General features: G+C 46.3%; 1 protein-coding gene and 1 non-coding gene across 2 annotated transcripts; both read left to right on the top strand.

The window, feature by feature from the left end:
- The first annotated feature begins 9,178 nt into the window (after positions 1 to 9,178).
- Positions 9,179 to 9,250, top strand: Trnag-ucc. The gene has a single exon. It is a non-coding gene; the product is annotated as a tRNA-Gly (tRNA).
- Positions 9,251 to 29,283: 20,033 nt separating this feature from the next.
- LOC115324826 (nose resistant to fluoxetine protein 6) lies at positions 29,284 to 136,376 on the top strand. The gene is made up of 13 exons (XM_042292900.1): positions 29,284 to 29,596; positions 30,379 to 30,590; positions 96,472 to 96,583; positions 110,092 to 110,271; positions 113,288 to 113,381; positions 115,546 to 115,632; positions 115,918 to 116,083; positions 120,178 to 120,260; positions 121,722 to 121,844; positions 127,610 to 127,730; positions 132,364 to 132,553; positions 133,573 to 133,715; positions 136,073 to 136,376. Exons 1-13 carry the CDS (start codon positions 29,284 to 29,286, stop codon positions 136,340 to 136,342), a joined length of 2,094 nt encoding a protein of 697 aa, XP_042148834.1. The 3' UTR covers positions 136,343 to 136,376.
- Positions 136,377 to 144,179: the final 7,803 nt, after the last annotated feature.

Below are 144,179 nucleotides of genomic sequence, written 5' to 3'. Positions count from 1 at the left end.
GGCCTCCCTGTGCCGTTTTAAAGCGCAGCTATTGGACGCCCGTTTCCGGGTTCGGCGGCGTCGGCGTAACCCCCCCCCCCCCCTCCCCCCAAATTTAGCGAAAAAATTGACTTCACGTTACCTAAACACCAATTCAATTGCTTGCAAAATTTACTGGGGAAAATGACGTCACATGACTTGGTGTGATCTCACCTTGGAAAAAATTTCGGTTTATCTGTTAGATTTAGCAGGATAATTGGCGTCACGTTACCTCAACAGCGATTCACTTCCCGATTAAATTTAGCGGGAAAACTAACGTCCCGCGACCTCAGCACCAATTCAGTTTCCTGATTAAATCAGCAGGGAAGATGACGTCACAGGTCTTGGTGTCACGTCACCAATGGGCAAATTCAGTTACTCCGCTAGATCTAGCGGGAAAATTGACGTCACGTAACCTCGACAGCAATTCTATTCCTCATTAAATGTACCGGGAAAATTTACGTCACGTGACCTCAACACCAATTTAGTTTCCCCGCAAAATTTAGGGGGAAAAATGACGTCACATGACTTGGTGTCACGTCCCCAATGGACAAATTTAGGTTCTTCGCTAGAACTAGCCGGAAAATTGACGTCGCGAGACCGCAACAGTAATTCACTCTCACGCCAAATTTATCGTTCAAATTTACGTCCCGTGATATCGACACCAATTCTGTTTCCCCGCTAAATTTAGTGGAGAAAATGGCTTCACATGACTTGGTGTCACGTGACCCATGAAATAATTCAGTTTCTTCGTTAGATTTAGCAGGAAGATTGACGTCAAGTGCGGAGGAGATGGAGGGGAAGGTACAGAGGTGGGAAGAGAAAAGGAGGCGGAGGAGGGGAGAAGAGGAAAAAAGAACGAGGAACAGGGAAGGAGGAGGAGGAGGAAAGGAGGGAGGACGAGGAGCAGAGGAGAAAAGAATGAGAAGGTACGGAGGAGGATGAGGGGCATACCCCCTCTCCGTTCCCCTCCTCATTTTCCTCAGGAGCTGTGCTCTTATTTCGCATTACAGAGATTTGTAAACGTCTTCTTTTTTTTGACAACCATGTGCGCCACCCACAAACAGCGTACGCCTGTTCAAATTAACGTCGGAGAAGAAAACCACCATAACCCTGAACCTCCCGGCCATCGCCAGGAGGTTGTGTGAAGACGTACGCAAAAATGGAATGCTCACTACCCTGTCTGGTTTCTCCTATTCTTTCCTCACTACTGCTCCGAATCTCTCCAAGCACTTCTTCGCGACCTCCTCCACAATGTTGCCATTATACCCCGCCTCATTTAGGCGTACCAAATGCCTCCCAATAGCTTCCTCTACTTTGTGCCGAAAAGATTTTGATAGAGCGTTGTCAAGCAACGACATAACTACACCTCCTTTGACCAATTTCGACTGACAATTTTTGTATGGCAACAGGGATTTTGCCGCGAGCTTGCAATACTCCCAGCACAACACGTCTAGCTTGTTCAACCGCAGATTAAAATACCGCAGCCCACCTTCATCAGGCTCCTCACTGCAAAATGTCAATTGAGGCGCTGCCTGTAAAATAAACTCTTTGATTTTCTGTAGTGCCTCTTTCACAATCGAATATATCACAATGTCATCAACGTATCTCCTAATCAAGACTGACCCTCCTGAAAACGATTTTACCCCTCACCCCAAGGTCACGTCCAGCGGAGACAAATATATTGTCACGGGTGGTGACCAAACAAAAAAACAGGAAATAAACAGAAAGAAATAAACGTTTAATGGGGCGAACTTGTGCCAAAAAAAAAATAAAGAAGGAAACAGAGGAAAGCAGAGCGTCGCGGGCGTCGAAGTCGGCGTGTCAGCAGAATCGAGCGCTAGGGCGAGACTGACTCGACAAGGTCGCGGGCGGCCTCTTATCTAGAGTGCGCCGCTATCTCGAAGATTCGGCGAAAGCGGTTCGAGCGTCGCGTGATCGGGGCGAGAATGAACACGCACTTTCTAGAAAACAAAAGCAGGGATAAATGATAGAAGTTACGTGCGGTACATGAATAAACGGGAACTTTCTGGAGGACCGTGACCGAGCGTTGCTTTCTCAGCCTTGCGCGCGGCATTACTCCCCCCTTTAAAAGTGCATCGCCCCGATGCAGTGTAAAACAAATCAAAATAAAAAAGAACGATAAACTAAAGAGTCTTTTGGAGCACAAAAGGTCCACAGTCCTATCGAGCGTAGTACGGCTTCAGGCGCACGACGTGGACGACCTCAGGTCGTGGTGGGCGGCGTGACGACGTTCGTGTTCCGTCGGGCATCACCTCGTAGTTCAGCTCGCCGAGGCGACGAAGTACCTTGTATGGTCCAAAGTACCGTCTCAGCAGTTTCTCACTGAGGCCGCGGCGACGGATGGGCGTCCATACCCACACCCTATCTCCGGGCTGGAAGTGGACGTCCCTGCGACGAAGGTTGTAGCGGCCGGCGTCGACGCGTTGCTGGTCTTGAATCAGGAGTCGGGCGAGCTGGCGAACTTCTTCGGTGCGTTGAGCAACCGCCTGGGCGTCGTCGCTCTCGTTGTCAGATGGCTCATGGGGCAGCATGGCGTCCAGCATGGTCGTTACCTTCCGACCATGTACCAGCTGGAAAGGGGTGAATCCAGTGGTCTCTTGAACCGCCGTATTGTAGGCGAACGTGACATAGGGCAGCACCTCGTCCCACGTCTTGTGCTCCACGTCGACGTACATAGAGATCATATCGGCGATTGTCTTGTTGAGTCGCTCGGTCAGTCCGTTGGTCTGCGGGTGGTATGCAGTGGTTCGACGATGGCCGGTGCCACTGAGACGAAGGATCTCTTGCGTCAGCTGGGCCATGAACGAAGATCCGCGATCTGTAATCAGAACCTCGGGAGCGCCGTGCCGGAGGACGATGGACTCGATGAAAAACTTGGCGACTTCCACAGCAGTCCCTGAAGGAAGAGCTTTCGTTTCGGCGTACCGCGTGAGATAATCTGTGGCGACGATGATCCAGCGGTTCCCCGACGTCGAAGGTGGAAAAGGACCTAGTAGATCCATTCCGATCTGCTGGAAGGGTGTAGTTGGAGGAGAAATGGGCTGCAGAAGTCCGGCCGGCCTCGTCGGCGGTTTCTTGCGTCGCTGGCACTCGTGGCATGATCGTGTGTATAGGTGGACGGTCTTGGGGAGCTTCGGCCAGTAATACTTTTCACGAATACGGGCCAGTGTCCGGCTGTAACCAAGGTGTCCGGATGTCGGGTCGTCGTGGCAGGCTTGGAAGATCTCCTCTCGAAGGTCACTCGGGATTACCAGCAACCAAGGTGTGTTGTTGTTGCCGAAGTTCTCTTTGTAGAGTACACCTTGTCGGATGGCGAAGGTCGGCAGTACTCGTGAGAAGACACGTGGCACGGTACTCCTGCCCCCTTCCAGGTGCTCGATTAATGCGCGCAGCTCAGGATCGTCCCGTTGACGTCGTGCCATATCGTCGGTGTTCACTGCTCCTAGAAAGCACTCGTCGTCATTGTCGTCGCTGCAGCCGGAAGGGGTTTCGACGGGGGCTCTGGACAGGCAGTCGGCGTCGCTGTGCTTGCGGCCTGTCTTATAGACCACTGTCATGTTGAACTCTTGTAGTCGAAGACTCCATCGAGCGAGGCGTCCTGACGGGTCCTTCAGCTTCGCAAGCCAGCAGAGCGAGTGGTGGTCCGTGACTACACGGAACGGGCTGCCGTACAAGTACGGACGAAACTTCGTTATTGCCCAGACGACCGCAAGGCATTCTTTCTCAGTTGTGGAGTAATTTTTCTCCGCCTTGGACAATGTCCGACTTGCGTAGGCGATGACTCGCTCGATGCCTTCTTGCACTTTGACTAGTACTGCGCCCAGTCCCGCGTTACTTGCGTCCGTGTGAATTTCTGTTTCCGCATCCTGGTCGAAATGTCTAAGCACAGGAGGAGTCTGGAGTCGTCGTTTCAGTTCGTCGAATGCCTGCTGTTGCTCCTCGGCCCATTCGAACTTCTTGGCGTCCTTCGTGAGATTCGTAAGTGGTGCGGAAATCCTTGCGAAATCCCGAACGAAGCGTCGATAAAAGGCACAAAGTCCAAGGAATCTTCGCACGGCCTTCTTATCTGTCGGCGCTGGAAATGCCGCGACGGCGCGAGTCTTCTCGGGGTCTGGGCGGACGCCTTCGTTACTAACCACGTGGCCAAGGAACTTCAGTTCGTCATAGGCGAACCGGCACTTTGACGGCTTGAGTGTGAGTCCGGCGGTCTGAATGGCTTGAAGAACAGCTCGGAGTCGTCTCAAGTGCTCGTCGAAGTCAGCTGAAAATACTACGACGTCGTCAAGGTAGACGAGACAACTCTGCCACTTCAGCCCTGCCAGTACGGTGTCCATGACACGCTGGAAAGTTGCTGGCGCTGTGCATAGTCCGAAGGGCATCACCTTGAACTCGTACAGTCCATCCGGCGTGACGAAGGCTGTCTTCTCTCGGTCCCGTTCGTCGACCTCGATTTGCCAGTAGCCGCTCTTCAGGTCCATAGATGAAAAGTATCGAGAGTGGCGCAGCCGGTCTAGAGTGTCGTCGATGCGGGGGAGTGGGTAGACGTCTTTCTTCGTAACCGTGTTGAGCTGCCGGTAGTCCACGCAGAACCGAAGAGTTCCGTCCTTCTTCTTAACCAGCACGACTGGAGAGGCCCATGGACTGCTTGAAGGTTGGATTATGTCGTCATTCAGCATCTCTTGAACTTGCTGATGGATTACTTCCCTTTCCTTAGCGGAGACTCTGTACGGCGATCGATGCACAGGGCGCGCGTCGTCATCAGTAATGATGCGGTGCTTGGCAACCGCGGTCTGGCGCACCTTCGACGACGTCGCAAAGCAGTCGCGGTATTCGGCGAGGAGGTTAACCAGCTGACGCCGTTCAGGGTCCGGAAGCTTAGGGTCAATGTCGAGCTGCGCTGGCGACGTACTGTCTTGCTGGGGCGGCGAGGATTCGTCAGTGATCGCAGTGATTTCGGCGAGGTTTCGGAGTTTCTCGACGTGGCCCACGGCTGCACCTTTCGTGAGGTGTTGCGTTTCGTTTCGGAAGTTCGTCACGAGGGCCACAGTCCGCCCATCCTGAAGTTCAGCTACTCCCCTTGCGACGCCTATGCCTCTTCCCAGGAGCAATTGGAGGCTTCCCTCGAGAAGAACTTCGCCACAGGAAGCTTCATCGATCCCGACAAGTACGAAAACACTCGACCGCGGTGCTAGGTTTACGTGGTTTGCGGGGACTCGGACCGTGGGTGACGTCGCTTCGGGTTCCTCCGCTGGTGGAGCAGGTTTTCGTAGCGTCAGCCGGTTTGTTCCGAGGTCGATGACGGCGCCATACTCGCAGAGAAAGTCCATTCCGAGGATAACGTCCCTCGAACAGTCTTGCAGAACGACGAACTTGACAGGGCACGTTTCACCGTGGATCTCGACGCGAGCAGTGCATCTCCCGACTGGTGTGATGAGATGTCCTCCGGCGGTTCGTATTTGGGGTCCTTCCCACGGCGTCATGACTTTTCGAAGGCGGCGGGAGAGCCTCCCACTCAAGACTGAGTAGTCTGCTCCGGTGTCCACGAGTGCCGATGCGTCGTGACCGTCGATGACGACGTTTAGGTTGTTGGACACCGTTGCAGGGGCGTCGTAGCGATGCGTGGCGTCGGGAGAGTGGGAGCGCTCCGGCGTTCTTGGAGGCTCTTTACGTCGGTCGTCTTCGGCAACTCCACCTCCAGGGGTTGCCGCGCCTAGTTTCCCCGGCGAGGAGCGAGGGGCGACAGGCTTTCACGTCGGGGTCGGTGCATCGGCGAAGCTGGACGTCGTGGCGATGGCGACCGGAACTCTCGGCGGGACGCAGGCTCGGGGGACTGGGGTCGTCGCAGGTACTCGTCGATCTCCCGAGGGCGTTCACCACACCGGGGGCGCGGGTCGTTTGGGTGGAATCCGCGCAGCCCGAGTCGTCGGTATGGGCATCGGCGGTACACATGGTCGGCTTCCCCGCAGTGGTAGCAGAGCGGGCGTCGGTCGGCCGTTCGCCACACGTCGGTCTTCCTCGACGAGGGTTGCTCCGGGCGAACGTCGTGGACTTGTCCTTCCTGGCGTCGAGGATACTGTGGCATCGGAGGGTCTCGTCGGGGTGGCGCCGTGGTCTGGCGGTTAGCTTGCGGCGATCTTCGGGCCATGGCGGCGTAGCTCAAAGTAGGCTCCTCTGGCGTCGTCGTTTTGATCGGAATCTCAGGTTGGAAGGCTCGGTGGACTTCCTCTCGGACGACCTCGGCGAGCGACAGGGAGGACGAGCGATCCGTAGCGGGGAGCATCTTGCGGATTTCTTCCCGGACGACTTCACGGATGATGTCACGGATGCCTGGGAGGTCGGTACCAAGGTCGTATCCGGATGTCGCCAGAGTAGTCACGCCAGGGTGCCGCTCGTAGTGTCTGGCGCGTGCTAGTAGCGCACGCTCCATATTCGTCGCCTCCGTGACGAACCCGTCGACAGTTGTCGGAGGATTGCGAATGAGACCTCCGAATATCTCGCTTTTGACACCCCTCATCAGGTGTCGCAGCTTCTTCTCCTCTGTAGCCTGAGGATTGGCGCGGGCGCTCAGGCGAAGAACATCCTCAAAGAAGCTGGTGATGCTTTCATTCAGACCTTGGGTCCTTGTTCGAAGGATGTCTTCGGCCCTCTCGCGTCGGTGTTGGCTGGTAAACGTCTTCACTAGCTCTTGCTTGCACACCTCCCACGAGGTTAAAGAAGCCTCGTGGTTCTCCAGCCAGTACCTTGCAGTACCTTCCAGCGAGAAGTAAAGGTTCTGCAAGCAGTGCTCAGCTGACCACCCGTTATGTCGGGCCACACGTTCATAATGTTGCAGCCAGTCCTCGATGTCCTCGTGGGTGTCTCCGTGGAAAGGCGTCGGAGTTTTGGGTGCGACGGGCAGGTATACGACGCTGGCGGTGGACGGGTTCTGGGACGACTGGCTGTCCATCGTTGGCCTCGTTGGCTGCTTAGTCTTGGGCGGTAGAGGTCCGAATTCCGGGTGTAGACCTTGGGTGCGACGACAGAACCGGATCTCGGAAGTGCTTTCGTCGGTTCTTCGTGGGCTAGGCGTCGGACTTGCACTGTGGGCCCTCGGAGGGGTACGCGGCAGGGGCATGCGGTACCCCGCACCTCCACCAAATGTCACGGGTGGTGACCAAACAAAAAAACAGGAAATAAACAGAAAGAAATAAACGTTTAATGGGGCGAACTTGTGCCAAAAAAAAATAAAGAAGGAAACAGAGGAAAGCAGAGCGTCGCGGGCGTCGAAGTCGGCGTGTCAGCAGAATCGAGCGCTAGGGCGAGACTGACTCGACAAGGTCGCGGGCGGCCTCTTATCTAGAGTGCGCCGCTATCTCGAAGATTCGGCGAAAGCGGTTCGAGCGTCGCGTGATCGGGGCGAGAATGAACACGCACTTTCTGGAAAACAAAAGCAGGGATAAATGATAGAAGTTACGTGCGGTACATGAATAAACGGGAACTTTCTGGAGGACCGTGACCGTGCGTTGCTTTCTCAGCCTTGCGCGCGGCAATATATATATATATATATATATATATATATATATATATATATATATATATATATATATATATATATATATATATGTATATACGGAAGAAAACGCACCTGAGACGGTTGTTGGAGTTTTTAAAACATATTATTGGTAAAGTTGGTCGACGTTTCGGCCTGTGCTATTATTTCGCATTACAGAGAATTGTAAACGTCTTCTTTTTTTTGACAACCATGTGCGCGACCCACAAACAGCGTACGCCTGTTCAATATACTTTTCGTCATCCTGCGCTTCGTTTTTTTCTCTCTCTCTCTCTCTCTCTCTATATATATATATATATATATAATATTGAGTGTGTGCTTGCAATGACCCACGACTTTGAACAAATTTGGTGGTTGTGTCTAAAACGTAGAAAACGGCCCGTGACCATGGAGAAGAGAGTGAGCACGACCCAAACCGGCCAGTTCTCGATCAGCGGTTTTCGGGCGGAAAGATACCAAATTTCGAGCCTCAAATTTTGTTCTGGGTTGTTGGGCTCCGATATGTTACGTACAACTAAAAACCTCGGCGAGCATAAATAGCCTGTCAGTGTCCCATTAAAATGTTTTGTTAGAGCCCGTATTAAATTTAAGCAGATATGTCTCAACTAACTAGAATGCGCCCTTTCAATACGGCATACCGTCGTTCGCTCGGTCGCCATATGCGCCGAAAAATCGGGAAGTACTCAGTCAGGGCGCTAACGCAACCGGCGAAGTATACTGGTCGTCAATGCCATGTCCAAGTAAAATGTCCAAAAGCGTTAAGTTAGTGTTTGTCTAAATCTGGCAAACAGTGTGAACTGCTCAGCGCAATGACACAAACATATCGTATTAACATTCCTATTACCGCGCAAGCGCACACCTTGCCTGTTCAGGATTCGCAGGTTCGCGCCACACTCTCAAGAAAAAAGGGTGTAAAAGGGTGTATCGTTACACCCTTTGTCCCCTGATAATGCATCCCAAAACTTCAATCCGACGTACAGCGCTCTACAGTCGTGTTAAAAGAATGTTAGTTCCTGCATACACCAAAACCTTTTTCTTAAGCTACACAGTCAAACACTTCCCGTTAAAGCATTGGTCAAGTGAAAGAAACATACCCGCTCCATGGTCAGATAACTGCTTTCTATGCAAAAAGACAGAAACTATTGAGCATGTATTTATAGAGTGTTGGGACGCTGTATTTTTCTGGGACGTCCTTCAAAGGACCATAAAAAAGGACCTTCCTTTAACCCCTCAAGCAATTAGTTTTCTGCCAATGGAAGCAGAGGACGATGTACCGTATGACATGATAATGCTCATGGGCCTACACAGTATATGGAGGAGTCGTATGGCTGTTCGCCACGCTGACGAGGACGCTCGTCCGGTTTATAGGTATTTTGTTGAAAACATGACTTGTCTGAAAGAAGTGTACAAGGCGCAGCAACCTCGACCTGAGTGGTTGTCGGTACTCGAAGCGCTGTCTACTCTGAAAGACTTTTAGCCTTTCGACATCAGTCAAGACGACTGGTGTTTTTATCCCTTTTTTTTTAATGTTGAACAATGATGTGTGTCGGTGAGTAATATATAAGGCAATAAAACAAAGAAAAACAGGCGTCGGTGGTATAGTGGTTAGCATAGCTGCCTTCCAAGCAGTTGACCCGGGTTCGATTCCCGGCCGACGCATCGTTTTTTGCTGCTTTTCATTCATATTCGATTTGATAACTTTATTATTTATCCTTCATGATAGTTGCGGCGCAGGCAAGATGATGTATATTTTCTATTTTTGAAAACGCCTAAAAACTAGATAAAAGAACTCGAAACGACCAAAGTAGAAGAAACGGGAAAAAGACCAATATAATATATAACAAAAACCATATTTATTTACATTCTTCAAAAATACTCCAAAATAAATCCCACATATGTCAAGAACGACTAGTGCGTGGAAGGCGACCGGAGCCTCTGCTCTTTAATGGGCGGGTAACTAAAACCACAGAGCATACCAATATACCGAATTTTCCGGGCTCTAGTCTGCACCCGCTGTACAGTACGCAGGGGCCAATTTAGGCCGAAAACAAAAGCTTTTGCTTAGATTGTCCGATCCCGGTGCATAGTCCGCACGCCATGCATAATCCACGCCTGGTACTTAGTCTACAAGAAAATCTTCTCATACACGGCACACCTTGCTGCGACACTCAGCTCACAGAGAAGCTTGTATTATACATAAATCATCATTAACATTATGTTTTCTTCAGAAATTCCGTCACGTCTCGTCACAGTGAACGATCTCGAAAAACAAAATTCCTGTATAGTCCGCACGCGTAGATAGTCCGCGTGCGGACTATACATATGTAGTGTATACATGTATAGTGTGTACTATACATGTATAGATGTATAGTCCGCGGATTATAGCCCGGAAAATGTGGTAAGTATAAATTACTGCAGTTCCGCCTTTTTTTTTTTTTTCGGCTGATAATATTTCCTCTAATTTGAAGGATATAAATGTAAAACACGTCTAATAATATTGAATTATTATTTTCATATAGTGAAGGATACTAGAATTCGCGATTTACATGGTAATTCTAATAAATGAAGAGATATGTGAGCCTTTTATATTATGCGTTTTCGGGGATGCTTCGTTATCTTTTCCTATTACATTTTGCAGGTCCTTCTTAATGAAGACCTCAACGTCTCAATTAAGACGTGTTTTGTGTGTTTTATAGGATATCTCTCACTTAGAAAGAAGAGTGATCTGTGTTGTTAAAGTCGTCGATAATGACAGTGGACGAAAGCGGACGGACTGTTCGGAATGCGGCACTTTCGCGAGTTCCATTTCAGAAAGATGAAAACGCCTGCGTCATCAGAACATTTATACATGTTCCTAAAGCAGTTGTCTGCGGTGCCCAATGGAATACACGGACGAAGGCCTGCCCTTAAAAGTGTCATCTACGTCCAAATTCTCGGACACACAAAGCATACCACTGAACTTTGTCTGCGCTGTAGATATTTGTGAGATATAATGTATACAGTAGTTTAATTAAAACAAATCTTAGTCGCCTAATTAGTTTTATTTCATGATAAAAATTTCGGAACGGGCAGTTATTTCAATGCATTCGTAAAATATTTCAGCAGAACCAAGACGTTTAGGTTGTATTATATACGTCGTAGCGCGGCCAACGCTAGGAGCCGAAGAACCAATCAAACAGCTTCGAAAGTGCAAAGTCACAGCGCTCATCACCTTTTTCTGTCGGTGAGTTTTTACCTTCGAATTCAACAAAGCGCGTAAGGTGTGCCGTGACGGTGTAGTTTTAGTCAGCCATTGTTCAGGGGTTCCACAGCTCCCAACAGAGCGCCGTCATTTGGAAAGGTACCATGAAGATCTTGCTGGACAACTTTTTTTTTCTTATAATGCTTAACGTGGTAGGCGAAAACAGACTGAAGAGAATCACTGTCAACTGGAGGTCATCCAGCATGGGAGACGAGTTTCCAAAAAGGTATGTCAGCTGCGACCTTGAAAGGTCGGCGTATAAAAGTTTTCACGGTAACGTGCATGCCAGAGAGGCGTTTAAACTCGTCAGGATTGAACAGCCACACGTGGCTACCATCTCAAAATTGGACGAGTTCATATTGACGTCAGTTTCTCGTTCTATACGTACCATGAATTATGAGTGGAAATAAAACACAAGCGTAAATAGAAAGAATCTGACGCGGAGCAAAGGTCAGAGGGCAAAGAAGCTGATATATATGAACGGCACATATTTTCAAAAAAGAGAGAAAATTCAAAAGAGGTGACGCGTTTAATGAAATACTGCTTTAACTACTTTATTTGTATTTTCACTTTGTTGGTTTTCGCATGTAAATTGTGTGGTAGCACAAACCCTAACTCGCTATCGACAGTTCATCGCGGTAATTGACGAGCGCAAAACTTTCCCGCCCAGCTTTGTGACGCGAATGAAGCGTTTCTATTATAATAGTGGTCGTTCATTTCAATTCTAAAAGGAAAGACTTCAAAAGATCGCGGCCGCTTCTTTGCGCGAATGGTACCACACTCTCTTCCAGAGCGGTTGATTTGAAGGAAAGGAGGGGGGGGGGGTGAGATCTACTTTTCCTAAGCTCTCAAAAGTAAATTATTTTTATGAAAGAAAACAGGTTTTTCTTCAGAAAATAGGCCTCGTTCTTTGTGACCTGACCATTTCCTTTGTCTGTGACGGGGCACAAGTGTTCGTGACGTTAAATTTCTTAGTGACGTTGCATCTCTTTGAAAGCCCAACCTAAATCCCCCTGGAAGCACCCATAAATTCGCCCCTGATTTTGCCTTTATTCCAGACCGCGCATAGTCTTTAGAAAAAACTTACAAAACAAGCCTACACTTATTTTTAATTTTTTTTTTTTGCATTGTCAACTTGAGGACGCTAAATTTATTTTTTGTTACTTTCTGATCATGTTTTGACACCTTTGATAATATTGTGTAGGACATAAAACATGTGTAACAGTTTATAAAAATATATGAAATTGGAAGACCACTCAAGTTTTGAGAACCTAGACAGTGGATATACGACACTACACTCGGCCCTCCAGTCTCCCCCACCACTTCACCAAATCACGAGTATAATTGTGATGTATAGAAATAATGATGGACACTTTTTTTAATCCCCGACTATTAAAAAATATACGAGTATGTTCACTTTTCAGCGATATCTTGTGAGTAAACTTGTACATGGGGAGTAAACTTGTTGCTCATTAGAGTGAATTAGTTCGTCACTTTTCGCCTCCCACATTCGCCACGCACCAACTAAACATTTTAAAAGTCTCATGAAAAAAAAAAAAAAACAGGCTGGCCATGTGTCAGAAGTGAAAGCGTTCAGTTCGTTTGCGAGGAATACTAAGAAGTTTTAAGTTTGCCTTCTGTTGAGAGCTTTTTATACCGTATTTTCCGGGCCATAGTTCGCGGACTATACATGTTTAAAAGTTGAAATTTCTGGCTGTGCGGACTATCTACGCGCGCGGACTATACAGGAATTATGTTTTTCAAGATCGTTTATTATGACGAGACGTGACGAATTTTGTGCACGAAAGTGTATGTTAATGATGATTTATGCACATTATAGGCTTTATTGTGAGTTAAAAAGCAGAAATTTGTAAACGCGTGCCGTCTATGAGAAGATTTTCGTGTCGACTAAGCACCAGGGTGCGGACTATGCACCGGGTGCGGGCTATGCACCGGGTGCGGGCTATGCACCGGGAGCGGGCTATCTAAGCAAAATCTTTTATTTTTGACCCCAAATTTCCCCCTGCGGACTATACACCGGGTGCGGACTATAGTCCGGAAAATACGGTACTTCATCGCGCGATCGATGCCTCCAGTAACACGAACCGCTTTATTCAACCAGCGCTCGGCTTAGTACAGTCAGTGCTTTGAGGACGCGATCTTAATATTCTTTGCAGTTGTATATACCTTTGATAATGCTAGCTTTATTCTTCTTTTGCGGGCAACACAATGTAGCTATTGGGAAGCATTTTTCAAGTTTAGGAATTAAAAGGATGGAACGGAACAGCTCAGCCATTCCAGGAGTAGGAATGGGCCCAGCATCTCCATTCCTAGGGGTTGAAACGGAAACCTTCATTCCCCGTAATGGAGTTGGAATGGAATGTGAGTATTCATACCCAAACACTTCTGGCGAGTGCCGCGGGAGAGAAATTTGGATTTGGAAGAAACATAGCTCGCCTGACCTTAAACAAGCTAGCAGCACTTCTCCCGAATTCAGCGATCATAAACAAGAGCACAAGAAAGGGAAAGGGAGGAGAGAGGAGTCCGAGCCCGTACCCTGCCGTGGGGCGCGGGAAAAGAGGAGAGGTGGGACACGGTCGAGGGCGCGAGGGGGAACCTCGAGAGAAAGAGGCGAAAAAGAAAAAGATAGCCCCCAGCAGGATAGCCGCCAGAGAGAAACAGACCGGCAACGGAGCGGTAGCAAGCACGGAGCCTGCGAGCCTGCGAGAACGTAAGAAAAAATGACGGGAAGGTCCATTGGTGGATTCTTAGGGAATGCGTCAGCATGAAACTTGGATAAAGCCACACACGTTCCCCTTTGGGTAACGGTAGCGCTGACCCCTTTCACTCACCTGTTTTGACTTTCTCTTTTGCTTTCTCTGTTTTTTGCTGCATTTTTTGGCCTCGGTAGGGGATCAGTGTTAGCGCTTCCCAAAAAGGGACTTGTGTGGCGTTTCCTGAGGGTCATGCTAACGGATTCCCTAAGAATCCACCAATGAATACTCCTGTAATTGTTTTCACCCCTTTTCAGTACTCTGCCTGTCATAGTGCGTCGACGCCCTTGGATACGCTCGTCCATATAAGTAGTGAAAAGGACTACATCCATACCACTCCTGGAAGGAGCCGCATTCATATCACTCGTGGAGGGAACCGCATCCATCGGTTTAACTACGCATACACATTACAGCATACGAATCACTACTACGGAAACTCAAAGCGTAGAACAACCGGCGACAGCAGAGCGGCAACTGTGCCCGCCCGCATTCCACCACGCCGCGGCGCCTCCTCCTTTCTGGCTCTGCGCCAGGTTTGCGATGCTCCATTGACGAAAACGAAAAAGCACGTTTTGACAAAAACCCGGCGGTACCTCTCAGTCCGTCAGCATCGGGCAGTGAGATAGAGGTTTACGCGTGCTGACTTTAGCGCTTCGAACCAATCGGAGTGTCGTACGTGTCACCCTCTCCCCCTCGTTTTCTCTCTTTCCTTGGCGCTAACAAACGGAAGACACCACTGGGTTTTCATCAAAACAAGCGTTCTAATGCTGACGCATTGAAAGAGTGGAGCGGTCACCACTACACAGCTGCAAGGGGCCTGCTACCAACTCAACAACAGCGAGGTACGTGCACTCGGTGCAGAGTTTGACCGCGACAACGCCCCAGCTCGCCTCCGAGACACAACAGATAGCCTCAGACTACAAGTGCATGCCAAAACTCGGACTCCTATGACCCCGAATACTGCCGAACCATTCAGCCTCGATTGCTAACTCGTTTTTCATTCGTAATCCTTAAAGGGTAAATGCGATCAAAAGTCGAAGCAAAGTAAATGACTGACGTCGATTTAGGGAGTCTAAATACGAGCACTACCAAAGTATTACACTAATGGGAAACAGCTAAACACTCTAAAACGATATTAAAATGTCTACCACCAGCTTCTCATTGTGCATTCACTGGTTGGTTGTTTGTCAAGCAACCTTGTGCCCTGATTTTATCATTCGTTTGCTACCCTTGAGGTTTTTTGCTCGTACTGCCACTTCTCTTGCCTCTTATGTTAAAACACCTGAGACTAGGTGTGAAAAAACCTTGAAACAACCAAAGAACGAAGAGGCAGGGAAGGAATGCTAACACCATGGAACGACCTTGGCCAGCAAGGGCGTTCTGGGGTGGGGGTAGTGAGGGGGGGGGGGGGGGGGCTAAGTAGTGTGAGCTTTGTTCGAACGTAGAGTAACCAGACGAGGTCATAGTGTGCCTTATGTGTGTACATTGGTGACTGCAAAGTCTGTAGAAAAGATAGGAAAGATAAAAAGTTATTTTTGTGTTTAATTGTTGTGTTCGTTAGTGACGACTTTGGTTTCAAATGTGTATATGAGAGGTTTATTAAATAAAACGTATTAGCTGATCTTGAGACGTCGTCTGGCTGACTTCTTTCCCTGCCTCTTCTACATTTGGTTGTTTCAAAGCTTTTCCGCACCCATTCTCATGTAATTTAACTTAGGTAAATTTACTCCAGCTCGCCTGAGCTTTCTCTGTGTTTTCTTTTGCCGTGTTTTTTCATCTGCGTTTTCAGCCGTATAGCAGCGGACGATTTCTGCTTGTTATGTTATGTTTTAGCGCCCGTATTTTGTGAGTGTTCCTCAGCGATGATGCACGAAGCTTATTCACTCCAGGCTAGCTTAAGGGCGTCGTGGCGCTGAAAGTGGCTTTCACTAGCGGCCATAATTTAGTCCATTCCTGCTCAGCGCGAGCTTACGATTAGCTTCCACAGCGCCTCTGCAACGTGAAATTGCACACACCCAGGATTGCAGTTTTTCTCAGAAAATAAGTGGGGGCTCGTTCTAAGCCTCCGTTCATAATGGCAAACTCGCTTTTCGTCGGGAAACTTTATGAAAATGTATTAATGTTTGCTACAGATGTTTCATATTTAGGAAGCAAAGCAGTAAAACAGCCGCAGCATCCTACCTGCCTGATTGGTACTGCTCTTGCGACTAGGCCAGTCGCACGTTTTGCGTTACTGCAATACGAACTATGCGTCACACGATATCCATGCAGCTGATTACAAGGGTTGTCATCATGCTCGAGCGGGTAGTTTCTGTTTCGCCGTAGACCCCCGAAACAAAACTTTGAGGTAGGATCCCTATTCAAAATCTCAATTTGTGTATTGCGCCCACCAGAATTTCTGAAGTACCGATCAAAAATGTTTGATATGTTTGAGATGTCCGTCCAAGTTTTTTAAATGCCTGCGTATATTGGGCCCGTCATACCTTCTTGGCTTTTTTAAGGTACCTGACAGTGTATATGAGTCTGCGTAGTGTACCTACTCGGTATTATTAGCTGAACTACCGTACATCTCAGGAATTCACCCAGCGGCATTGTGAGTACCTTGAAACATGTATTTTTGTGACAAAGAACACGCTTGTCCCTATTTGGTTTGAACGCTTTTGTCTACAGCTGCTTGCACCCGGGTTTGAGCAAAAGTTGGTTCTTATAGTTTTTTTGAGTTAACACATCTATGTAAACCCCAATATCCGAAATATATTTCCAGGAACGTTTTAAACTGTCTTTTCTATTGTTCACAGTCATTTGGGCGTCTAAAGGGTTGGTTGACTGAGGGGGTCTGACGGCCTGATATGTCTGATGGTCTGACGGGTGAGGTTTCTGATGGGCTGAAGGGTCTGATGGTATGGCGGGCTAAAGGGGTCTGTTGTTTTGAGATGTTTGATAGGCTGAAGGGGTTTGAAGCGCTGAAAGTGTCCTATGACACATTGGGGCTGAAATGTTATTTTAATTAGAAATATATACAAAACAACGGAAGTCATGCAAAAACCTGACACCTCGTAATTAAGTGACAATTCCTTCATTAAAACCGTCGTAACCTTAATATCGAGAATATTTACCGGAGTTACCCTTTAAACTGTGTCAGTTCGTTGGTCATCTCATTCACTCTCATCCAAAAATATACCCTATAGACCAGGGTTGGGGCTGCCAACCTTTACAATGGAACATACCCGGGGAGCCACATGGTTCGTAAGCTCGTACCTCTCTAGCTATACGCTCGAGACTAAAAACAGGGTACCAAGCACGACGGTTGCGCGACTCCCAGAGCACTAGGTCCTATTTTATGCGTACAGACACCTTTTCAGCATCAACGTGCCCAAACGAACAAATCAAGCCACATCAACCCGAATAGTTCATGTAGGACGCAAGGCTTACGCCAGTTCCGCTATGAGCACAAGCACCCGAACAGCGGCTCCAAATGCGTGTAAAGGCAATGGTTGTTTGGCTCAAGCTACGTCAGTTGAGAGCTTCCTCTGAACGCCTCGAGGAACGCAAAACGACTCGCATTCATGAAAATAGACGAGCTCAACGAGCTACGCGGTGCATGAAACTGTTCGCTCCAAACGCGGGCCACGTTTGTTATCATTTCGAACTAAAGCGAAAAAGTCCATGTCATGATATTTCTTTAAAACAATAATGACTCTATCCCTTTTCTTTGTTTATCAAACACCCAATTATGCCGAATAAAAGACTACCACAGCCGACAAAAGAATTTTACAAAAAACATTTCATATGTCGACCGTTTTTGCACACAATGAAAACCGAAAATTAGTGCTTAGCTAGCTAAGCAACTCTCGCTGATGGGCGGGGCCTATAGCGGGGCTGCCGTCACTTAAATCGCTTCTGACAGCCTAAATATTGCGCTTTTATACACTTTTTGTAAAACACATGTCCTATTTAGGCTCCCGACACTTTTTTGTATTTATATTATAAAGAGAGATCACGCACCCTAGAGTGGCAATTATGTTTGATAATTCGTCGGGCTTGCTTCACTTGTCTAATTGATTGCAGAATCTAGATCCTTTTTTATTTGGTTCTCCCGTCAATGTCGTAAATAACGGGTATAGCAAGCTGAAATCTTAAATTTGTTCGTAGTTCGGGGGTTTGGCTTAATTGAAGAAAACGAAAACGCTTTCCTGGATCTTTCACGTAGGAGCATTTTCTTTTTTTTTTTAGTTTTTATTCGGAACAAGTTACTCAATTTTTGCACGTAATAACCTTCAAAATATCTAAATATTGTACCGTTTTAGATGTGGTAACATATAAGAAGCCTTGCGTTTGGAATAACTATAAAATCTTACGCCAAAAACGCCAAAACAATCGAATGAGGCAAGAAATGACACATGGCATAATAACCCCTTGAGAAGGCGAACAAGGTGGACATAGGAAAAACGCAAATCTCCGAACACAGCTAGGTGACTGTTGATCGACCGGAAAAATCCGCCTGGTCCTGGTATCAAAACAGGAACCTCTTCACTTGCAGTGGATATCTTTACCAACTGAACTAAACAGTAGTCAAAACTCAGCAGTGCAATCGAAATTCATCAGCGGCCATCAGTCTAGCTCGCTTGCACCTTCGCATTAATTGCATCATCATCAAATGATACCCCTACCGAAAAAAAACGGTATAACTTATCGCTAAATGAATTATAGAACACAAAATCTAACTGGATTTTCCCTCGAAACCTGAAGTTTCTGCCTGGAAACCTCCTAAAAACCTGTAGGAAACCTGATGGAAACCTGCTGGAAACCTGCTGGAGATCTGAAATCTAGTTTGAGACAATTTTCTGCAAATTGGATTTCAGGTTTTCACCAAGAAGTCCAGTTAGATTTCCTGTTCTATAATCCAGTTAGCGAAAAGTTGTACTGGATTTGTCGGTAGGGACATCTAGCAGTTTTTTTTTTTATATTTTTATGTTGCTTCACGTAATCTCTTCCCCGTGTTCTTTTTAATGACTTAGGTGGTTAATTTCCGGATACAAGACTATCCTAGAAATTTCATTACAAGAACAAAAAAATACCGAGCCCCTCCCCCCCCCCCCTTACACACACAGGCATCTTAATTCGAAAAAAAACCAGTGATTTATGTTTCATCTTAAAGTTTTAACTCACTGTTATACTTTAATGAGCACAATTCCTTGTGGTCACAAACACGACAGCTTCATGCTGTCGTGTTATTCTTCTCTTCATCTTCATCTGAGGTGTATTCACCATATTTAACTTTGGTGGATTGCACAATTATTTGTTGTTGTTTCTCTGCTCGGTGCACTTGTACACATGTATCAAAAATAGAGCTGCAATATCTGGGACATGTCTCGATTTTGAAAGAATATCTCCATAATTGCGTCAGCTACCGGAAGCCATTTACGGAGTAATTTATATCTGGTTTTTGTACATTCTCCCAAGCAACACACTATGTTAGACCAACATCGGCCCGCTACTGGCAAATATTGGCTCCAATATTGGCCTAACGTTGGTTTTCTCGAGAGCGCTACCTGATCTAATGTTAAACCATTCACTGATGCCAATGTTGGACCACGATTCAATCAATATATAATTGAATATCGGACCTTAATTCATGCCATCGTTTGACCGCCTTTAACCAACATTTAAGCCAAAGTTGGGCCCCAATTTAACCAGAACCGACGCCATCCTTGGCCCACTATTGGTTCTGGGTCTTAAAACACTATTGACATGCAAGTTTAATCATTGGATTATTGAATACTGGCTCCCAACCTTATGCTCTGGGCATTTTAATTTCGGCATCCAAGTTTAAACGCGGGTTGTACTACATTCGGCTGCCATTTTAGCGAGCATGCATTTTTTTAGATGTATTCATAGTGTTCTGTAGAACACTATATCTGCATCTGAAAAGAAAGCTGCAGTGGACAAGCCATATTGACTGTGGAAAATCTTAAGTACATATTAAATGCAGGTAAATATAAAAGCATGCAATGCAAAGTTTACCGTCAATTCATCGTATTAAAAAATTTGATTGGAGAACAATTAATGCACAAATTAGTGACAGGATTCATCGCTGCAAGCAGTGAACCGGATAGGATCTTCATGGGATTCCACGCAGAGTTCTGAGCATAGCCCAAGCAGCACGGATTTTGGCCAAGCAATGGCCCATGTCTGGCGATGGTCTTTTGGCCAGTGGCCAGACAGTGGCCATTCATTGGCCAATGCTTGGCCGATGGCTGATGGCCAGTGGCCATAGGCCAATGGCCAGTTAAAGGCCAGTCACCGGCCAGTCTCCGGCCACTGTCTGGCCACTTGGCCAAGGACCATTGCCAGCCATTGGCCGATGACCGGCCAACTCTGTGCTGCTTGGGAGGATTCTGAAAGAAACAGAAGAGGGAGCCTGGATTCAGGTGAAGAGCTTCAGAAACCACATCTCTACCAGTTCTCACTAGGCCACCCCACACCACCGTAATTTGAATTATTCCTTTAAATTTTAGCTTCATACACTGCGCGTTCTATCTTACGATTGTCCATTATGAATATCAAAATAAAATATAGCTTCATTATTCGTCGCCCTTTTAATAAATATTTGATGAATCAGTTCAATTGCTCTGGAAATATAGTCTCAGAAAGGCCTAGCGATTTTCTTCATGTTTACATTTCTATAATAAAAAAGTTATTTTCCACCAAATTATTTTTCGCTATTTCGTATATAATAAACTCGAGTATACCGGGAGAAGAACTGTACTGCCTTTTAAACTAAATAGATGCGCAGGTAACACACCTCGGCCGGCTTGATAGAATCAGTGTCTCAGCTGAGACTAGGTGAAAGAAAGCACTGCAAAGGCTGGGGCCCGCCAGCATCTTAAGACGAGGTTAGAGTCCCGCTCAGCTCGTGCACTGGCTTTGAATGTGTTTTTTTTTTCCAGGCTCAGCTGGGACGCTGTTCCCAGCAAGCTGGACTAGGCGTTTACTGTTATTTTGTTCGCCCGACTTGTCCTAACTCAGAGCTCAACCGATCTAGCATAATATATTGATAGCAATTAAAAACATTAGGCAAATAGTAGAAAGGTTAACCCATAAACTGCTTAGCCTTACTCTTGCAACGTCACAGGTTCCCTCAACCTTTCATCCAGCCTTAAAACCTGTTCATTACAATCTCGCCGTTGACGTTAACACCTCGATTTATACGTTGATTTGAAGAAAAAGACCTGTTTTAAGATTTACGGCATTTGCGGCACATACATATGTAGTTATAAATGCCCAAATATTGTCTCCATAATATTTACAAGTTATAAATAGAACCGCTGCCTTCCTCTTTAGCTCACCAGTGTCAAATATACTATGAAATTAACAGTCCAATAAAAAAAACGGGTATACGAAAGGAACATGACAGTTGAACCGAACATGACGTTTGAATCAATAAAGAATTTAAAATAAATCACGCACATAAGAGAGCCTGTAGAGTAAAAAACAATACTGGCAAAAACACTGACATAGGTGAAGACACAACTAACACTCAACTTCACCCAAAAAACCAAATCTTGGCGAGTAAGGGCTACTCAACGCTTCTGTGGTATTAAGCTTAGGACATACTGGGAGGACTTTATTACAGCACAGATCTCCCGTCAAGAAGACAGCCGTATTTTAAATAAAAAATAATGAAGTAAAATGACTTCGAACACAAATAAAACTAATCATAACGTCCCTCATGGTGTATTAGAATAAAAAGCACATACTAAATGCTCTGTACAGGGCCTTTCGGACCGATCGTTGTGAGTTGCACTCAGGACTCGTCGGAGTTTCCTGTCCCGGATATCGACATGTTCAAAACTCATCGGATCATGACAAAGCGTACATTCCTTAGCAAGAACACCTGTCCCCGATGGTCAAGTGGTCCTCTACTTGTCACTCACATGCGAGAGGGAGAGCGAGAGAGACAGGAGTCTGCCGTGTCTCGGCCCGTCGAAGCTAGTGGTTACATGTAAGCCTGCAGCAAAGGAAGATTGCCATTGTGTAAGCGCTTCTGACAGAATATCCGTGATATTAGCAATTCGCATGTTGGAGATCGCACTTGGCATTAAGACGGAATGCGCTGCTGGTGATCGGAGCTTTAGAACCATTGTTTTTGACATTTCCAGTAGAGGTCGCGTGGATCGTGGAGATGCCAAGCAGCTTTGCACGATAAAAACAACCCGCTAAGCAATAAAATGCACTAAAACAAGTTGAAACTGACACCACAGTTTCCTGATATTCGCATGTTGATCTTCTCATTCTTTTCTATGGGAGAAAAGAGCTCTTTCTGACGAGAAAAAGCAATTGATAAATTGCGAAGCGCATCTGCCCCTTTGCAGTCCGCGGATGCGCGTGTTGGACATTGAGGAGACCGTCCCCACCGTCTCCTAGTCCCTACCTTATCGTTAGGCCTCGGTTCACGCGACCCCACGTTCTGTCTGTCTGTCGGCGTGTCTGTGTGTGGGGGGGGGGGAGGGGGCGGTGGGGCTAGACTTCCTCACTTCTGAGCTGAGAGTGTGGTGGAAGCTAAGGTGCGAGGTGAACCAATCGGGCGTCCCTCTTTAATCACGTGATCACACTCCCCCACGTAACCACGCGGAGAGAGCGGGGCAGGTGATGATTGGTCCGGCGGGCACGTAGGCCCAACACTGTCAGCTTAGGAATGAACGGAGTCATCCTCGCTCAAAAGCGCCGAGTGCTTTTCGCTCAAAAGGAGAGATTTGGAGATATTAGTGATTGTGTGGCGGAGAAAACAGGAGTCTAACTGTTCTCTCCATTACCATTTCTCGTCCTTCCCAAGGGAAAGTAAGGGTGCGCCATGAGTTTGCCCGAGCGACCTTCGTAAGCAACCCGTTCCGAGGCCGTCAGCGCACCCCTCTCCAGTGCTCTTCCCATCCTAAAATTCTTCCGTCTGTCTCTGCTCTTATTTGCTATTAGGGTGTCCAAAAACCAATTCGGAAGAGATTGCTTAAGCATGGTAACTCTAGGGCAAGGGGACGAAAAGGGACTGACCAACACGAAGCTCCGAGCTAAGCTTGAAGCCTGATGTTAAAATGAAAGAGACAATAATAAATCAAATGTCGCCCAATGAAAGATACGGCGATATAAATTATAAGAAAATTATGGGCCACTTTGGTGTTCCCTCAGAGCAACATTGAAGCTAACCAGCTTATGCTTCAAACTAAACAAAAGAGGAGAGCACACGCACGAAAACATGCACACAAACATGTGGAATATGCCACATCCGTAGTCTAAAATACCAACGACATTTGGGCGATTATACGGGTATAGCACGATAGCCCTGCGTGTAGAATCCCTGTACGCGCTTCAACCAGCGTTGCTCTGCCTTAACCTAAGATGCTGAGGGTTTACAAATGAAGGCATGATTACGTTACACACTCTCGCTTGCACACTACATGTCTCTTGATTAAATGCAGAATGCTCCGCCGTCACAGTGAGGACCCGGCCACCCGATCTGGTAATTCGTGCCATGGGCTTCTGATGAAACTGGCCTTTTTAAGGCGGGGGAAAAGGGCGGGCTGGTCATTCGTGGGCATTTGACACGGGGCTATTGACATCGGGAGCTTTCGTGCATGACCCGATCGTACACAGGGCATCATCCTTCTGTTAAGCGGACTCCTTCGGGGAACTTGGAAGTCTGGTGTGATAAGTGTTCGTGTGAACCTTTGCTGGATAAAACACAGATTCCGGGCAAGTAGGAATCCAAAACAGAGGGGGAAATTTTTAAGATAATCGAAGTCAGAGCAAAGGAGGATGAAGGTTGCATCAATGCGGCGTCACTGATCACATCAAATAAGGGATTCAGATTAATTTGGGGTGAGGTATAATCAAGTGTATATATATGTTCTTGTTTTCCAAATAAAATTCAGTTGCCAGTAGTCCTTCAAGTGTGCACACCTACTTCTCAGTGCTTGTTTGTGTTTTGCGCCTTTAAGTACAGCATTTTTGCACCTGACGTCACTTCTGGTTAGAAACCAATATTGTCGTCTGCTATGCGTGCCTTGGTGCCATGTTGGAGGCATTCGACGCCTTACCGTGGCACCATTAGTGCCTTAGAGTTATAGAGCCGTCTTTGTATTACCACATTTCAGAATATGTTCTCGTCCTCGTCGATCGCGAAGAGGTTTCTCATCTGACACAAGGGTTCTCCACAAACCAGTACTTGGGGTACGAAGCTTTTCTGTCGAGATCATAAAGTCAACATAATAATAGAGCGAAAGTTTCCATGCATTTCGCCGCGATGGAACGGCGAGGCACTCGGACATCGGCGCCCCCCCCCCCCCCCCCCTCCCAGTTGGTAGTCCCGATAAACCCATATCGCTTGCGACGCCTTAATATGCACAAAGAAGCAGCAAAGCTTCATATGTAATTTCTGTACCTTGTTCTTTTTTGTTTTGCTTTGCATAAAAACACCTGAATCGCGCGTTGATAAGTTTAAATGAAGTTGACAAGCATGCTTGAAACTTAAATTTTTCAACGCAAAACGAAGACGCCTAATCCAGTCTGCTCCAAGATACTTCCTAATTAAACAAACGGTATTGTAATAATTATAATGCAATTAAATGCAAAGGTGCACGCGAGCTGGACAAGAATGACAAAGATAATCCCTGGAGAAGGGGAACAAGAGGGACAAGGGACAAACATAAATCTCCAAACACAGCTAGGTGACTGCTGAGCGTCTGAAGAAATCCGCCTGGTCCGGGTATCGAACCCGGGACCTCTCCATTACAGGTGGAGCGCTCTACCAACTGAACTAACCAGGAGTTAGACGTCAGTAGAGCAAACGGGTTTTATCAGCTGCCACCAGTCTAACACCAACAAGGGTGAAGCTTGCAAATTTAAGGTGATAATTATAATTCTATTAAATGCAAAGGTGTAAGCGAGCTGGATAATAATGACGAAGATAATCCCAGGAGAAGGGGAACAAGAGGGACAAAGGACAAACATAAATCTCCAAACACAGCTAGGTGACTGGTGAGCGTCTGAAAAAATCCGCCTGGCCCGGGTATCGAACCCGGGACCTCTCCATTACAGGTGGAGTGCTCTACCAACTGAGCTAACCAGGGGTTAGACGAAGATAATCCCTTCTCCAGGGATTATCTTCGTCGGTATTGTAAGACTAACATTTACCATTATATGCCACTGTGTTCTCGCAATGTCGATGAGACAATGGTACTAAAAGGCCAACATTTACCATTATAATCTCGTGTTTATTCAACGTTGGCAAGCCAATGTACAGACAAGCCGAGTGCCCATTTTTTTTAGTCCCGTCAAATATTGGAATACCGATGTCACCGACAGGCCAACGTTTACCACTTTATTCCAGTGTTCATCCAATGTTGGCAAGCCAAGGGTACTCAAAGGCCAACACTTACCGGTTTATGCCAGTATTCATCCAATATTCGCCAGCCAATGGAACTGTAAGTCCAAGATGGCCAATATTTTGCCAGGGTTCATTCAATATTCGCAAGCCAATAGAACTGCCAGGCCAACATTGCCCATTTTATGCCAATGTTCATCCTATATTCGCAAGTCAAAGGAACTGACAGACCAACATTGTCCATTTAATGCCAGTGTTCACCTAATATTCGCAAGCCAATGGAACTCGCAGAACGACATTGCTTATTTAGTGCCTGTGTTCATCCAATGCGGAGGGCAAGTTCGTCTGCTTCTCGCGCAGGGGGTAGCGGTGACGTCAGAACGCCGAGCCCTGATTGGCTGATCGCGCCCCCCTATCTGGGCGTCGTCTGCTCCTTTGCAACGTCGTCTGCTCGCAACGTCGTCTGCGTCTGTCTTACCTTTCCTGCGACTTTCGGAAGTGCAGAGGCCAGATTCAAGAAACGATCTTACGCCAAAAATGTGCGTAAGACAAAACATAAGAACAAATTCGTATTCGCGAAACGAAATTTTCGTAAGTTTTGCGCAGGTTACGACAAAATCCTACGACAGCTCCGAAGCTGTCTTACGCACTTCTTACGATCCAATCAGCATGGCCGACAACGTCGCGGTCGCGACGACCCACGGACGTTCATTTTTTTACGTGCGGTTCTGACGCGTCCCGACTTCAAGCAGCAAGAAAAAAGTAAAAAGTACTTGAAACAGACCACGACGAACAAGAACGCTGGATCCACAAACACCCGGGAAAAGCTCCCACGGCCACGATCCCACCGAACGCGACCAAACGAGCTGCGCAGTTAGGCCTAGCAGGCTCTCCGCGACTCGGCGACCGTCTGCCCACGACCGGCTGGCGTGCTGAGTGGAATATGCCCGCGCGACTTTTGTGAACCCTTCCCGTATCATATTTTGATTGCTGACCTCAGTTTTAGATTAAAATGTCAATTTCTTCCTCTTGTTATCTCCTTGTTTGCCGAGGCAACGGTGACTCTCGCCGATGAAAAAGCGGTGAATCTCCGACAGACGCAGCAAAGGTAATGCAGCCATCGCCTTGACCGCTTTGACTAGCAGACGTAAAGCAGACGACGTTTACTGCGCCAACCCGCCGACGCCGTTAAAGAGTGAGGGGTCTCGCCGCGCACGAATGGAGGGAAAAAGTGTTTGGGAGGGAACTTGCCTCGGTTCTAAGCAAAAAAAACCTCGGTGCCCCGGGACACCTCGCCAGGGAGTCCTTTGACTTCCCTCCTTGATGCGCGTCTGCTAGTTGTTAGACAAAAACAACGTACCGCTCGAGTTATTTCGTCTGCCCTCTCTTAAAGGCGAGGTCGAGTTCGCTCCGAAAGTCGCAGGAAAGGTAAGACAGACGCAGACGACGTTGCGAGCAGACGACGTTGCAAAGGAGCAGACGACGCTGAGATAGGGGGTCGCGATCAGCCAATGAGAGTTCGGCGTTCTGACGTCACCGCTACTTCCTTTCTTATGCGCAGAACACGAAAATGAGCCCACTTGCGAGGCATATATTCGCATATTGCCCGTTTAATTAATGCCATTGTCCTTCTAATATTGGTTGGTCACTGGATAAGTTACTCCATCACTGCAGATTCTATATAATGGCATAAACAGTATTGGGAGCAGATTGGCTGAAGTGGACCATCATGGGAACTTTTTTTCCCAATGCTCTTTCAATATTGGCCCAAAATCGTATGCTGCCTGGGCTGTTTTCCTGAAATGTCTCGTGATTACACTAAGTGTTCTGAAAGTTCGCAGGCTGTCCTGACAGTCCAGGTTTGTCGTTAAGTGTCGCGTTATTTATCTTACACGCCATTATACAATGTGCATTTCGCCCGTTTATAACATGTTCGCATAGGCAAGACGCGAATGTCGCAGTCTTTCGCTTTAGCTGCATTTCTAAGAGCAGCAACGCACTACGCGCAAAACTACGGCAATGTGGAAGAGCCCATAAAAATATTAAAGCAGAAGACTGCTGCCACGAAGCTTTTGCAAAATATTTAGATCAGCGACGCTCTTGCCTGGGAGCTGTAGAGTATCGAGAAGTACGGATTTAGCCCAAACACAAATGCGAGGATGGAAACAGCGAGGCTTGATCTATAAACGCAGTTTAAAATCTAGGTTTTTGTGACAGAGATGTACTGGCGTTCGAAAAATAAACTTTATAAGTCGCTTGAGGGAAACTCTGGCATAAACGGGTACGCTCACCGAACTCCAAATGTGCTTATGATTTGGTTGGAGGCACTAAAGAACTCAGGTTTTTGCCAATCGTCTCTGTAGAAGTGAAATGATGTTCTCCGACTTCAAAAATCTCAGAGAAGACAGATTATAAGTAAACAGTTACTTGATATGTTTTGTGACCCCTTCCGTCAAGCCACAAAATAAAACGTGTGCTTTAATGATAAATATTTTTAACGTTAACGCGAACACCTTGAGTGTACTCACAGTAGCACACTTGTCCCAGAAAGTGTCCCGATTTTTTTCTTTTTTTTTTCCTTTTATTTCCTGACTGTGTTTCCATTTTAGTAATATTTTGTCCCGCTATTTCCAGAGCTACTCATAAGACCAGTCAACAACCAGTTAAGGAACAGTAAATTACGAATCTATTGGTTTCTTAAATATTTCGACACCTTTTTAATCCGTCTTCGTTAGTGACCAACTTTGCAACTTCGAGTTTGTTTCTCAAGTAAAACTAAAAACCCACTTATGTACAGCGTATGACCGGAGCCTAAACGGAGCTTGATCCAACGTCGGAAGCGATAAATGCCTTGAATGGCGGGAAAACAGCCCGAAAAGTAATCAGCCATGTCGAAGCCAAAAAGACTTCATTAGCCGCATTAATCTCAGCGACATCAGATGTGAAACTCTGTTGACCATGAAAAAGACGCACATTCATTACGGTAATTTTTCATGCCAAACGCACAAAAACAACTACCTTCAGAGGGCACGCAAACGTAACTCATTTTCCTGTTTTTATGCGATGCAATGGACCGGGCATAAGATGTCCTCAACTCTTACGTTTATGTTAATTCGTTAGTCTGGCGCGGGGTTGGTGAAATTTTTACGAGTATATACGAAATTTATTTCCATGAAACGCTCACGGCCTCACACTGAAGAAAGATCAATCAGAAGTGTATATTTTAATTCAGTCAGCTAAATATTCAATTGTGTGGTTGTAAATGTTTCTCTGAGTTATCCTTTTAGTCTTAAATAAAATGTACAGGGAGTTTTTTTCAGAAACTTAGCCCAGTTCCCTGCACTCAGAGTAGGCACGTAGCCAGGGGGCTACGTGCCTCCCGACGTACCCAGCCCCCCCCCCCCCCCCCTCCCCCTCCAAAATCTTCCATTTTGCTGGGGCCTCCTCTCCCCCTCCCCCTCATATAGCATTTTGTCATGAGCGCCCCCTACCCCCCCCCTCCCCCCCCCCGTAACAAAATCCTGGCTACGTGCCTGACTCAGAGCATGTTTTGGCACTCGGTTTAGCACATTTCACGAATACGCTTCTTTGAGATCCCAAGTTCAGTCAAAGCCAAGAGACTTTGATACCAGGCGAGCAAAACCGGCGAAAACATCAAAAACATGCAATCTCAAACAAGTTTTATACACTCTCTGATTCAGTTTGCATTACTGCTTATTTAAATAAGCCGCATAATTTTAACGTGTGTGTGTATTTTTTTTTTTTAATCTCTACTTGGCCCTTCAATCATAGGATAAAATATTCGGGTTTTCACTTTTCCCGTACTCAAGCCTGTTAATGGATTCCGATGTTCATTTTCTCTCGACGACCGACATTCCGGTCTATTCAAAGCGAATGCATCTTCAAGGACGTGCAATGACCGGTTTACACGAGAAATGTGCCTAGAAAAAAACGTGGCAGCCTAGGTAAGCAACTCCCCGGTCATTAAGTTATGTTCAACGAATGCGGGCGCAAGACTAAAAAAACAAACGTGTTACATCCGTGACTTTCTATGGCTTTTTTTTTTTTTTTTTGCCTACTTTAGTTTTCATGCTTCCCGCCCTTCGTCCTTGAACTTCGGCGCAGAAGACGATGCACTAACTGTTGGGGGACGACAAAAAGTCCCAAGCGAAACAGAAGCTAATCTGCAAATCCGGGCCCAAATTGAGACCCACTGATGCGTTACGTTCCACTCGAGACCGAACGCTGGGAAGCGTAAACATTGCGAGCCCTGAGATCTCTAGGCGGCAGAGGGGTCATAATGAAGCACGCGACTAGCGTGTTCTTTGCCTGGAACATCTTGATCCTGGCGTTGCCGGTGCTATTGCTGCTGCTGCAGAGCTTTGCAAACAACGTGCAATGCGCGAGCGCGAACACTGCCCGCGTGACTTCGAAGACAGCCCCGAGGCCGACTCTCATGGATATCTTACGTGATCTCTTGAACGGCGTCTTAGACACCTCGGCCCCAACTTTAACCAGAAAGCTTCTGGCGGCGGAACTCTCTCCCAGTTGTATGCTGGGATTGTTGAAGCTCGTGCGTGGTGTCCGAAGCTTAGAACCATGGACTTTAAGACGTAAGTTTAATATTTTTTGCATATTTCTTTTTTTGTAATTTGGTTTCACTCTGATTTAACGAGAGTAAAAAATACTTGTAAGCTTAAAGGTGTCTTGGGTTGAAGTGAACATTTGCGTAAACACTACATTAGACTACTACAATCATCCCCAAGGATGGCTTTTGGTTTCAATTGTCCAATAAAGTAAAGATTAGTGAATGCTCAGTGAAGCCAGTAATAAACTAAAAAAACTTTTGACTGGTAGTGAGCTAACTAAGGAAGCAATTACCTTGGGTTTTATTTTCAAATATAGTGCGTTAATCGCTGTCAAACGGTGTCCAAGTAAGAATACTCGGCAGCGAGCCGCAGCCGAGTAGGATTAAGAGAGAACACTTAAGCACACTCCTCAAAGAACGAGGAACTTCCTTGTTTTACCAGCATGAGTCCAAAGTCCGTTTTAAGTAAGTGTCCACCATCACAAGTAAAACTCTCGTAAAACCCCAGACAGAGATTTCAGTTGGGGACGGGTAGATATAACGTAGTTAACAAGAAGATACAGGGAACTTCCAAGTCTAGTGAAGCTAACATTTAAAAATATCTTAATAAAATGTTTGTACCTCATGAAAACATGCGGCGAAACAATGATAATAAACCAAGTTTAGATACGTCCTTGAAGTGGAGGGTTAAAGTCAGCATTGCCTGAAGTCATCTTGTCGAAAAAAAAACGCCCGCACCTCTCATACGCATAACAAACCGTCGCTCCATGTGGCTATGAGTCCATCAAGGGATGTCTTTGTTCGCAGTGATTGACGCAACGGGCAAGTACCCCACGGGATTACTTCAAGGAACACGTATGGATCTGGGCGCATTCGACGAGTGCGTAGAGACGGTGGTGCACGACGAGTTTGGTTACGAAAGTGTTAGAGGCCAGTACTGTCTTCTGCACGCTATGTTGGGAAACGACACTTCAATCGTGGACTACATGCTGCCGGCAGCCATGATCTCACACAAAAGGGTAAGCCCGTCACCCGCAGGAGACCAGCTCGTACAGAATGCACTTAGCCAAGCAGACAGCACTAGAATCCTTTCAGAATTCTATCCTGCAACATTGGACGTTGGCATTTCTGTGGCACGAAGCTTGTAATTGCTACGCTGTTGTAACGCCGGTGTCCAATCTCAATAAAGGTAACCAAATCATGGCTGCCTCGCTTAGCGGGCGCAGAAGCTAACAGAGGGCGAGCACGATTTGAAACGGGTCTATAAATGTCCGAAATAGCATTTACTTTACTTTAATCAGTTTCTCCTGCTCCAGCACTTGAAGGCCATAACTTACCCTGAATCTTATTGGGTGCCTGCAGTGCACTTCACGCTGTAAGATGAGCCGTAAAAACCGGGAACGCGACAGAACAGCACACGACAAAACAGCACGGTCAAAGCAGGACGCGTCAAAAGAGCACAGCGTCAAAACAGCACGGTGACAAAACAGCAGGCGTCAAACTACCACGCGACAAAACAGCGCAGCGTCAAAGCGGCAAAGCGACAAAAGAGCACGTGCCACAACAGCACGGCGTCAAAACAGCACAGCGACAAAACAGCACAGCGACAAAACAGCACAGCGACAAAACAGCACGTATGTAGCAACTTCGAGCGCGCTCTTCACCTCCCTCTGCGCGAATATTTTCGAACCTCCTTAACCCTTTCATTTATTGTCGCTAGGTTATAAAGGAATTTCATGCCTATTTCATTGCTAATTCAGTGTCCCGACGGCTGTTGCAGTGTGATTGATAAAAACAAACGAAGTTAGCACCAGTAGTTAATACTACTTAACTACGCTGATCTCTACGTAGTTAAGTAGTTAATCAGCGTAGTTAAGTAATACTACTTAACTACGCTGATTGGGTAGTTAGAGGTGATATCTTCGCGTCAATGTTGGACGCGTTGTCTGGTCTCTTTTCTTTTTTTTTTTTTTTTTTTTTTTTTTTTAGACCCAGCGAAAGAAGAAAAGTTGTTGCGAAAAAAAATATCCATAAGTTCAAGTTATGAACCGTCTGGTTTGCGGCGGTCCGGTGAGGGTACTCGTCGTTTCGTAATTACCACTTAAGCGTAAAACGTCGCCCCAAAAAAGCGGGAGATGCGGCAATTACAGATGCATTGAAAGAACCGGGAAGATAAGGCAACTTTAATGTCGAGCGAATTCAAGGTGTACCATGGGCACCGATTCTGCGGGGTTCATTCAGCGTGAAATAAATGTCCCGGAAACACGCGGCTGCAGCTTGCAGGCGAGAAGTTGTTTTGAGTTAAATTCACAGATTATTGCCGACGAAGGGCCTCGATCGAGTGGAAACCGGTGAAGCAGAAACATGCCATAGCCTCAATGCTGTTGCCGTACAGCATGGGCTAAGCACACCGTTGCCGCACACACTTTTTTTTAACAACTAGCAACAGCACATTACCGTGCGATTGATTCATTTATTGTAGACGACATCACCAGCAAACTTGCGCGTCAATATCAGCAGAACTGCTCGAGAAATAGCCATAATACGCACCAGCGGGGGCTTCGGTACTGCCCACGGTGCCTTCATGTGCGCATCGAGTATACCCCTCACTCCCAACTTGCTCCCATGAGAACGGATTCGACATACTGGCCGTCGACAAGCTCACCTTCGAGGAATTGGCCTAGACCCTCCATTCCTTTACAGTGCCTACTTTGAGACATGAATTTTTTAACTGCATATACTCTAATTAGGGCGCAGCGTTTTCGGCTTAAACCGATAAAACAAGTAAAAGTACGACGAAATTTTTTTTTACAAATTGCGCTTTAACTGAAATAGGTCAGCATTTTCAAGGGCGTTTGGAGGGGTGGGTGCGGGAACGTGCCTCATTACTGACCGCATGACCTCCTCCTTTAGCAGTTTTCAGCTTGTTTCCGAGATCGGTTCACCTTTCAACAAAAGTTCAACCGACGTAATGGTCTTCAGGACGAAATCTGGGTTTTTCACCTGATAGGGATTTGTGTGCCGAATTCTTTGTTCAAAAGAAGAGAGTTTAATCGTCAACTGAACAATAAAATTAAAGGGCATCCAGAAATGCCGCACATTTTTTAACACCCCTAGCTTCCGTCTACTAGAGGAGGTCATAAGTATGATTGCATTATTGCCGTTTCTTGGTCTGCGTGAATTAACCACCTCTCGCAGTTGTGAAAATGGGGGAAAGACGCACTGAGTACAATGCTTGCAAATTTTTGGATATTGATATTTGCCTTTCCGATCGAAGTGGTAGTAAAGCTCATGTTCATCTGCGTACAAATACGAGCCCACGACGATAATGTCAGATCACGATAGGGCCCCACTGCGTCTTGCAGAACAGGTCGCATCGGCTGCCACAGACAGCAACAAATAAAAAATCCAGTACCTGGTTTACTCACTATTCATTTTAAAGAAACGCCTTTAAATATCGCCTTTTCGTCACTATGCTGGTTTTCGTCAATAAACCGAAAAGAACTCAAACGTTTATGTGTCTACAAATATTCTCAGCAAGGAACCGAAAACTTCTGCTTGGAATAAAAACCGAAAAATGTACGCCGAGTTTCAAAATAATAAAAACCGAAAACGCCAAACCCTAGCTATATTGTCAATATCCTGTTTTGACGCTGTGCTGTTCTGACGCTGTGCAGTTTTGACGCCGTGCTGTTTTGGCACGTGTTCTTCTGTCGCTTTGCCGTTTTGACGCTGTGCTGTTTTGTCGCGTGCTATTTTGACGCGTGCTGTTTTGGCGCCGTGCTGTTTTGACGCTGTGCTGTTTTGACGCGTGCTGTTTTGACCGTGCTGTTTTGTCGCGTGCTGTTTTGTCGTGTGCTGTTCTGTCATAGTGCCGTAACAACCAGTACCTGCCTGTATAGCACCTGCCTGTATATCAAGGCGTAGCTCTCTTCGCGTAAAAAATGAGACCCACAAGCTTGCCGAAGTTGACAGTGGACTTGTTCGCAGACGACAAAGTTAGAAATGTATTCTTACTTGCATAACAGTTTTCCAATAGGCGATGCGAGATGACAACAGAATTCCTCGTTTTCCCTCTACGCTTATTTGGAGATGGCGTTACAAGTTCCATTTATTGCTAACTCGATCGCCTACGAAAACATCCGCTGTTGACTTTCACGAGTTAGTTGGTTTCATATTTTACAAAAAAGAAATGCATGCTTTGAAATTTCAAGAAGTAAAAATGACCCCTTTTGATATTTAGCAAAAGCATGAGCTTCTTATGTGCAGGCGCCAATTTTTTCGATTTGTTTTACAGCGCAATATCCGCTGTAGCAACCCTCTATCAACTAAATATTCCCTGGCGTGCCATATCGAGGAGCATCTTGAGAGACAATCAATTTCTTCCATGGTCGTTAAATGTTTCTTGCGTAGTAAACCATTCACACTGGCTCCCAATTTTGTCCGAGCATTAAACATGGCTTCGCATTTTTCTGTTCTCGAAGTCAAAGCTGTCGACCCTCACAAGTCGCTACTGCCGGACGCTGTCGCATGACATGCACCTGTTATGAGGGTCCGATGTTCTGAAGGACTCTTAGTACATTCCACGAGGAGAAAAACGCCTTAAGAAATCGAGAATGATTGGTGCGTCGTCATCTCGCATCGAGAGATATATAACTTACCAGCGTCGAAACATGCAACGTTAATCGGCAAATTTGTCTTCATATTGTTTCATTTCTCATTCGTTCTTGTTTTTTCTTACAAACTAAAGTGGCCCTCGGAACGAAGTTATATCTATAATGTGATATAGTAATTTTACGGGACATCCCCAAGGACAAGCCGGATTTAGGAAAGTCCCGGATCAGGCGGATTTTTTTTTTGTATATTTGACGCAAGTTACGCTTCATGTGAGATCGAAGTCAATTTATTCTAGGGTACCATATATAGCACAAAAATATAAAAAAGTCGAAGATCTACAAGGTATGAACCCACGGTACCTCGGTCCTACTACGCCATTAGGCTTAGACTCAAAACTGCGTTCTGACCTCGTTTACCGAATAGACCTATCTCACCAAGCAGTGGCGCATACGTGACGCCGTCATAACTTAAGTTCACAGGCGAAAGGCGGCAGTGCACGACACGGCTCGTGCCGTCTCACACTCTGCTCGCGCAAAGCTCTAGCGAGGTCGTTGTATGTGCAAAAATACTAAAGTTCCCTGAATGCATTATTGCAGCGGTGCCGTAGACAAACTGGCTGGTGAGATACGTCTATGGAAGACTGGTTCACACATCGATGTTTCCTAACATTTTCTTACGTTACGTATAAGGCACCGAATCGTTCGTGTCTCGAATGTCCCGTGCCAGGCCATCTCCTTGAGCTGGTAGCCACGTTTAATATGAAGCAGATATGTACCGGTGTCTTGTGGCGTAAGCAGACGCAAGCTTTTGTAACGTAACGTGAAGTAACGCATGGTGACAAGATGTTTCTGGGTCGTTTAATCTGGAAACCTACCACGGTAGAACGATTGAGTTATTTTTATGTAACCCTAAAAAAAATGAAAGCCGTTTACAACTCCCTGTAACGCCGAATTAGAGCGCAGCTCTTGCGGAGGAGGAGGGGAAGAATACCGATGGGAAGGTATATCCTTCCTCCCTCCTCCTCACCTCCTCATCCTGTCTGCTACTCCTCCCTCCGAGCGACGTCACCGTCGCCTCACGAGGGTCACGTGACCTCACGGGGGTCACGTGAGCCCTATGAGGTCACGTGACGATGACGTCATCAGTGACGTCACCAGTGACGTCACTGTTGACGTCATCAGTGACGATGACGATGCGGATGACGATGACGTCATTAGAGACGATGACGATGACGATGACGTCATCAGGGACGTCACTGATGACGTCATTAGTGACGATGACGATATCGACGGGGACGCCGATGACATCATCAGTGATGTCACTGATGACGTAATCAGGGACAATGACGATGACGATGGGGATGCCGATGACGTCATCAGTGACGTCATCCGCATCCGCATCGTCATCGACGTCGACGGCGACGGTCGCCGTCGCCGTCACTGTCGGCGTAACTTGCGGTGCATTATGGGGCGCGTGACGTCACTGATGACGTCATCAGTGACGTCATCGGCATCGTCACTGATGACGTCATCAGTGACGATGCCGATGACGATGCCGATGACTTCACAGCGAGCTCGCGCTACGGAAGCATCCAAAGCGAAGGCACGCGCATCCGAAGCACTGCGGAAGCCAGCGAGCTCGCGCCTTCAGCGCGAGATCGCTGGCTTCCGCAGTGCTTTGGATGCGCATGCCTGCGCGTTGACAAATGTGTTAGCAAAGGCAGAAAGCTCGCGCCGAAGGCGGAGCTTCCAGTCTCAGCTTAAGGGGGTCATGAAACGATATCGGGTTGGGATGTTTATGACTTTGCAGAGGCGCATTGGTGCAGTCTGGCTCAAGTAAACTCCCACAGACCGCCACTCATTCAGTGGCGGTCTGTGCGTCTTTCAGGTTGGCCTTCGCATAGTTCGATAACGTAATTGTGGGATTCAACCCAACCGCCTGATGATAGTCGAGCACGGCTCATGGATCGGACAAGAAAACTGCGTGAGCACTGGACTTCGGCTCGTAACAGTCAATGACTCGCCGGACACTCGGGTATTGGCTCGTGTTTAACCACCGGGGTCATGAAAATAGCCAAAATCTAACAATGCCTAAAGCGCAGCAACCCTATCGAAAAATCTCATTTGTATGAGAAATCTCTTGAGTGCAATAAACACATATGAATCATACAATATATATAAAAACATATAAGAACCATATAAGAACCACATAAGAACAATATCAGATATATAAGAACATTTAAGAACCGTACAAGAAACTTGTAAGAAGTTTCTCATAAATTTCTTATGTGGTTCTTATATCTTCTTATGTATTTTATATAGTTCTGATACAGTTCTTATATGGTTCTTATATCTTCTTATATATTTTATATAGTTCTGATACAGTTCTTATATGGTTCTTATATGTTCTTATATATATTGTATGATTCATGTGTGTTTATTGCACTCAAGAAATTTCTCAAACAAATAGCGTTTTCACTAGGGAAGCGTATTCTTCTTCGTCAACTGCAGCGCGTTGGTATGATTAACGTTGCCGGCATAAGATACGCACCAAGCTGCGTGGCCGCTTGTTCTGGCTCCGAGTTTAGGAGATGAATGATGCTCATCTTTCTCGAATTATTTTGGCACCTGTCATTGCCTAGAAGGAAAAACTTAGGCGAGTTTATTTAGTTATTAAGATCAAGGAGTGATTCTAAGTAGTGTGTAGCGAAAGTAGAAAAATCGGTTAATGGCTCCTTTATGGGTGAACGGAGCTTAGATAAGGAACTACGCGTGACCTTGTTGAATCCGTCTCGCTCTCGCTTACTGTTACGCCGCGAAATCGCCGCCCCTCTTGTCTCCACGCTCGTTCTTTTGTTTTCTGGCACAAGTTCGCCAACAAAACATTACACTTATCGAGCCCTTTTCTATTTGTGACATTTCTGTTGGAGGCGCAGCGTACCGTATTCTTCGAGACCTCGCAGCGAAAGCCCAGTAACCGCTCGTGGAGACTGCCGAGCCCCGAGGAAGCCGCCATGTTACCAGTTTATCCCCGGAATTCGGTCCACTGCCAGAAAAGACCCGATCTGCCAGTCGACGAAGCCTACGATGAGAAACCAATCGTCATAGAGCCCTTCCGCCGCCCGTTGCCCCTTGAACAGCTGCTTCATTTCGCGGCGATATCTGCGAAGACGTTTAAGGCTGGATCCAGGGCAGCCAGAGAGCGCGGCATGTGTAACAGATGCCTGATATTGTGAGTTCACCTTGAGTTGAAAAATTCAGAGCACACAAAGCAGGCTCCCTTTTGAACAATATTTTATATTCATAGTACGCGTTGGTGTACTTGCTCACGATTGCACTCGTTATCTTTGAGGCCGAGCAGGTGATGAGCGGTTCTTTCGTTCGATGCAGACTAGCAGGTGTCACCAGCAGTTCTTCTTTTCGTGTTTTTGACTGCCGTTATGCCGTTATTTTTTTTCAAAGGTCTTACCGCATTCAACACGTTCCCATCTCTTGTTCTTCGGTGCCCTCGATAGTCCCTCTCTTCTCTTCCATCCCAAGAAAGAGAAGGTCTCGTTGTTTAGCTCTGTCGCTTTCCATGCGTTCTCTCGGGAGTGCCGATGCGCCGCTGCATACCTTTTGACTGCAAGCTGTGGTCGTTCGCAGTAAACGGGAAACCAATCTTTTATGAATCGCCACGAGGCCACGTCGGCGAGGCCAAGGCTCAAGGGCTCGGTGGCGCCGCACTGTTGATCCGTCTGGGCACTTGTGGCCGACCGTAGATGTAGAATTCCCGCCGGTTCTACTTGGACCGGCTGAATCATCACATTTTGCCCATCCCAAAACGATATGATTTCTGGACACTTAGTTTCTATGCTTCCGGTTATTCGCTCAGTGTGGTGCACAGCACCACAAGCTTTCGAAGAAGTCTTTCAAAAATCTGCATACACCCGGCACAATGAGTCTGTAAGCAACACCATAACACCACAGAACCACAACAAAAGACACACCAAGGCGTATTGCGTTCCGGTACTCGCACACCAAGGCCCCAGAAACGCGCATGCCAAAGCTCGCGATATAAGAGAGAAATTAATATGCTCTCACACAAAAATTACCGAACTCTTCTATTTTAGTCATCTTCCTTTGTACCGAGTCCACCTCTACTCATGAGGGGATATTGCCATGGGTGGTTACCAAAATAACAATAAATAAATAGAAATAAATAAACGTTTAATTTGGCGAACTTAAAACGAAAAGGGAATCGAAGATAATAACAAAGCGTCCCGAGCCTCGAAGTCGGCGAGAAAGCAGAGTCGAACGCTGGGGCGAAAACTGACTGCGGCTCGCCCCGCGGAGCCCCTTATGTACACCCTGGGCTTCTGGAATCATCGGCGTAGGAGGTTCGGCGTGTAGAACATTCTGACCTCGAACAAGCAACCCGGCCGGTTATCTAATTCACCAGGGCATTACGTTAGAGTCAACAAAAAAGCGTCCCCGCGGCCAGGAATCGAACCCTGGCTTTCTGCTTGGAAGGCACGCGCGATAACTGTTAGGCCATGAGCGCGCTGCCTGCCTGGCCATGAGCGCGCTGCCTGCCGCTCGAGGCATCATTCCCCCCTCTTAAAACGTGCATCGTCCCGATGCGGCACAAAACGAAAACACAAATACACAGCAAAATGATAGCAGAGTCGCGAGCCACAGTTGACAGTTCCTCTTTGACGAGAGCCTAAAGTTCTATCGTTCGTAATACGGCTTGAGCGGGACGACGTGCACCACCTCGGGTCGTGGCTGGCATCTTGCAGACGGGCGCGTTCCGTCGGGTAGAACTTCGTAGTTCAGATCGCCGAGGCGTCGGATGATTTTGTATGGACCGGAATAGTGTTTGAGAAGCTTCTCGCTGAGACTGCGGCGCCGTATTGGTGTCCACACCCATACCCGGTCTCCGGGTCGAAAGTGGACGTCCCGGCGATGAAGGTTATACCGGCGTGCGTCGAATCGCTGTTGGTCATGAATCTTGATTCTTGCCAGTTGGCGAGATTTTTCCGCGCGTTTCGAGATCAGTTGAGCGTCGTCGTTCCCATCGTCGACCGGCACGTGAGACAACATGGCGTCGAGCATCTTTGTAACCGTCCGGCGTGTACCAGTTGGAACGGTGTCATTCCCGTGGTTTCTTGAACTGCTGTGTTGTACGCAAACGTGACGTACGGCAACACCTCGTCCCACGTCTTGTGCTCTACTTCGACGTACATGGAGATCATGTCGACGATCGTCTTGTTGAGCCGCTCCGTTAGTCCGTTGGTCTGTGGATGATAGGCGGTGGTTCGTCGATGGCTGGTGTGACTTAGCCGAAGAACTTCTTGGGTCAGCTGTGCCATGAAAGGTGATCCGCGACCTGCGATCAGCACTTCAGGTGCGCCGTGTCGAAAGAGAATGCATTCGACGAAAAACTTGGCGACTTCAACCGCTGTTCCCGATGGAAGGGCTTTCGTTTCGGCGTACTGTGTGAGATAAGCTGTGGCGACGATTATCCAGCGGTTTCCTGACGTTGACAGCGGAAAAGGGCCAAGTAAATCCATTTCAACCTGCTGGAAGGGTGTAGTTGGTTCACGTATCGGCTGCAGAAGTCCTGCTGGCTCCGTCGGAGGATGTTTACGTCGATGGAACTCGTGGCAGGACCGTGTACAGATGGACGGTTTTTGGGAGTTTCAGCCAGCAGTACTTTTTACGAATCCGTGCAAGCGTCCTGCTGTAGCCGAGGTGTCCAGCCGTCGGGTCGTCGTGGAATGCTTCAAAGATTTCTTCTCGAAGGCCAGCTGGGACCACCAGCAGCCAGTCAGGGTTGCTGGTTCCGAAGCTTGACGATGCTTGACATGTCTCGGGCCAAGACTCGCGGAACTGAACTTCCTTGACCATCGAGGTGGTCGATCACCGCGCGAAGTTCCGGGTCGTCTCGTTGAAGTGCTCACATATCGGTATCTGTAATTGCGCCGAGAAAACGGTCCTTATCGTCGTCGTCGGTGCTGTATGAAGGAGATTCAACAAGGGCCCTAGACAAACAGTTGGCGTCGTTATGCTTGCGGCCAGACTTATGCACAATGGTTACGTCGAACTCTTGCAGTCGGAGACTCCAGCGAGCGAGGCGTCCTGACGGGTCCTTGAGGGTGGCGAGTCAACAGAGAGCGTGGTGGTCCGTGACAACGCGGAACGGTATCCCATACAGGAAGGGGCGGAACTTGGTTAACGACCAGATGACAGCAAAACATTCCTTGTCGGTCGTTGAGTAATTTTGCTCTGCCTTGGACAGTGCCCAGCTAGCGTAAGCGATCACCCTCTCTGCTCCGTCTCGCCTTTGGACGAGTATCGCGCCGAGTGCGGCGTTGCTGGCGTCCGTGTGAACTTCCGTTTAAGCTGATGAATCAAAGTGTCCGAGGGTAGGGGGCCACTGGAGTCTTTCCTTCAGTTCGTTGAACGCTTGTTCTTGCTCCTCTCCCCACTGGAAGTTCACGTTGTCCTTCGGCAGATTCGTGAGCAGTGCAGAAATCTTGGCAAAATCGTGAACGAGACGTCTCTAGCAAGCGCACAGCCGAAAAAATCTTTGTACGGATTTCTTGTCTGATGGCTTCGGAAATGCGGCGACAGCCGATGTCTTTGCCGGGTCAGGGCTTACACCCTGAGCGCTCACGACATGGCCCAAGAATTTGAGCTCGCCGTAAACAAACTGACTTTTTGACGGCTTGAGTGTCAGTCCAGCATTCTGGATAGCCTGTAGCACGGCTCGCAGACGTCTAAGGTGCTCGTCGAAATCGCTTGCGTGTACCACGACATCGTCGAGGTAGACGAGAAAGCTTTGCCATTTCAAGCCTGAATGGACGGTATCCATTACGCGCTGGAAGGTCGCCGGTGCTGTGCACAGTCGGAATGGCATTACTTTAAATTCGTACAGTCCGTCCGGCGTGACGAAGGCAGTCTTCTCACGATTCCGTTCGTCGACCTCGATCTGCCAGTACCCACCCAGTCTTCAGGTCCATCGACGAAAAGTATCGGGGGTGGCGCAGCCGGTCCAGAGTGTCGTCGATGCGGGGCAGCGGGTAGACATCCTTCTTTGTTAAGGCGTTCAGTCTACGACAGTCCACGCAGAACCGAAGGGTCCCGTCTTTCTTTTCCACCAGGACTACCGGTGAAGCCCGCGGACTGTTTGAGGGCTGGATGATGTTGCTGTCGAGCATTTCTTCAACTTGTTTCTGGATGACTTCTGTCTCTTTCACAGAGACACGGTACGGCCACCGATGAACGGGAAGAGCGTCGTCATCAGTAACAATTCGATGTTTCGCAGCCGTCGTTTGGCGTACCTTTGACGGCGTGGAGAAGCAGTTACTGTACTCGGCGAGAAGGTAACTGAGTTGTCGCCATCGTGGGGTAGGCAGGGTTGGTTCGATGTCAAACAGCGAAGGCGGCGTTGTTTCGTGTTGCCACGAAGAGAGGTCTTCTGATACTCCGGCGATAGCTGCTGAGTCAAGAAGTTCCTCCGCGTGACCCAGGGCGGTGCCTTTCGTAAGGTGGTGAGCCCCCTGTCGGAAGTTCATTACGAGTGCAGCAGTGTGTCCCTGTTGGAGCTCCGCGATGCCTCTTGCAACCCCGATCCCTCTTCCTAGGAGCAGTTCGACGCTACCTTCCAGCAAAGCTTCTCTGCAGATGCTTTTTTCGGTCGCGTCAGGCACAAGTACACTCGAGCGTAATGGCGAGTTCACGTGGTCGGAGAGTATACGCACTGTTGCTTAGGTGGCTGCCGTAGTTTGCTGTTCCTCGGGCACTACGACAGGTTTCAGCAGCCTCAACTCGTTGGCTTCCAGGCCGATGACGGCGCCGTATTCGCGCGAGAAGTCCATTACGAGTATAACGTCTCTCGCACAGTCTCGTAGAACGACGAACTTTACCGGACACGTCTCGCCGCGAATCTCGACGCGAGCAGTGCATCTTCCGACTTGCGTGATGAGATATCCCCCGGCGGTTCGTATCTGTGGGCCATCCCACGGCGTGGTCGCTTTCCGAAGGCGTTGGGAGAGCTCCCACTCACGACGGAGTAGTGTGCTTCGGTGTCGACGAGAGCCGACGCGTCGTGACCGTCGATAACGATGTTTAGGTTATTCTTTACCGTTGCTGGAGCGTCGTTTCGGTCTCTGGTGGCGTTTGAGTGGGGGCCCTCCGACGCTCGTGGAGGATATTCGAGTCGGTCGTCTTCGGCAACTCCATCTCCAGGGATTGCTGCGCCTAGTTTCGCCGGCGAGGAGTGAGGGGTGACAGGCTTTCACGCCAGGGTCGGTGCATCGGCGAAGCTGGACGTCGTGGTGACTGCGACCGGGACTCTCGGCGGTGCACAGGCTCGGGGGGCTGAGGTCGTCGCAGGTACTCGTCGATCTTCCGAGGGCGTTTATTATAACGGGGGCGCCGGTCGTTCGGGTGGAACCCGCGCAGCCCGAGTCGTCGGTATGGGCATCGGCGGTACACATGGCCATCTTCCCCGCGGTGGTAACACAGCGGGCGTCGGTCGGCCATCCTCCAGACGTCTGTCTTCCTCGGCGCAGGTTGCTTTGTCGAACGTGCGCCTGACCTTTCTGTCGTCGGGGGTACTGCAGCGTTGGGGCGTCTTCGGGGTGGCGGCGTGGCTTGGCGGGGAGCTTGCGGCGGGCGTCGGGCCATGGCGTCGTAGCTCAACGTCGGTTCCTCTGGAGCCACCGTGGTGACAGGAACTTCCGGTTGGAGCGCCCGATGCACTTCTTCTCGGACAGCCTCGGCGATGGAATGGGTTGGCGGACGACTGGTGGTTGGCAGCAACCTTCGCAGTTCCTCCCCGTCGACCTCCCGGATAATTTCCCGGATGTCCGGCGTACCCGGAGTGTTTTCGCCGTTAAGCAGCGTGGGTGCAGTGACGCCTGGATGTCACCGGTACTGGGAAGCGCACGCCTGAAGCGCGCGCTCGATGTTCGTTGCTTCAGTGATGAAACCTTCGACGGTGGTAGGCGGGCTCCGCACAAGGCCAGCAAAAATGTTTTTCTCCACGCCGCGCTTCAAGACCCGCAGCTTTTTCTTTTCGGGAGCGGTTGGGTCGGCACGATTCATCAGGTGGAGAACGTCTTCGACGAAGCTTGTGACGCTCTCGGTCGGTCCTTGGTTTCTCGCTCGCAGGAGGCCTTCGGCCCGCTGTCGTTTGTGCTGGTTGGCAAAGGTGCGTTGCAGCTCGGTTTGGAATTCTTGCAACGACGAAATCGACGCTTCCTGGTTCTCGAATCAGGGTCGAGCCGCGCCTTCCAGACCGAAGTAGACGTTCTGAAGGCACTGATCCGGTGTCCATCGCTAATGGCGGGACACTGGTTCGTAATGTTGTAGCCAATCCTCAACGTCTTCGTTGATCATCCTGTGGAAAGGCGTCGGAGTTCGGGGCGCGACGGGCAGGTATACGATGGCAGAAGCGGCCGGGGTCTCCGACTTGTTGGCCATCGTCGTCCTCCTTTTTTGCTTGGTCTTCGGTAACAAGGGTCCTGATTCCGGGAGTAGGCCAAGGTTTCGACGGCTTAATCGGATCCCGGTCTGGTCTTCGCTATGTTCTCTGGGGCCTTGGGTTCGGACTTGCACTGCGGGAACTCGGAGGGGAGCGCTGCACGGACATGCGGTACCCCGCACTTCCACCAGAATGTCACGGGAGATGACCAAATTAACAATCAATAAACAGGAAGAAATAAATGTTCAATTTGGCGAACTTGTGCCCCAAAACAAAAAGGGAATAGAAGATAATTATAAAGCGTCGCGAGCGTCGAAGTCGGCGAGACACCAGAGTCCAACGCTGGGGCAAAAACTGACTGCGGCTCGCCCCGCGGAGCCCCTTATGTATACGAGTGGGCTTCTGGAATAATCGGCGTCGAAGTTTCGGCGTGTAGAACATTCTCACCTGGAACAAGCCCCCCAACACGGTTCTCGAATTTACCAGAACATTACGTTAGGGTCAACAAAAAGGCGTCCCCGCGGCCTTGAATCGAACCCTGGCTTTTTGCGTGGAAGGCACGCGCGATAACCGTTAAACCACAAGCGCGTTTTTCTTTTTTTTATTGCCACAGTAAAAGTTTGTAACACAATGACATACAACAGAAACATTTTTTTAAAAGAAAAGCGCCCAGCCTATACCATGGCTTGGGATGGTCGTTAGTTTAAAAGTCTTTTAAGGCCTTCAGTTCCTCGAAGACAGGTAACCACTCAGGGGGAGGAATCTTGGCTTTGTTGACAGCTGTTAACTCGCACACAGTTTGCACGAAATATTTTCGCACAGGCCCTACATTCACATCAGCATGTCTTACAGCCATACGACTTTTCCAGATGCTGTGGAGGCCAATGAGCATGACTGTATCTAAAGGAATCGTATCGTCAGTCTGATCTTCTGTATTTAAGAACCTAATACCGTCCGGGGTGATGGAAAGATCTTTTTTATGGTCCTCTGCAAGACATCCCAAAAGAGCAGGGCGTCTCAGCACTCTAGAAAGACGTGCTCAATCGTTTCCGGTTTTTGGCACAGAAAGCAATGAACTCCCCAAGGAACAAAGATCCCTTTATCTTTAAGCCATGTCTTCACAGGAAGAGTATTAGTATGGAGCTTAAAGAAAAAGGTTTTAACTGTTGGCGGAACGTGCATTTTCTTGACGCGGCTGAAAACGTCTCTCTCACGGCGTTCACAGAATCTGTTACGGTACAAAGGTACAGGAAAAAGAACATCGTATAAATCCCCCGATAGACGTTTCCGCGCGACTCCAGAAAGATATTCTAAAGAAAAACGCACAGACAAGAACTGAAATGCGCTAACTACTTCACTCAGGTAAGGGCTGAGATGGCACGCACTGCGTTTAAATGACGAGACGACAAACGAAGGTATTTGCTCCGCCAAACAGGTTTGTATCACAGTACGCAGAAAAGGGTCGGCTTGATCCCGTAGAAACATGAATCTCGAAGCCACTTGCTTAACGAAAAGGTGTGACAAGGAAAGTCCGGCTTTGGTGACACGACAAAAAAGGTTATCGCGGCTTACTCTCTCCCATCCAGACTGCCATATAAATACGGCAAAAACACGATGTAGCTTCTGAATGTTGATGCGGGAACAACTGATTACTTGAAGCACATACCAGATTTTGGCAATTAAAAACACGTTACACACCGTGGCCCGAGCAAAATGGATAAGTCACTTCCTGTCCATTTCTGTGCTTTTCCCCCGGTTTCATTGATGACCGATGACCAATACGTATTGTTTGTTTTATAATGCTGAAGAGGCACTCCAAGATAGGGGACAGGGGTGAGCATGAAGCTAATGTTTTCGAATTGATGGGGCCTCGTTGCCCATGACCCGTGCCAAAATCCAACACATTTCGCCCAATTTACAGAAGCCCCGATTGCTTCACAGAAACTTTTAATCAAACACACAGCCTCTGATATGCTCTTTTTGTCGTTACAAAATACAGCCACATCGTCCGCATAAGCCAGCAGTTTGACTTCTTTGCTGTGCAACCTAAAACCTTGTATATCTCTATTTTCAATTATCCGACGACAGAAAGGCTCTAAATATATGTTAAATAATAGAGGTGAAAGGGGACATCCCTGCCTTACAGATGACAAAACTGGGATGGGTTGGGTAAGGCGACCATCCACAATCAGTTGCGTGGTGCACCCACTATATGCCATTCGTACACCAGCTAGAATAACTTTGCCAACCCTAACGCGGTCCAGTAAATCAAACAAAACATCATGATGTACGCGATCAAATGCCTTCTCTAAATCTATTTGTAACATGACTACTTGGCCTTGATTCATGTCACAACACTCGAGAATACTGCGCGCACAGTGAATGTTTGTAAAAATTGTCCGCCCTTTAATCCCGCATGTTTGGTGGTCTCCTATGACGTTGTGTATCACAGCTTGAAGTCTACGAGCAAGCACTTTCATAAAAATTTTATAATCTACGTTGCTTAAAGCAATCCGCCTGTAGTTTTTGACATTCCTAAGTTTTTCGTCGTCGGAAACTTTTGGAATGAGGACTGTGTGACTATTAAGGAAAGAAGGTGGCAATGTTTTTTTTTTTAGAACGCTTCCAATATTACTTTATGAAGCTTTTGTGCTAGAACGTTCTTTTTATACACAGTAACGTTTTATACACAGTAGCATTCAGCCCGTCAGGACCGGGTGATTTTCCGGACTGTAGTTCGTCTATAGCTGCTTCGATTTCGCTAAGTTCAATTGGCTGCTCAAGCCAAGCTGTCGTGTCTTCATCTAATCTCGGAATCAGATGCAAGAAGGCGTTACCAAGGTGACCCCGATTCGGCTTTGCGTCACACTGAAAAAGCTGACTGTAGTACTCGAAAAATGCTTGCTCTATCACTTCGTCTTTCGAACTTAACGAGCCGCGATACTCAATTTCACAGACTCTCTTCTTACTCGCGTAGTGCTTTTCTCTACTAAGCGTTCTTTTCGTCGGTTGTTCTCCGAGGAGATATTTTTCAGCACGCGCTCTGACTACCGCCCCTTTATACTTCTCAGTTTCTATTGCGGATAAACTATTTTTGGTAGTTTTAATATCGTTTAAATATATATACCAGGACATTCGGATTCTAACTTAAGGAGTCCCTTTAAATCTGCACGAAGTAGGTTCTCTTCTTTGTCCCTTAAATATTTTAGAGTGTGGGATCTTTCTAGAGCTGCTAGGTTTATTTCTTGCTTTGTTACCTCCCATGCCTCAGCTGAGTTAATAAAATGCCCACTGAACATTTTCCCCAACAACGCTTCTAGCATGTTAGTAAAAACTTCGTCGTCAAGTAGCTTAGAATTAAATTTCCACAAACCCCAACTGAAGCGATTAGTTTTTCTTCTAGCTTCGCCCAAAGTGAACGTCACCAGTGCGTGATCGCTGAAAATTATCGGCAGAACCTTGTACTCGTCCGTCCCAGTTAAAAGCTCGGCTGACACGTAAGCCCTGTCAAGTCTAGCGTGGCTGGACGAACAAAAATGCGTATATCTGAGCGTCTCCGTCTTTTTAAGAAAAGTAGCAACGTCAAGGAGGGAGTATTCATGAACCATAGTGCTCAGAAACAACGCGCTGGAGTCGCTATGTTTTGCCTTCGTTGATTTGTCGCTTTCCTCGCAGACACAAATGAAATCCCCTAACAATACTATTTCTCGGGCACAGTTTAAAAAGTAATGTAGACACTCAAAAAATTTTTCCTTTCTTTGACCTGATTGGGAGAATAAACGCAAATGACCCTCCAAGGCCTATCAAAAATTACGAAATCGCATACAATAAGCCTACCGAAACTATCTGTAGTTATTACGTAATCCTTAGCATTCAGCGCCCTTCTGATGAATAATAAACACCCCCCGACAAGCCGTTAGCGTGACTAACACAGATATCAAACGTGGCCTGAAAGGGCTGCACTAGCCTCGCGGTGTCCTCCTCACTTTCTACTTTAGTTTCTTGGACTGCGAAGATGTCCAGATTATTGTCTTCGAGAACTCTTCGTACCTGGTACTGTTTACGACTGGTAGACATGCCACGAACGTTCAGAGTTCCAAATTTGACTGAGTCAACAAGCTGTGACATCTCCGTTGCACCACAAGAAGGACACTGCAAGCGAAGGCATCCTCACCAAGCGCAGGCTATGCGTACCACAGTACCGGTGCTCCCTTTCCTCCTTGGTCTAAGGGGGCTTCGTCCTCGCCTTCTGTGGCAAACGAAGGGGTCGTCCTGGAGTCGTTTTCGATGGCGGTTCAGCTTCACCTAATCCCTTGAGGGTTCCTGCCGGGTCTTGATCAGTTTCCCTTGACCTTTTGACAGCTTGGGTACCAGCGTTGGTCATGGTAATGTCCGTCACCTCGTCGGCTCCTGTCTCAACCTCTTGCTCCTTTTCGGTAAGGCTTACGACGCTCGCAAGGTGGCCACCGAACGGCTCCAGTGGCTTTAGGGACCGCTGCTTACGTGAAAATCTGTTTGTCGTCACTTGGCACCAGCGCTTTAACGTTTGTCACTCCTTCCAGTGTAGGGGCGAGCACTGGCTTCGCAGTGGCCCCCTCTTCCTCCATGTCTGCTTCATCCAATAAGAGCTCAGACGTATCCTCTCCCCCTCCCGTAGGCCCTGCGACCGCCGCATAAGTCCGCACGCACTGTTCGGCCGCGTGGCCGAACCGACGGCACTCGCTGCACTTGGGGACCCGGCACTCACGCCGAATATGGCCAGTGCGATAGCACCTAAGGCAAAGCGGGGCCCTGCCCGGTGCCACCACAAGTGTCATTCCTCCGGCTATCCGCATGCAGTAGTTTTTCCACGGTAACACCCGCCTTCAGTGTAACAAGAACCGTCCGGGTGTTGGACTCGATTGCTTCACAGCCCGGAATGCGCCACTTCTCCCTCGTTACGTCAGTTACTTTGCGGTATGACGAAAAAGTGGTACGCACCTCGTCATCAGAGACATGATGAGGCAACCAGTGAACCTTGAGGCGAACATTCTGGCCGTTGGGATCAATCACGATGCAGCGCCGGTCTTTCACGACGAGCTCCCGGGCTTCAACCAGTTTTTTCTTGCTTTCGTTGCTCTTGAAGGTCGTCAACCACACATGGTTCATCTGGTAGGAGCCCAGTGAAACCACGTCGGCTAGCAGGCCCGCGCGAGTCAATGCGTCTCGGAAGTCTTCCACGCGGTACGGGCGTCCTTTAACGCCGGCATGTAAGAATACCGAGTTTAAAACAGTAGGTCCAGTTGGCAGCGGTGGCAGATGAACAGAGTATTCCAGCTCAGCAGAAAACGCCTTATCACCACGGCCCGGCTGGGCCGTTATCGAAGCTCCATCGGAGCTCGACATTCCGCGTCTGTACACTGCGGTGCCCAGAAGTGGAAATCAGGCCACGAGCGCGTTGCCTGATTCGTCAGCTGCGTTCGCGGGAATATTGGCATTGCGGAATACGTGAGGCTGATGGACACACTTTGTCCGTATCTGGGGCTGACTCACGACCTAAAGTCGTGTCCACCTTCATGATGAACCCCGCGCTCGCGTTCGCGTCAATAGGGACATCAATCGGCAAGGATAACGCCTCGACTTCCGTTGATCCGGCCTATCTCGTCATATCAGCAGGTCACGAGCTGGTTTCATCCGCATCACATTCTGTGGGAAACACTCCCGATCCGAAGTTAAATAAACCCGGATCCTCGTTCGGGTCTACAGGGACCAAATCTAAGGGACGGCGCTTTGTCTAAGGGTCATCTCCTCTCCTCTCGACGTCCGCAGTCGATGCCCCAGTACCCCTGATGCCGCACGGCTGCTCGATGTCGTGCTTCGTGCTTTAGGCTATTCGGCTGTGCGATTTTTTTGGATCCCCAGTGACCTACTTGACTCTGAATGTAACTGGAGAAAGACGCTTTAACACCCTGTAGGGTCCCTTCCTCTTAGGACTAAGCTGCTTCGCCAACTCAGCTTCCACTTGCACATTTTGAAGGTAGACCCTTTCGCCGAATTGAAAAGGCGGGTCACTGGAGCGCTTGTCGTAGTGCCGCGTCTGTCTCACCGTAAAATCTCTTAGCGCCTCCCACGCTATATTGTGCGAGATTCGCAAACACGATGTGAGATCAGTGCGGTAGTCATCCTGCGATCCGTAGGGTATTCGGCGGGGGCCTCCTGTGGCCGCATTTGGCATGTCGGGGTCACGCCCGAGCACAGCTTTCATGAATCTCAGTATTGTAGAACACTGCGTAGGGTAGCCACAAATTCCAGTCACAGCGATCCTGAGTAACGAAGTATAGCAGGAGACCAGCTACAGTTTAATTTAACCTCTCTACAGCATGTTACAAGCGGAGTGATAGGTCGTAGTCTGCCGCTTATCGATTTCCAGGAGCTCGTACACATCTTCGATAAGACGTACTACAAATTTGCTACCGTTATTCGTTAGGAGTTGTTTGGGTACGCCATGTCTGAGCACTACCTCTTCCACGAAAGCCCGCGTGACCGTGTCGGCTTTTGATCAGTAAGTGCGACCATTTCTGCGTACTTCGTTAGGTAATTCAAGATTGCCATAATGAATTTGTTTCCACTGGTAGTAGTGGGCAAAAGACCCATGATTTCCATAGCGGTTCTTTCGAAACGCAAGGACACCTCAGGAAAAACCTGCAGCGGAGCCGGTCTCCGATGATTCGGCGTTTTCCAGTTGGCAAGAGGCACACTTGGCACAGTACGTTCGAACGTCTTGTCTCAATGAAGGCCAGTAGTAGTACCTCTCGACTCTTCCGTGTTTTCTCCGATCCGAAGTGCTCCGAGTACGACGTGTGAAAAAATGCTCGCAAGACAGTCGGAACCTTAGTCTTCAGCACCACAACTTTCTCCCGCACCTCTGCAGCTTGACGCCCCTTCCTTTTAGGCTAGCTGCGCTTGTACAGTCTTCCCTCCCTATCCTACACGAAAGAGTTGTCGTCGGCGGAGCGTGTTTCGCTCTCTACTTCCTCGATTATTGCCAGGACATCCGAATCCCTCCGTTGGTCGTCACGAACATTGGCCAAGTCGACTGTAGGAGCAAACCCTGTCACTGTCGCAACCGCCGCGGTCCTGCTTATCTTTTGGCGTTTCTGTGTGCTCTTCCGGATCTGTGTTTGATTTCAAAATCATAATCCTGAACTTGCCAGTCTTACACTCGGATCCTTGACTTTTATGATCAACTTAGAGGCTCGCACTTTGTCAGTAGCTTCAAATGGCGGCCGTACAAGTAGCAGCGGAAGTACTTTACTGCCCATACCACGGCCAGACGCACTCTCTCGTGGACCAGTACTTCTGCTCTGCGGCGTTGAACAGTATGCTGGCATAGCCGACGAGATGTTCCTGCCCTTCGAGGACCTGCGACAACACCGCACCAGCGGCAAATTTTGAGGTATCAGTTGTCGAGATGAATGCTTGACTGAAGTCGGGATGTCCCAGCAGGGGAGCAGCGATCAACTTGCTCTTAAGCTCGGCAAAACGCGGCATGAGCCTGATCTGTCCAACGAAAGACCAGATGCTTTGCCGTCCGAACCGTTAAAGGCTTAGCTATTCTAGCGAAGTCCTGAACGCGTCTCCGGTAGTACCGAATAAGTCCAGGAACTCACAGACACCAATGACACCCTTTAGAGCTGGAAAGTCTCTGATGCATTGCTACTTGGAAAGATCTGGCCTGACCCCCTTAGCGGAAACCACATGGCCAAACATATTTTACTTATACTGGCACTTTGAGGGTTTGAGTTTCAGACCAGCTGCCTCCAAGCGCACAAACAGCCTCTCGAGGGCGGTGAGGTGGTCCTCAAAACTCGTAGCTATGAATGATAATGTCATCCACGTACACAAAGCACAGCTTCCCCTGCACTCCTGCCAAGATGACATCTGCCGTTCGCTGCCACACGGCCAGGCTATTAAAAAGACCCATCGGCACGCGTTTCCACTGGTAGTGACCCGACGGCGTACTGAATGTTGCTTTCAAAACGTTTAGTGAGTTCATCTCAATCTGCCAGATCCATGAGGCAAGGTCTGCTACCGTAAAATGCTTGGCCGAGGCCAGCTGGGAAATCGTCTCTTGGATGTTTCTTAGCTAGTATACGGGTCAACTCTCGTTAGAAAATTTATTTTCCGATAGTCATCGATAATCGATAAAATCCGTCAAGTTTCTTGACCAGTAGAGCGGGCGCCCCACATGGTGACTGAGTGCTCAACAATGTCGTCCATCAACTTGCTGAATTGCCGCTCCATCGCCTCGCGCTGTGAGCAGGAAATTCAGTACGCGCGCTGATACACCGCTAGCGAGTTTCCAGTGACAATCCGATGTTTGATTACGCCACACCCCCCAAAATCTACGTTCGAAGACGCAAATATCTTGGAGTGTTTGTCTAGGAGCGCCTGCAATGCTTCACACTTATCGGCATCAACATGGGAAATATCGAAACTGATATGCCTCCAGGTTCTCGGCCCTCTAGCAACGTCTGCGGTCCTGCAAATTGAGTCGGGCTTAGTCCGCTCATCTTCAGCGGTGCTAAAGGTCACCACTACTTAGTTTTTTAAGAGGCTGCACTGTTCCTGCGTATGGTTAACTTTACGAACGGGTACTTTCTGCTGCCTGTTGACCTTCACCAAACAGCTAGTCACACTCAGTCTATTTGAGAGCGATTCTTGAGGCTCCAAGAGAGCCAACTCTCCTACCTCGACAACGAAGGAAACATGAGCGAAGCCTACCTGCTCTCACATGGCAGGTACTATAGCATCTTTCACCAACTTAACCACGAGGCCCATGTCTCCTGCCCTTGTTTGCTTCGCCTCCACGTGTCTTTCTCTTTCGCTGCGATCAGTCACTCGCGAAATTCTGGCCGGTTCATCCTCAAAGGGCACAGACATTCCCCCAATTCGCAACGCGCCTTCCAAAAAAACGACATCGATTGTTGGAGAGTATACAATGTCCTGGCCGATCATACCCGACACTTTTTGTGGAAGCGCTACGCAATCCGAGCATGAAGTGTAAGGGTTGTCAAATTCACGGAAGACAAGCTTAAAGAGCAGCAAAAACAGGTCTCCTATTCTTATAAAATTTCCTGTTATGCGCATGATTCCTTACCCTTACTGGATTAGAGGCCGTCTGGGTAACTGTTTCCTTTCTTGTTGATGTGTTCGAAGCCGGTGTTTCTAATCAAAGTGTCTCTTGATCCTGTGTTAACCAAGGAAAGTAATTTCGCACGCATTTTTTCTACACTTTGCGATAGGGTAATTCTTGTCAAAGCTATGTACAACAACAATGTATTTTCCCGCCACCTCCCCTCCGCGCTTGCCCTGCGGTGGATGATTCTCCAGTTTTTTCGAGCCCTAAGTTCTGGTGTGCCGTGAGAGCATGGACCTGAATTATTACAAACAGTAGGGCAGTTACTAGCAAAATCTCCAAAACCCCAACAGGTAAAACACTGCAGAGAACACCTCGGCCGCGCCGCTTCTCAAGGAAATTCAGTAGTACCGCGCCCTTGAATTGTTCTCAGTTCGTCCCGTCTCTGCTTTTCGCGAGAGACATATTCAACGCGATCGGACATGAGGCGCTCCAGCCGCTACAATCTGTAGGACAACTGAGAGAATTCGATCTGATCCTTGTCCTCAGCGACGGCTACAGCGTGCCTTCCACGTCTCTAGCCACCAGCGACTGATTGCGCTCCTCGTGCACCGCCCCCTTAATCGCGGCCTCAAACGTTCCGGGCTTTTTGAAGGCACAAATATTCGAATGGAATCTGGTAACCCAGTCATAAACAGAGACTTCATTTGTTCAGGGAAGAGCTCCCCCGCGCACTCTTGTTTAGGCGACCGCTGGTCGACCTCGAGGTCCAGGGTGCCATAGCCCAAACTTCGAAGTCGGGAGGCGAGCGCCCTAACGTCCTCTACTACCTTCTGTTTCGCGCCAAGGAATCTCTGCAGTCGAGTGCATGTGGGCTCGGTGTCAAAAAATGGCAGCGCGAGTTTTTTTTAACTTTTCGTAGGACCTGACCTCATTGATCGTGTCCACGGTGGGGTTTTTTCTTGTGGCAGCTTTATTCATTCTGTCACACTAACTTCCAAGTTGTATGCTCCAAAATCCCGTGAAAAATTGATTGAGCTCATTGATTTCTTCTCCAAACCTAAACGATCCCACTTCTGACACTAATGTAACAGCTGACTCATCCTCTTGGTTCATTTTGAGTTTAGGAATTCGAAACACACAGACAAGTCTGCTTTTTGAACATTATTTTATATTCGTAATGGGCGTTGGTGTGCTGGCTCACGACTTCAGTCATTGTCTTGAAGGCTGAACAGGCGATGAGTGGCCCCATCGTTCACTGCTGACTGGCAGGTGTCCCCAGGAGGTCTTCTCTACGTGTTTCTTGCATTCCGTTATTCCTTTCGGAGGTCTCCCATATTCGACACGTCCGCATCTCTCGTTCTTCGGCGCCCTCGACTGTCTTTCTCTTCTCTTCCATCCCAAGAAAGAGAAGGCCTCGTTGTTTAGCTCTTCCTTTCCCCCGGCTTTCTCTCCGGAGTCCTGATGGGCCGCTGTATACCTTTTGAATACAACCTGCGGTCGTTCGGCAGGAGGCGGGAACCCGATCTTTCGTAGAAGGCCACGAAGCGAGAGCGACGAGACGAAGTCTCAAGGGCGTGGCGGCGCCGCGCTGTTGATCCGTGCGGTCACCTGTGGCCGACCGTAGAGGTCGAATTCCTGCCGGGTCTATTTGGCCCAGTTGAATCATCACGCGAGCTTCACATGTGCTTCGCGGTGTTTCCTAAGTTTCGGCCGGAAAAAGTAGCTTTCTCGCTGAAACAAGCATTCGAGTGATATCGCGAAGTGCTCCGGACTCTTGTGACACCTACATCAAGTTGGTGAGCGCCACACTTTTTGATTTACCGAACTCCTTTCGGTTGGCACCCACGAAGGCCGGCAAACCGTCGTTAGGCTGAGCAGCACTAAGCGAGCCGAGTCGGGGAGATCCGAGGAGGCTGCCTCGGTAAGCCTAACCTCGTGGAACTTTCGAGCGCGGCATGCTGAGAACCTTGACTATGGCTCAAGAACCAAGCAAAAGATCCGACACCGGAACGATCATTGAATAAAACCATGAGAAGGTGGACCACATCACGCTACACCCGACACGGCAGTCGCTGCACGATGATAAAGGCCCGGAAGACATATCCGAGAATAGGGCGCTAGACCCGGCAACGATTGGGTTGCAGCAGAGGCTCGCTGCTCAAGCGCAGGAATTGATCGACGCGCCAGCAATGAGAGTGAAACCTATCCCGAACAAACCTTTTCGACGACTGAGCTTTCAGGAATTCAAGTACAAGATTGTCGTTAAGCCCAAGCAAGTGTTTGTCCTCAAGCTATGCGAGGCTCACCTTGGATAGGCGACACAATGTGCAGTACAGAAGGAGCTCAGGGCAAGATCCGCGAATCATCTACTTGGAGCGCATAACATTATCATACTATGCACCAGCGACTGGGAGGACGCGTTCGTGGTGGCCAGAATCAAGGGTCTTCGCTTCCCGGTCGGGTACCTGAAGGTGGAAGCCTACCACGTAGCACCAAGTGAGGACACATGGTGCAGGATGATCCACGGGGTCCGGACGTAATGCACAAACGAGGAAGAATTGCGGAGGACGGGAGCCCTTGGGTTTGAGGTTCTCGACGCGAGGAGGCTGGGCACGTTGCAGTCACCCGTCAATACCTTTGCCGAAAAGAAAGTTACATTTGCGGTAGACTTTAGTTGGATGGATACACAGTACTTCATCTATCAGAAACCAGGGCGGCATGCCTCAACTGCCAGAAAGTCGGCCACTGGACGGACGTATGCTCCAATCCCAGGGGATTTGACTGCACGCACTGTGGAACCGCCAACGCAGCGGGGGGACACACGTGTACTCCAAAATGTGCCTTGTACGAGGGGCCCACCGTACCTACGATAGGTTTTGCCTCTAAAAGTTCTTCGAACCGGACCAACCAAGCAAAGTCCCGAGAAGGAGCCGGAGCAAACAGCTGGGAGACTCGCAGGTGCGATGGCTTTCCATGGAGTCGTCGCGCTGCGAGTCAAGGTCACACTCGAGGATCCGCTCGCGCAGCTACCAATGGACTACGTCACGGAGTAGGGGTAGCACTCCTACGCGACGCAAACGCAACAAGAAAGGGAAGAAAGCCGAAACCGCAGCCGAATGACGAGACATGTATTACGGGAAATTTGGAGCTGGAATCGGTTACCAAACCAAGTGACCAGCTTTCGGATCAAGGTCCCAAGCCAGCACGCAAGGAATGGAGACGAGCCTCGAGCTCAGAATGCACGAGCTGAAAGGGGAACTTGGCCAATACAAACAAGCAAACAAAGAGGCAAAGAAAAAAGAGAGGCTTAAGCGGTCCTCGAAAACAGCGAAGCGAAGAGAAGACACCGCTTAAGTCTCGACATCCATCGCGGAGGCCATCGCTCGAGCGGTGCAGGAGATCAAGCAAAGCCAACTCAAGTTCCAGGAGCATATCACCCATCTGCTGATGCACCTTGCGCAGAAAGTACAGGAAATAGAGCAACAAAACAGAAAATTGTATTTCAGCAAGACAACTCATAAAGACGCAATACTTAAAAAAATGAAAGATGTTTACAATCCCCTGTAACGCCGGCGTAGAGCGCAGCTCTTGAGGAGGAGGTACGGAGAGGAGGGTATGCCCCTCCACCTCCTCCGTACCCTCCCCTCCTCCTCTCCTGTTCGCCTCCCATTTAAGGGAAAACTTCACGCTAAATTTAGCGGAGCATTTTGCCCCTAAATTTAGTGGAGAAATTTTCCGATAAATTAAGCGGGGAAAATTTTCCGCTAAATTTAGCGGGGAAATTTTTCCGCTAAACGTAGCGGGGAAATTTATCCATCATGCAACGCGCGGTGACGTCATAAGTGACTTCACTGGTGACCCTCGTGACGTCACATGTGACGTCACCTATGGTGTCACTGGTGACCCTGGTGACGTCACACATGACATCACGTGTGACGTGATCTATGACGTTACTGGTGACCCTGGTGACGTCACACGTGACGTCACGCGTGACTTTATCCTGGGAAACATCCCATAATAAACCGCGCGGTTACGCCGACGGCGACGCCGCTCAAGACGGAAACGGGCGCCTAAGAGCTGCGCTCTAAAAGAAAATCGTAGAGCGATCCCTGGAATCGGAACAATCGCACACGGACTCATGCATGAGCAAGAAATACAATTATGGCAATGGAATTGCGTGAGCGCAAGCAGGCTAGCCTCAGCTTGCGGGTGTCTCAGGAAACCAACCCCCCGGCGGTGATCCTGCTACAGAATTCTGGGAAGAAAACTGTGAATATTAAGGACTACGTGACCTACGAGGTCGGGCCAATACGTGGCTACCCTGGTGCATAGGCTGTATTTTGTTACCAAGCAGGAACTGGAGAGCCAAGGGTGTTCGTACCACTTTCTGACGGTGATCCACACCAACAGGAATGGATGCGGACTGCACACCTTGAAGGTCTACAGCAACCCGAACGTAAACAGAACCGACATTCGGCAACTCATCTCCGAAGCCGTGAAAGTGGCAGGGGAACCCGTCTCTAATGCAAGGAACTCAGTGCCGCCTGTTTGTCATGGAGGTAGCGTTTTATCACGCCCAAAGGAAGGCGACACGAGGAAGCTATCAACTGGGAACGTCTTACGTCACTGAAGGACCCGAATCCCCCCACCAGGGTGGGAACCAGCTCCTGCCGAGACACCTGCCCGGATCTAACGCAACCCAAGAACATAAGTGACCCGTTCATCATTAATAAAATAGCGCAAAACAACAAGGAAGGAAAGACGAGGTAGACAGGAAGGGCGCTAATTTTATTAATGATGAACGACCAACTAGCCCGCCAGCTCATCTCATAAGGGACCCGAAATGGAATAATCTTGAAGAACATCTGAGCAGCCGTCACAATATAGTGGAAACGCTCGTGCACCAGACTGGATACCAAAGGAAAATTGGGAAGGTTAAAATCGTGGACTGGGACAAGTGGTGACAACACTCACAAGCGGTGAGAACACTCGAGAATATTGAGGACTGGACCAAAGATTTGATTAACACCGCGGTACTCTTCGCGATCTAGCTGGAGCCTACTGACGAGAACCCGGAGATGGACCCGCATCTCCTACACTTGTGTGAGGCCCGGCAAGCACTCCCCAAACGCTGAAGGCGACAAGGGCAGAATAAAGCCCTCAAGAAACAAATTGGTGAACTGACCAGAAAGGCCGAAGAGTACGCTGTTGTCCTTGCCTGACGAAAGTGGTATGTCGTCCGCAACAGCATGCAGAGCAGCCTCGAACTCGCCCAAACCTGGAAACCTCGAGCCCTCATCGACGGGGAGAATACGAGAACGGCTACGACCAATCGTCTCGCGGAGCTAGTGTATAAAATCAAGGAACCGCAGGCACAAGTAAGGGACAGACTAGCCAAGAGATACCTCTACTTATGCCCACCCGTCACCCAGCTTGAGTACAGCGGAACCCCGACCGGGGAGCTGGACGGACCCATCACGTTGGGAGAACTCGAATGCAACCTGGCGAACATGAAGAAATCCGCAGCCCCGGGGCCGGACGCTATCACGACCAAGTCCGTATACAATATAGACGAGGGGCTCTAGATGAACAGGCACGAAACTTCGACGACAACCACTGGGCCAAAGGCATCACGCCAGACGTGTGGAAAAGTGCTGAAGAAGGGAGGGGGTACGTATTGGAGACGTCGCCACACGCGCTCCATTAATCCATCGGCAGCGTCGGCAAGTTCCTTGAGCGTGGTGAGGGTCCTTCCTTCAACGAGATCCCGGAACTGCGGGTGCATCTGTCGGAGTACCCTCTCCACCTTCTGCATATCTGTCACAAACTCTCCGATCCTGTCGTAGTAACTGCTGATGACATATATAAACTGCGTCAGGTTTTCCTCAGGGTGTTCAGTTCGTTTCCGCAGTTCCTCTTTCAGTCGCCTCATGTTGTCCACCGCCGCACACTGACTATGGAACGCGGTGACGAAGCTGCCCCAGCTCTTAAACTCCTCCGAGAAGCGAAACCACATCTTGGCACTTCCGTCCAGAACTGCGGGAACGACACGGCTGATGCGATCCTCCGCCTTGACACCGTGGATTAGGCAGTAACTCTCCAACTCATATATGAACCCTTGTGGTGACTGTGGATCTCCAAAGCAAGAGAACGTGTTAGGCTGGGTGGAGATCCACAAGGCATGCATGGGATCTTGACCGAACGCTCCGTTGGTCGCAGTGACGGCTGACGTTACCAACGGAGAGGGTAACAAGGATTGCAAGGGCTGAGGCGACAAGGGCTAATGCAACAAGGGCTGAGGCAACAAAGGCTGCAAGGGCTGAGGCAGCTCAGGGTCGAGTTCACCTTCTGCAAGCTCGAGGGGCGCTGCACTCAAGAGCTCGCGAATGTGGCCGGCGATCTGTTCCCGATGGAGTGCTGAACCATCCGTTTGCTGCATCATCGTTCGGAGAAAGTCCGGCGGCACGAAAAGCGGTCGATGAGACATCTTAGCACCCTGGACGAGCCCCCACCTGACAGGTTCCAACGTCTCTTAACCACTTGATAAAAGACGCCCGTAAATCATGGCCGCTCATTCCAACCGCCAGAACCAACAACCCTCGAGCTACTTCTTCTTTCTCCTCAACTCGGCGGCTGTGCATGGCAACGGTCGCGGAGTCTCGTCGGCCAAACCCATACCTTACAAGCCAAGCAGAGGAAGGAGCTCAATATTGAGAGCTCTCGCCCCTTCTGGTGGACATTCTGCATGGGGAAGACCTTTGAAAGTGCCACCAACTCAAGATTAAGAAGATGCAATGAGGAGAGCTCTATTCTTCCTAACAAACAATTCGGATTTAGGCAGCCTGCCTGCACGCAAAATGGGGAGAGCGCCTTTACAGTGCGCGACACTAGAGCGCCGACGTTAGAGCGCGCGACACGAGGGCGCTGCGACAGTAGCGCGCTTGACACTAGAGCGCACGTCACGAGAGCGCATGACCAGTTGAGCGCGCGACACGAGAGCGCACGACCAATTGAGCGCGCGACACGAGAGCGCACGACCAGTAGACCTTTTGCTCTATTACCCAAGCATCAAGGTGAATGCAGGGATTGGTGTTCCACGCGCCGCACGTGCTGGCCTCAGCAGTAGTAACTTTTCTAAAGCAAATACATAAAACAAATGGCTTTTTGCACGCGCGTTCGTCAACGCTTTATTTTGGTTATTTACTTCAGATCTTGTATGCGGGGAAGGCGTGCGCGCGTGGCGCGTGGAACACCAATCCCTGCATTCTCCTTGATGCTTGGGTAATATAGCAAATGGTCTGTTGAGCGCGCGACACGAGAGCACATCTACATTTGGATGGAGCAGCGAGTCTTAAGATTTCTTCACTGTGCTGCGGTGCGCCTCTCGGATATATATACTAAAAATAGTTTACTTTTTGCTACATTTTGTCTATTCTTGACAGGTATTTGAGCTCCGATCTATTTAGTGGTTATTTAGACGTCCCTCAAATAATTTTAAATAGTGCTGTGACGTCCATGACCGTAATAAAGAAAGCTCACCACTAAAAAGATCTCAGCAAAAAACACATCGAAGCTAAGCTCAGCGCAATTTTATCAGATGAAGAGCTTTTCAGCCTTTTGACGGATACAGGAAAACCTCCCCTGCAAATCTGTGAAATATTTATAAGAATTTCTTTTTCCAAAATATTAATTCGTTGCGTGGGGTGTGGTGACGACGTCACCTTCTGTTGTTGATAGAACGCAACCGAAAGATAATGCACTTTCTGCAGATCCCAGAAAAGAGCCTACAAAGAAGAAAAACTTGTCTATCGCGTGGTCCGTTCTTTTCATTCCACAGAATCATAGCTTCTCCACCTTTGTTCTTGAAAAGTAGTCCAATCTTCTGGGGGCGAATGAGAGTGCTTTGATTCAAAAATATACGGATACCAAAGATTTAAGAAATATATGAATATCAAAGAAAAAACGGCAGCACAAACAGAAATAAAAGTTGGAACAGAAACGTTTTAGACATGAATAGAGACCGAACTTCTACACAATGATAGTGCCACAGGTAGTAAATTTAAAGGATTAATTGTAGGATTCGTAGGTCAGCTTTTTTCTGACAAAAACGTCTCTAGAGACACAACCAATATGTAAAGATCTGTGGCGGCCAGATTCCGAGAACCGCATAGGAAATGGTGCCTGCCACACCGGATGCTGTTAGTCTCGCCCCTGCGCTCTATCCCTCTGCTACGCTGACATCAACCCATAAGTCATTTTCATTGTCGGCACAGGTTCCCAGATTAAGAGTTTAGTACAATTGTCATTTGTGACAATATGAATGGTTGGTTTATGACACTTGGCACGAGAGCTCCTATCCCGAAATTGATCTTCAAAATCCCAGCATACGGTTAAGCATGTTACATGTTGCTCCTTTTCTTTTGAACGTTTTAAAATAATTTAAAATAAAAATTAGTCAGGTTAGTGGTGAACTTTATCAATTAAAATCAAAGAACTAATGAAGCTAGGTCCGCTGCGATGTTTTTTTACTGCGGAAATGAATGCTACTGATTTTTTTTTCTGCCTCTCAGCTTTTTGTGACACTTCTTGGTTTGTCACACGCAAACATTTCGTCGACTCATTCGTAATGTCCTTGCTGAATTCCGAGGCATAAATCCCCGCCTATTTCACTTAAAGCACATAAAGTGGTCAGTCTGGTCGGGCCACTCGCGCTGGACTGGTTGTGCGCTCTAGTGACGGGCGCTCTAATGATACGCGCGCTAATGTTGCTGCGCTCTCGAGTGGCGCGCGCTAACGTCGCAGCGGTCTCGAGTCGTGCGCTCTAACATCGCGGCGCTCTCGTGTCGCGCGCACTAACGTCGCGGCGCTCTGCTGTCGGCGCTCTAATGTCGGCGCTCTTGTGTCGTGCGCTCTAGTGTTGTACAGCCCGCAAAATGTACTCTTGTCACTGTAGAAAGGCTTCTATGAGCAACCCCCGAAGGCTTAGACGAGGTACATACTTGCTCTGGACCTGAAGGGGGCGTTCGGCAATGTTTCGCACGAGAGATTCCTACGGGTTCTCAGCCACATTAACAGTGGAAAATGAAAGTATGCCCAGATTCGAAGCTGCCTTTCCAACCGACAGGCCACGCGTGCACTGGGAACATCTGGTCACAACTGTGTACACTCCGACCAAGAGGAAGTCGAAAAGGCGCTGTTCTGTCCCTTCTGTTGTTCAATCTTGCCATGCGAGGACTTCCAGAAGTGCTGCGGGAGATACCGCATGCCGAATACGCGATTTACGCGGACGACATTACGCTGTGGTGCCGGACAGGAAGCGGCAAGCAAATCGAAGGACGCCTTCAGCGGGCGGCTGATACGGCGACGGAGCACGTTCGCAGTCGTGGTCTTCAGTGCGGCCTCGAAAAGTCGGAACTGCTTATCATGCGCAGCGCAAGGAAGAAGCAAATCAATCACACACAGATCGTTAGCGATGTACAACCGGTAACCAAAAATAAAGGGACCCTGCAATGCTACTTAACTGTTCGCCTTTTTGCCGTTTTCACATCTCTTGTGGTTCGGGCAACTCCGCGGCCGCGGAGAGAGTCACTAAATATCACTGCGTCATATTTTAATCGGACTACGCGGAAACCTCCTCTTCCTACGGAGACGACGCCGTGGTGCCAAACGTGCGCGGCATGTGACAAATTAGTGACGGCGATAGTTGCCGGTCAAGCTCCTGCCTTACAACTGCTATAAGCCACTAAAAGCTTTACTTTCTTATTTTTTTGACGAAATAGAAAATATTGGTGGCACGAAACATTTCAATTATTTAGGAGAGTAGTTTTTATTGAGTATTTCAAACTCAAACTTCTATTTTTTTTTTTCAGTTTGAAGTGAATGCAGAAAAAAAGCCACTAAATTGTTGCTTGACAAGCCTCCACCTCACCCTTCCCCTTTCCCCAGCAGCAACAAAAACCAACAACGAAAAGTACAAGTTTCCAGTTCATCAAGGACATTAAAATAGAAAAATATACAATCAATATAAACCTTCATTATACAAAAATCAATAAGAAGGTCATGAACAAAAACAGAATGCACATTTCTTACACTCACATAGAACATTTATATTCAGTTCCCCACAGCAATTTAAAGACGGAGAAGGGTATACTATTTTAAGATTTGATTACCACAACATGTTCTTGAGTGCGGCACTAACCAAGTATCCATACAGCGAGTGTTGTAAGCCATTTCCCTAAACAAAAGAATGTAAATCGATAGGAGCATATTATCACTGCAATTGAAAGGCTTTCTATACATAAAGGAAAATTTACAACGATAGTAATTAGGATGTTGTACGATATTGAGTTTGGTAAAAAGTGGTCTTGTGTGACAATCATAGGCAGCATGACATATAATACGAATGACTCTTTCCTGAGGGATATTGATTTGTTTGATATTTTTGAGGGCGTGTTACTCCACACTAAAAAGCCATATAGATGAGAAAATAAACAAATCCAGTTTAAAAAGTTCGTAAGCAAGAAACAACGCACAGGGGCTTTACACAATGACCCGTTGACATGCCCGCCAACAAGTGGGGCAAGAGTGGGCGCAGGCAGCGCACGCACACCCATGCGTTACCGGTTCCTAGCAGACGACGCCACGATGTGGGCGGCAAATATTGCGAGAAGCGAAAGTACGAATTTGGCTCCTGTGGCATCGCGTTCTGCGGCATGTTCAAAACTCCTGATGCATTTCTGGGACGAGTTCGAACCGAGAGGCTTCGCCAGCGCGCTTCGGACGGTTACGCTCTTCTATCGAGGATTCGGAACTCCAACTCCGACAGACCCGGTATCTTCAGGACGGCAAGCACGGTGGAGGGCTGTAGCAAGCAACGAGTCGTCGACACGCGTGCGGTTGCAGGGAAGCGCCCATGAAACTAAGACGCAGCCGATTGACCAGACGTTTGGCACCTAGCACTGGCCCCCCAAGCCAGGACCAGGGACGTCATGAAGGCGATTATTTTATGCTTCTTCTTGTTATTTTAATTTGACTATAACTTTTAAAGTAAAGATAATTTCGAGAAAAGAAAAGTTTCACCAAATTACTACGTTCAGTACGCTCTGGTTTAGTGCAAATTAAAGGCAAGTCAAAAAGTAGTTGCAAGGCCAGTTTAAGGAAGTCAAGATCCAGGTAGGGGAACAAATCTACAATCGACAAAATTAAAACGGCAACAACCCAGGTCAACGGGATGTTGAGACGGATTCGAAACAAGAAGCACGGGCTCAAAGAGAAAGAGGCAATCCAACTCGTGTACGACTTCGTCATTTTCAGGATCACATACGGGAGGGCGTACTTCCGATTCAACAAGGCTGAAATGGGGAAAATTAACGCTTTAATTCCGAAAGCCTACAACAACCCGCTTGGGGTCCCGGAACATACCTCCACGGACAATATTCTTCAACTGGGTCTTCACAACAATATAAAAGAACTCATTGACGCCTAGATCAAATCGCGAACGAAAAGACTCAACAGAATGCAAAATGGCTGCTGGCGAACCTTGGTATGTCAGTCCTCGGCAGCACTCCGTAACTGGATCAGGGGGTTGATCTCCGCAAAGAAGTTTGGCAGACGATCAAGACAAGCCGATTTCCAAGAAACATGAACCCCTCCAGGGACGGCGTTCGATGAAAAGTGTGGTCCGAGGCTCTCGCACGAACCTGGGACACTCGGGAGGGGACTCTCTACGTCGACCCGGCCACCATTGCGGGATCCACAGCGGGTAGAAGAATTGTTATAATGGCCTCGGTCTACGCACAAACGGCGGAGCAGGCGGAAGAGGCAGCCATCGCGCTGGCCATTGTTTGCAATCCCAAGGTAAACGTCATGACGGACTCTCAAAGGCCTGCCGGAACTACGCCCAAGGTGCACTCGAATGACCGGCTACGAAGCCCCTGAAGAAAAGCGACGTACAGGGTGTGCATATTGTGTGGTCTCCGTGGACATATGGGGCACAGGGGAAAGGAGCCGGCTAACACCGCCGACCAGAGACCTACTTCCTGACCGTGACTCGTACCCCCTTTCCCATGGACTGGTGATGGACATGCTCGACAACACGTATTTAGAGATCTACTGACTGCTTTGAAGAAGCTACCCACCTCCATGCAAGAGTCTCGGCTATTATGAACAAGTCAAATACTTGTCATATTATGAATGACCTACCACTCACAGAAAGTATTTGGTGCAAAATTGACTCTGGTGGCACGACATACGTAATCCGGAGCAGTTTATAGGCTGCCTTATTCCCCCTTGTCAATTACGGAATAAGTTTATGACTATGTTGCTACTAATGTCGCCAATAAATCATATTTTATTATTGCGGGTGGTTTTAGTCTGCATAATATTGACTGGGACACTCTTGAGCCTGGTGCCACCGAGGTTAAACATGCTCAATTACTGCTTGACATGGTGTTTAATTTCAATATGGCGCAAGTTGTAAAAGAGTACACAAGAAGGGGGAATGCAGGCAGTTCGGTATTAGGGCTGATTTTTGTAAGTAACAAGTTACGTGATTTTTCTGTGGATATTCACGATGGGATTTCAGACTACAATCTTGTTTTACTGAATTGTAATACCACTTCTTCATTAGATGCCATCAAGTGTCAGGATGCACGCGTATATGATTTTTATAGTGCAGATGACGTAGGCATACTGGGTTATTTGGAAATGTCTCTGTCTCGTCTCGATGATACGTGTGATGTAAACACAATGTGGAATTACTTTAAAAAGACTGTAATTCATTGCTTGCAGATGTATGTCCCACAGAAAATAAAGCGCATAATTAGACAAAATCTATGGATGACTTTATTCGTTTAAAACGCAAAATAAAGCGGCGACGCAAGACAAAACCTGTCAGCAAAGATGACGTAGCCATCCTTTCAAATGAATTAAAAGAAAAAAATTAAGGAATTTCGGGAAGCATATTTCGGCCTCACTTTGCTGGCGTTTATGAAGACAGCGCCACACAAATTTTGGAAATATCTCGCGCCATCAAAACAAATCATAGATTGCATTGTAGAGAACGGCGTTGTCATTTCAGATCATATCGCAATGGCCCAGAGGTACAATGAATATTTCTGTTCTGTGTTTATCGATTCATGCAATTGTTCTACGTATCTGGAGGACGACCAAGGCGTACTTGCGTCTATACCAGACATTGATATTTCAAAGGCCGGTGTCCTTTCACTCTTGTTAAATATTGTCACGGGTGGTGACCAGAAAAACAGGAAATAAACAGGAAGAAATAAACGTTTATTGTGGCGAACTTGTGCCAAAAATAAAAGGGTACAAAGATAATAACAGAGCGTCGCGGGCGTCAAAGTCGGCGTAGCAGCACAGTCGAACGCTGGGGCGAAAACTGACTCCGCTCGCCTTGCGGAATCCCTTATGTACCCTCGTGGGTTTCTGGATCATTCGGCGTAGAAGGTTCGGCGCGTAGAACATTCTAACCTCGAATCAGCAAGACGGTTCTTGAATTCACCAGAACATCAAATTACACTGTCAACAAAAATGTGTAGCCGCGGCCAGGAATCGAACCCTGGCCTTCTGCGTGGGAGGCAAGCGCGATAACCGTTAGGCCACGCGCGCGCTGCCTACTTGGCCAGCTGCGCGCGCGGCATTACTCCCCCCTTTAAAACGTGCATCGTCTCGATGCAAAACAAAACGAAGCAAATAAAACAGAACGGTAAACTAAAGAGTCATTTGGAACACATAAGGTCCACAGTCCTATCGAGCGTAGTACGGCTTCAGTCGCACGACGTGGACGACTTCCGGTTGTGGAGGGCGGCGTGACGAAGTCCGTGTTTCGTCGGGCATCACCTCGTAGTTCAGATCCCCGAGTCGACGAAGAACTTTGTAAGGTCTAAATAACGTTTCAGGAGTTTCTCGCTGAGACCGCGGCGGCGAATCGGTGTCCACACCCAGACCCTGTCTCCAGGCTGGAAGTGGACGTCCCGACGACGAAGGTTGTAGCGGCCAGTGTCGACACGTTGTTGAGCCTTAATCCGGAGTCCGGCGAGCTGACGGACTTCTTCTGCCCTTTGGTCAACCACCTGGGCATCGTCGCTTGCGTCGACAGCCGGTTCGTGGGGCAACATAGCGTCCAGCATTGTCGTTACCTTGCGCCCATGCACCAGTTGAAAGGCTGTCACTCCGGTGGTCTCTTGGACGGCCGTGTTGTAGGCAAATGTGACGTACGGCAGCACCTCGTCCCATGTCTTGTGCTCCACGTCGACGTACATGGAGATCATGTCGGCGATGGTCTTGTTGAGTCTCTCCGTTAGCCCGTTGGTCTGTGGGTGGTACGCCGTGGTGCGGCGATGGCTGGTGTGGCTGAGACGAAGGACTTCTTGCGTCAGCTGGGCCATGAATGATGATCCACGGTCTGAGATCAGGACTTCGGGAGCGCCGTGCCGGAGGACGATGGACTCGATGAAAAACTTCGCGACCTCAACAGCCGTTCCAGATGGAAGGGCTTTTGTCTCGGCGTACCGCGTGAGATAATCGGTTGCGACGATGATCCATTGGTTTCCTTGCGTCGACGGTGGGAAAGGTCCGAGTAAATCCATACCGATTTGCTGGAATGGGGCAGATGGCGGCGCAATAGGCTGAAGAAGTCCTGCCGGTCTCTTCGGTGGCTTCTTCCGTCGTGGACACACGTGGCAAGATCGGGTGTAGTGGTGCACCGTCTTCGCAAGCTTGGGCCAGTAGTAATTTTCGCGTATCCTGGCAAGAGTCCTGCTGTAACCAAGGTGTCCCGCCGTCGGGTCATCGTGGCAGGCTTGAAAAATTTCTTCTTGAAGACTGGAAGGGACCACCAAAAGCCACGCCGTACTGTTGTCGCTGAAGTTCTCCTTGTAGAGCACACCTTGTCGGATGGAGAAGGTTGGCAGTGTTCGTACAAAACCGCGGGGAACGGCGCTTCCTTGTCCCTCTTGGTGCTCAATGAGTGCTCGTAGCTCAGGGTCGTCTCGTTCGAGTGCTGCCATGTCGCTGACATCCAGAGTGCCGAGGAAACCCTCATAGTCGTCCTCTTTGGTGCAGGAAGGACCGGCCTCGACTGGGGCCCTCGACAGGCAGTCGGCGTCATGGTGCTTCCGGCCGGACTTGTACACCACAGTCATGTCGAACTCCTGCAGTCCTAGGCTCCACCGGGCGAGGCGTCCGGAGGGGTCCTTCAGATTTGCCAGCCATCAGAGGGAGTGGTGGTCTGTGACCACGCGAAAAGTACTTCCATACAAATATGGGCGAAACTTTGTTATTGCCCAGACGACAGCGAGGCACTCCTTTTCAGTAGTTGAATAGTTCCTCTCCGCGTTAGACAGCGTCCGACTTGCGTATGCGATGACTCGCTCTGCGCCGTCCTGTATTTGGACTAGTACCGCACCCAGTCCGGTGTTACTGGCGTCGGTGTGGATCTCGGTTTCAGCGAACTGGTCGAAGTGGCCAAGAATCGGGGGCGTCTGGAGTCTTCGTTTGAGCTCGTCGAATGACTTCTGGTGCCCTTCTGTCCACTCGAACTTTACGGCGTCCTTCGTGAGGTGTGTCAGCGGTGCGGATAGTTTGGCGAAGTCTCGGACAAAGCGCCTGTAGTAGGCACAGAGTCCGAGAAATCTTCTCACTGCCTTCTTGTCGGACGGCGGCGCAAATGCAGCTACGGCGCGGGTCTTCTCGGGGTCAGGTAGAACACCTTTGTTGCTCACGACGTGGCCGAGGAACTTTAGTTCCCCATAGGCGAACCGACACTTTGTTGGCTTGAGTGACAGGCCGGCGGTCTTGATGGCTTGAAGCACGGCTCGAAGTCGTCTGAGGTGTTCATCAAAATCTCGTGAGAATACCACGACATCGTCCAGGTATACGAGGCAGCTCTGCCATTTCAGACCTGCAAGCACGGTGTCCATGACGCGCTGGAAGGTGGCTGGTGCTGTACAAAGTCCGAACGGCATCACTTTGAATTCGTACAGTCCGTCGGGAGTGACGAAGGCAGTTTTCTCCCGGTCATGTTCGTCAACTTCAATCTGCCAATAACCACTCTTCAGGTCCGTCGACGAAAATTATCGGGAGTGGCGCAGTCGGTCCAACGTATCGTCGATGCGGGGGAGCGGATAGACGTCCTTCTTCGTCACAGCGTTCAGTCGACGATAGTCCACGCAGAATCGCAGGGTTCCGTCCTTCTTCTTTACAAGCACGACCGGGGACGCCCATGGACTTCTTGAGGGTTGAATGATGTCGTCGTCGAGCATCTCCTGAACTTGATCTTGAATCACTTTCCTTTCCTTTAAGGAGACTTTAAGGAGCGATGTTTCGCCATTGGTGTTTGGCGAACTTTCGATGTCGTGGCAAAACAGTCACTGTATTCGGCGAGGAGATCAACCAGTTGCCGGTGCTTCGAAGCTGGGAGCTCGGGGTCGATGTCGAGCGGCGGCGGCGTCGTGCTCTTCTGCTGTGGCGACGAGGTTTCCTCGGAGACTGCGGTGACCACGGCTGGCGCCTGAAGCTCCTCGACGTAGCCCATGGTGGTACCCTTCGTTAGGTGCTGCGGTTCCTCTCGAACATTTGTCACGAGAACGGTTGTTCGTCCTTCTTGAAGATCCGTTACGCCTCGTGCGACGCCAATTCCTTTTTCAAGGAGCAGTTGGACGCTGCCTTCCAGAAGAGCGTCACCGTGCATGGCTGCGTCGGTTATGACGGTGACGAAAACACTCGACCGCGGCGGCAGATTCACATGGTCGGCCATAACTCGGATCGCGGATGACGCAGTGTTGGCCTCCACCGGCGGCAGAACAGGCTTTCGCAGCGTCAACTGGTTTGCCCCGAGGTCGATGACGGCGCCATACTCGCAGAGAACGTCCATTCCGAGGATTACGTCCCTCGAACAGTCTTGAAGAACGACGAACTTGACAGGGCACGTCTCACCATGGATCTCGATGTGAGCAGTACATCTCCCGACTGGTGTAATGAGGTGTCCTCCGGCGGTTCTTATTTGTGGTCCATCCCACGGCGTCATGACTTTTCGAAGGCGGCGGGAGAGCCTCCCACTCAAGACTGAGTAGTCTGCTCCGGTGTCCACGAGTGCCGATGCGTCGAGGCCGTCGATCACAACGTTCAGGTTGTTGGACACCGATGCAGGAGCGTCGTTGTGATGCGTGGCGTCGGGAGACTGGGAGCGCTCCGTCGTTCTTGGAGGCTCTTTACGTCGGTTGTCTTCGGCAACTCCACCTCCAGGGGTTGCCGCGCCTAGTTTCCCCGGCGAGGAGCGAGGGGTGACAGGCTTTCACGTCGGGGTCGGTGCATCGGCGAAGGTGGGCGTCGCGGCGATGGCGACCGGAACTCTCGGCGGGACGCAGGCTTGGGGGACTGGGGTCGTCGCAGGCACTCGTCGATCTCCCGAGGGCGTTCACCATACCGGGGGCGCGGGTCGTTTGGGTGGAACCCGCGCAGCCCGAGTCGTCGGTATGGGCATCGGCGGTACACATGGTCGGCTTCCCCGCAGTGGTAGCAGAGCGGGCGTCGGTCGGCCGTTCGCCACACATCGGTCTTCCGGGGTGCGCGGGGCTCCTGGCTGGCGTACTGGGGCTGGTCGTCGCGGCGTCGGTCGTGCTGCGGCGCAGGAGACTGGCGTCGGTGCGGCGCGACATAGGCGCGAGGAGGAGGCGGTGGCCGTCGGGCCACTGCGGCGTAGGCCACGGTGGGCTCCTCGGGTGCAGCTACGTTGGCAGGAGCCTCCAGTTGAATTGCCCGCTGAACCTCGTCGCGGACAACTTCGGCTATTGACACCGAAGCCGGCTGGTGGGTAGCAGGCAGGAGCTTCTTAATTTCCTCCCGGACGACGTCCCGGATGATCTCGCCAATGCTTGAGATGCTGGAGCCAACGTGGCAATCGGACGGCGGAACCGCGCTGACGCCGGGTAGCCTCTGGTAGTGGCTGGCTCGGGCTTGCAGTGCACGCTCAATGTTCGTCGCCTCGGTTACAAATCCTTGAATCGTCGTCGGTGGGTTGCGTACGAGCCCACCGAAAATGTCGTCCTTCACGCCGCGCATCAGGATACGCAGCTTCTTTTCCTCGGTGGACTGAGGGTCGGCGCGGCTGCTCAGGCGGAGGACGTCTTCAACGAAGCTGGTGACCGTTTCGTTGGGCCCTCGAGTTCGTATTTGAAGGAGGTCTTCCGCTCGCTGTCGTCGTGTCTGGTTCGTGAATGTCTCCTTCAGGCCAGCGATACAGGCGTCCTACGACGTAAGCGACGCCTCCCCTACTGAAAAAAACCATTTGGCGCCCATATGAAAATAAACGGGTCCATACCGGTAACCGTTTAACCATACTGGTCACCAGTTTGTCAAAGGGGTCGCCCGTATGGCTCAAAGGGGTCCCCCGTATGAGCCATAACGGTCACCTATTTGGCAAACGGGTCGCTCGCCTGGGCAAATGGGCGACTCGTTTGGGCAAAGTTGTCGCACGTTTGCCCAAACCGGCGACCATGTTGCAAACTGCACCGGTTTAATCAAACGGCTCTCCGGAGCCCGTTTGATATTGAACGTACAGATCGGCGGCGTGGGTACGCCTAGCGTTTCAGCCGTGGCAGCCAATGTTTTCCGGAAGGCTGGGAGCGCCGGTTCATCGATTTCAGATCGTCCGCGTAATGCAAGTAATTATATTTATATTTCAATTGCGCCGATTTTCGATTATACTGCAACTCAAACTAACACCTTTTTTTTTTTTTGTTTTACGTAAACGCGCGACGTTGGTGAGCCGATATTTTTGATTGTTGCCTCAATTTACTTATTCAGCTCGAATCTCTCTCGCAGAAGACGCGACCGCGTGAAAGAATGTACGTCTAGACTCCGTTTCACTTTAATTCAAGACGCAGCGAAGGTAGCACGCGTACACGCGGCTGCAAGAACATCGAGCATTGCGAGAGCACGCCCGCCGTTGCAGCACTCAAACTACGAGCTTGCGCTGAGTTCTTTCTTCGCTCGGGCGCAAGCCGAGCTTCTGGCAGCCCCGCCGCCATTTCCAAAGTTCGAGCGCGCGCGCACGCGCGCGTTTGTTCTTCGGGACTACAAAAACGCATCTCCCTGGAATGCCTGGGGAGAGGGAGAGGGGCTGTCCCGGTGGTCCCAGCGCCTTGACCTCGCCCCCTCCCTCCTCTCTTGTCACCCCTGTCACGTGACCCACAGCAGCGCGCGAGCTACACGCTGATAAGCATCGAGATCCGGAAGGGCGCGCCTTGCAGCCGCTTTTTTCTTTGTCTGCTTGTTGTCAGTTGCTGCTCGAAGTTCGCTCGTCCTTCCTGCTTCAATTTGTCGCCTAACCCTGCGGTCTTATTGGGATGTCTCTCGACAACGTATTGGATGTGCACCAAAGCTATCAGTGTTCGAAAAGACCCACGTGTATGTCGGCAACGAGCGATTCTTCAAAGAAGTCGCAAATTCTCGCGGTTTGGTTGGGTTCGGCAAATGACAGCTTGTGCGCCGCATCGTGTTGAAACTTCCAAGGAGCCGTTCCCTCTCGTTTGTGTTTGTGTGGTTGTCCTGCTTTGACCGTGTCGACAAATATCACGGATTACCTCTTTCAAGTCCGCTATTGTTATGGTAAGTGCACTGCAACCTACGTGTTGGCAACGATTGACCGTTCTGCTACGCGTACTCTTCTAAATTATCTAAAGAATTATGCAGCGCCTATTCGCGCGGCAGCCACGAGAATAATTTCCCCGAAAGTCTACCTGTATAGTGTTCACAGATCGCTTGCACGTTTGTACTTGTCTACAGAAGAGGTAATAAACTTCGAGGAGAATTGAAAACAATCTTTTGTGTCGGTTTTCCTGTCCACTTACAAGCACCTACGCGAGTGCATTTGTTCTACGTGTTTTCTCCATGTTATAAATACGTTTATGAGTTTCGGGACGTCTTAAATATGTTTAAGATAACCAACCTCTCAGACGATACCCATTTAGGGCTAGCGCATAATTTGCCATTTCGAAGGGCACGTTCAAACGTGTGGTCACGTGCCATGTCGAACGGGTACTCGTACCATACGGCACCCGTATCAAACGGGCACCTGTATCAAACGGGTACCGTTTCGAACGGGTACCGTTTCCAAACGGGTACCCGTATCCCATAATCACGTTTGATCCAAACGGATCGACAGGTTTGATTCAAACGGGCGACCAGTTTGCCACCCGTTTGAATTTCAAATGGTTTTTTTCAGTAGGGTCGTGGTTCTCGAACCACTGCCTCGCGGTACCCTCCAAGGCGAAGTAGAGGTTTTGGAGGCGCTGTTCACTGGTCCATCTATTATGGCGTGCTACACATTCGTAGCGCAGAAGCCAGTCCTCTACGTCTTCGTGGGTCTCGCCATGGAAGGTCGTCGGGGTTCGCTGGGCAACAGACAGGTAGACGACGGCGGCGGCGGTCGGGGACTGCGATTGCTGGTCGTTCATCGTCGGCCTCGTTGGCTGCCTGGTCCTGGGTGGCAGAAGTCCGTATTCTGGGTGTAGACCTTGGGTTCGGCGACTGGTCCGAGTTTCAGGTTCCGCGTTGAGTGGTCTTCTCACAGGGCTTGGAATCGGGCTTGCACTGCGGACCCTGGGAGGGGAACGCGGCACGGGCATGAGTTACCCCGCACCTCCACCAAAATGTCACGTGTGGTGACCAGAAAAACAGGAAATAAACAGGAAGAAATAAACGTTTAATGTGGCGAACTTGTGCCAAAAATTAAAGGGGTACAAAGATAATAACAGAGCGTCGCGGGCGTCGAAGTCGGCGTAGCAGCACAGTCGAACGCTGGGGCGAAAACTGACTCCGCTCGCCTTGCGGAATCCCATATGTACCCTCGTGGGTTTCTGGATCGTTCGGCGTAAAAGGTTCGGCGCGTAGAACATTCTAACCTCGAATCAGCAAGACGGTTCTTGAATTCACCAGAAGATCAAATTACACTGTCAACAAAAATGTGTAGCCGCGGCAAGGAATCGAACCCTGGCCTTCTACGTAGGAGGCAAGCGCGATAACCGTTAGGCCACGCGCGCGATGCCTACCTGGCCAGCTGCGCGCGCGGCAATATTAACACATAAGAAAACCGCTGGACCAGACAAGATTCCTAATGAATTTCTTAAGCGAAACGCGGAATGGGTCGCCAAATACTTAACAATTATATTCAAAACGTCATTCAGTCAACACAGCGTCCCTTCGCATTGGCTTTGTGCACAGGTTGTTCCAGTCCACAAATCCGGTGACAAACAAAATGTAGCCAACTATCATCCCATTTCATTGGCATGAACGAGCTGCAAACTTTTTAACACATAATTTCTAAAAGTCTTTATGCTTTTTTCGAAACAAAAACGTTTTTCACAGAAACAAGCATGGATTCCGGCGCGGTCTGTCTACAGTAACACAATTACTAGGTGCATTTGGTGACTTCTCCTGCTCTTCGAATGAGAGAGGTCAAATCGACGCGGTTTGTTTGGAATTATCGAAGGCTTTCGACCGAGTTTCACATAATGCATTGATAGAAAAAATAATAAAATACGGCGTTAATAAGCCGGTAATTGCGTGGATCCAGGCTTACTTGTCTAACAGAACACAGTTTGTGGCTATCAGCGGAGCAGAGTGGACCACTCGCGGGGTTCCATCGGGGGTCCCGCAGGAATCGGTGCTGGGTCCAGTCTTGTTTTTATGTTACATAAACGATATCGTGAATGAACTCAGCCTTCACGTTACAGCTAGGATGTTTGCGGACGACCCCTTGCTCTATGCTAAAGTACGCAACCCCATGGATCAAGAAAACCTAAGGCCGTCTGTCAACTCTGTTAAGAAATGGTGTGAAAAATGGGGTATAAAATTAATCCATATAAAACTGTATCCGCCAGAATCGCTGGCAAAAAAGTGAACATCCTCTCCTACACATATCGAGTTGGAAACGATACCATAGCTCTAGTTGATCACTTTAAGTATTTAGAAGTTACGATATCAGCCAACCTCACATGGAATCGCCACATCAACAATGTGTGCAGTACGGCTCGAAAAAAATTGGGATTTTTGAAGCGAAACCTAGGCAAAACCACAAGTCAGGTGAAATTGACTGCATACACAACATTTATACGGCCCACCCTAGAATATGCCTGCGCGGTGCGGGATCCGTACCGACAGAATCGGATCGAAAAACTGGAACAAATATAAGGACAGGCTGCTCGCTTCATCCTTTCAAGATACCGCCGAATGGACACCGTTACTAATATGCTCGAACAGCTCACTCTCCAACCTCTTCACACCCGCCGAGAGATATCAAGGCTAAAGCTTATTTATATGTTTTCAAAAAACTTAGTAAATATGGACCCATCTCATTTTTTACAACCACGTATTACTTGACCAGTGAGGGGGGTACACAATAGAGCTATGGAAGTTCCACGAATTAATTGCACCAACGATCAGAGATCGTTGGTACAAAAGGGCAGAGACCCTTTTGAAAAGGAGCTCGTGGCAAGGAGCTCGTGGTTGGGAGCTCGTGGCCTGGGAGCTCGTGACTCGGGGAAGATGAGATTGGCACGTCTGATCGAACTGCTTTGTTGCTTGTGCATAGTGTAAATATATGTTTGCTTGAACGTAGCCAACGACGACTACCAGAAGTTCCTACATTTGGTGCCGAAACACGGTACGTAACAACTCAACGAAGGGAATCTGGTAGACCGAAGCAATACCTATCGAACGACAGAACAAAGCAGCATTTCATCGATAAAAGACTGAAAGATCATGGACATCCTCAAGAAGATATGGAAGACTCTTCGAACGCAAGTAACGAAACTCCTCAGCGAGGCAAAAGAATAATTTCAGCTGACTCCGGCAGTCATCGATAACCTAGAGATTTTGATCGAGCGCATAAGCCTCTCTCGGGATCAACTCAGCCACCTAGATGCCGCGATCGAGCCTTTGATTGCCGAAAGAGACGCGGAAATGGAGTCCACGCAAGTCATAGACTGTACCGACAAGATCGTCACATGCCTCACGAAGCTGATAAAGAAGGCGAAGGGCGTGGCCAACGAGCCAACGAGCAAGCGGTTCCTCCAACGACGATTGGAGAGCAACACCCGTAAAAGCGAAAGTCAAGCTTCCAAAATTAGAACTTCTCAAGTTCAACGGCTACAGGAAAAATTGGCAAGCATTCTGGGAGCAGTTTGAAACCGCAATCCGCGAGAATCCAGAACGGACTCCATTGGGAAAGTTCAATTACCTGAGATCATAGCTTACCGGAGATGGATCAGCTGCCGTACAGGGACTACAGGGACGCGATCGACCTTCTACAGCAGCGGTTTGGAAAGCAAGAGGATCAGGTACATGACCACATGAAAAGTGTGATGGACATCCAGAAGGTACCACGACAGGGCAATGCCTGAGCCCTGCGTCGTTTGTACGACAGTCTTCAGGCGCACATCAGGGGGACTTCGAGCACTGGGTGTGGGCGAGGAATCCTACTGCGCCGTGCTCTACCCGCTCCTACTGCGAGCACTACCGAAGGACATGTCCCTGGACTACAACCGGAAGATGTCGTCGGAGGACACCGGGAACGCCACCGCAGCGACGGGCGCCAGTCCCGAGTCTCCAACAGAGAACGTTCATCTGAGACCTCTACGGACTCTACTCAAATTTATTCGAGTTGAAGTCGAGAGCCGGAAAAGGACGTCAGAGGAGCAAGAGGACGACTTTGGCGGTAAGCCTGCAATTCGCTTCCCTAAATAAGAACGGCCGAAGAATTTTTCAAACTACACGAACCTTCGAAACTCTACCGCGGCGGCCTTGCATGACAGAACTGAAGGCTTAGAGTGTTTGTTCTGCAAATCCGAAGAACACGCCACACCTGACTGCAACACCACTATTGAGCTGACTGAGAAAAAACGAAGATTACAGGCTGGCAACAGATGCTTTCGTTGCACGAAAGCAAACCACACGGCGAGAATGTGCCGAAGCACGCCGTGTTGCACCAGCTAGGTGTCGGGGACGGCATGCGCCTACCATGTGTGACTCGGATTACGTATCGGAACGACTTTTCGCGGCGAATGAAACAGAAAAGGAAGATAAAACACCGGTCAGTCTTCACGTCAATGGAAAGAACAGCAAGCCAGCAGTGTTCTTGCAGACGGTGACCGCATGGACCGAAAACAAAAACAAAAAAGACTATGCCAAATTCTTTTTGACAGCGGCAGTCAACGCTCCTTCATTACGGAGGAGCTGTCCCAGAGACTCGGTTGCAAACAACTCGGGATGGAGATCCTCACGTTCGGCGTGTTCGGAGGCGAAAGCATCGAACGTATGTTCCGCAGGGTGCAGGTGACTTTGCGGGACCAACGGTACAACTAAAAATATGAAATCGACGCGCTAAAAACACCTACCATCTGCGAACAAAATCTCCCGAGCCCAGATAAATCCATCATCGCGACGTTAAACAAGCTCGGTTGCCCAGTAGGAGACACCATGACCGGACTGGAACATCACGGCGTCGATATCCTGCTTGGGTCGGATCACTACTGGGAGTACATCACTGGAAAGATTCACCGACTGAGAGGAAGCTTGACTGCAGTGGAGACCGTATTCGGGTGAGTGGTTCAGGGACGAACAGTGTCGACCTTCTCGGTTATTAGTTGCTCCCGGGTGGTCGTGCTGAGAACGGCGGTCCAAGAGCCCGAACCCATGCCAAGCCTCAAGCAATTCTAGGAACTTCAGAGGATGGGTGTCGTCGACGCATCGGTGGACGACCTTTCAGATAACGACGTCATGCGAGACTCCGAAACCATGATCGCCAAGAGCAATGGGAGGTTCGAAGTCGGCCTTCCATGGAGGGCAGACGTCAAGTTGGCAGACGACAAGGTTGCTCGAATGCCACAGAAGAACTGCAAAAGCGCGACATGGCACCACCTGCCGGGAAAGGAGAACCCCGCCGACCTCATGTCACGAGGTCTGACCTCATCTGGATTGGTCTCCACTCAACTCTGTTGCTCGGGGACCAGTTGGTTGCCACTGCCAGCTAAAGAATGACCCAAGGAGAAGCGCGAGGAGACACCTCGAGATGAGCTCGAGGAGAGGGGACTGAGAGCTGACATATTAAACATTTCAACACCATCTGCATCGTTGCTCGACGTCACCAGATTCAGCTCGGCTTCAAGACTCAACCGAGCAAGAGCTTGGATGTTTCGATTTCTTCACAACGTCAGGTCAACGCAAAAACAATCGGGGCCTCTGACAGCAGAGGAAATTAAAAGAGCGCGGACATGCTGGCTAAAAGAGGCACAGCGATCGGCGTTTGCAGCCGAGCTTCGACGCGCGACAAATAGAACCGAGACCCCATCCACTTCTCCTCTCCGAGACTTCAGTACTTCCATCGACAGAGAGGGATTGCTTCGCATAAGAGGTCGACTCCGATCGGACAACATGACATATGATGAATGAAACCCCATCGTACTACCGAAAGAGCATCGATATTCCACGCTACTTGTGATCGACGCTCAAAGGATGATGCTACACACAGGAGTAAGAGACACTCTAGTCCAGCTCCGCGAGAGGTATTGGATTTTTCGGAGCCGAGAGCTGGTGAAAAAGGTGATGCGCGCGTGTTTAACGTGCCAGCGATTTAGTGCTACTCAGGCCAGTGCTCCAGCGGGGCCTTTACTGCGTACGAGAACGACGCAGGTTGAACCTTTCGTGGTAGTCGGTGTAGAGTTTACAGGACCGCTGCGCATACAGGCAAAATACGTCACCCATAACTCGTACATCACGCTGTTTACTTGTGCAGTGACGCGGGTGGTCCACTTAGGGCTCGTACCAGACATTTCAACGAGAAGTGTTCTTTTAGCTTTCCGTACGTTTGTGTCACGGAAGGGACTCTGCCGTATCATCTACTCAGGCAACGCGCTAACCTTCAAGCGAGCCTCGAGAGACCTGGCAGAACTTTGGAAGATCCTACGACACTCAAAAGTGGTTAATCACTTCGCCACTGCGACCATCGAGTCGCGGTTTATTGTTGAGTGTGCGCCTTGGTGGGGAGGATTCTACAAGTGACTGGTTCGATTCGTGAAGATGGGACTAAGAAGAGTGATCGCGAAAAAAATATTGACGGAGAATAATTGTCCACACTCTTTTGTGAAATTGAGGCGGTGCTAAAATCACGCCCCCTTAAGTTCGTTTACAATGAGCTCCACGAAGACCAGCCGCTGACATCGGCGAGTTTTCTCACGGGACGACGACTGACAGCACTTACACTAGCTGAAAGAGAAGACTTCGAGTTGTCGCCGGAGGTACTTCGCCAGATAAGGAAACGAAGGAAAGTGTTCCTCAACAGATTCTGGGAAACATGAAGGTCAGAATACCGGAGAAAACTTTGATCTGCCTATGAAACAAAAGGCCGACGATCGCCACGTCTGGAGGTGAACAGGCTCGTCCTTCTGAAGGAACAGCTTCCACGTTTACTCTGGAAGATGGGAAGAGTTGAAAAGGTTTTCTGTGGGCGAGACCGCAAGATTCGTGCATGTATATCGCGCTCAGACAGGGGCGGTCTTATGAAAAGACCAATTCAACTTCTCTATCCACTAGGGATAACGGGAAATTAGAATGGGGTAAACCCATTCGGTGGGGAGTCTGTACTAACGATCAGAGATCGAAGACGGGGAAGTGGGGAAGAGACCATTTTGAAAAATAGCTCGTGGCAACGAGCTCGTGGCCGGGGAGCTCGTGTCTCGGGGCAGATGAGATTGACACGTCAGATCGAGCTGCTTTGTTGCTTGTGCATAGTGTCAATAAATGTTTGCTTCAACGTAACCAACGAAGACTACCAGAAGTTCCTGCATTAATAATGACACATACAAGTACTCATTTCTTGTTAGAACAGTTGAAAGGTGGAACAAGCTTCTCGAAAGTGTTGTGAATTGTGACTCATTAGCCTTATTCGAGAAATGTTTACTTGAATTATATGAGATTTCTCATTTCTGTTTGTGGGTGCGTAAAACAATTGTTCTTTTATTGATTAGCTACATTGATAGCTTGTGTAGCGTGATGTGAACCACTGCGGTTTAGCAAATTAGTATGAAATGAATAAGGTGTTAAGAAATGTATATAATATTGCATGATGTAAACACTGACGTTCAACTCCTGTAAAGCGCCCAGAAGGGCGCACGGTATTTACAAATAAATAAATAAATAAATAAAAAAGAAGAGGAGCACATATAGACAAGGCTTCAAACCAACACGCTAACGACACTGGACGAGCTCCACGCCTTGTACACGACACGCCACCCCTCCACAGAGTGTCCCTTCTTGGGGTCAACATGGGCGGACGCATACCACCTTACCTGGGGTTGCCGGAACATCTCCGGACTGGACCAAATAGAAGACCCCAAAAAAGAGGAATGGGCAGCCGGACTGCACAGCAATGACTCTGGCTAGCAGAAGATGGTGGTCAAGGGAGCCAAGGCGGCCATCAAGGCGCCTGGAGCCCCGTCGACGCCGCGCAGGAAGCACCGGCTCTGACATACGTCGCCGTGGCTCGTCGTCCGCAGCCCCCCGTCGCCTCGCCAATGTAATTCTCTACCGAGGCAGTACCCCCGCCCCCAAGACGAACGGCTTCTGTACGCCCGCTGGAGCGACCTGCACCCAGGAAGACGGACGTGTGGAGAACAGCTGAACACCGTCCGATCGCCATTTCACTGTGGGGAAGCCGATCACATCTATCGAAATGAAATTGAGTGTTAATGTCTTTGTACCTGTACGTTTGAATGTTTACATCTAAGTGATCTCTTTGTGTTTGAAATATGTTCTTATTATTGCAAATATACGATGCATCAAGAACAAAAGGAAATATGTAGTTTTGTTATTAATTTTTGCTCTTTTAACAAACCCATTATGCTCTCCTAGGTGTACTTATCTTTGTTCGAAGTACAATGTAAAATATATGATTGTATAAGGCGAATAGCACGGACAGTTTTTTTTTCTTTGACCGTAACCGAAAAGCGTGTGACATGTTTTATTTAATCTGTATGCTTTTATTTCGCGGAAAGGTCCAATGATGGCACAAAACTAAGTTTGTAACATGTGGTGTCAAAATTGAGATTTGTTTATTTTACGGTTGTTTGATTTTCTCTGTTCTTCTTCTTTTTGATTTGCTCTTCTTTTGTGGACTGCCTGTTCTCACGCACAAGCGCGCAAGTGCTTTCGTGAGGCAGTAATCTATGTATGTGCATGACCTTGTGCTAATAAACTATTATTATTATTAGTATTATCTGCCGGCTATGCCCCTGTTGGAAACTCGAGCTCCACGGGCTCCACCTAAACGATCCGCACCCACGTTACGGCGAGCGCCCACGGGAAATCGAGGAGTACCTTCGTCGTCCGCTGTCTTCTGCTGCCGCTTCTCAAGGCGGCTCCCGCTCACCTTCATCCCGACGTCCTGCGTCATATGTCCATAAGTTCCGCCGAGAAAGCGTGTCTCCCATGTCCCACCGGAAAAACTAAGCGCGGCAAGACCTGGCAATGGAGTTGCCGGAGACCGACGACGTAAACAACCTTCAAGAACGCAGGAAACCATACTTGATCGACGCAATGTATTGGAGCGACGATTCTGCAATGCTGTCCAACAACCTCAACGTTGTTATCGACAGCCACGAGGGATCGGCACTCCTGGACACCGGTGCGGACTACTTCGTGCTGAGTGGGAAACTCACTACGTCTACAGTAAGTGACGATGCCATCGGACAGACCTCAAATACGAACCACCGGAGTGCACCTAACTAGGCCTATTGGGAGCTGCAGTGCTCGCCTTATAAACACTAACAAAGTTTTTGTTAGTGTGCATAAGGAGCAAAATCGAGTCACTGATGCAGAAATTCAGAAACATGGAAGCCATCCGACAAGGTCATTGGTGACCTACGAATTCGCAGGGCATTCACAGACACGAAAAATTCATGATAACAAAAAACACTAAAAAACACAAAGTGCCAAAAACAAAAAAAATTGCACCGTCCACTTTCTAAAAAGTCCGATAACATCTAAAAAGAGCTGTCAAGAGCATAAATATAAAGAGTCACAGAAAAATAAAAATATGCGCTATAAATGCCTAGCACATCAAAAAAAAAACAGGTATAAAAAGAATGCCGCAAAGCCAATTTAAAAAAAATGTAAAGCAAGTAAAAAAAAATAGAGAAAGCGAACCACTCAACGTCAGATATAAAAAGCTAGCACAATAAACGCGAAAAAATGTCTAAATGCTATGTGTAGTAAATACAACGTATAATAAGCACACATGGGATTAACAAGAAAACATGAGAAAACAGGATGAACATTCGCCGCCGGGGTCTCAGCAAGAAACTATTACAACGCTACCTTGGGACGTACAAGGTCATTCAACGCCTTGGGGACCTGAACTACGAGCTGCTCTCCTACGGAACCCGACGATCAGGACGTCGGCAACCACGACCCGAAGTGGTCCACGTAGTTCGACTCAAGCCGGTCTAGGCGCGTTAGGGCGGTGACGCTGCATGTTTATTTTGTCTCACCATATTTTCTAACCATTTTTGTTTTCCATCTCTGTTGCATCGAAACGATGCGCTTTAAAAAAAAGGGAGTGGGGGGAGAGGGGTGCGGATAGTGCCGCGCGCAGGACCGGGCAAGCAACGCTCGGTCAAGGACATTTAGCAAATCCGCGTTTATTCTTACTCGGGACGTAGCTTCTATCATTTCGTCCTACTTTCTCGTTCTCGAAAGTACCTCTTCATTCTCACCCCGAACGTTCACCACTCGAACCTTCTGGGCGGAATTATTTTAGATGCCGACTCACACTAGATAAAAAGATGTGCGTGACCTTGTCAACTCAGTCTCGCTCTCGCTTGCTGTTACGCCGCCAAATCGCCGCCTGCTTTCCTGCTGTCTACATGCTCGTCTTTTTTTCTCTAAAGTTTGCCAATAAAACCCTTAGTTTATTAGACATGATTAAAATAGCGCAAACTTGACAAGGACAACAAAAAAGGCACACGTACAACAGGACTGGCGCTTACTTCCAACTAAGTTTATTTCATCATGAACCAAGCAATATATACCATCGCCAGCGAGCATAAAAACCCCCCAAAAAAACACAAAAATTATACTTTAAGATTATATGCCTACCACGCGCCGTTCTTTAGATAAAACCATCGAGAAAAAATATTTCTTTGTCAATGAGACACACCGACGGCATGCTGACGCACTTGTCTCCCGCTTTTTTGATAAAAAACGCCTTAGTTTATGTTTACATTTGTCAAGCTCTTTTTCATCCCTGATAATATATAAATGACAAACAAATAATCCTAGTTGAGCTTTTAAATACAAAATAGTAAGCTAGTAAAATTTAGTATTTAGCTAAATATGATATTGCACAATAATTGGAACCCTTAAAACTCACCTGACATAAATAATAGTGCATAGGAACTTTGGCAAGTTCCAAAAAGGCAAGAAGACGAATGAGAATGATAGAACTGATCGTGACAATGTGCAATAAATACAAGTACTACACTAAGCACAATATACATTGGACCGCAAAGGACTTCTAACATATGTAGTTACACAGATATGAATCAGTTGACTCAGAATAGTGATGCTTGTGATGACATTGTCCAATGGTTAATACGACTAGAGGACACACCTTGCGATAGGTAGTTTCCTATCGTTCTCTCTTGTTTCTTCGTCTACGCGGTTGGTCCGCGTTGCACCGCCGTTTCTTTACGTGGGCTTATTATTGCGCCGGTAGCAGCGTACCTGCAGAAAGGGGTTGCGGGCTGAGATTCATTGGAAGAACCAGTCAGTGAACGGTCAGAAGACATATGCGGGCCGAATTTGGTAGACGGGCTGGGGTTTGGAGACCCCAGCTCTAGACCATCGCATCGACTTTGCAAACGCGCACGTGAATGACACAAAACCAAATATCCGAAGAAGGCTTTTCTTGGAGTCATGGCAAATCCAACACAGACCAGTCAGTCTATGCTGGAAAAAGCGGTGGAGAAACTGCATCGTGACGTCGCCGCTGGGAGGAGCCTAATCTACATCGCCAACCAACTACATCGAAAGAGGACTGCACCGTGACGTGTCCGGTGAGGTCGCCGAACAGTGGCGATTGAGTTGAAACTACATCGTTCTTTTTTTCCCTACAGGGAATTTCGGAGAATCGCCGAGTACGCTAGCGCACACCAGCTCGGAGCACGTGGAGCGAAAGCTCGCGCTGCAGAACCCCGGGATCGTGGGTTCAATTCCCGCTCCCGCCCGTTTCGATCTGCTGGATGAGCATCGTACCGGCGTGCGATCGTGCAATGCGCGATGCACGTTAAAGACCCCGGGCTAGCAGTCGTACTGCACTGGCTAAATTGCTTATCTACAGTGGGTACCAATGTCGGCATGTTCAGGCAGACTAACCTCCTGCTGTATAAATAACTAACGACAAATTTTAGTTTTTGACTATATTTGACTGCGTTAGTGCAACTTCTCTCGTGCTGCACGAGAAAGAAAGAATGTTCCTTTGGGGGTTAAATTTGCGGTGAAGTAGGATGTAAAAACTTCCACGTCGGCCTAGAAGACGACGAAACAGCGGACAGAACAAGCCAAGGCTCGAGCACCACCAGATGAGCACGAGCAGCGGGGGGAACGAGCCGGCTACAACCGTTTCTGCCTAGCTTCGATGTCCCTTTTCTGACTGTAAATAGTGTACATAAATTTGCTATCGATTTAAACACCATAACCTTCATAAGTTCTTCTATATGGTGCCGAAACCCGGGAACGAGACGCAACGAGAGGAACCTGGACGAGGAAACTACCGAATCTTCAGCAACTAACGCAGGACTACTGATACGTTCCATTCAAGCCACGGCTGACGACTACTCATGGATCGTCTAAAACTGAAACGGAAGGCCCTGCGAAGCCAACTGACAAGGCTGATACCAGACATCGACGCTGCTCTTCAACGTGATCCGATCATCGAACGGGACATCGAAATCCTCAGGCAACGATTGGGTAGTCCGCATACCCAAATGACCGAAACAGATGTCGCCATCGAGCCTTTCCTGGGGGACGACGCGGAACAAGAATACACCCGGGCATTCGAGTACAACGACCGCGCCGTCACCTACCTGGCTCAGTTGGACTACTCAATCCGAACTCTACAACAACGAACCCCAACCGAAACAACAAACCCTGGAAACAGTGCAAGAATTGGAGAACCGAGGAGTACCTTAAAGGTAAAGCTTCCCAAACTGGAGCTTCTCAAGTTTAACGGCCAACAGCGACAATGGCAACCGTTTTGGAAGGAATTTCAGCAAGCGGTTCATCACAACGAGGCACTAACAGCTTGCGACAAGTTCAATTACTTGAGAACTTCACTAACGGGAGAAGCCGCTGCAGCCATCGTCAGACTCCCATCAACGTCCATCTGCTACAAGGATGCAGTAGACATCCTTATTAGCCGATTCGGCAACGAGAAACGCCTCATACAAGATCATATGGAAAAGCTACTTGACCTTAACCCGGTACCTTCTGCACAAGACGTACGTGGACTTCGAGGTCTTTACGATAATGCGCAGGCCCATGTACGTGGACTCAAGTCTCTCGGGGTGAGTGAAGAATCTTACTCTTCGATGCTACATCATCTCCTCGTGAGACTCCTTCCTTCAGAGATAATGCTTCACTATAACAGAGAGGCAATTCGACAGGAAGGGAACGCCCAAGAACAAAATGAGGAAGGAGCGCGAGCGCGAGTTCCTAGAGAACAGCCTGCAGTGCTAACATCGTTACTCCAAGCCTTGAAAGTAGAAATCGAAAGTCGAGAACAAACGTATACTCCTGCGAGATTGGAGCACCCTCTGACAAAAAAGACGAATGCACTGGCAGGAAGTAAAAGGTATCCTGATAAACAGAACAATTTTAAACCATCATCGTCTGCACTACTTCAACAAACGGATCTCAGAACACCGTGCTTCATTTGTAAATCTAAAGAACACAAGACGGAAGAGTGCACTTCGACAGTTTCACTGGAACAAAAGAAGACGATGCTACAGAAACACGGCAGGTGTTTCCGCTGCACCCTTGTGAACCCCATGTCTAAGAACTGTCGAAGAAGAATCACATGTAGGCACAGCCGAGGCCGACACGCTTCCACGATGTGCGACCCCAAATTTAAGAATGGCGGGCAAAAGAATGTCGCTGGCACAGCTCCGTTACAGCTAAAATCAACGACTGAGACTTCGGACCAAAGGATAGTGCTGTTACAAACGGCCGAAGCGTGGGCTTCTGGAACCAACAACAAAGCGATGGCTAGAGTATTGTTTGATGGCGGTAGCCAGAGATCCTTTATAACCGAAGACTTATTTCGGAGACTTGGCTGCAAAGTTGTGGGAAGCGAACGACTTGCAGTAGGGTATTTCGGTGAACATAACCAGGAGAAGAACTTTCGAAGGGTCTTCATTACTCTGCAAAGCAAACACGATGAACATACTTACCACCTTGAGGCTCTTGAAACCAGCATAATTTGCGACCAACGACTGCCACAACCGGATAACAACGTCGTACAGGAGCTACGTCAGCTGAATTATGCGATCGCGGTTATCGCTAACGACGACAATTCCAACCATATCGACATTTTAATCGGCGCTGAACATTATTGGGATTTTGTAACTGGACAAGTCACGAAACTCAACGGCAATATCAAGGCCATCGAGACGTCGTTTGGATGGACTGTGCACGGTCCCATGAGCCTAAGCTTCACAGTGTTACAACACTCCCAAACGGTCGCACTCAGGACGTCAACGGTAACGCGGAACACCGAAAACATTCTACGAAAATTCTGGGATCTGGAGGCTATAGGAGTCAAGCAAGACGAAAGCGATAGTTCGAACAACTGCGTACTAATGTCCTTCGAAGAAACGATAACGAGCAACGGAGAACGTTACGAGGTATCTCTTCCTTGGAAGCTTTTGGTACACCTACCAAACAATAAGGAAGGTGCTGAAAAACGACTGATGCAGCTGACCAGAAGGCTCAGACGCAATGAAAAGATCCTGTCTGCGTATGACTCAGCCAGAAGAAAGTATGTAAAAGAGAGTATGGCGGAGAAAGTAGAAAGCGAAGACAGTGACGGTGTCACCTACTACATGCCACATCAAGCAGTAGTCAAGGAAAGTCGAACAACCAAGCTCCGCGTAGTTTTTGATGCTTCGTCTCACGGCCATCGATCGAAGTCCTTAAATGAAAACCTAGAGAGCGGCCCAAATCTGAATGCTGACTTAGTGGGGCTACTTCTAAACTTCAGGACACATAAAATTGCTCTCGTCGCAGATATCGAGAAGGCATTCCTACAGATTTCCATCAACTGCAAGGACAGAGATGCCTTGCGTTTCATGTGGTTTGAACGCAAGCCAGAGGCAGACCATCCACTTCCGAAAATCGAAATCTGGAGAATGACGAGAGTCCCGTTTGGCACGACGTCGAGTCCCTTTCTCCTAGCAGCGACAGTCCAACATCACCTGAGACTCATGAACCCACAGTACCCTGAAACCACTGAGAAACTTCTGAAATCGATCTACGTTGATGAAATATTAACGGGTGCGGACAACGAAGAACAAGCTCTACAGATCTACTCCGAGAAGAATTAAATTTTTAACCTCGCCTCCATGAAACTACACAAGTGGTCGTCCAACTCTCCAGAAGTTTTAAAGAAAATCAACGAAGACCAGGGTCAACAGGTATCGCAAGGAGAGTTGCCAGGTATCGTATAAGTACTTGGACTCACGTGGACACCAAGCTCCGACGTATTGTCATTTACGTCGGACAACGTCGTCAACTTTTCCCAAAACCGAACAGACACCAAGCGAGCCGTATTACAGACAACGGCAAGAATTTACGATCCGCTTGGGATGCTGGTACCCTTCACTATACTTGCAAAACTTTGTTTCCAACGACTCTGGCGTATGAACATCGATTAGGACAGCCCGTTGACCGACGATATACTAGAAGAGTGGAATCGATGGTGTGAAGGACTTCCCCTTCTGGGTCAAGTGGCTGTACCACGGTTCTACAGAAATCAAATGACTGAAACAGCACAAGGAACGGTGCTACACATTTTCGCGGATGCCACATCTGTGCCGTATGGTGCTGTAGCATACCTGTGCACAACGGGCATATCAAGTGAAACATGTACAACCTTTATGTTCTGCAAATCACGAGTGGCTCCACTGAAAAGGGTAACCTTGGCAAGACTGGAGCTTTTGGCTTGCCTCGTGGCTGCGAGAATCTATGATCACGTCAGAACTCACTTTCAAGGGGAATCGAAGGAGACACATTTTTGGACGGATCCCATGATTGCGTTGTGCTGGATCCTCGGAGACGCCAACAGATGGAAGCAGTTTGTTCAGAATCGAGTGCGCGAGATCCAGGCTATAACAAACCGATACTAGAGACACTGTCCTGGAAAGGGCAATCCAGCGGATCTCATCACACGGGGAATATCTGCAGAGCAACTAATTACCAATCAGCCGTGGTGGAAAGGACCCACCTGGATTACAATGAATGAAGCAACGTGGCCCCCGAGGACGATACCAAAGGGAGAATTCCCTTGTGAGTTGGAAGAGAAAAAAGCTGCGAACGTCTTGCAAACTGTAACACTAATTGAACCGGCCATACTAGATGAAAACCACTACAGTTCAATTCAGCGACTTCACCGAACTACAGCCTGGATCCTCAGATTCACTCGCAAGCTGAGACACAAAAGTGACCAAAAAGGACCGCTGACTACGGATGAAATTCACGAAGCAGAGCTGTATTGGATTCAAAGAGTACAACGGGCATCATTCCAACAAGAAATTAAGTGCACGCAGCGAGCTCAACAGCTACCTATGGAATCAAAACTGAAGGACATGCCTTTGTTCGTCGATCAGGAGGGCCTGCTACGCGCTACTGCTCGACTACAACACAGCAACGCATCCTATAGCGAGCGACATACAATTGTTCTACCAAAAGAACACCGATACTGCCGGCTTATCGTGCTTCAAGAACACCAAAGACTCCTCCACGCCGGAGTGCGCGATACTCTTGTACAACTGAGAGAACGCGACTGGATTATCTCTGGTCGACAGTTGGTAAGACGGGTGATCAAGGAATGCGTTATCTGCCAACGTTACAATTCAAGACCAGCTTCTGAAGTCACCGCACCGTTACCTCTAGATCGCGTAACAAAGGCCAATCCATTTGAGGTGACTGGCATTGACTTCGCAGGCCCCCTCTTCGTCAAAGGCAAGCCAAACTCACAGAAAGCTTATATAACCTTATTCACTTGCGCCGTGACCAGAGCAGTACACTTGGAACTCGTTGAAGACATGACCGCAACATCCTTCCTACGCGCCTTTCGACGATTTATATTAAGGAGAGGCATCCCACAAATAATTTATACGGACAATGCCTTAACATTCAAAAGAAGTAAGAAGGAACTGCACAACCTGTGGAACATTATTAGAGACGAAGAAGTCACGAATCAAGTGAGTTCCTTCAAGATTCACTGGAAATTCATCGTCGAACGGGCTTCATGGTGGGGAGGGTTTTACGAACGACTCGTCCGCTCGGTCAAGCTGTCGCTGAAAAAAGCCCTTGGCTGCAGGAGTCTAACCTCCGATGAACTCTACACAGTACTGACGGAAGTAGAGGCTGTTATAAATTTCCGACCCCTCACCTACGTCTACAACGACATAGGAGAACCAGAGGCATTGTCGCCAGCTAATTTCCTCACGGGAAAACGACCGACATCCTTTCCCACACTTGGACTTAAAGAGGTTACCCACACCTCTGCAGATCAACTTCTTCAAATCTGGAAACACCGCGAAGAGGTTCTGGACAGATTCTGGAAAAGGTGGTCAACAGAATACTTACTGGAGACTAGAAATATGCAAAGAACCATCACCTCGAAGACGCACACGATAAAAGTCGGAGATCTTGTCCTAATCAAAGACAACTTACTACCGAGACAGCGATGGCAGATCGGAACGGTTGAAGACGTTTCTATTGGAAGAGACGGAAAAATACGATCTGGTACCATCAGATTACCCGGCAGAGTATTTGTAAAAAGACCCATTCAACTGCTTTTTCTTTAGAAGTTTCTACCAAGTAAATGTAAATGAACAAGTTCATTTCGGGGGCAGTGTGGCAGAAGAAGAACTTCGGGGGCAGAAGAAGAACTTCTGGACGTTATGGTGTTTAAATCGATAGCAACTTTATGTACACTATTTACAGTCAGGAAAGGGACATCGAAGCTAGACAGAAACGGTTGCAGCCGGCTCGTTGCCCCCTCTGCTCCTGCTCATCTGGTGGTGCTCGAGCCTTGGCTTGTTCTGTCCGCTGTTTCGTCGTCTTCTAGGCCGACGTGGAAGTTTTTACATAGGAAGCTAAAAAGAAGAAAAGAAAATATTTCCCTCAAGTTGCGTTCATAGTAGAAAAGGGGGAAGAAGAAAATCAGTTATTAGTCCCACGGTGTGTATGGTCTTTTCTTTATGTGTATGCTGATTCTAGTTCAGCTGCCCTGACCTGAAGTAGTTGCTTTAAAATAAAGCACATATATCTCTCTCTCTACCTGAAGTATGAACGAACTAGCTCAACTTAAGCCTGTTACCGTTTCTTGCTTGGCTTTTCGCTCAGCTAAATCGCTTATATGGGGTGCACTCAAATGAAAACACAATCGTGTTAAATCGTGTAAGAGTATTTAGAATATTTATCGATAACGCCGCTGAACTTGCATCGCTCGAAGAACTTCCTTTTTGTGAGCGCCTTCTTTGCTTGAGTTTGTTCGAAACAAAGCCACCTCGATCCGAGGCAATCGATGATAGCGTTGGTGCCATCACCAAGTACGGGACTCACAGAGCACTGGTGAAGACCAATGTTTTCGTCGCTCCCGACGGTTCCCTGGAAGCCGCCAGCGGCGTAAAAGCGTAGAGCTGCGAGGACTTGTTGTTCGACCGTCAGCACACGGGGCCCTTCAAGACAACGCTGGAGCTTTCCGCGAAGCTGGTCACACAGCCAGCGAGTCACCCCTTTGGTCAACCGGTATTCGCCCACAAACCTCACATCGCTCGGCTCGAAAGCATCCCGGTGATCTCTAAAACTCGATCCGCTGGCGAACCCAACAGTAGAGATGCATATGTTAGGGTCGCCATGTTTTACGATGCAGATTGATCTTCGGCTTCACATCGACCACTCAGTTAACTGCATCGTCAAAGTACATCGTGCGACATTTTGACGTCACCGCCAACTGCATCATTTTACGAGCATAGCTCGAACTGCATAGGGAAAAACTATATTTCAACGTCATGTCACGTGACCCGAGAGAAGAGCCAATCAGTGCCTGATGCAGTTATCTACATCATTCAGTTTGCGTTCCAGCATAGATAGACAGGAAATCTAGACAGGTCCCTGGGCGCCTTACCTTCTGTGTACGCGCATGGCCTCCGTAACCCGACGAGAAAGCTGAAAAGATGGCCGTCTCCATAAAAAAAAACTATTTCAAACTTTCGTAATCTCTCTCTCTCTCTCTCTCTCTCTATATATATATATATATATTCGTTTTGTTGTTGTTGTTGCTTTATATTGAAGACAACAGCAAGGTTAGGAGCTGCTGCTGCTCCGCGTGCTTTCAATCGCCTTTGAAGAAGGAACGGAGCTGGTTTTAAAACGTAGGCTTTCCTTTCGAGGTATTGTTGTAGCTATTTTTCGGACATTAAATGTACCATTCACTAATATTAGATTATGCTGCGGCTGCTGGAGCGCTAAAAAGTGCATAGACCCTTGTGGGGTCTCTTAGAGTGATTTTGCTCCATTCTTTCACACATGATTGCCGAAATAAACATTCATTCACTCATCTATCATTCCGCCTGCGTTTTCACGATAGTGTGCGTGAACTGAGGGTAGCCTAACCAAATGGAGTAATTCTAAAGATACAAGTCATTAAGGGGACCCTAAAAAAACCTTTCGGCAACTCACTTTTACACGTTCATACTATAAGACTTCTCGTGAGGGTTTTACGTGTATTCACCCACGCTTACGAAACGGAGCATTAATATGCCAGATAGACCTAGACGACAGGACTCATTTAGCCCTTAAGTTACTAATTAAACAATTGTACCAAAGAAATGAAAACCGAAAGCACGACATAAAGAATGTAAAGGTAAGGAGGCAGTGCTCCTTAAATTTATAAGAATTGGGGTTCGGTAGAAAAATTAAAGAAAGTCCGTGGAAAAGTTAATTTTTAGATAATTATGTACAACCGGGAACACATCAATATAATTGTACTCATCTTGCGAAATGGGTGCTTGTCACTCTCTGAGAAGATTAAACTAAAATTGTGCTTATATCAAACGCATTCCTCTAAGTCCCTGTGCATGGCTGTTCAACAGTTAGTTCATGTATTTTCTCCGTATATATAAATAAGTAAAGATGTTTGTTTTAGTTTAATTTCAAATATGTGTGGTCGTTTTACGCTAAACGGAAAGGGAAGAAATAACGTCGCGAATTAAATTCTTTAAATAAATCATATAATCCTTATCTCTTGCCATCACTGTGGGGCTGAGGCTGGAAAACCTGGAGGCGGTGTTTCCCCTTGAAGTCATTTCGATCTTGGCGATGGTTCCTTCTTGCGTCAGTCGAAGGTCGGGCAAGGTCATTAGATCCCACTCTATGACGTTTGCCCTGCGTCAGCCGAGCTGGGGCGAAGAACTTTACGAAGGGGAATTTTAGGGCTTCCCGTTCGCTTAAAAGCAGAGACTGGAATTGATGCGAATCGGATATCGGCACGAACTTTTTTTACTTGCGTTTTCCCCGATGCAGACATTTTCACTCGTGTTCTCTTTTTTTTTTTTTTTTTTGGGGGGGGGGGGGGGGGGTTGGGGAGTGTTTAACTTACGTGCCCTATCGGAATCACTATACAGTTATGACAATTGTTCACGAATATGATCTCAATACATGTATGCGTCTAAGCATATTGTTTGTAAGTTAAAAATATGCCACAATAATAAAATATTCGGGCAGATACTTTTATTTTCTTTGCGGCAGTACTTTGGATATATCTGCAGCAAAAGCGTCATGAATAGAACGAAAGTTGAGGAGTTCCACGAAAGGCCTTTACTTCACCAACATTTCAAGCGGGGACCGCTTTTCTTCAGGGTGACATGGTGTGTCAAATATCCTCTTCTTCTTTTGACGTTCGTGTGGAAAAGGAAGAGTGACAATGAGGAGTATTAAAAATATTTTGAACGGGAGCAACGAAAATATCGTAAATTTTTGGAAATAGTAAATATAAACACACGCACATATATATACATATATATATATATATAGAGAGAGAGAGAAAACGTGGTGCAGGGTGACGAAATGTATATACGGCAGAAAAACGCACTTGATACGGTTGTTGGAGTTTTTAAAGCGTATTATTCGTAAAGTTCGTCGACGTTTCGGCCTGAGACAGACCTTTTTCAAAACCGAGAGGCTCGGCTTCGTCAGCAGATGCCATCTCCTGACGAAGCCGAACCTCTCGGCGAAACTGTCGTAATACATACAATAAACTTCCTAGCAATGGAACTCTGAAAGTACGGATCCTTCACTTATATATATATATATATATGCGTAGCCACCCTCTGCGACGACGGCGTCGCAGATGGTGGCTATGCGTTCCAAAATGGTATCAGCCGCCGGTAGAGGGGGTGGGCCTTCAAGGGTGGGCCCAGAACGCAGCGTCAAGCGCTCCCTTTAGTATCAGACATAATTATTCCGAAAGACTGGGGCTACGCAACAATAAAATATGAAAGAGAAAAAAGCAAACAAAGAAATGCGAACAGGAGCGCAAAAAGTATAGTAGATAACACTCACGTGATTGTTAACGGTAGGGAAAGGGGAACAAAAAAAAATAACAGCCCTAGGTTTGAGTGGCACACAAACAAGCGGGCAGCAAAACCACGTTGGGCGCTAGATGCAGCGGTTTGCCTTGCTGCTGCCCCTAGGGAGGTGCGACACCCGGAATCCAGCTCAACAATAGTGTTTGATACCTGTCGGGTCCCCCGGCGGCGACTGGCCGTTGGCAGAGTTGGACTCGCACATATAGAATGGGGAGCGCGGTGCTTTCAGTGCTTGAGCGCGCGAGCGCCTTCATAATATATATATATATATATATATATATATATATATATATATATATATATATATATATATATATATATATATATATATATATATATATATATATATATATATATATTACTTTTTTTCAGCAGGCAAATTTGGGGCAATGCTTTAATTACCAAAGCTCGGACCAAACTACTGAGGAATATATCATTTGTTGTCACACTGGTGACATGCTTACTTATATCAGCCAATGGGAGTAAAGCGTCACCAGCGTGTGAGCCCTGCTACGGTTGCACAACTACAGATGTTTTTTGTATTTTTTTTTTCTTTTTGGGGGAGGGCTGAAAGATGATTAAAGTTTTAAGAAAGAAAACTTTCATAATAGTTTTTTTGTACTGCGGCTAACGTTGGAGCCAAAAGGTTGCTAGAAAAGCGGTTAACTGGAATAATAAGACGCCTAATGAACTAAACGTTTTAAGTTTCTCGTGTATTTTTAAGGCCTATTATATTTTAATAATTTACACTTGACCTCAACATAGTCATGCAGCGACGTGACAATTCATTAAAATCTTATACGGGGTGATGCACGGCGAGAAATAATATCCTTGAACACGGCTTCAACCCGAAACTGAGCCGGCAAAGCGCTCTCATGAAGTCAATCACTCTGGTTTGTGCCGGCTCCGCAACCCAGGTGTCCACGCCGCAGGTGACGTCAGCACTGAGGACACGGCCGTAGAATGCCTCAACTTTGAAGAAACATGCCCAAAATAAAGCACTTTAAAATCGACCCGGTACCGATAAGAAAAAGAAACGAGATAATACGGTGTTTTGATAGACCATTTTGATTACTCCGGTAACGATACCCGAAGCTCAGCTGATGCTATCCGCATGCATGGCATTTTTACGGAGTATCGTTATTGGATTTGTCCGAACGATCCACAAAAAAAGCTATAATGTTTGTTGTTCTCGAAGAACGAAGCAGCCTCGAGTATAGTCGAGCGCGGGCTGCGTTCCGTGCCAGGAGAAAATAAAGCCGCATATAAAGATAAAAAAAATATGCAGGCTAGCTCATCAACTTTCAGCATCTTGAAAACGCTAGACCGAGGAACAAGAACGAAGGGAGTCGGAGCGAGCAAACGTGTTCATCGTAACCTATCTTTTTTTTTTTCTGTTTTGGGTTTTTAAAATGTTGGGTATGAGGATTTCTTTCCGTGAAGCTTGTGTTTTTTTCTATTAAAGTATACAGCGCCAATCCAGTATGTTCTTAAAAGCTGAAACATTCTTTACTACTAACGTCGGAGACAGTTTAAGAGTAAAGTGGAAGCTCCACCCCTTCTCTCCACTTTGTGGAGAGAAGGGAGAGAGGCTTGGTGCTTCACGTGTGTGAATGGGCTTTTGAGTTTCACAACAGCGTTAATTGGTTTTTCGTGTGCTGCAAACCAAACATCATCCCTTTTTTTTAACAGCTAACAAATGGTACGACCCTGTATAATGACTACATATGTCTGATTAGAATAGTCGAAATAAGGTTAATACTTCGAGAGTTAACTAGTAAACTTTAGGCAATTAGGTTTTTAATTATTACGTCCGGCTTGTGCAGTGACATCCACTCTTACACAAAATCATAATTGTTTTATTTTAATGTTTCCAACGTATTTTATTGTAAATTAAAAAAAACTCGTATATTAAAAGTACCGATAGCTACGCTTCAAACGTATTCAGAAAAAACTAAATTTACTTTTTTTTTCTAAATTTCCAAAGTGCCAAGGAACATTCTGCGAATGTAGTTACAGGTGCTGCACGCACCGGCATGTGCCATAGCACAGCCTCCTATATACTGACAAAGCCTGGCAGATCGCTGCGAGAAGCGACCGCCGAAAAAAGGAAAAGGTGGAGCGGCTGACAACGGATCAGAGGAGAGCCACGTGACTAGCGCCCCGTTGCGGCGAGACGCCGAAACGCACTTCTCCCGAGCAAGCAAGTGTGTTTCGGGTCCTCGCAGCTGAAAAAGCTGTGCGCTGACGCCCAGGTTCCCCGAGAAAAGTCTCGTTGATGCTCTGTGCTAGCAGATCCTCGCTCTTTAATCTCCGACCGAGCACTATATGGCTCCGTCGTCGAACTGCCAGGCTTTTTGAGTACAGAGTGGCTATGGCAGTAGTAAATGCTCTATAGCAAAAGCCTAAAGCGAATTTCACGTTGCACACGCGTTCGTCAACACCTTATTTTGGTTATTTATTTCGAATCCTTTATATGGAACGCCAGCACGTGAGGCGCGTACACTCACATTCCCAGCATTCTCCTTGATACTCGGGCAAATCAGTAATAGGTGTACTCAGGCGAGCTTTGCTAACTGCGAAGAATGAGTGCGCCCACTGTGACCGATGTTACAGGAATGAAATTGTCTTGGCAACTGACCTTTGAAAGCGACATCCGCCCCAATGGGAAACCTGTTTGAAACCTTTTACAGCGCTGTTTAATATTCCTTTCTCCAGCTTTAACATGTCGTGCTTCTGCAGGCAGAAAATTTGACGAGCTATATATTTGATCCAATGGTTTCGCGCATGACTCTGGGGATCTGCGTCACCACTGATTGCACCGAGCGTGATCTCCAAAAACTGGTTGACAGATGTAAGTATAAGATTTTTTTTTATGATCGCGCCTTTCACGTATTTATCCATTACTGAAAACTGTACACCACTCGTGATTAACTTTAAACAAATAGCAAAAAAAAGTAGTTTCGTAGCTTTAAAAGCTATTTCCTTCCGTTGTCGCGTTCATAACACATCTCAAGACTTGATGCCGGTACAAATATTTGCTTCGGTTGCATTCACAACAAATGAAAAGGCAGCAATAAAAAATGTGCATTGACAAATACGCTTCGCAAGCCTCGTGGAAACCGGACACGGAATTGCCCGGCAGCCAATACCTCAAATAACAGTTGCTATGTTGCGCACGGTGAACAGTTTTGCATGTGACATGTGAATAACGAACCTCAACGCTTTGGTTCCCCCGAGCAACTTGGATCGTCGCAGTGTGCATGAGCAGCGCAACCCCCGAACATCTTAAGAGACTGATCGGCGTTGGGTCTATTCTAAAATTCACTATTATCTTTAGAACTTCAGGGTCGTAAACGTAACCCACGCAATTGTCTGAATCCTCCATTAGGCATTTTGGTCATAAAAACAACTCATTCATACGCCAACTTAAAAAAAAAAAAACAAGAGCGTCGGTACTGTCCTGCGGAATACTTTTGTTTCCGCGACTCCTCGCGCGTGGAACAAACATTTCTCAAAAGGCTGTTCGCTCATCCTCACTTTCCCATAACGCTCCAGAAGCGCTAAAATGGCGTAAGGTCGATCAGCTATTGCTGTGATCTAGTCGCTATATCACGAATAGACAGGCACCACCAGATTAAATACGCAGTAAGTGTCTTACTGTGCACTATTTTTTTAGATTAGACTCAACTTTGATCACTCTCATCATCTCAGTTTACGGCATCTGTGCCATACTCATTGCGGTCTGCTCGAGGTTTATCAAGGAAGAAGTATGAACGTACTATTCTACGAATGATATATGAGGTTGTAGGTTCTAGACGTCAGTATTGCGACGATTAAAAGCGCTAAAAAGACTGGGATCAGTCAAATAAGGCACACACTGGTCCTCGTTTTTTTTTTTAGTGCTTTTCATCGTCACAATGTATCACCAACTACCGTATCACCAACAACTATCACCAACTGTACGGCTTATAGAGACGCCAGTAGAACACGACGCACGAAATAGGTACAGCAGCTGCGTAATAATTAATTTAAGAGTTTGGTCCAATTACTCTCTTGGCACAACTTTTGTGCTAAAAATTTTGTGACTGTAATTTAATCGAGGAGCTTATGCTCGACACTATGCACCAGTCAGTTCTAATGTTCATACCATTGAACCTGAAACGAATAAAAGAAAAGATTGACGAGATCGAGAGACCAATCTTCGTTTGCCATTGACGAGGAGAAGTGACGTTGCCCGATGAAATACAGTTTGTGACCGCCTTTAGTTTAAGGAATTTGAAACCGATTTTTGGCCACCAGGTGACATTAAATATTAACAAAGGTTTAGTTTTAACCTGAGCAAAATCGCGCATGTGCTCCACTTTTTAACCAGAAAATATCATGTCCTCATGCGCATTGTAAGGATTGGCTGAGATCCGGATCAACGGTTTAAAAACAATTAATAATATTTGGGTCTTGGAATTCAATCCCTGTATTATAAACCATCCTCAGTGTTTATATTTGTATTTTGTTTTACAGTTATGGACAACCGAGTGAAATTATACATACAGAACTGTGTAACAAACGAATTTCCAGAGATCGACATTACACAAGTAATAATTATGTGAGTATATAACATTATAACTTTGAACTCATATTTATGTATTAGAGTTGATGCTTGCTCGTGCAATACTCGCGCTCGTGCTAGCAGGGGTATTTTATAGTTTTTTTTTTTTCAATAAATATTTTTTAAAGATCTGCCGATAAATATTTTAATAATAACTGGATTTTTGTCATTCGAAATTATTCATGGTCCATACGTTATTAAACAACATTAAGCATATTAAAAATAGCGCGAAATGAACCGGACTAAGCCGGAGAAACACACAAGAGAAACACACGTGACACGTGCTACGTCCCTGTCGCGTACGCCCATCCTGTGTGTCCTGATATCTGTTTGTGTGTGTTACTATGTATCTGTGTATGTCATTGTATTGTTCATTTTGCAATTTTTTCTCGGTCATTCACCAACTCGACCTGCACTCCACCTTTTTAAAGAATGTAAACATGCCAATAATCATCATTACGGGAGTGGTAGTAAATTCTGCCGTGTTTATTTTCATGTATATCTTTCTATGAATCAACTGGACCATATTCTACCCGAAAATACCAAATGGGCAAAAAAGCGGCTGGAACACACACCTTAATGTGTGTTCTACGACTGTAATTTTGTGTAACATGTTGACACAACAAACAAAAATGCTTGCCATGTCTAATGGCAGCCACTAGACGCTCATGTACTTGATTGCCAAAGCCTTGGCTTTTCGTGATTATGAAAAATAACTAAATAAATTGAACTGAAACCGCTGGCGCTTTTTGCCGCATCTTTTTGAACCCATTTTGATCGCTTTGCGTTTAAATCGCCAGACGCTTTTAGTATACAATCTCCTTTCGCGAGCTGGCATGCGAGTCTATCGTGAGAGGTTTGCGTTCTGATTACGGGCATCTATTTCGCAAAAGTCGCCAACTGCCCCAATATTATGCTCATACACAGTCCGTAAGGTGGACAGTCCTCTTCACCGTAGAGTGGCGAACAGCGGTACCGATATTGTCGCATCGATGCTTGCGAATCATTGGTGCTAGAAATGCAGTCTTGCTGAGTGTAGCTTCCTACCATAAGTATATCAATAAAGTATCCCGCCACCTCTACTAGCAAAGAGCCTAAGGGGCTGTTTTGGCGCACTGATGGAAAAGAACAACTGACTCAATGAAGAAAACAGTGAGTGCGCAGACGAGCTGGTGGATATTGATCATGATGTAGAAAACCCGAGACTGTGGTAAGAGCAGAAAAACTTGGTCGAAGAAGAAAGACAGAAAGAACTGACTCATAGTTCTTTGCATGCGATTACTCTCGTGAAAAGAGTTCCAGACAATGAGGTAAGGTTTCGGATGCGTCTCAGTCGGTAAAGCACTGGATGAAAGGATTTCATTGGCTATTCAAACATTGCTAAGATGGTATATGACGGAATACGCACGCGAAAAACAAATTGGCTGTCTCTTTGGCATTTCCCAACGCCTTCGCTCGCGTCTGCCCAAAACCAAAGTTTGTCGCAGACATTACACACCACGGCCGAACGCATTGTTCATGATCATGCGCTTGAACTACCAAGCGGACGCTGTGTAATCGCGCATTGCTTTCTTTCGCTGCTGGGCCCGGCACTGTCGTACTGAAGCCGCGTCCCGTGTTCTTCATCTCCTTTTGAACCCGCGCTGTTTTTGTGACACACAAAGGCCGCAGGTCAGAGGCTCGATAATATGTGTAGTTCTTCTTTGCTGCCGCCGAGCACACACTAAAGAAACTTCCCGCTCCAAGAGAAGTCTACAAGGTCTCTAAAAAAACAATGTACAGGGTGTTTATTGTGTTCGTTTTTTATTGAAAAAAAATTTTCAGATCGCCGAACGTTCTTTCTCCGCGCCAGAGTAGCGCTACCATTGCGTACCAGATGCTTAAAGCTCCAGCCCCAACCGTTATGTTATTAAAAATGTATAGCTATTTTTATTTCAGTTGTAAAATGGCGGCCGTCAGATCTCTCTAATACATGGAGCTCTAAGGCGCCATCTACCGAAAACGGGCGAAAATCGGCCCAATTTTCCCACTGAAATTTTCAGAAAATGCCATATCTTTTCAATAAGATAAAGGTTCGTGTTAAAATTTTGGCACCTGGTTCAAACCGGTAGCGCTACATTGCGGAGGAGAAGGAGCATTGGGCAAAGCGTAATATATTTGTGTAAAAAACGAAAAAAATGGCGCTTTTCTTTTCTTTTTTTTTTTGCGGAAGGGGGGTGGGGTGGGGGGGGGGGGAAGAGAAAGAGGTTGGGGGGGCGCGCTGTACATTGCTGACTCGGAAGCGCTAAGAGCTGGCTTTATCAATGTCATGTATTTGAAATGATTGAGCATCGCCTAAACATCACGCGTCTGGTGACGTTGCGGCGCTGGCAGTCAGGGCAGCACAATGTGAGCGTGCACGTTTGTGTATAATGCGCCATAGGCCGCAAGTTGCGCCGTGTCGATGGCTCCGAATCAAAACCCCCGTGCAACGATGGCGGTACATAGGCAAGTCGGAATGTTCAGTGCCTCAAACAACTGCGTACCTCCGTCTCAGGCTCACTGACTTTTTATCTGTATTCGTTAGGCTAGCGCCAGGGTAGCGAATAAAAATCATAATAATTTAAATTGTTATTTTAATGAGGATCCAAAGAGTAATCTAAATCATAATTTAAATTGTCATTTAAACCATTTCAGTATTATTATGACGATTTAAATCAAACCTTTCTCGCAAATATAATCCTAAAAATATATTTTTATTCGCAATAATCTATCATTTGACGCTTTCTTCCCATGTGCATTTGTTTACATTTTAATCAAATAACCATTGAGGAAGAAATATTTACATCAAGCTGAACACGTGCGAAAAGGTGTGCTTTTATGCGCATTCGGAGCGTTGGGCCCTTTTTCTACCTTCCTCTTTCTTTGCGAGTTATGCAAAGTAAATCAGGGGATGAAAAAAAAAAGGAAAGTAATGTTCTATTGTATGTAAATGAGACCACAAAAAAGAAATCAATTAGTTTGTTTAACGAACAAAGATATATCGTTCTAACTTGACGGGTTTAAGTCAATAAAATGTTCATCAAACGACGTGAAGTTTAGTGTAATTATATTTTCCGCAATATTATCACTGATCGACGTATTGGTCAATTAATCTCAGATTTTTAAGAATACATCCTGTGGTAAAGAATCAATACGTTGAAGCTACAGCGATTTAAGTACAAATATTTTGACCTAGATAAAACAAGATATATAAGATATACATCTTATTGAAATAAAATAAATATAAATTACTTGCTTTGAAAATATATTGCTTTTTTTCCTAGCATGGGCCAGCGCCCCTCTGTTAGAGTCGGACGCTCGCGCGACGGCGCTAAACTAACTTTTTTTTTTTCTCGAGATACATATTTATTTTTTTGGGCTCCCAATAGAGTTAAGCTTGTTATCCTCTGGGCATACGGTTATGCTTCTCTACGATCTGCGCAATCAATGCGTTTGCTAATTGTAATTCCCTTTCTTATTTTTCAGAGCTGCTCTTTGTTGTGTAGGTTTGCTTATTATCGGAAGCAGCGCCATCGACATCTACTCGTCACTTCGTCACACCGAAGAGCAACGAAAAGGTAAGAGCCCATAATATGCTTTCCGCTGCTTCCACAGCAGTATACCGGCTGTTTCATCGAAGGGTTTCAAGAGGCCCTCAAAACGGGGTGTTCGAGATATAATTAACCTCTTCCCGGAAACGAACTGCCAGCTACGGCGGATATCAATAATTGCAAAACCATACTAATTGGCTAAATTATTCCATGCATCTCAGTGTTTAATTGCGGCTTCACCGAAAAAGTTATTACATTGCAACGTTTCTTGTACTCAAAAGAATTACTAACAAAGTGGTGCTTGCAGCTTATCACGTGCCTACAGGAATGTTTATCATAGTGCAACGCTTTCGCAAACGTTTTGTTGACATCGGCATGCGTTTCCATTGTCCGTTTCATCGCAACCATGCTTATGTGAAGCATAGACCACCTTTTGACAATATACAAACATCTTCCCAATCCTCTTAACTCGGTGATATTGAAGCTGAGTCGGATCAACCAAGATCATGCCCGGCGGGACACTTGCCGATGATGTAGACGTCTCAGGACTGAAGGCCTGTGAAATAATTTATATTGCCAAAAAAAAAAAACAGCTGTGCAGAAACTTCTAAATAACTTTACAAAAGATGTATCCGTGTACGTGCAAGAAAGCAGTCATCAAATAGACATATCTGTATCTTTAGCCAAGTTAGGCTGAAACTGAGCACAAACTCAACAGAAACATAACAGGAAGATAGAAGAGGCACTGGTTTAAGGTTACAAAACAACGATACTTCTAACTGGCTAAGAATCGGGCAGATTTAATGGATGCAAAATAGGGGCGCAAAAGCAACCTTTATATTCGAGCAGGTTAGTGAGGATTAATTTGGGCCAGCCACTTTCACGTGCGACGGAAAATTAAGTAACAAGGTAGATTTTCTACAAATAGCCTCAAATTCAATTAAGGACACCTCGGCCGGCACTCCACCTATACCCGTTTTCACCACAAGAAAAAAGGAAGTTTTGATCCATGTTCCTACGCCGCGCGAAGTAGTTCCCACAATATTTGTTTGCCGGAAGCAGAAGCGATGCTTTTGGCGTTTGAACCGTGTACGTCTTGATAAGATAACATATATCTGTTCTAAAATGCACAAACATATATCTCAATTCTCAGCATAAAGAGGGAAATTAGTAATGCTCCGCGAGAAACCGTACTTTTTTTACTACGGTTCTTGAGGTGAAAACGAGTATAGATACTTGTTACATAATGAGCCTCAGCGTCGTTCTTGTAGGTGCTCAGAAAGTGCGCGCTAGAGATCCTCGCTGACGTTGGCAGAATTTAAACTGACCCGCCCGAACTGAAAACTTAATAAAAAGTGTAAGATCTCTGGCGCGATCGTCGGAAAATCGATAAGAAATACCAAAAACTACTAGAGTCACTGACAAGGTGAGAATGGCAGGACGTCTCTTTCGAATGGCCGACCTCCAGCACGGGGTCGCTACCCTTTACCGTGATTTAGATGCGCTTACACGTTCGAGATTCACGAAACACCGAAGCTTTGCCGACGGTTGGAAGCTAGCGCTGGAGGCAGTGCCACTCAAGTTCCTCCCTGCCGTTCTCATCCTGCCAGTAACTATAGCTGAAATAGTCTCGGCAATAGCTCCAACATCTCGATCGAGGCCCCGTCCATAGGCTCCTTTACACTGACAATGCCTGCCCGATTTCTGGCTTCCCCATGCTGTGGCGCCGTTGCGCCGGCTTCCCATAATCACCGCCAGGGTCGCCATCTCCCCATACAATGAAGACGATACTTGTCCGCTGCGCACTGCTATTACCGCAACTTTGGTGATTCCAATACTTTCGAAACGCATAATCTATAGAGGGTGAGCAGCAGCATATGTAGTTTCCAAAAGTGAATAAATGTAGTGAAGGGTAGGTACCACCCAGCACGAATCACAAGCCACACAGACGAGCTGGTAAACTTTCACGATGTAGCGAACACTGAAAGTTTTTATTGCTGATGCCAAGGACCAGGCAAAGAGCAAAAAAGAAAGAGGAAGTGCAAGAGGCCGGATCCTTTGGGGTTACAACCGCTATGAAGTCCCCTAAGCAGTGTGGAAGGTGTTAGCTGTGCCGAAGCTCACATTTCATATATGGCATACTGTGCGTGTCGTCAGGCAAACCTCATTATGTCGAGGTGTGCGAGAGAGAGAGGTGCAGGTCAGGGCCAGTCGAGCAGCACCAAAATAGGCTGTATAAGGTACATCGACTGATCCATCTTTGACGACAGGGAGGCACCAACAAAGCTGGGCTTCCAGTGGATCCTCGGCGAAATGCTGAGGCTTCACTCATTTAGACATTAGGAAATGCCTGTCTACACAGGTCTTCCTTAATGTCCGTCGCAGATAGGTGCTTACTGCATATTCTTGGGCAGCAGAAGAAAGAACTTGTCACGCAGATTTTCCTCGAGATGAGCTTCGTCACTTCTAATGGTCTTGGGTGTTGTTTGGGGTCTCGGGAAGTAACAGCCCTGGCGTTGCCTTTTGCGAGTCTGCCTAGAACGCGTTAAAAAGGCAGTATTACTATACAGGAGGCTTTGCCCCGTCAAGCACCGCAATGGAACGTATAGATGAGCCAACGAGGTAGAGGGGAATAGAGCGATAAACTGGCAGCTGAAAGTGACACTTACCCGGCCCCCGCCATGTTGCACATTTTTGACCCCTCGACAGGTGAGCTTAAAGTTTTACGCTTAGATTTTAACAAAGTGCCGGGTACAGATAATTGCTTATTGATCTTTAATAACAGTACCCGACGAGATAAGTTATGTTTCGCTTGTCTTGAGTTCGAATGAGCTTTTACGACAAAAACTCGGGCACCTTCGCGGTGCTGCATTTTGGTGTAAGTTGTGAAGCGCCTAAAAAACGAGGATACGAGGAAGACAAGACAGGACCAAGCGATATTCCTGTCTCGAACCTTGAACACACTTTACATTCATTTCGATTGTCATTTTGCTTTGATTCGCTGCTTATGTTTACTCTATTTCTGTGGAACGCAAGTTGGGGCCTGAAATAGTTTAACAAAGTTTACTGATGAATAAAAATATTGTCTTAAAAGTAATTACGCTTTTACAATGTTAATAAAAATACGCACTATTTAGTGCAACCCAAATAAAAATGATGTATGCTATTTTCCGGCGAAAAGACCAAATACACCTGCGTTTTCCCAAAGGAATGCACATGAGCACCCCGAAGGTATACTGATTGATTTGCGCTTCAATTTTCACCCTGACCAAGCGCTTGGTCCTGTCTCGTCTTCCTCGCGTCCTCGTTTTGTATTCGCTTCCACTACCAACTAGCCCACCTAGCCATTTTACTGTATTTTGGTTTTTTATTGGGGATAGACAATGATCTCTGGGGCTAACAGTAGTGAAAGTAGTTTATCATGTATAATAAAGCGATCGCAACACAAATCTCGGCTTAGTTGTGCGTAAAAGCCTCAGGATTTGGTACGGTCACGTGTCTAGTGGTTGCAATTATACAACATGGCGGCAGCCAGGGGTGTGGGGGGTCGCTTTTGACTGGTGAGCGGGATACCAGTTTATCGCTCTAATCCCACCTACTTCGTTGAGATGAGCGCACGTGAATCGAATATCTCGTGTCACAGGCATTGCCGAAGGCCGCCTCTGAGTAGTAGCGGGCGGAGCCACCGTCATGTGGGTGGGACCTAGAGCGGGCGGTGAACTCCAACTATATTGCGCCTAGCGTCGTAGGTATCGCGTAAAAAAAGATTTTCGTGGAAAATTTTAGAACAAGAAATACCTGTCCTATGTAAGCCCCTTCGAAATGTTTTTCTTTTATTTCACCGTCTCTTTAAAAAAACACCGGAATGAAAAAAAAAGTTTAAAAAGTGGATTTGGGATACGTATTTTTTAAACATAACTTTGTCGCAGAAAAAACGTTTCTCACGCAATATTTACGCTGTTAGACGCAATTTAAGTGGAGGTCATGGCCCGCCCTCAGCCCTGCCCATTACTTCCGGACTGGGTTGGGTGCTCGACCGAACACGCTAACGAGACTGGGCTGTGCTCCAAGTCTTAACCGAATGGATCCGAGTTACTCCGGCGGGTCGTGTCAAGTGACAACACAAATTGAAAATCGTTGAACGCGGGTAGGTTTTCGAACGCCATGGAACAAAACCCTTACCCTTGAGTAATATCGAGTAACTTTTGGAACACGGCCCTAGTGTTCCCCTTTCGCGACATCCGGTGCGTCTAGTCTGGCGTCTGACACTGCCTGCTGGTCGTGCGAGCAGACGCGCGGCAGCCTCCCGTGTTGCCTGCTATTCCGGTACGAAAACATGCAGCCCCCCCGCCCGCCCCCCTCCCCCCCCCCCCCCCCCCCCCCCAAAGCGCTTCTGAAGGCGCACACTTAAGACGGTTGTTTGCTGCAAACTATGTTGGTTGGAATCGTCATCTAAACACTTCGGTCAACGCAGAAAGACTCGCACTCACAAAAATACACGAGGTGACCAGCGGCTCGTTGACCACACCGCAAGCGTCAACAGTCGTCTTTTTTATCGTTTTAAACTGAAATGCAAAGGCGATCTCGGGATATATTTGAAAGCAACAATGGCTCTATCTAGTTTATTTGCTTCTCAAACATAAAAAATAGACGATTAAAATACTATTACGGCACGGAGATACAAATTTTCAACCAACCTTTCACATGTCAATCGTCTCTATGTCAATCGTCCAGCCCATGAGAGACGTAAGCACCTTGTAAGCACGGGGCGGGGATTAGCGAGCTGCGACCTCTACTTTCCGGACCTAAAGTGCGTTAGCGACGTAACTATCGCTAAAAAAATAAAAAATTGTTTGTGGTATTTTTTTTTTTAATAGTCGTGTCTCTTTGAAAGACAATTATTTTGTTAATTTCAGTGCCTCTTTAAGGACATGCTCTAACCCATTGAGCACTACCCGCGAGGAAATATTCGGATCAATGTTGCAAATGCAGCCGTGATATATATATATTTCTTTTTTTTTTTTTAATTTCTGACTGAGGAACAGGGTTGGGCCCGTTACCGAAAATAAGTTACAAAATAGCGTTCCTCCTTAGCTTGGAAAAAAGCTAACGCGTTACAGACCTCCGTTACCATTTTGCGAATGTAACAAAATGCTGGTGTCGTTACTTGCCATGACTAACGGATGTTACTTTTACGTTAGTTTGTCGTTACTTTGAGTTTCACTGTTGGTATATGACAGCTGTTAGTATATGACAGCTGTTAGTATATGACAGCTATTAGTATATGTCTGTAGCGCCTCAACCACAAACGTCTCCACAAGATTGTTGAACCGTTCTTGAGAAACGGGAACTTTATACATACGATCGATCTTCGTCTGCTTCAGCAAGGGCGCGTGGGTACAGTGGGTTGTAGCCTCTGTCTTTCGTTTCTTTGGAAGCGCCTCGAAATCTGATAGCCTCCGCGAATAGAGCGACTGGAGGAAACGAAAACAAATTAGGACTGATCGAAGCACCGCTGTTAATTTCTAGTTATCAATGGTGTGGTACAAAGAAATATAAACTAAATAGACTGTATCGCGAATTGGTATAAAAAGAACTGTATCAATAAATAACAAACTCAGACAGATATTAAATAGGCGTAATTATATATAAATGATATGATTGATTTACCTTTCTTCTGAAATATAGAAGTAAACTAAATTAAGTGGTTTTTGAAGAGTTTTTTCCAGCTTACATTAATAAGCATCGTGAGATGTAGCTGAAAAACTATGCGACTAACAAAACAATCTCGAAGGAAAGGTGCGCTCTTTTGGCAAACAAAACTTAGCCGCTACATTTTAACGGAAAAAAGTAAGTGACATTGCAAAATAACTCACCTAAATACGCTGTTTTTTAATTAGAGTTTGAAGTCCCTGGTGTGCTCATCAGCTTGAATGTCGGCATACGGAGTAGACATTCAAACAGCAAATTGTATGATTTCGTTTCCCTCAATTCAAGCATAGCACTTAGCCCGGGCCATAATAACCGAGTATCGGTGGCCGTTGCCATCTTGCACGAAAAGTGAGTGGGAGATGGCAGTAAACGGGGCTTTTATAACGAGCGTTCCAACACTGCCTTGTTGGTTAGAGGAAGACGTTGCATGACAGAGACAACTGTTCAGTACACAGACAGCTCACAAACAACACACCTCATAGCCACGCCGGTTTTAGTCACGGTTAGGTTTAGGCTACACAAGCAACAAAAAGAGGTCACCGATCACTTATTATAAACAAAAACTATAACTAAAGATTAATATAAGTGATTATAAACGAAGCATAGCGCCGGCCATACTTTGGTTATGATCACATGCATGCCCGTAGTATCTTTACGTGTATATATAACTTAAAAATGTGGCAAGCGTTTGTAAACTCTTTAAACTAGTTTCTCTTTTACGGTCAAAAATCTCTTTTTTTTTATTTTATTTTTTTTTCCCCGGCAGCAGCAAAGTAAGGGAGAAGCAGACGAGAGCCACCACTATCGCTGCTACGAATGTGTCTCTGCTAGAAGTATGGTACAGTAGCCTTCACACATAACCTGGAAGTGCGAGAAGGAAATTTCGGGCGCAGCGTCCAGCAATATATAATTCGGCATTGGAATGCCAGGGAGTTGGGGACAAGCTCTCTTCTGGAACACTACGGTATTTATGTCTGACAAACTTCGACACAAAGAAGATGCTGCATGTGTTGGTGACGCAGTCTTTCGTCTAGTCTTTGAGCCGCTATGGGAGAAAGGATGCACAAAAGGTTTAGTGGGAGGCGGCCTTCTGAACGGGAGTCGTTCTCAAGCGAGAGACCGCAGCTTTGTACCATGGCGGCAGGGATTATAAAAGGTGGTGTCGTCCTTCTGGTGACCGTCGCCGTTCAATGCTCCGATAACCTCGCCACTTGTTTTGGTTCAAAGCGTGGGAATGTCAACGCTTTCAAACTTAGTGTTTATCCATTCTGTTGTTGACAAAACGAGATTTTTTTTTTTCAAGAGAATTATGTGACTAGGTGGAGTAGCTAGGGAACGTTGAGGCAAAAATCTTTCGAGCGGAGGCAAACTGCTGCTTTCTGAGCGGATGTCTCTTTGCAGCGAGACGGCTGCTCAGGGTACGGCGAGGGTGATTTTAGCATCTTCTATACAAAGAGTGCACCAATCAGGCATAGGGGTTCCGCGCAGCGATAATCTCGGGCCTTTCTGGGAGCGGTCGTGCGGACGTTAAAAGTGTTTTTCGAAGAAGTTTGAAATTGCGCAGCTTATATAGCTTTGTTGGGGTTTCTTTGCCACTTTTACGTAGTATACAGAATAAAAATTATTTTGTTTACAAGCAATCATGCGGCCATTTTTAATCAAAAGTAACGAGCAAAGGGTGACGTAATTTAGTATGACATACCGTAAAATAATAACAACATTAATTTACTCGTTAGTCATTTGGGATTCTAACGAGTGCGTTAGTAAATTAGTAAAAAAATAACGAGTTATCAGTAGCGTTGTTACTTGTAACGCGTTAGTTACAACACTCCTGAGGAACATCACAGGGCACTTGTTATTTCCCTCAGACAGCTATAGAAACATAATGTATCATAATGCATGTTTGATACATTTCTACAGTACGCAATAGCAGGATTCGCAAGGTTCAGAGGAATGTCAGCCAGAGTTAACGCTTTACTATCGGCAAGGATTTCCAAAGAGCATGAAATGCTCCGGGTCTCCGCCACGTGTACTCTAGCACATATTGTAGGGTTAAAAATTGTAAGTGAAATTCTAAGTGTGGATTCTAAAAAAAGTGATTTTTCACAATTTGAATACTATTAGTAAAATAGTTCCTATACACATCAGTAGTTCGAGTATGGAAAATATGTTAAGGTAGTAATAAAACGAAAGGCGGAGAAGAAAGGAAGGCAATAAAAAAACGAGTTTAATACCTTGTCTTGTCACTGGTTTGTCGTGAAACATAAGACGGCCTTGCTGTTTTTTCTGGTGTAATTACCCAGCACACTCCTCCAAAGTTTTATCAAGTGGCACACTACCACACGTATCTGCTCCAACAGTACCGTAATCTAATATGCAAGCTGTTTCCGAGTATTCCTTCAAGTGAATTGGCACTGTTTTATAATTAGCGCGCCCAAATTGTGATTAACGCTGTCTTACATTTTGCAGGTCTATTAATAAGGTTCCTGACATCCTTCTCTCTTCCTGGAAACACAACTCTGGTGCTGGCGGTGAACAACGACGCAACCTCGGAGTCGTACAGATACCGATTTATCCACGGAATACGCTTCTTCAGCATCACGTGGATTGTCCTGGGCCACTGCTACGGTGCATTTAATGACAATTCGTGTAAGATGAATTTATTGCATTTTTCCGGCTACAACAAAAAAAAGGATGTGTTTTTTGTTGTTCTTGTTTTTGTTTTTTGTTTTTTGTTGAATTAAAGTCACCACTTATCTGTTCTTGTTCCGTAATTTTCCGAATCTTGCGTAATTTTATATTTTGTTCGAACACATTCAAGCTTTATATGTATTGCACTGGAATCCTTGGTACTAGTAGCTTATTTTACTTAATATTCCGCAAGAGACAAACATCATTTCTATAGAATTCCCTTGCACAGGCGGCTAAGTCTCTGTGGCGGCCCGCGTGCATTTACCGTCACTCAAGCTGAGTGAGGGCACGTGTGCAAGACGCTATATCTGCAGTGTCATACTCCACTGTTCCCGACTATAATTAAATGACTTTCAAAAGCGCTAAGTTTAAAAGCGGAACTACAAAAAACGGGATGATTAGTATAGTCAAATCGTGGCATCATACGCATTCCTCGGTGTTTCTAATTAAGCCGGTTAGTAAAGTGAAAGCTTCGTGAACATGCCCCTAGCTCCAGACGTGTCTATCCTATCCTCCAAGTGCAGCACTTCTCGCTTAGCACTTTAAGTGGATATATGTAGTGTTTTTTTTTTTCTTATATCAAAAACTTCACTTCTTGGTAAGCGAGTCCACTTCATAGAATACGAGGACAAGCAAGCAGCTCTCAGCCAACTTGATTTCTTTTACGATTATTAAGGACGGAACTAACTTGGATAATAATTTATTTAACTAAGAAACCTGGTGAAGTCATCAGGTGAGATTGCAAGTGATCAAAGAGTTCAATATTGATAGCGTCACTTTTATTAACCCCTTTAATGTTGCGTTCGACTATTACCTTGCCATTCCTGCTACAACATTTGCAATTTCAGGATTGCCGTTCTGATGGTAGAATTGCTGGAAATACACTACGTTGCCGCATAAACCATTCACTGATTCATTTGGGAAGCATCTGCCAGATTGCATGTAAACTTGTTGACGCACCAAGGACGTTTTTATTCTCATTCATCCTCAACGCGAGCTAGTTCTTACGAGATTTGGTTGTCGCAGAAAGAAACGATGATTTGTATTTTGAAACTTGCACGTTTTGATAAAGTAAAGATAATCTACAATGCACCAGGTGCCTCTTAATTCGGCCAAGGAAGGGGTAAATTAGGAACATTCCGCGAGGATCCGGACCTTTTCTAACATGGTGCTCGATGTTAATACGAGCATACATCTATCGGTAATGGAACCGCTAAATCGAGTTATTGCACTTTGTAGTTTCAAACGTTTTTTTGCCGCGTGTGTTGAACTTAAAAAGGTACCCTACTGAGGAACAAAATTAAATTTGTATATGTGAAAAATGTGTATTCAATCCAAGTAATTTAATGGTAATGAATAACTTATATCTCTAACAAAAATCCCTTTTGAGCCATTCAATGGCAATGCGGAGCGCATGGTCGTCTGCTTCTTGAACAGGCTTTGCGATTGTGTCAGAACGTCGAGCTCTTATTGGCTGATGGAAAAAAAATAGTGGGTAGCCCTAAAGGTATCTAGAATCAAGGTCAACCCACTATCCTTCCCATCAACCCCAATCAGAATTCGGCGTCGTTCTGACGTCACCGCAACCCCTGCGCAGGAAGCAGACGACTTGCTCTCCGTATAGCCGTTTCAGAACGTAAGTTGAATTTTGTTAAAACTGAGCTCATTTATTGGCTGCGGGGTGATAATAACCACGCCCTGCGTTAGTTAAGCTCTCTACAACTATATATTATCCCCCGCTGCTTGAACACACTTTTCTTACTCGAAACATAATAACAAAATGTTGACCACTCTAAAAAGCAACCAGCTACTCCATCAAAATTTAAAAAAAAAACTCATTCAGGTTATATGATGGACAACAGAGGACTCGCATTCGTTCTAATGGTTCGTATATTTCGGTATTTGTATTATCAATTTAAACTAGCCCTTAAGCTCCCGTGGTCTCCCCTCACCGAGACGCAGTGTGTTGCCTATTTCACCAGGCAGACAAGCAGCGAACACTGCATGCTGGAATGTCCTGACAGCCGGATATATCCCTGTCAGACACGCACGCTCGAGGTAATTGTAACGAACACCTTTAGAGTATAGGCAAACCAGCTCACAACCCTCGGCGTGAAATCGGGAGTTGAGTCGCCAATGCTTTAAAAGTGTTTTTCGTAGGTCACTAATCTACACTCGGTGACCGAGCGGGACCAAGGGACAGGGACATCGCCGTCTGCTGCGATTAGCCAGCTCTGCACCGCTGACCAATGGCAGCCGGCGATGTACCGGTCCTTCCGTCCTGCTTGGTCGCCAGGTGGAGACTAGGGCCCCTGGAGGACTTTAGCTTGCCCGTCGGACGGATAATTTACCTTTCGTTCAATTAAGCAACAACAACTGGCAAAAAAAAAACGTCCTGAACAACCGTTATTTTGTAATATTTTGTGCGCTGTCCTTCTGAGCGTAATGGAAATGCATTAAGGACGTGATTCATAGAAATGTTTTAGAAATATGCTAAATCGGGCGGGCCACGCACCGCCCACCACATTTAGCGAACTGTGTTTATGTCATGTGATCAGCTTTACATCGTCACGTAACACCGACTACGTAACCATGTCGCGGTAGTCATGTTGTAATGTCACACTGCCGTATCAAGTGCCCTGATATCACACCGGGATCCATTGTGGTACAGGCGACATTACCGGCGTACGTATTCGAGGTACGACGATTTTGTCAGGTACGGCCAAAGTGCTGAACTTCGCTCCACTCGTCCGCTTCCCGCACCATGTTTAATGCTGAATCCGCTATATAGCTGGTTTCAGCCTTTAGAGGCTTATGTTCGCTGCGTAAAAGTGTTGAAAGAATAAAACGCTAAAGTTTATATAGACATCTTTACCTAAATTCAGCAGGAAAATATATTGCTGTCCGTATGTTACCTATACCACATACGTGGCTCTTTAATTTGTTTTATAGCCTTCGCCTATTTTTCCTGCAGCTCGTCCAATGAATGCTGTTGACTATTTCGAAAGATGGGAGAGTATGATCGTTACGGCGGGTTTCCTTGCTGTTGATACCTTCTTCTTCCTCAGGTAAGAGACAAAGCACGAAACACCATGGGAACGGCATTAAAGTAGCAATACACCATTTAAATGGAAAAGGCTTCCCGAAGCGATGTGCATGAAATATAACTAAGTGTTCCGTTATATTTAGTTCAAATGATTACCGAGCTTTGCCCCTAAAAAAAAGTGAAAGCCGTTTACAACTCCCTGTAACACCGAATTAGAGCGCAGCTCTTGAGGAGGAGGAGGGAAGGGTACTGGGGGGGTGAAGTGACCTGGGGGGGTCACGTGACCTTGGGGGGTCACGTGACGATGATGATGATGTCATCAGTGACGTCACTGATGACGTCATCAGTGACGATGACGATGCGGACTCCGATGACGTCATCAGCGATGATGACGATGACGATGCGGATGTCGGTGACGTCATCAGTGACGTCACTGATGACGTCATCTGTGATGATGACGATGACGATGCGGATGCCGGTGACGTCATCAGTGACGTCACTGATGACGTCATCAGTGATGATGACGATGACGATGCGGATGCCGGTGAGGTCATCAGTGACGTCACTGATGACGTCATCACTGATGATGACGATGACGATGCGGATGCCGGTGACGTCATCGGAGAGGTCACGTGACCTCGGCGGGGGTCACGTAACCCTGGGGGTGGTCACGTGACCTGGGGGATGTCACGTGACTTCGGGGGGGGGGGGGTCACGTGACCTCGGGGGGGGGGGTACGTGACCTCGGGGGGTCACGTGACCTTGGGGGTCACGTGACCTTGGGGTGACCTTGGGGGTTACGTGACCTTGGGATGACCTTGGGGGGGCCGCGTGACCTTGGGATGACCTTGGTTACGCCGACGCCGACGGCGACGGCGACGCCGACGGCGACGCTAACGGCGACGCCGACGCCGCTCAAGCCGGGAACGGGCCCCTAAGAGCTGCGCTCTAAAACAGTTTACACTGGCTAATATTTATTGTGTACAGGTATAATCACACTCAGCTACAACAAGCAGTCCGTGGTTTTTCCGTCCTCTCATCGCCGACATAGCAGGTGCGCTTACAAATACGCCGCATGCAGGGTGCAGTGAGCTTGTTCTTCCAAACTGCGCAACGTTTTGGAGCGCACTTTTTATGTGGGCGCTGGGAGGACAGGAAAACCCCGGACTGCCTGTTGTAGCGAAGTGTGATTAGGGGTACAGTCACATATGCTTGTCAGTGATTTACAGCACGTTTTTAATGCACGTTTAATTCAAATCGACACAAATGCGCTCTATATTGATTTGTGAAATGTATATATTAATAAACCGCAATTTGCTCACGCGCACATCGACTCTAACTTTGTCAAGATTAAAAACAAGAATATATATATATATATATATATATATATGCCAGAAACATTTGTATTTTTCTGGGGCCGAACTGAGAACTATAAAGTTGTAGAACGCTTTGGGAAACACCCAATTAGGCTGTTTGCTACATGATTCGCTATACACGCTTCTTTTTGTTAGCCTAACAAGAAAGATGGTAATGCCAAAGTTGCAAGCTAGTTGGACTAAAAATAACGATACTAATCCCCGGAGAAGGGGAACCAGGGGGACGAAGGACAAAACACAAATCTCCAAAGACAGCTAGGTGACTGGTGCGCGACTGACAAAAATCCGACAGGTCCTGCTATGAAGAGGTCCCTGGTTAGATACCAGGACCAGGCGATACCAGGATCAAATCACGTGGAAAAGCGCCCGCGCGTCGCGCTTGCAGCGCTCTCAGACCTGCTATGAAGGAACGAAGTCTGCCTTATCAGGGGCGCGCTGTGCGAGACAGGGCTTTGCGGCAGCAGGTGCTCGCGCTTATCTTCGAGGCCCACACACTAATATCACCAAAGCCCGAGCCCCACCATCGCACTCTAACGGGGAAATCATTCAAGTATTTACGAAATATTTTATCCCTGCAAAGTACTTAGAAACCTCCCTTTTATATGCGCGATGATAAGTTTTAAAAACATTGTGTTCCCAACTTCTTTACTTTATTGTGAAGATTCGCGATAAATGAAAAGGGATAAGGAAACTGAAACGCCCAAATGCATCTTGACATTTTCACTCGAAGACAAAGAAGATAAGATTGAAGCGCGCTTATTAGTCACCCATTGGGCTTAATTTTTGTTTGTTTGTTTGTTTTTGTTTTAGTGGGTATTTCCTGAATTATACAATAATCAAACAAAATCGTAACCGGGTGGTTGTTGGCGTCACTGCCATTGTCCGCCGATTTATAAGGTGAGTATCGGCTAATTTTTCAAGTCATCACCGCTTTTATACGATGGATTTCATCGTAAATTGTGATGTACAAAAAAAAATAATTTAGCAGATATTTCGACTGTTCAATTAAACATCTAATCAGCTCTACCGCTTACTTAACTCATCAAAAATCAACACTGACTGTCAGCAGTCAACCCCTGAACTGATTCAACGTCAATTAGATCTCTGGTAATACATTCTCCTAGGCTAGTTATTACAAGATCGGTCACTTATTTTAGAGTCAAAGGCTCGCTCTATTTTCAGGGCCACAGTTCCAATGTTCTTCATGATCATGTGCATGTATCTCCTGCCACTTATCGCATGGGGCCCCAATTCCAAGGAACTGTACGGAAAGTTTTATCATGACGTTAAAAATCATTGGCCTAATCTCGTACTTCAAGTACGGAACTTCAGAAAGGAAAGAAATCCCGTAAGTACATTTTCATTCAGCTCGGCACATTTTCGTGGTCCAAAATTAAAGGCCGCGCGTAGCCAAGTGTGAAACCTGAAAGGAAGACCTTAACATTGAGTCACTACTTAGCTAAGCGCTGATTTTTTCCTCATTGCGTTCTGGTCTCGTGTTACAACAGTTATTGTGATTCATAATTGACAGTATACCCGCTGAATTATTTTGTAAGGGATATACGCCAAATCGCAATATTTTATTCACGCCTCTTTGAAGCTTAATACAATGCGACATGATAACGAATGTTCGTATTTAAGCTTTTTGAACAATATTGCATAGATCATCAATACATCATCATCCGCATGACCAAAAATTTAAAAAGAAATGGTTTGAGCTGTAATGAGGAGATATGGACCATGCACTATTTGGGACTTCAGCGAAATCAACGCCGCAAAGCGGCAACACCTTGAAGCTCTAAAAAAAGATTTGTCACCACGGCTATTTGTTTTCGCTGTTAGGTTCACGTAGACAACAGAGTTTTACGAGCTTTACGTGCTTGTATATTATGATCCAGTTAGTAATCGCCGCTCAGAGGTGCCGCAATAAAATTAGGAATGAACACAGGCATCAATACCATAATGATGTGATATTTCCTTAATCTGGGAAATAAACGCAATGCACTCGTAATATATATGTTTTTGTTCGAAACTAGTAGTAAAACATTCCGACAGGTATAAACTTATAAAAACAAAAAACCACCGTAATATTCATCCGTTTTTTTTTTGTTTTTTTTTTTTTAATGAGGGTCTGTTTTTATATGTTAATTACAAAACAATACAATATCTTTCAGCATTAAAGACACTTTGATTATGATGACGACGTCGTGATAACGGAAGTGCAAGCCGACTCTTACGCCTGCGGAACATAGGAGAGCACCCGTTATTTGCGAATCGGCCGCTATTTGTAAAATATTGGTTGTGCTAACGAGTCATACAAACTGTCAATAACGCAAAAACAAACTTTGAAACGCTCTGCTTTGTTTTACATCAGTCTATATTTGCAGAGAGGCATATCCACAAATTAGCTCCTAATAAGAAGTAGGTTCATAATCAATATTTTACATAAATATAATTAGTTATCAGTAAGAACGCAGGCCTAACTTTTCAACCCTATTCCACGCCTTCGCCGACGTTTAGGACGAAGTGTGGCTAGATCGTGTTTCCGCTTCACACTCTAGACTCTTGAGAGTTCTCGACACAGCTGATACAATCACGCTTTCATTTGCGGAGAGAAAAGAGCGTTGCCTACGGTCCTGTAATCGGGAACATTCTAAACACATGGGTACCTCCGACTGACTGCACTGGTCATGCACGAGGCTTTTGAGGAGGTCGGCTCTAGTCCGCGCGAGATGTTCGGCAAATTGAAATAAAGACACCGCGAGAGGAAGCGCTTCCTCTCTTAGAAGAAACGTTGACATTGCGCTTATTCACTCAGTACCCTAAAATTACAATAGTTAACGAATAAATTGAAGCGGCTCATTCATTATTTCCTGGAAATGCTAACCCGAAAGCGTCGTTCGAAGCTTATCGGACAAAGTCAAGTCAAGCACTAATAAGCGCATTGATCTTCGAAAGGGCGACACTTTGTTGCATTACGTACGCTTTGCCACCCTATTTTCATAGCTGCCGCATCCCGAAATTTCGCACCCCTAATATGAACTAAGAGTTCGGCCAAATACGCAAATAAAAAGGGCGAAAGCCAAAAAACAAAATCGTTTAGAGCAAATATAAATGTGCGTGTTTTTTTTTTTGTTTTTTTTTGGGGGGGGGGGGGGGGCTTTTAATTATTACTTTTTTGCACTGACTGAAAAAGATTATCAAGGTTACAAAGGTTCTCTGTTTTTATATTAGCGAGTTTTAGTATTGCGTACACAAGCAAACGCAAGCGCTGCGCTTTTGCGTGAGCGTTGCCTGTTCCACAGTGAGCGTGTGCGGAGCCCAAACTGCGGTGTTGCATGGCGCGTTGCGTCGACGCGCTTGCGCGCAGTGTGGAGCACGCACCGCGAACGCAAACACACAGCGTTTGCATTTGCTCGTATACGCAGGACTACAACTCTCGATTGGGTCTCAATTCTACGCTGTAGTGCAGAAATATGAAAACAGAAATTCGCACGCAGGACGATTATACCGACTTCCTTTCAAAACCAAGAAGGGACAAACGTACTTACAAATTAAGAACTCAATGTCACGGCGCACTCCCTACACTTGATTGGATAAGCTGGCTAATGAACACGTATAAAACGACAGCAAACATCAGGAGCTGCACCTTCGACGCTAACCTAGTTGGTCTCTAGGCTCGTAACGACGGCTGCGATCTACTTAAAGATTAAGCGAACTATAGTCCAGCTTCTCACGTGACTCTGCCGAGTTGCCGCCGACTAGTGCCTTCTTGTGTGGTCTTGAACCGGCTTCGAAGGAATCATGAAAGATTATGGGGTCCGATTTTAATTAATATATTTCAACCAAAGGTCACTAAAAGAACTATATTTTCCTATTCGCGACTCCAGCGAAATCGACGCCGCGTAGCGGCAGCGCCGAGAAGCTCAGGAGAGGAGGTCGTTTCGACTCTGTCGTCTGCTATCGCTGCTTGGTTCTCGTAGGCAGCATAGAAACAAACATCGTTTCCCGTAAATATTTTTATGATTCCACAGTGACATTCCTACGCACTGACTAGAAGAAGGTTTCAACCGTCAAAAATTGCTTTTCTTTAAAATGTAACACTGATTCTACGCTGCAGTGCAGGAATTTGTGGTGGTCCGCGTGCTGAACGACGAAAACAGCCTCCTTTCGTCAGCCATTTTGCCTGAGCAGCGCGCCCTCTATTGTTTGCTGGAGTCGCGAAAAGTACGGAGTTGAGCATGCTAGATTAAAAGTAAAATGCATTCTTGTTCCCCATAAGAGAGAAATAAAAAAAAAACTAGTCCAAAGTGAGAATTATTTTCTTGCTCGTATAGGTCCCTAGAAAATTTGTCGGTTTACACAACACTGCAATTGCGCACCTTCGTGCAAAGTTGCAGTGTTATTGCTTGTGAAACCGAAATCAGATATTTGTCTTCAACGAGTAAATCACTTCGGTCCTTGCTGTATAGTAAATTGTTAACTGTGACGCCACAGACGCGAGATTTCTGTTTTACTACTTACCGAGTATTTTCACACACAAAAATAAATTTAAATGTTTCTTTGTAAAATACTTTTCTGAAAAATAAATAATTCTGAACAATTTAAAACAATGCTCGCTTCCTGACCAAATCTCCAATCATAAAATACGCTATTTTCTTAAGTTTCAAACTGTCTTCAGTGTGACTTTAAATCGTTTTGACAGCAAATCAATTCATGAGAACTCGTGTGTTTACTGGTCCAGATACATTTCTAACACAACGTGCCAATCATTTCTAAGCCTCGCGCCTATCTACGGCAGTGTTTCATATATTATACAAAGACAACTACAGCTACCGGTTCTCCGCCGTTGCGCGCACCATAAAAGATGCAAACGCGAGCAACAAGTGCACCTTCACAAGCCCCTGACATGGTAGGAAAATACGGACGTGCTCCTGTACTTTCTCGGCTGAGCAGGCACCCCAGACTTTATTTAGTTCAGGGGGCGCAGGGAAAAATCCGACTTGGTTATTGTTGACGAGAATCTCTTACACCATCCAGAGAGTCTCCCTCCCTCTCTTTCTTTCTCCCTTTTTTTCTTTCCTTCAAGCAGAGTGCATTCGCTAACAACGCGAGTACGAACAGAAAGAAGGGAGGATATGAAAGCGCGCTCTGACGTCGGAACACCCAGATCTGGTTGGAATGATTAAGGGGTAGCAGCAAACCTAGCTGTCTTTGTGTCTACTCACTGTTGGAACCTGTCTAATGCGAAGACCGTACGCCGGACGCCGACTTTTGGCATTTGAACACGTTTGAAAGGTGTGTTGATTCCAACCAGAGCTCGGTGTTCCTGACGTCCACTCTCCTCTCCTCCTCCCCCGGTTCCTAGTGGTATACGCAAGCTGTGAAGCTCACTTGGAAAACCAAAATAAAAATGATTCAACTCAATCACTTTTTTTTAAGGGTCCGCTTGTTCATACGTGGTTCCTCTCAACGGATTTTCAACTCTTCCTCGTAGCTGTTGCTGTTATTCAAGTACTGAAGAAGTGAGTTGCCTATTTGGCGTACCCCTAGCAATGCGCGATCAGCGAAGTCATGTTTCATAAACCCAAAATGTTTCCACCTAAAGGAGTTTATCGGGAAAATTTTGGTTTTTCTTCTACAGTGGCTAAACTAATTCGAAAAATTTAATTACTGCACGTTTCCTAAAAATGTAGAATTGTGTTTTACATGGGGCGATTTTCAGATAAAGTATTGAATCTAGGATGAGCGACGATCAAGTTCTTTTTTGCTTAATTTTACTTACTTGCAATGGAGCCATCTTACGCTGTGCCATGCAAAGGACGTTTCGAAAAGGCTATCGAAAGACAAAATTTACAAATTATGTTTGTTTTTTTTGTTTTCTAAATAACATTTTGATAGAATAAGAAACATATTTAGAAAGACTCAATGCCGTATCGTTTTATGCAGGAAACAGTCAGAGGTCCAGCTTCCTTCTTCTCTACGTTTATGCGCAAAATAATATGAAGGGCAGTGAACCTTTCTAATAAACGCGTTCACCTTCATTTGATCTTCAAAAAAGCGTCCTCAAACGAAGATTTTAATCCACATATGCGTGATATTTCCAGTTCTCCTCTTGAAAGATATACACCAGTGTAGGTATAGTCAGTTGCAGGTTAAGAAAAGTTTCCGAGGGAAAGGAGCGCAGGTGAGGAGAAAGCAGACGGAATGCTGGACAGGAGGAAACCACCTCCCCTCTTGAGCATTCCGTCTGCTTCCTCCTCCTCGGCTAGAAACCTTTTCTTAACCTGTCAGTGACTATAGTATCGCAATAAAAGTGAAGCATGAAAACTCCTCTATAGTTATGTATTACCTGCCTTTAGTATTTTTCAAGGTAGAACTTACAATTTGTTACGCGTGCATGTAGCCCTAGAAGCTTATTATAAATAGTTTTATTACCCAGCCCTTCGTTAAGTTACAAATGTTTTTAAAGCATGAAGTGCTTTTTATCGCTACCCCAAAACATATGCGTCCGTCCGTCCTTCCATCCGTCCGCCCGTGCATTTTCCGCTAAGGTTTGCGAGGAAACTGTCGGGACGTGACGTCACGTGACGTGTATACCTTGGAGAAATCGACGGCACGTAAATCTACGTAAACTCAGTTTCCCCGATAAATCTAGCGGAACAATTCACGTCTTGTGGTCACGACACCAATCCAGCTTTCCCGACAAGGGAGAAATCGACGTCACGTGACCTGACGTCACGTGACCTACATAAAAATTTAGTTTCTTCGCTAAATTTAGGGTGAAAATATACGTCACGCGACGTATCACTTCCCTCACCCCTCTCCTTCCTTTCCTCTCCTTCTCTTCCCGCCCCTTCCCCCAACTATCAACACTTCCTAGATAACCCTAGGCAATGTTGCCCCCAGAATGTTCCGCAGCATTTCGTGCATTGCAGGGCCCTGAAGGTATAGGTCACTGCCATTTATTTTATTCTCTTGTTTAGTTCAAGGTGGTGGATGCATTGTGTCTTCGGGATCCTTTCCCTAGCCAGCTGTTCCGTGGCAGCCTGGCAGGTGTATGGCACGACGCTCACGCCCTTCATGGTTGGGATGACGGAAGATTACCAGTATGTGACATTCATTATCAATATAATCTCAAGTATTGCAGTTTAAATATAATCTGAAATATCAGCGTATCGGTGATGGGACGACTAACAAATCGCACTTCGTCAGATACATCGTTTCTGTAAGCCCAGTTATAATATTTTAATTTTTGTATTTTGAAAAGGTAAGTGCTTTGATTTTCCCACTAATTAGCATAATATTTACATCTTATATTTATTGATGAAGCTATGTTGGTGATTTACATCAACTGGCCAACCCAGAGAAAATGCTCGCAGCACCAAGGACGCACCTAAAACACTAAAGAATGTCGCCTAAATGTGCGTTAATATGTTGAGTACCTTGGATTACATTGAATAATGTGTGCTCTCTAAATAAGGTAAAATACGGGTTTCTGTTTATTTGGGGAGTTGTACGCCATAGCCTTTGTAACCTGGCAAATCTGCTGCTCTCACAATATTAGTGCCCAATTCGTACCTGTTTATGGGAAGGATCATTGCAAATACTGCGCGACGTTGCTAGCGCGAGCACGTCACATCCTTTAGTCATTTTGCCTGAAAAAAGTACTAGTGCTTATATTATATTACAACCAGACTTGTACCGTACGCATTACAAGTAATCAAATTACTTTTAATCGATTACTTTTTGGAGTAATTTTGTAATCAGTTGATTACTTTTATTAGGCAGTAATCACAAGAGTAATCTGATTACTTTTTGAAGTAATAAAATTACTTGTAACCGTTACAATTTGTCCACGGGCACACGGCTTTTTTTTTTTGTAGCCGTTACAATTTGTCCCCCGGGCACACGCCTTTCTTTTATGAAATGACAGAAATAAAATTTGCTTTTGTTTTTTCGAACGGAAAAAAGAAAGATTTTTGCGGAGCTGTAGGAAACGAACTCAATCTCTTTGTATGTTCAGTTTCTGTGGAATGTCCGTTTTTATTTTTTTTTCGAGCTGGGAGTGGGAGTGGGAAGCCCCAGGGAAGCCACAGTGCGTGACAAAGGCTATTCAGGGCGAAGTTTCAGGAAGCAGAATGTAGCTTTGTGATTCCTTCGTTCAAACTAGCCCCCTCACGCACACACACACAGAAATAAAAGAATAAAAAAATCCTGCTTAGGGTACCTACTCGCAGCCCGTAGGAGAACCAGAACCGAAGAATGCCTAAAGCGGATGCAAAATATAACAAAGGGAGTTGAAATATTTCCCTATTTCCCCTACGTGGTCTTTGTGACAAGCAATGTTTCGAGTTGAGAAGTGGTCGGGGCGATCTTTTCCGCTAATGGATACTACACATGATCCGTTTCAAGTCCTGGAGCTGCTGCTCTTTTGTATAACATGCGAGTTCATCCACATGTGAATAATAAAATGAGCGACGCAAACTTTGGGCGACAACCCTTGCTCAAGCTTAACAAGATCTAGAACCCCCCCCCCCCGCTTCCCCCCCCCCCCCCCGCCCACACACACACTGGCGAACGCCCAAATCATTAAACGTCTTCAAACGAATTCTATGCTTGTGTCCACATTGTGAAGTTGCAACGACCACGAAGAGGGAGCCAGTTTTCCTTCTTCAATACTTGTGCAAATGTGAAATATAGGTTGGAAGTAGTTCATTGTTATGAGCGCTAAAGATGTGTCTTCACACAATAAAGAAATCGGAAAAGTAACGATTATTTCTTTAAGTAATGTCCAATTACTTTTGCCGTCGGGTAATCAAGTAATCTAGTCGAATATTTTTTAGCCAAGAGTAATAGTAACTGTAATCGATTACTTTTTTTAGTAACGTGTACAAGACTGATTACAACTAAGTTTAATTTCCCAATTGTGCACTTTCCTCTACACAATTGTTTAGTTCGCGAGAAGTGTCGCTATATTCCCTCTACTTTTCTGTAATTAGTTTTTCTCGACCACAAAACAAATGTAACATGTTTGGCAGCAGTTATGACTTTTTTCTTCATTTATTTGTCAATATTCACAAATGCCTGCCGTTTAGAGATGCACATGCTTTTCGTGAACAGCACACCTTACTCGGCTGCATTTTAGAGTGCACAGTTTAAATTCATAAGCCTGGACGATATTTTTGCCAACTACGCAGAAGTCGTGGTATTCGATGTTAATGTGGGGTTTTAAATTGGGCCCGCTGGTAACAGTTGAACATGGTGAAATACAGTCTCAGGAAAACACGGACGACGCAGAGGGAGCTAACACGAAAGTGCAAAGAAAAGGCAAAGCATGTTTGCTGGTCTTTTCGCCTGCGCTCTAGGAAGACGATGCTTGACTACAGCTCCACCCACTGAAAAATAGTAAAACGCGGTATCGCCATTTCATGCCATGGATCGGTGCTCAAGGGGTCGTTCGTGCACTCGATCGAAGACAGTTTCACTGGGCAGATGAATAGACTGAGGATGTCGGGGTTTCCGTTGGGCCTTTTGGCTTACGTAGCGGGCTTCACTTTGAAACAAGCAGAACGTGCAGAGAAGAGAAAGGCAGGTGAGTAAAGAAGTCGAATGGTGGTATTCCCCTTCCTTGATCGCCTTTCCCACAACCTAAAACTGGTCGGAAGTCGGTACGGGGTCCCTGTTGCGTTCTCAGCGCCAGAAAATATGAGCCAGGTACGCACGAGAGTTAGTGATGGCGCTTGAAAACATCCAAAAGCTAAGAAAAAAAAGAAGAAAAAAACATCGAAAACCGTTTGTGATTTGTATATAAGGTGTCGCCTACCGGATACCCCTGCCGTTAGGAAGGTTCTATGTACGCCAGAGAGGAAGGTGTTTAAATGAAAGGTTGAGAAAGCACGCTTGCTCCCTCGGGGCTACGGTCGGAGGATTCATACCGCTACATTGCAAGGATTGTTTATGTCTCCCCTCCTTTGATGACGTGGTTGTTGTGGGTAGACACCGAGATAGACTGACTCGAGAAATAACTGAAGCATTCTTTACTTCTTCCTTTGCAGACAGATGTGTCAATGAGCCATTGGTAGCGTTTTCTGAGAAAGAGATAACGTACCTTCGGACTACCATGAGTGCCAATTTGTAAGGCGCCATAGTTTCCTGGTAGGCGTGTGTTTTATTTTGTGCGTGTGTACTCGGTTTAAGAAGTTTCAGTTGTTTTCTTTTCATATAATAAAGTTTAGTTGCAAGTCAGCCGTTGTCCAATCGTGTTTGCTTCCTCTTCGTCTTCCATGTATTCCTCAGGCTGTATTTCATCACGTTCAAGCATTTTATGTTCCTTAAGTAAACTTAGTCATCAAACAAAAAGACAAAAAAAACACGTGAGTGATAAACGCGAGGCAGCAACGAAGCCAAAATGAGCAAAATTATTTAAAGCTCACCGATCCCTTCTTGCCAAAAAAAAAAGGTGATCATAAAAATGCATATAGCATTTCTGGGTTGAAAACCAAATTAAAAAAAAAAAACGGAGCTTCTATTTAGGGCTACGATATAAATTCTATATGTTGTTTATATTACTCATATTTATTTTGGAAGGATGAGCATATCCACGGCACAACGCAAGTTCGCCAAAGCCTTCAAGAACTTGCATGACTAGAACAAAGTTGCAGATGTACCGTTATAAGTATATAAATAAAAGAAGGAAGTCTCAGAATACGCAATCGTTCACTTGAACCCTCTTTACAGTTGGAACAAATATTTTTGCTGCTTTTTTGCTGCTTTTGTGAAAGGGGTGCTAAGGCTTCGACTGAAACAGTCGAAGCATTAAGCACATATTACAAAAAAACAGCAAAAAATGTAATCAATCCAAAAAAACCTGGGAGATTACACCAAACATCATTTAATTGTTTCTCCTAAGGTTCCAGGTCGCGGGGCTTTTCCAGGTGCAGTGTGAGGCACTCAATATGTGAAAAAACCAAAAACACTCTTGAAAGCAAAGATGGCGAGCAGAATTCGTCACGGTCACTTTGTGCTATATCAGAAAGAAACATGTTCTGAGCAAGAGACGTGGTGTCATCGTTATCACCTAGCAAAGAAAAAATAAAAAAAAACAAGAATATAGCCTTTGTGAGTAGTTATAAAAAATTTCAAAAAACACACATGACGCAATTGTCAATTTTCATAGGAATTCCTTGGTATATGAAACATGTCGAAATCTCTTTACTGCGCTTTTTTTTCCTGGAAGCGAAATCAAGCAAATAACGAGGTATACAGACAATTTCAGAAGCGTGGAACGACACCCGGTTCTTGCCATAACGGGTGTAATATAGGGGGCAAGCAACCGTGAAGCCGTTCATAATTGTTTTATGCTGGGATAATTCATTCTTTTTTTTTAAGTCATCATTTAAGTAGAGGTTAATGACTACCGTTTCAACAACGGTCGACCTTGTGCACTCTACAAACACAAGGGGCAGACCAGCGAAGTTATGCACTCCACTGTCGGACATATGCACTTTACGAACAACAGACCAGCGAAATACAAACATGTATGTAAACTCACGAGAAATTTAGTGAGTGTAAACCAAGTTTCTCTAAATGAAGCAATCTGTACTCCGTCCAAATTTGAGGATTCTATGCGCGAGTCAAATTATTAGCACGCATATAGGCATATGGTAGCGAATAATTCGGGAAAATATTTTAGATGTCGAGTAGCGTAAAAGACGGGATATTTGACCAACGTGATAATATTTTCGCATATTGATTACATTACCATAAAATTAAACCAAAAAGTGAAAGCCGTTTACAACTCCCTGTAACGCCGAATTGGAGCGCAGCTCTTGAGGAGGAGGAGGGAAGGGTACTTAGGGGAGGGTAGACCCCTCCTCCTCCTCCTCTTTCTCCTCCTCCTCCCATCATTCTTTAATATGCTCTGGGGGGGTCACCTGACGTCGGAGGGAGGGGGTCACGTGACCTCGGGGGGGGGGGGGGGGGGTCGCGTGACCTCGGGGAGGGGGCCACGTGACCTCGGGGAGTCACGTGACCTTGGGGAGGTCACGTGACCTTGGAGGGTCACGTGACCTTTGGGTAACCTTGGGAGGGGTCGTGTGACCTTGGGGGGTCACGTGACCTTGGGGTGACCTTAGTTACGCCGACGGCGACGCCGCTCAAGCCGGAAACGGGCGCCTAAGAGCTGCGCTCTAAAATCATGAGTCATTCTACTCTGTCATGGTGGATGACCAGCGAAGCTGTTTAGCACACGACACAGACCCGCCCCCATGAGCCGAAGTAAACTAGACACACGTGACGGGACCACCACCCGGCGGAAAGTAGACACGCGCGCCGTGACCGCCACCCCGGGAAAGCGGAAGGAAAGGAAACTAGGCACGTAAGCGCTTGGAACGACGACAAAGAGTGGGCGGTGCGAGTGTAGACGTGGCCGGCGCGGGTCGCACAGTGGCAAATCTTTGAGAAACCTTTATTATCTACCTGAGGGTCTACTTATCTTGAAAATGGTGCCTATTGATAACTAATCTACTGAATAGACCTATTTCTAAATTACTCCAGTATCAAGGAGAATGCAGGGAATGGTGTTCCACGCACCGCACGTGCCGGCGGCTGCAGCAGTAACTGTTCTAAAGCATAAGCCTAAAAGAATGGCATCTTGCACGCGCGTTTGTCAACGCATTAATTTGGTTATTTACTTCGAATCTTTTATGCGGGGAAGGCGTGCGCGTGCGGCGGTGCGAGCGTAGAGTGTTTGGTCACGCACACGAAAACTCAACGGAACACTAGCCATAAACAGCTTCTCTGTAAAAATGTCAAGGAATATAAAGGGTGCAAGGTATGCCTATGCGCTAATAAATAAACTTCAATATTTCAGGATTACAATGGACACCCTCAACGAGTACTACATGTTGCCATTCTATCACGGAGTATGCTACTTCTCTGGATGTATAACATTCCTGCTTGTTCAGAAATTTCATGATGTCAAAATGTCAAACGTAAGTTCATCCTTATTTTTCTTGCTGGGTCATAAAATATTTGAATGAATCAAGAACTTTAGTTTCACCAAAAACATGCCGATAAGAAAAATTTTATGCCTCATTATTTTGTATTAGCGGAGTGGCGTTTAATAAAAATATTTCCATATAATTTAAAAAAAAACGTTCAACCAAGCTCTAATTAAAGACACAACCTTTTGTGGCCTACCCAACCTCTTCTGCAGGGGTGACTGTGGAAATTGCCGCAGAAGAGCAGCATTTTATTTTTTGTCTTTTTCTACGGGGGTACATTTCTCTTTGGGTCGGCGATATCGCAAAGCCCGTTGACGTAAAGGAGTGTTAAAGTGCTGATGGGACATTTTTTATGCTTCCTGGGATATTATGAATGTGCCATAATTTCAAGAAAAGGTTGTGTGGTTAGTTTCAACCTCGAAAATTACTGGCGCACAAAAATACACAAATACGTGAAGTCAAAATTTGCGTTCAAATCAACAATCGCTTATTAATTCATGATTCAGAGTAGTACCAGAGCGGCAAATTACTTTGAAATAACGTTATATTTGTAGAACGATTCTTATAAAAAATACTTTTATAAGTTCTTTCGTGGTAAATTGTATCAATCTCTTCTGAAACAAAGTCTAAAAAGGTTGTTAACAGCATTTACTAAGAAATAAAATATTAAGGTCCCTTTTGGCAGGTTTACACATCATACTAACGAAAGACATCATTCACACCACAGTTAAAGAATATTCGATTAGTTTAGATTACGCTTGGTTCATTTCACGAAGAAGCGAAACCTCATTGACTTTTCTTATAATAAAGCCTTAACCAGAAAGAGGTTAGCTGAAGCAGAATTCTAACCCCGCCAACTGGGGTTTCGTAAGCCGCTAGTTAAACTCGGTGCCAACTAGATTACTGAACTAATCATAAAGTATAAGTTTTAGTACTTCCATACATTGAAGTAATTAAGATACAGCGTCGACTACGAACTTGTCTTTAGCGCGTTCAAATCTATTTCTAGTGCGATTACTGATTCGCCCGAGACTTTATATGTATGAAATATTTTATACTTCTTACGTCACAGTATTTCTTCTTTTTTTTTTCAAAAGAGTTTTTACGCCACCTCCTAAATAACAAGGTCATAATGCTACATTTTCTACGCAACCTACAGGAGGCCATCATGGGACAAAAATTTGAGGCGAGAACTGCGTCAACGTTCGTTCGTCTGAGACTCGTTCTTAATTAGTGAGGAGGGTAGTAACAGTCAAAAACTCACACAGCACTCGCGTTCAACCTCTTCTTTCCGCTTGTATCCGGTAGTTGATGTAAAGAATTAAACACTGCGGCCCTGTTTTGTATGAAGTATAGGTTCCTACGCAAGCACCTTTGCCAAGACGAGTTACTACACAAAATTTCATGTTATCAAGTAATAAAAAAATAAGGTGGAAAACACTCCCAGGTAAAACTTTCATCAATCCCAATTTTTCCAAGGACTCCAACATCCCGAGTCATAATGCGAAAAGGAAAAACGATACACTTTACATTAGCTTTAGTCGAGGGTAAGGTGGAGTGCTGCGGAGTGAGCACCCTTGAATATTTTCTAATCTCATAGGACAAACAAAGCAAAGCTTATCCTCAACATCAATTGCGAAACAACCTTGTATGAGCTTCTCCTCACGTTACCAGCAACAGTGGGTATACGAGGGGGAACCCAAACAAAAATGCAGAAATTATTCTTGTTCAATCGCGTTGTTGTTGTATTTACACGTTCAAATTTTAGTTACCTTTAAACCGCCTTTTGCCTGCTGCCATATCCTTGCCGAAGGGTTCTTTTTAACGCTCTAGGCAGCCTTGATACTCGTCGAGCTTTATGCCCTGTTTTGCTTCCACCGCTTTGTGTTTCATTTTTTCCAGATCGGCAAACTGTTTCCATTTGAAAACATATTTTTAAATCCAGGGGAGGAAACGTCATACGTGGCGAGGTCCGGTAAATAGCGAGGTTGGGGCACGGGGGGTCACGCCGTATTTTGGTAAAAACAGACACTTGAGGTCTACGCAGGCGCGTTGTCATGGTGGACGAATCAGTCTCCTGTTTGCCACAACCTGGGTTGTGATCTTTCCCACTCCGCGAATGTTCAACACCTTTTTTTACGAAAAACGGCATGGTCCAACACCCGACATCCGACTTCGTCCTGTGGGACTCTTTTGTTTCCCTGGATAAAAAAAAGTTAACAAAGGAAATCGATTTCCGGATGTGGAAGAGGTGAAACAAAAAACGGCAGGAGCGGTGAGAGGCATTTAAGTAGATGAGTTCAAAGGCTGTTTGGAGCATTGACAAAATGTCTCGACAAAAGTATCGCATCAGTTATCAACTTGAAATCCAAAAGAATAAATTCACGATTTTGTAAGAAAACAAATTCGTTTTTTTTGGGGGGGGTCCCCCCTTGTATATGCTTTTTATTCAGCTAGACAGAAAACTAACTTTATTTTATTTGCGTCTCTTGCCAACATTTCCCACGACACTTGACATTCAGGTATAAGTGCGGCTGCTATTCGTGAACCAGCCAGATCTCACACTGATTGAAACGCCAAAAAACATCGTTTGCCGTGGAAATATACAGAGCGTTTTTAGCCTTTCTGAAAACATTAAAATACCAACTTTAGATATCAAATTTTTATCCATGGCTGCCACCAAAAAAGAGGCAAAGTGAGTTAATTTGTGAGCTGAAAACTTCGAGGAGACTTCCATTCACTTTTTCAAATTTAATTTTAGTATAATAATGATCTTCGAGAATTGACACTCGACCAGAATACTGCCTAAACTTGGTGTAAAGTTTTGATTAAAAAAATAGTGACAGATACGGAGCGAGAAATGGCAACCTGGTATATGGCTTTAAACTTATAGCAAGTGGGCAAAGAGCAACACTGATGTCCAGCTGTTTGACTTCCGCCCGCTGCGCAAACGAAGACTGCTGCGATTGCGTTAATTTTTTTTCTGTTTAGTTTAGGTTTGAACTCGTGTAGAGGGACGACATTTCTTACCCCTTGGCGCCACCACAACGTTTTGAAAAATTCGGCTGCAATGCAATGCAGTACAGAGCAATACAAACCAATCTTTATTTGCTTCTTATTCTCCCGAAGATAAAAACTTAGAAGGTTAATAAAGCTATTAGTTAATTGGCAAACTACCTACCTATTTTACTTTCTCCTATCGTTCACTATGGTCACCAACCCGTACATTGCCTACACATTGTTCCTTGCTATTATTTTTATTTTTATGTATTTCGTTGTACACACGCGGTTGTTATGTTGAGAGAATTCGTTGTGGTACGTAAATTTCCTCTTCGAGTAATTAACAACGTTAGTGCCAAAAAGCTGCGGAAAGACGGGTTTAGACCAAGAAGGACGACCCAGTGTGTTTATAGCAGTCAAATACATTGTTGACATGACTTGCCCTGAGACACAGGGAAAAAAGAAAAGAGGTTCTGGGTTGTCCCTTTTTCATGTGACCTGTTTTCCTTCCTCTGTCTTGGCCTTATGTCTACCTTTCATCCGCTCGTCTTCACGCTTACTGTTCCTTTAGAATAAATTGTCCCGTAAACTGTATGTAAATAATGCCCATTGTCCCTTATTTTTACAATTATATTGCCACGGAATTCGTTTTGAAACTACACAGGCGTTCCACAAACTCATGAGCAACCATAGCAGACTTTCAAGCAGCAGGATTCTGGCGGCTCTTGTAACTGAAACCAAGTTCCGTGCCGTAACCTCCTAAACCTGTTATTTCGTTTTTAGTTCGTTCATTAGAATGGCTTCACTCGTCTTTATATTTAATGTTATTATTTCTTTACATCTTGAGGCACTTAGGATTTTTAGAAAAATCAAACTCTGATAAACATAAAATTTGAAGTTATTGGGCATTTAACAGAAGAATATGCGGTAAATGTGTTGTATCTGTTTGTGGATAAAATCCGTTCTTAAACAAAGGCGTGGAAACAAAACTGCATCCTTTTGTCTAGACTCTTTTTAATAATAATAATAATAATAATATTTATTTGCGTACAAAAATCTGATCCTGAGTGGCGTGCACGGCTGTGCAGAAAGGTTAAAACCCGTACGAGAGTGCGCCTGCCAGCCCGCCACCAAGGATTTAAAAAAAAGAAAAACACGCACAAGCACACGCACACATATACCAAATTTGTACACAGGGCCGTAACCCAAAATGTTTTAAAAGAAAAATGAGGGTGAAATGTAGAGTGTAAGTTGACTCCCTCGTATACCTATGAGAACACACACACTACACTACACCACTGTTATGACGCCTGCTGCTGTAGGTGCTTTGAAAACAAGCGACCCACATCGACCATTTCGACTCTCCCTTCATATTTATTTACGTCACTTATGCTCGCTGCACATAATCTAAAAATGGTATTCTTGTTTCGTATTAGCCAAGACCCTCCCTAAGCAAATGTCAATTATAAAGTATTACATTGCTTTAATTTCAGTTATAAGATTATTGTTAAAACGTTGATTAGACACGAGAGTACACTAACGCTTAAAGAACACACCTCAAACAAGTGGTGTCCTTTCGATATTAAAGAAATCACTACGTGCAGTGCCTCGTTTATTTCAGGTACACCAGGCGCTCTGGTGGTGTTTCGGCTCAACATGCGGTCTCTACTGCCTCTTCATGAAAGTGGATTGGTATCGAAGCCGAAATCCAACAACTGAATTAGGGAAACTGTGCTTCGCGTTTTTCGACCGAATCCTCTGGTCTGTCAGCATTGCCTGGATAATATTTGCCTGTAGCACAGGCAAAGGTGGTGAGTCCCGAGGTGCAATTCAAAACCCTTACATATGTTTGTAATGGATTCTACATGTTTCAGATTAACGTATTTTTATTTCTATTTCAGAAAATCTGATGTTTCATAGCTATTTGTTTTAACAGGTCATTCTGTTTGACTTTTTATGTCTTACTTTTGGATTACTTAGTCGTGAGCTTGAATTTAATGTATACTATTTTTGGCCGCCAAAATAGAGAAAGCTTACTACCTTTATTAAATCTGGCTCCTACTGTCCTATTCAACGGCCGTTTACGAGCACTCGATTATTTATTTAATGCAATCTTTTTCTGCGTGCACACCATAATAGACGTAGTTTCTCAAAAAACAAATTGTTTTGTGAGGAACAACGTGTATTTAAGCAGAAACCAGTGTATTTAAATGAGAACAAATATATTGAGGGAATTTATGAGCCCGTTCTACACTCTAAGATATCACTTTTTACGTGCATTTAGTGCTCTTGTTTTCTATTTTGCGCTCTCGGCGCGTTTTGTATTTAATCTTGTAACCACTTTATTGTTCGTAGCTCTGTTGGAGGTATGAATCATATTCTCTTTTTTTGTGTGTGTGTGTGTGTTTGTTCCTCCCTGCCACGGCCCCACGGGCCAGCAGTATGTACAAATAAATAATAAATAAATAAATAAATAAATAAATAAATTCCTTCGCGTCTACTTACCCGCAAAACACTCGAAGACACAATCTCTGCTATCCACGAAATCAGCTCAGCGAATGATGAGGCGGAACATCTGTTTAGACCTCAAAATTAAGTCTGCGCTGTGGCATTACGCAAATGCTAACATAGCGCTTTGCATTGAATAATGCCGCAGCGCAGACTTCATTTTCAAGTCTAAACAGATGTTTCGCCTCATCATTCGCTTAGCTGATTTATTATATCAGAGAGATTGGTTCTTTAAATGTTTTCCGAGTAAGTACACGCGCAGGCATTTCTTAGAGTGCAGCTTCTAACACGTCGGTCAAGAATCGTTTGTTCGTCCTCGCAGGCATCCTAAACAGGTTCCTGTCGTGGGGCGCCTTTGCGCCGCTCAGCAAGCTCTCTTTCGGGGTCTACCTCATCCATATGCCCTTTCTGGAATTGCAAAGCCACATCGCACGGGAAAGAAGCTTCTTTTCTCATTTTACGCTGGTAAGAAGTCAAATCTGTTTCTTGAACTTTGGGAGTTTAAAAGAGTGCCACGGAGAGTTAGACCAACAAGACATCCAAGCATATCTAGAGTGCACGTTCCTTTCTGATCCACGAATGTAACCTACAATTATATTTTTGTAAGCTGATGGTGCCATATAAAAAAACATAACACAGTAAAACAATATTTGTGGTACAAAAATACACGTGTTTGATATAATATCGCGAAAACCATGTACATCCTATATTTAAATGTTTATTTGTCAAGAGGCAATCACTTCAACCTTAGTTTTTTTTTGGAAGGTGCCTCGGCCTTGTATTACACTCATCCCTTCGGCGAGACTTACCCTCCGAGCCTCTGTATTTTATTAGGAAAATAAAGGGATGTTTGCTACACATTTTGCAGTAAAATTCAATATCGTACTGCTCCTGGCGCCGTCTTGTTAATGTATTCGTGTTTTAGTACTTTCACTTTTTTATAAATAAGAAAACTACCGCCTTTGTTCATGTTATTACAATGTATTTACTTTTTTACTTCTTTTTGCAAATTACTCTCATCATTTTATTGTTTTTTTTCTTTATTTTTTTTATTCAATGTATCGTGCTCTGGACTTATTTCTAGGGTACTCGTCAAACAGCAATCATGTTGAGTTCCAATCCTTTGTTCTCATAGCAGGTGCGAATAGCTTAATGTATGTTGTTGATGTCCTTAAATGAACATTAAAGTGGGAAATGTCCGTAGGTGGACACTTTTCTCACAGAAGGCGGGAAGGCATCGTATATGTAGGGTGCAAAGAGAAAGCTAGATAATCACTAATCTTAGACTGATTCTTAGACTCATCATAAGCAAATTATTACTATAAATTTTAACATACATAGCTTGAAGTAAAACCAATACATAAAATAATTTTCTTAACCACAATTTTGTTTCTTTTGGGTTATCATGATTATATGGTTAATAACAACTACACAATCGACCGACTCTATTCGATGGCAGGAATGAGGGCCTAGTGGCTTCTGTCAAATTGGCTTCTAGTATTGTGAAGTGATAACAATTATATTCCTTTAAAAACTATTGTTAAAAAGATGCTATGGTAAATGCAGTTTAAATGGAATGACTAGAAGCCACCCAAAATATATATCAAAATAGAAATATAAATTCTGCCTGGGGTACTGTAATTTGTCACAAAGACAAAGCGGGGTGGTGCATTTCCTTTAGCAAACTATTCAAGGAAACACTTATATCGATCAAAAGAGAAAAATTCCTAATTACCGTAAACGATGCTTTTGTACTTCAATATAAAAGGAACCCCTCTTCTTATGGCTCTATAAGGAATGCCGTATTGTTCAATTTAATTATTGGTTTAAGCAAGTTGCTTCTCCAAATGTTATAACAAGAGCCTTGTAAGCTAACCTGTGTGTTAAATGAGACTACCGTAGCCTATAAAACAGCTTTGCTCTTGGTTAATGTGACTTTTTCACTTCGCACGGGCTATAAAGACGTTTGCTAGTATTGCCTTTGGGCGCTGCCGTGTTGCTGCTAAAGAAATGTCCACAGAAATCTTTTTTTTTATCAACTGTAATCATACTAACCTTTGAAGCGAGACTGCTTGAAGACGTCTACCCACGACGCTATTTTGTCCCCCGCTTTTATAGGGACTTACCTGTTCTTGTTATCAGTTTCGAATGAGGAATGCCTTTATGCGAGACAGCTGTGTAATATATCTACAGTTACAATTAAAAAAAAAGACTTGCGTTCAAACTTAAATATTATTTTGGATGTTGTTGTTTTTTTGTTGTTTTTTTTAAGGTGTGTGTAATAATCGGTGTTGAATTTTCCGGTACACGCATGAAAACAAATCCAGGAGCGTGAGAGCATACCACACTTCGCTTTACCTTAAGCCACAGCGGAGGTAAAGCGCCCTACAATATCAATATTTTATACAAAATCATGCAACGCCAAAAGCGCAACGTCATGGCGTTCGACGTCTTTCCATGCGGTTCTCATCACCGGTTAAACGAACCATGAACAGAGCATACTCCGTGACCTTGCTATGTGCGTCTGGGTGTGCACCTACTCTGGTCATTGTTTGTGCTCTTTCTTCGGCGATATTAAGTTTAAATAAAATATAATTGACACCAAAAATAATGCCAGGGTAAGTTGGGAAATTGTTATGCCTCCAGCGACAATATTAACATTTCTGATAGGGGTTGAACCAACGGCGTTATTATTTTCCGAAATTTATTTGATACGATAGCGGTTATGCCTCGAAACGCAAGTAAACAGTTATACCCAGACTTTTTTTATCGAAATCCTTCGATTGTGGTACGATCCACTCGTTTTGTTTTATTTATTTCAGGTGTCAAAATGCTTCAGTGCCCTCGTGTGGAGTTACCTTTTAAGCTACCTGTTATTCGTAAGCTGCGAAGCACCCACGGGACGTCTGGAGAAGCTTGTCTTTATGCCAACTGATTGTGGGACGCAGAGAACCCAGAAAGACGCCCAAGCCGGAGGTGATCCAGCCAAATTTGACGAAGATGGTCTTGGTCAGCGGGATTCACCAAGCACCGAAAACGAAAAGAACTCAAACAAAAGCGCTATTTTGAAGACCCAGTTCTGCCGCCTATGATGAGGAATCAAACATTTGATAAACTGATGACTGACGCAGTCCATTTCATTGCGCCTTACTATATTCATTGCAGAAAACATGAACTCTTTTAAAAAAGCTCATTCAAGTTACGTAGCAGACGGTTTGTCTTCCCATAAGCAAATGAGCTAGAACTTTAGTCTTGCGTGGACGGCGATTCATATGTCTCAAGTGCTATCCGAGTGTTTGCAAAGCACCTCATTCATTTGACCATTTGCTTGGAAGGCCACTCTCCAATAAAGTTTTATTTTTTTAGTTTTGTGTTGTCTAAAACTTTTGTCTTCGCTTTCTGTCTCACTGCCGGTTAGACGTTTCTGTGAATATAGAATCCAATGAAGTACAATTATTTATGTATTTTAAACTAACATTGAATATATCATACAAATCAGAGCCCACAAAGCCAATAAGGTTTCTGCGTGGGATGCGGCGTTTTCCACATCCCTGTAGAAATTGATATTTTAGATACGAATAAAAATGATTCCCTTCAATTTTGATTTTTTTGTCATCCGGTGGCAATGGTGGCGAAAAGGAGACGGAGGGTGAGGACTATATTTCGAATGGCTGCCTCGAATGTAGGTCCATTTATTTTAAATCAAAATTGTATACGCGCACTAGAGCTGCCAAGAGATATCCAGTGTCCTAAGTACCATCATCGGCGTCTAATATAACAAGCTCTCAGCGCCTGTCACATTTTACGATTATCAGTATAATTCAAAATGCTAAAATATCTTGTTTTTGTTTTATAAAAGTGTGGTTTTGTAATTTCATTTTAAAATATTAAGTATAGGATAATGAGCAAGATAAGACGGCTAACGTAGGTTCAACATTTTGTGAAAATCGGGCAGCTGGTGTCAAAACGTTAAGGGTATGACTACAGGGTAGCGTCAGATAAGAAGTTTGGAAGATGAGTGAGAAGTGGCGCTTACTACGAATATTCAATATTTATGAGAACAAGTTTTAATTGTTTGTATTTTGGTGTAATACACCGCCAGATAGTAATAATTAATGATCATTGAAGAGAGGTATTAGGAATACTAAGATTAATATTAGTATTTCTTTATTTTTATTTATTTCAGTACCTTCAAGGCCCAGGGGGCGTTACAGAAGGGAGAGGTGGAAAACATAAAAACAAACAACAGGTAGTTAATTCAGAAATTTAACAGAGAATAAAAAATGCAGACACCGCAGATTATTGAGGAAGTACGTAACACTCAATGGCAAATCTGAAAGTGAAATCGTCGGTAGTCGTTGCGATAAATCCGGACAGGTGGTTCCATTCGTTACTAGTCCTTGGAATAAATGAATCGAAAAACATGTTTGTGCGACAATGTGGCACGCCTACTTTGTTATGGTGGTCCGAACGAAATGAGACGTATGATGGCTCTGAAAAAAGTCCGGTTTTGAGATGCGGGTTATAATGATATATCTTATGAAATAGCGTGAGTCGCGATATTTTTCTGCGCAGAGAAAGGTTCGGAAGGTTCAAGGTTGCCTTCATAGAGGATACGCTCGATCAACAGGAGTAGTTTGACAAGACAAAACGCGCGCTGCGATTCTGTATCGATTCTTAGTTATTAGTAAGAAATTCCAGGCATGGGTCCCACACCGAAGATGCGTTCTCCAGTTTAGAGCGGACGAGAGTTTTGTAGAGGAGAAGCTTCAAAGATGATGGCGCCATAGAAAAGTTACGACGCAAATATCCAAGTATACGGTTAGCGTTATTTACTATATATTTGACATGCATTTGCCAAGACAGACTAGCTGTTATGTGAACCCCTAGGTATTTGTTTGCCTTACTTGTTCAAGTGCACTGCCTGAAAGTTGACAATCGTAAATGCTGCCACAAACGGTCTGACGCGTAATTCTCATTGCTTTAGACTTGTTATTATTCAGACGCATTTTCAAGATATCACACCAATTAGAGATTTTGCTAAGGCCAGACTGAAGCACATAGGAATCAGAACTAGCATGCAGCAAACAACTTGATGAATGAGTCGATAGAGTTCGGAAGGTAATTAATGTAGATGAAAAAGAGAAGACGGCCAAGCACAGACCCTTGTGGCACACCTGAAGTAACGGGGGACGAGGATGATTTGAACTCGTTAGCAACTACAAATTGGGTTTTGTTAGACAAGAAACTTTCAATCCATGCGAGAATGTTAGGGTGAATATTTAATCTGCTTAATTTCAAACAGAGCAGCTCATGAGATACCAGGTCGAAAGCTTTAGAAAATTCCAGAAATATGCAGTCAACATGAGATTCATTACCTCAAGCAGCAAGAAGTTTATGTGTAAATGAAATGAGTTGTGTCTCAGAGGAGAACGCCTTACGAAAGCCATGCTGGCATGATGTAAAAAATGCATTACTCTCAAGGAAATACCAAGGTAAGAATAAATTATATGCTCTAGGATTTTAAAAGGAACACTAGTTAAAGATATCGGTCTGTAATTAAGGGGAGAATGCGAAATTCCTGATTTAAACGAGGGCACCATCTTGCCCATCTTCCAATCGCCGGGCACAATACAGGTATCTAGGAACTGTGAAAAAAGTTTCGGCAAAATTATGGAGGAGTATACTTCGGTGTTCTTCAGAAACTTTGAGCTAATATCATCGGGTCCAGATGAAGAAGATACTTTCAAATTTCGGATTAAATGCATCACACCAACCCAGTCAATCAGCACAGGATCCATACGAAAAAAGCTCGAATCAGCAACATCGGGAAGACAAACGGAAGGTAGATTCAAGAACGACTTTGCAAACACTTCAATAAACACAGAGCAGCATTTAGACTGAGGAATAGTGACACCATTGTCGTCGTTTAGGTATACCTTATTCTGTTTCGGACCACCAACGACGTCCCAGTACTTTTTAGCGTTGTTTATCAGTAACAAAGGGAGTGTGTTATTAAAGAAAGCCCTCTTAGCTTCTTTCACTGCGCTTTGAAACAGAGCTGTGAATTGACGATAAGCTAACCAGCTGAAATTACTCTGGTTTTGTTTGGCTTTGCGATATAATCGCTTTTTCTTATTTGAAAGACGCTTTAATGGAACGTTGAACCAAGCGGCTCGATGCATGCATGAGATTACGCGTAATGGTATATATTTTTGAAGTAAATAATTCACCTTGTCCCTAAAAAGATACTAATTAGTTTCGATAGTACGTTCCGAAAAATCCAGCATGTATTCATCTAAAAACGCTTCAAGCTCTCTGTTTATGGATTGATAGTCGGCCTTGTTGTAGTCCCTAATATATTTTGGTTTACTGACTGAACGATGAACAGATCCTTTAAGAGTGAAATTAATAAAGTAATGATCACTTATACCGGGCAAGTAGGTTATTGAGTTAACCAAGTCAGAAGATGTTGTCAAAATGAGATCAAGAATATTGGCACTCGATGATAAAGTTCGTGTAAGGTCTGTTACCATTTGGGAAAAATTAAAATCAGAGCAAAGGTTTACAAATGCCGTGGATTCACTATGTGACTCGGAAACAACCGGGCATGAATCATTCCAACCTATTTTCGGAAAGTTGACAAAAAAATAGGCGAATAAGGGTACCTTACGACAATATTATTTAGCACGTCATGAAGGCCAACGTGGAGGATGCGTTTGGTGGCCGATAACAGGCGCAGAAAATCACGTCACGGTGGTTAATAGGTATGTCTGCGCAAACCACCTCTAAACACGAAAGAACGGGTACATAAAAAGATTGTATATGATCAGCAATACCGATTAGGACACCTCCTCCAGATCTAGTACCGCGATCACAGCGATAGATACTAAACGACTTTTCACACTCAAACACTTCATTGTTAGAAATCTCAAACACTTCATTGTTAGAAATATAAAACATACCGCGCACCTAAAATACTGTACTAAAGGCGCGGCTTACAGTAGCTGAAACAACTGATTTTAGTTTTCGTCTCATATTTAATACATTTTATGCCTATACACGTTTGCATGTCCGGTCCAAGGCGCCGCAATCTTGCTTAGTGGGGTGCGCTCTTGGGCGCTGCCCTTATCCGATTACGACGCCTTAGCAAGGCTTTGTAATCAGATTATGAGTCGTCCAAGCGCACCCCAGCCACGCAAGATGGCAGCGCCCTGAGGCCGGACTTGCAAACGTGGATAGCGCTGGCTAGAGTACGATTTATCTATAAAAGCATTTGTGCTTACTGGCGAAAATTGAATTTACACAACACAAGTATACCGACAATGAGCGTTAGGGGAAACTTTAAAAAACACTTGAACGTACGCACTTTGTAGAAACCAGTCTCATTTTTTCTCAATCATTTTTTATCTTTGCATTTTTTTTAATTTTTTAACCGGCTGCTTTCTAGTCTACAAACTGTGACCTGAGTTACTCAGATACGAAAAGTACTCCGGGGGCAACGCCTTTCCTCCAGTAACTGCACGTCAATGAAACTCATTCGCATAACGAACTCTGCATAGATGGCTGCTTCCACAATGGCCAGTATTCGCAGCTCCGATGGCGTGAATTTAATCCTCTTTTTTCTATTTCACATTTCGGCCGCTACCCTATTGAAAATCACTCTGAGGGGACTTCAGGAATTTTTTAAAGGGTGTGAAGGGGACTTCAGGAATTCCTGTGATGTTTGAAGTGGGCAGCGATATTGCCTGGTGGGTTCGTTGGCCCCGTCAGAGGCTCTCCTGAAATGTCTGAAGTGCCCTTTACAGTTACTTGAAATGTCTGAAAGCCTGTTAAGAACTTTTCTAATGGGGTCGGAAATACCTTCAGGCTTCTTCAGAAGTCTGTGGGGCCACGACTTAGGTGGAGAAAACACATTTCGCAGAATTAGAACATGGCTGCTTTTTGTTCGCGACGGGGGAAAAAAATAAGTATTTGGAAAATGCCGATCGTATGTGTGTACGGTCAGATTTTTATATTACTGCTCTTTTATCAAATACGAATGGGCTCCTGAACCCGTCTGTCACTGCCCGGGTGTTCCGTCACCAAGGAGACCACTGAGGGTGACCGCCCCATGTGGAGAATTGACGACCCGCGGGCCGAGTGGTGTTGGCCGAGCGGCGTTTTGAGGCGAACGCAATCCTGTCCGCTCGAGGCGAGGTCTGTGCAACAATGAATAATAATAATAAAAAAAAAACAAGCCGAGAGCAGTGCGTTTCCCAGGGACGCGGGAGCGACCCGTTCCGGGAACTGGTCCCCCACGGGGGACGATCTCCAAAAAGCAACCCACACTGCTCCTCTCTCCCTCCGGCGATTGGGAGAAGGGCCCGGGCAGGGACGCGTCTCCAGCGGTCGGCGGGAGAGGGTGGTAAGTGGGGAAGCCAGGATAGCCACTTTCTCTCGGCTCGTCGGTGGTTAGCTTGTTACCGCCGCCGCCACCGCGGATGCGGACCAATTTCCTCCAGGAAGGTAAGCATGGCTTTGAGAGCTCGCCCCTTGGTCTGTTTTGATCCGTGCAGTTCCTTCTTTGGTTACGCAGGTTAACCACAGTTCGGCGTTGGCCGCCTTCAACACCGCTCGGGCGCCATCGTGTTCAGCCAGCGCAGGTTCAGCGCATTTAAGGAGATGGTGGCCGGTGGCGGCTTACTCGCTGCAAAGCCTGGCAGTCGGGGTCAGCGTCCCACCCCATGGTGTGCCTGCGCACCGGGATTATGGCACTGTGGGTCCTGAGGCGGTGTGTGACGGCCGCTGTCCGGCCTTGTTTTTTGCGCCTCTTCGTCCGTGCGGCTTCAGAAGCATCCAGCGAGCGAAAAATACGCCGAAGACGCCGGCGCGATGTCATCATGGACGAAACCGTGACTGTGCTCAGGATTTCTGAACGGTGGCGGGTGCTGCTTGCGAGTTCGTGGTTTTCCCTAAACGTGCTTATTGAGACTGTATGTGTCTGTGAGGTGCAGCTGCTCTGTTTTATTAGATGAACTACCGTACATCAGGAATATACCCAGCGGCATTGTGAGTACTTTGAAATGTATTTTCTTAGTGATAAAGAAGCTAGTTGTCCCTATTTGATATGATCTCTTTCGTCTACCGCTCCTTGCGTCAGGTTTTAACAAACATTGCTTCCTATCGCCTTTTTTAGTTATAATATGCATGTAAAACTAAATGATTGCAATAAATTTTCAATAATGTTTTGAACTGGATTTTTATCTATGGTTCACAGTCATTTGGTCGTCTAAAGGGTTGATGGGCTGAAGGGTCTGACGGGTTGAAGGGCTGGGAGGCTAAAGGGTTTTTCTATGGGGTATCTTTGAAGGGTTTTTTGTAGGGTATTTCTGAAGGGTTTTAAAGGCTTTGAGGTCCCATAATCCTTCAAGGCTGATGGGCCCTTTAGAATTATTTTCAATAGGGTAGGTTACACCAGTTTTCACCACACACATGGATAAACGGTGGCTCCCTCTTCTTTCCCTCCTGTCTTTTTCTCTGGATGGCGTTTCCTCTCTGGAGTCGCAAATGGTTAAGGTCGGAGATAGGAGAAAATAGACCAGTTGTTGCGTCTGTCTGGTATTCTGGAGTTCCTGAGAAACACAAATTATTCCCCGGAAAACTGGGTAATACTTAGGTGAGCTCCTTCTTGAGTTTGAAAGACAATCAATGACCGACCAGAAAGTGTGTTTATTAGCAATCCTCCCCAAGGTCAGAAAGCGGATCTGTCGACGGCTCCTTTTTTTACTGGGTGATTCAAGGAGAGGTCAGGCCCTGTAAATCGACCGCAAAATTCGGTTTCTTAACCTATCGCGTTACGACTTTGTGCAGCGTTGCCCACAGATGGTGCCTTTTTTTTTGTAAACATTGGAAAGAGCGATCTTACCTGAGGAAAGAGTAAAGAAGGAAAAAGGCTTAGCTCCTATGGAAACGCAGCGACGCCACCGGTCTTCAAACAACACGGCGCCGTTTCGCACGGGAGACAAGAGATGGCGCAAGCGGTCGCGACGCCAACTACCGCCAACGAACGAGCATACGACGCCGAGAGCCGGCGTTTTTAGCAGACAAGGAACTGCAGTTCCTTGTTGTTACCGCGCCTGTTTTTGTTTGTGCGACTGTCGCCGTCTGCGGAACGCGCGCCGCTTTTGAGTCGAAAAGATCGTCTGCTAAAGACGCCGGCTCTCGGCGCCGTATGCTCGTTCGGTGGCGGTGTTTGTTGCGCCATCTCTTGTCTCCCGTGCGAAATGGCGCCATGTTGTTTGAAGACCGGTGGCGTCGCCGCGTTTCCATAGAAGCTAAGCCTTTTTCTTTCTTTACTTTTTTCTTAGGTAAGCTCGCTCCTTGCAAATTATAAGTAAAAATGTACCATCTGTGGGCAACGCTGCACAAAGTCGTAGCACGATAGGTTAAGAAACCGAATTTTGCGGTCGATTTAAAGAGCCTGGCCTCTCCTTGAATCACCCTGTATATTTGAGTTTTTATTTTAAACGTATTTGTATCTCATTCGAGAAAAAAAAGCGAAAACAAATCAGACAATTTCACAATGAAGGTGTACTCGTGCCTTATAACTGACCAGGGGTGATGTCTCGTCACCCCTGGTAAACTTCAATGATATTAGACAAAAAATAAGTGATCAAATATAAAAACAAAGAAACAACAAGTCGGTAGTAAATATTTTTACGCTCATTGCATCGTTTATTATTAAATAATGAAGTACAAAAGACGTCCCACCTTAATTTAGGAATTTTATTTTTGTATACCGGCGACAGACAAAGGTACGTTCACCTCCTCAATATATTCTCCCTGAAGCCGAATGCACTTGAGACACTGATGTGGTAGTTTCTTTGTTGTTGTTTTTAATGCCCTTTTGTTGTTTGTTGTTGTTGTTGTTTTTAATGCACAATTTGA

This window comes from Ixodes scapularis, unplaced genomic scaffold, assembly GCF_016920785.2.
Source record: "Ixodes scapularis isolate PalLabHiFi unplaced genomic scaffold, ASM1692078v2 PGA_scaffold3__209_contigs__length_174095766, whole genome shotgun sequence".
NCBI lineage: Eukaryota > Metazoa > Arthropoda > Arachnida > Ixodida > Ixodidae > Ixodes > Ixodes scapularis.
This window is presented reverse-complemented; position numbering and strand designations above follow the sequence as displayed.

Coding starts and splice junctions, on each gene's coding strand:
- LOC115324826 (XM_042292900.1), top strand. CDS start 29,284: ATGAAGCACGCGACTAGCGTGTTCTTTGCCTGGAACATCTTGATCCTG. Junction 116,084..120,177: donor TCAGAAAGGAAAGAAATCCC/GTAAGTACATTT, acceptor CTTTTTTTTAAG/GGTCCGCTTGTTCATACGTG. Junction 133,716..136,072: donor TCTTTTCTCATTTTACGCTG/GTAAGAAGTCAA, acceptor TATTTATTTCAG/GTGTCAAAATGCTTCAGTGC.